Source organism: Lagopus muta, chromosome 5, assembly GCF_023343835.1.
Source record: "Lagopus muta isolate bLagMut1 chromosome 5, bLagMut1 primary, whole genome shotgun sequence".
Lineage (NCBI taxonomy): Eukaryota > Metazoa > Chordata > Aves > Galliformes > Phasianidae > Lagopus > Lagopus muta.
Window position 1 is genome coordinate 48,937,565 of NC_064437.1, and position 121,896 is coordinate 49,059,460.

General features: G+C 41.6%; 3 protein-coding genes and 1 long non-coding RNA gene across 11 annotated transcripts; 1 reads left to right on the forward strand and 3 right to left on the reverse strand.

The window, feature by feature from the left end:
• Positions 1-15,805: 15,805 nt before the first annotated feature.
• On the reverse strand, positions 15,806-35,480 carry TMEM273 (transmembrane protein 273). The gene is made up of 6 exons (XM_048946176.1): positions 35,350-35,480; positions 30,789-30,836; positions 30,009-30,119; positions 28,710-28,734; positions 17,673-17,699; positions 15,806-17,292 (listed from the first exon to the last, which is right to left on the reverse strand). The coding sequence occupies exons 1-6, from the start codon at positions 35,402-35,404 to the stop codon at positions 17,247-17,249; spliced, it is 312 nt and encodes a 103-aa protein (XP_048802133.1). The 5' UTR covers positions 35,405-35,480; the 3' UTR covers positions 15,806-17,246.
• Positions 35,481-55,387: 19,907 nt separating this feature from the next.
• C5H10orf71 (chromosome 5 C10orf71 homolog) lies at positions 55,388-83,262 on the forward strand. 8 transcript variants are annotated; one of them, XM_048946013.1, is made up of 5 exons: positions 65,724-66,052; positions 68,716-68,855; positions 70,090-70,156; positions 75,581-75,746; positions 77,348-83,262. In XM_048946013.1, the coding sequence occupies exon 5, from the start codon at positions 77,524-77,526 to the stop codon at positions 82,093-82,095; it is 4,572 nt and encodes a 1,523-aa protein (XP_048801970.1). In that variant the 5' UTR covers positions 65,724-66,052; positions 68,716-68,855; positions 70,090-70,156; positions 75,581-75,746; positions 77,348-77,523; the 3' UTR covers positions 82,096-83,262. The 8 variants fall into 8 exon arrangements, with proteins under 8 accessions (XP_048801969.1, XP_048801976.1, XP_048801975.1 ...); XM_048946014.1 differs by lacking the exon at positions 70,090-70,156; XM_048946012.1 differs by lacking the exons at positions 65,724-66,052; positions 68,716-68,855; positions 70,090-70,156 and adding an exon at positions 55,388-55,446.
• LOC125693759 (uncharacterized) lies at positions 70,169-84,905 on the reverse strand. The gene is made up of 4 exons (XR_007377240.1): positions 84,350-84,905; positions 78,839-78,967; positions 78,448-78,520; positions 70,169-71,895 (listed from the first exon to the last, which is right to left on the reverse strand). It is a non-coding gene; the product is annotated as an uncharacterized LOC125693759 (long non-coding RNA).
• A 12,418-nt stretch (positions 84,906-97,323) lies between these two features.
• DRGX (dorsal root ganglia homeobox) lies at positions 97,324-111,578 on the reverse strand. Its single transcript, XM_048946202.1, has 6 exons — positions 111,545-111,578; positions 109,602-109,699; positions 109,366-109,467; positions 106,989-107,161; positions 106,374-106,486; positions 97,324-97,586 (listed from the first exon to the last, which is right to left on the reverse strand). The coding sequence occupies exons 1-6, from the start codon at positions 111,576-111,578 to the stop codon at positions 97,324-97,326; spliced, it is 783 nt and encodes a 260-aa protein (XP_048802159.1).
• Between the last annotated feature and the right edge of the window lie 10,318 nt (positions 111,579-121,896).

Genomic DNA, 121,896 nt, shown 5'->3' on the forward strand with positions numbered 1-121,896 from the left:
AAATTCACAAAAAGCTGCACCAGCAGTTACTTATTTTGATAGTCCTAATGGAAGATCTAGTTGTGGACATCCCTGGAATGCTGACTGAAAGGTGAATTAGGGATGACTGATTTTCCATGCTCTTTACCAAAGCATTTGCTGTATGCCCTTGTTGCAAGAAAACTACTGGCTTGAATGGGCTTTCTAGCACTTCTTATATTGTTCTGCTTGTCATACTTCACCCCACATCATAAATTCCTTCAGTCTACAAATCTTTTAAGGGTGTATACAAAATACTGATGTAAAGACACCAACAAGGTATACCTAAGCTCTCCTATGGATACCTGAGCCTAGGTAGCCTAAAAGTGCACTGTGAGAATCAGCCTCAATTCTGCAACCACCCATTATCAGTGGCGCTAGATTCTTCTAATTGCATCAAGAACCCTAATGAGCTGAGAGATGAGCTGCATCAGTGGGTGAGAAGACTTACTGTAATGAGTTTGCCTGTGGTTCAACATAGGCAGAAGTCAGAGGCCCACCTAGGCTTCTCCAGTCTTATGTGCCTGCGAGCTCACTGAAATGTGTTCCCTCTATTTTGCAGCTTGCATTCTCTGGATGTGTGTTGTGGTATTTCTGTATTGAGTAGAGCATTTAGTTGGTTTCTCCTCCTCTGAAACACTTTTGTTAATATAACAGCATGAGAAGTGCTCCTTATTCTTAAAGAGCTGTTTCTTTTAAATTTCTGAAAGCAGTTATAGAAGTGGTTCAAGTTGAAACTCTTTTCTACTTGTCATGACTTAAACAAACATAGGTAATGCTGACATTGTATGTCTTTTACCAAGAGTGAGCTTTGGTCAGCTGGAAGCAGGACCTGTGAGCCTCTCTCTTGCCACTGATCTGCATTTCAGATGCATCTGTTGGGCAGTATAGCACTTTACATACTTAATAAGCCTATTACCATTGTTTTTGGATGTACTTCTGGGCAAGACAGCACTAGTCATGCTGGCAAATAATGAGGAAACACAGACCATTGCCCCCACCATCTTCTCAGATTTGCTGCTGACTTCTGGGATGCTTTGTCTCAAGTTGGCCCCAGCTCTGAGCTGCAGTTGGGTGATCTGGGAACTTCTTCTGACTGGATTGGAAGGGGCTGTGAAGGGACTGTAAATACTTTGGCAGCTTGGATGAAAGGCTGCAACTGTATGGTTTGCATTATTTCACTGCTAAAGTCTTTCACTCCTTCAACCCATTATGCTGCATTGTAAAACTTACTCTTCTGCTTTTATAAAATGTTTTCTCCAGATTGTCCGTGCTGCTGACCTGATAGGGTCACAATCTGTGCACCAGAGATCTCAGAGGCCTCAGGAGAGTGCAGTGTAATTCCTGCAGGGCTGTGTCAGCCCATGCACCTTCCCAGCTCTGCTGGACATGTGCTGACACAGGCAAGCAGGGCCTCTGCCCCACAGGATACTGCTTCCTCAGCAATGCAACCCAGTTTCCTGTCAGGACAGGCCTGCTGGGAGGAGGAAAGTGCCTGCTCAGCACTCTGGAGCAGCTGATGCAGGTCAGGGCTCCTCTTCTCATGGAGCCTAGAGCCCTCTGCCAATGGAGCAGAGTTGGTGGGGGCTCATGCTTGAGGTGAGCTCTGCTGGGCAAGTTGCTCCTCCATGCATAGCCACAGTCAGGGGACGTAGCCACAGCCTCCTGCTTTCTACCATCCCATAGGTTTTGCAAACATGCCCATTCTCTGCCTCCCACACCTCATGCATAATGCTCCCTGACTGCCCAAACCTTCCAGTGAAGGCAGTTACAGCCAGGTCTTAAGAATCTAGCAGCAGGTAAGTCCATGGCCCAGGGAATCCTAATTACAAATGAATGTTTAGTGATTAGAGATGGAGAAAATCCAGACCTGTTCAGTGTTGCCAAGTATGGAGGGAACTTGGATCTGAATCCAGATTTTCCCATCCCTTTAATGGGCAAAATTAACTTTAGATTTTAACAGTCCAAAGCTGTAGAATAACTTTGCCTGGGATTAAAAATTCTACCCTGGTACTTTTCCCTGGCTACGTTGTAGGCTGGTGTTTGGGAAATACAGTTTTGGTTCGCAGCTGTTGGTGTTAATGGACAATACAGACACTGCATAAGGACTTTAACTTCCCCCTTCTCTTTTGGATTTATGAATGCTGCTGATGTACCTGGGTAGGATCTGATAGTTTTGTGGGATGTTTCCTGGATAAATGAAATCCTATTCGGAGAACTGATGCTGCAACAAGTTACTCAAAGCCCCATCCAGCCAAGCATTCAAGGCCAGGGTGAACGAGCTTTGATCAACCTGGTCTGTTGGGAGACCAAAGTTCCAACCTGGGTGGTTGGAACTAGATGATCTTAAAGGTCCCTTCCAACCCACACCAATTCTATGATTTTATGATTTTTCCATTTTATCTGTCTTTAAATGAGAGCACATTATTGAGTCTGGGAAACTTGCTTCTGCTACTACTTTTATGATTGATTGCATTTGGGTTTGCATAAGAAGAGAGGATATTTATTATGGGTTTTTCAGGTCTTGTTTTAAGTTTGATCATAACAATTTGAAGGGCACTGCTAAACCTGCAAAAATGAGATTTGTGGATGTTTCACAAGTGCTAAGAGCTTCCGTCATATGAGACAGCCTCTGTATTTTCTACTTCTTCACAGGTAAGCAAGTTGCTGAAATCTGATTTAGTCTTATTGTGTCTTACTATGCATCATCATGTGCAAAGGCATAATCTTGGCTTCATATAGCAGTAGACAGCAGTGTCATTAAGGCTCCCTAAGAAAATCTATTGCAGTTCCATCTCTGTACTCTAAATATATGAAAATGCAGATGTTAGCTGTCCTTGTTTCTGGCAGTAGGTGAGCACATGTCATGCTAAGATAGATTTCAGAGCCTCTTCAGTACATTAATAGGTTTTGGCTACGCACTCATTAGGCACGTGTCCCAGCTAAAACATTCTTCCTGCTTTTCTCCAAGCTGCCCACTGGGAGCCTGCTCATCCCAGTTTGCCTGGCTTCAAGAGATGCAGACTCCAGAGCTGCATGGTGAGAGTTTTGGTTCATCTGCCTCTCCAGTAAGTGACATGACTGAGTCTGGTGGAGTGTGACCTGGTATGTCGGTGATATCTGCTGCCTCGTGGGATTTGCTCTGTGCCTTCTGCACACCTGTGCTAGCAACATTGGATCTTTACTCTGAGAGATGTCTTGTGACCTCTTTATCACATGGAAGGGGGTAAGAAGGGCTCTCACAGTACAGAGCAGTGATCCACCCAGCTCAGTGCCCTCTTTCTGACTCTGGCTGTCAGCAAATGCTTGGAGAAGAGTAGCATGGTCAGAACAGACACACAGGAGACTTTCCCAGCTTCAAATGATTTGCAGCACTTACTTTCTTGGCAAGATGTTGTGTCAACATCAAGAAAGATAAGGTGTGCCAGTGTACTCCTCCTCCCTGACCAGGGTCATGCTGGATGTGGCCTTGGTAGCAGTAAAGCACAATGCTTGTGGAGGGAAAGCTTTCTGAGATTAAAATAGATCTTAGAAGAGGCACTGAGCCCACATGGAGACTCTCAAACAGCCACTGCTCTCAACTGGTGCTACACAGCTTGCATGGCAAATCACACCAACAAAAGCAGTGAACTCATATCAGAACATACAGTGTTCATGTCTAGCATTTGTCTGGTTATATCTGGATTTATTATCCATTATCCAAACATTCCACATCCTCTGCAACAAATTTGCCATATTATTAAATTTAACCAGGATGAATCTTAAGAATAAAGGTCTCCACATCAGTTCTGTAGCCTGATAGCTGCTGCTCAGGCCAGAAATACCACAATAAGTGCTCCCTTGGCCTGCTCCTGGCATTTCTGATCTGTCCTTATCCCTCCACTTGCAGAGGATGGAAGTTGGAGTTGGTGTCCAGAAGGGAAATGAATGACTGTGGAATGCTGGTTTTACATAAGGTGAATAATGAAGAGGTAGATGAGATAAAAACCTAAATGGCTCAAGTATTGCTTCTAACTGATACCACACTTTTTTCCCTATGTTTTAGTTACTATTCTTCCTACCTAAAAACCTATGATACGTTGAGAATCTGCCTCTTCCAAGAAGTCTGGAAAATTGGCTGTGAAACTCATACTCTAACAAATGGAACCAACCACTGTGACTTTAGAAACTGCTACCTCAGTTTTGGAAAGACCTGAAGCTCACAGCTAGAAAAAAAAAATGCATTATTCAAGGAAGATCACAGCTCTAGTGAACATGGCCTGTGAGGAAATGCTGCAGAGATGGATTTCTCAGTGGAGACTGGGAGGTATAATAAATCTTTGGGTATTTTGGGGCTCTTGCAATAAGAGGGAGTAAACAACCCTTCACGTCCACTGACAGTAAAATGAGAAAATATGGATCTAAATTGCAGGAAGGAACATTAGATAGCAGAAAATGTTTTCTAACCACGAGCGTAGGGGCCCCCTTCTTATGGGAGATTTTAGATGTAGATTATGCAAACATCTGTCAGAAATAGTTTAAGGTTGGCCAAGCAGCTCTTCAGAAGGATGTTGAACTAAATGAGATCTAGAGAGCTTTATTAGCCTCTTCTTCTTTGATATCATCTCACTTTCTCTATATGTTTTCTCCCTTATAATACTGAATCCTTGAACATACAATAGAAAAGGCACTTCAGCTCTTCACATCCCAAGGAATAACAAGGTACCTTTCCCCATTCAGACACAGATAGCACCTTGCTCCTTATCTCCATTTTCTACCATCTCCTCCTAGACTCTCCTGTGTTTCTGCTTTTATTAGATTTGGATAATAAATCATGTATTTCTGTTTTGCATTTTTTAAAACATTCCAGCCTGGAAGCAAAGTACCCACACACGTACCCACAGCATGGTTTGTTGTCAGAAAAGCAGGGAATCCTTCTCTAACCTCAGGAATGTCCCTGGAAGATGTGCTTGCCTTTTGCTCTCTCATCAGGAATGATGTTGCTACACTTTGGCAGCTGCTAACTTCAAAACAAATTCTCTGTACTTTAAATCAGAAGAAAAACCATACTGTCTCTTAAAGAAATCTCTCAGTAAAGATCTTTATCAGGGATAGCTCAAGACCATACAAATTTTGCATGCTGTCTGCAGTTGAGTAGTGGCCAAATTTGGGCTTCTGAGCTTCAGGAGGAATTACAGAGGAGGCACGTGGTTATGTTTTCCATTGAGCAGTGAAATACTGAAGGAATCCCATCCAGCTATTCAGAAGGCACATGAACTGCTGAAAAAATTACCTTGCTTGTGTTTCTACAGTGATTGCTTTGAAGAATTTTTGGCACAGCTTTGAATAAACAAAACAATTGACTTTTATGCCCTTCAAATATTGAATGTTTTAAGGTATAGTCTTTTGTATGTTGTAGACGGGGGTGTATAGTATCTGCTTTTAAGATAAAAATAAAATGCTGTAGTAAGGCATCTCCTTCACATAGCTATTAGTTGCTGAATATCGTGTTCTTCACCATCTTTCCTTTAAAGGTAAAAATAAGGAGGAAAATAATTTCTTTATCTTTCCTTTTTCAAAGTACATAAATTTAGGTGCTATTTGTTAAATGATTCTTTGCAGAGAACATGAGAGAAGCCACATTTTGCATACTGAACATACCGTTTGCTTGGATAAATCCCTTAACCAAACATATTTTTCTTAGTAATGTTGTGGCCACTTGGATAAGATATAGGGTTGCCACGTCATAAAACTAGCTTGCATTTTTTCAGTCTCAAAAATAATCTTTCATAAACTTTGAAATTTGGAGTACATATTGAAAATAAAAAAGAACCCAATCGCTTTTCCTTGCTTTCTTCTCCTCATATGACAAAACAACGAAAGATCCTCATGTACCTTCTGCAGCATAGAGAACTGCCTCAGCAGTAGGCTGTAGAAAGTTACTCAAATACTGACAATGCCTGGGGGAAGAGGGGACATCTTGTCTGAGCCAACACAGTGATTGTAATGTGATGAAGCTAGCTCTCTTTTGGCTGTGTTCTCCTGGTTTGCTGGCTCCATGGCTACGTGAAACAATGTCTGTGCAGGGCAACAGGGACGTGGGCAGAATCGAAAGCAAGCATCTGCAGAATTCCTCTGTGCAAATACAAAAGGAGGCTTTCCTCTGCACTCTCTAAGTGATAGAAAACCTGTATGAATGATTCTCTACTACTTGGTTAAGACACTTCTGAACTCGAGATTATTCCCTGGAAGTGTGACAATTGATTTTTTTTTTTCCCCACCTATGAAGAGATTAGAAGTTTCTTGTGTTGATTTTAAGTCAGATTTTGGCAAAGCTCTTGGTTTTCAAACAGATGCCTAATATTTGCTCAGACAGAAAAGAAAACAACTCCTGTTGGAGAGGCCATGCATAGAATATTTTTGTTCTGATAGTTACAGTCTGTCAAAGTTATTAATAGTAGAAGTGGAGTGTTGTGATGGAAATTGCTGAAGGAAGGTACCATAAGCAATGGCTGAGTGCAGTGTCAAGCAATATGTCAGTCTGAACTTAAAATGTGGAATTATTAAAAGGTCAGATATGAAACTTTGGGTAAATGCCAGTAAATGTTACACAGCAGTGCTGAGAGCAGCCGAAGAGCTGATACATTTGAGCTCATGCACATAGGCCAGTAGTTATCCAGAGCCTTACATCTCTGTTGACTGGTAGTTTTCACAGCAGGATGAAGGCATTTGCTGACATTTTGAGAGTTTGGGGACAGAAGAGTGCCATTTGCTGATTTGCCACCATAGTGATTTACAACGTACTTGATAAAATGGTCCATGACTGTACTTCATAATCTTTTTTATTTTGTGGATCTGACAGGAGAAAATAGAAGAGTGTCAGAGGGTGAAACTTATAATGACTATATACATGCATCATTTTTTTTTGTTAAAATACTTCAGGCTCTCCAAATTAGTATTTCCTTGGTTAGGATAAGGATTGCTTGGTAAATATAGCCAATACCTCTCTGTAGCATTCTATAAGTTTGTGGGAGTACATTTAAAAGCGTGTGTGTGCCTGCGTGGCCATGCAGACACAACCAGAGAGAGGCAGGATTTGGCTCCTTCACTGAGATTCACAACACACAACATGCTGATCTTATATACAAAGTCGTGTCTGAACCTGCAGAACTTCTAGTATTAAAGAGGGCAGGTAAGTGAAAGCACCTGAATTCTGCCTGGTTGACTCATGAAATTTGTTAGTAGCTTATTGAATATCTGCCATGATTCCATGGTCTGATTTATTTGTATTTTGAAGAGACTCCTCTCTGACTGTTGGTGCAAAAGCAGTTAATGATTTAAGTGAAAAGTTAGCTGCAGTGTAAAATGACCAATACAAATAACCATAATATGGGCCATGGCACACACAAGTGGCTTTCAAAAAGGAATGTGTTTGAACATCACTCTAAAGAAAGAGATTGTAGGGGAAAAAGGGAAGCATGATACTATTTTTTTTTTAAAGTCACAGCACACAGTGCAGGCTCCAGAATGTTCCATAATTGTTTGTGGCCTATCCTCAGGATAAGGAAATATTATCGTTAAGAAGAAGTAATTTGAGTGAAGCCAGAGATCATAGCATTCCTCTTTAGCAGTTGCAAATGCGTACCATCAAAACACAGGTTTCCAATAATGCACAGAGACTTTTTCTGATTTTTTGAACAGTTAGCATGTAAAAACTATACTTGCCTTCTCCGACACTGAACTTAGGGAAGTAAATAAAACTAAAACATACTTAAAGTACTGACTCACAGAAAACGTTATATATAAAAGACATATGTTATATTAGTCATTGTGATTAAAATAATGCACACATCTGTTTTACGATGAAATGTGAGCAATGTGCCACTAATTACATCTGTAGTTCTTTCTAGCTAGGATATTTCCTTTTTTAAATGCTGCACATTCTATAGATTAATAAAACGTGCAAAAGCACATTTAAAATTTAAATTTAAAAATGATGATTCCCTGAGCCATACTATGATTTCTGTTGTATCAGCATGTGTTCAGGGAATTTCTGTCTTTCCAGGAGTTCTTTGTGTTTTCTCACTGCAGCAACCAGACAGATGTTCAACAGCCATGTTGGTTCCTCTTCCCCCTGTTCCCAAAGGAGCTTTTCTGGAGGCCTGTCTTGAGGCAATTGTATCTCTTCTGCTCTGCTCTGCACTTTTTGGGAGCTTCCTAATTTCCTGAAAGGTGCCCTTAAGTCTTCTCTAGTTGTTTCATTCACTTTTTGTGCAATGTCTGTTCTGCCTTGTTCAGACTTCAAGATCTTCAGTAAGATTTTCCTTCTTCACCCAGGCTCACAAAATCACCTTGTTTCCAGCTAAACGTCCATACACCTAATTCATATAGTTCTTTACTGGGGTCTCGCCTTTGATTTATTTTGTTACCACTGTAGTGTGAACAACATTCCCAGCATTCACTGATTTGCAAATCACCAACAAAATCAGTAAGCATCCTGCAGTTGGCAGCCAAGTCCCAGTCTGTAGCCGTTCTGTCCATACTTCTGCAGGATTAACAGAGTTGGTGTTGCCATCATTAAACTTGTCAGGCCTTTCTTGAAAGCTCGTTGAGAACTGTGACTCACATGTTCTTTTGTGCTCTGGATATGGCTGTGGCTCGTGTACTGTTGTGTACTGATGTTTGGTCTTGCAGATCCATGTGCAAGCTGTCTTGATTTCTGAAGAGTGTTTTTTATATACGCTCATGACTGCTGTATCAGAGCAGTCTGCACTCTTCAAGATTTATTCAAGTCTGGGTGACTTCCTTTGCTTGGCAGATTCCAGATGTTTTGCCAGATTTTGTATCTGGGTCTTTTCTTAGTCTGCCTCTGACTACGTGTGTATGCATGTCTTATATGCCGATGAAGAAATATTCTCTTATCAGGGACCTTCCTCCCTTCTTTAGAAAAAGAATCCAACTGTCAAGTCTTAGAGCAATTGCAAACACTTTCGTGTTTTATCCATTTTATTTTCTTGCCTTAAAAACATCTTGCCTGTATATTCTGCAGTATGATGTGAGTTTCTGCAATCCATTTCCATTGTGAGAGTCTTGGCTATCTTAATTGAAGACTATTAAAAACCTTGATTTTGTATCCAACTTTTATCAGAAATAAATTGACTTTCTGCCCAGTATCCTTCTGAGAGCAAAAATTGTTTTTAGCTGTGGAGACTGTGTAGGACTTCTCCAAGGTTTGTTTTCACTGGAAGAGAGTTTACTCCTGCTTTTCTGAATTCATGCAGAATAGTCTTCTGGTTCAGTTCTCCCCCATTACTGTATGCTGTCCTGAGATAATGCCAAGCCTGGCAGACTGACAGACTGTAAATATGATGCCCAAACTTGTCTGTATTACTCTGCACAAACTTCTGTCAAGCTGAACATTTCCTTCTGCACATCTACCATCACAGGCCCACGTGTGCTGTGAACACTACTTTTTCCCCAGGGCATTTACATTTCCACCTATCTTCTCTATGCCCTGGAGTAGCATTGATGAGAAGAAAAGTTAAGAGATGTTAATGCATCTCTTATGCAGGCCAGGGCTGTGCATTCGTCCAGCTGCTTGTGGAGCATTAATGGACACTACTCAGGCCAAAAAGGGACAGAGAGAATTTGTCCTGACAGTTTTTAAAGCTTTGCCCCTGCTGCTAATGACACCTTTGAGAGTTAATGAAATAGCTTTTGGATACAGAGTTCTGCTAATACTTGTAAGTGTGAGTATATGAGGAGTATTGCATGCTCCAATGGGAAGTTTACTCAGGCAAAATTCCCACTGAGGTGAGCTGGGCTTTTTCCAGAACAGCCCTTGACTAATAGATCCCTTAGTAGTAATAATTATTGAGTTTGGGGATGTAGTTAAATATAGGAACATTTTAAATTAAAAAATACACAGGCTCTGCTCTCCTTCTGTCTGCATTACTCTTTCCTGCAGTAATTCCATGAAGTCTCCCAGTTTTTGTTGGTGTAGCTGAGTGCCTCCTATTACCACTTGAGAATCATGCCTTCTATTACCACTTGAAACAACACATGAAAAAAAGCCTGTTTTATACAGTTTATTTCAAAGACAAATTTATGGTTTTAAACTAGTGCACAGCATGCTACCCAATGGTTCCTGGAGTATGTTAACCATAAAACAAAATTAAGAAAAGCTTTTATTTTCCCTACACGAGGACGTGATGGCAGAGTGGTTACAATGTCTGGCTTTTTGCCAGGGGTGTACGTTCCCTTGTTGAACTAGCAATGGCTATTTTCAAAGCAGGTAAAGAATCAGATCATGCTGATTTGGGGTTTCTTGTGGTCATCTCAGTTGCAAATGAGTACCAGTTGTTCCAACTGGGGAGTCAGAAAGGCAGCTGCCTGCAGTAAAAAAAACCTCTGTTTTCTTGAATGTGGCTTACCACAGAATTGGCATACATTGGCTATGGCAGCCTGATAGGGTGAACTGAATAGGCCATTTTCCTACCATGTGTTCTGTGTGTTTCAAGTGTAAACAAATTTGTCTTGGGTGCAGCAGAACTACTGAAGTCTGGTTCCGAACAGATTTGTGTTGTGTGCTTACATTGCTTTTTAGCTAAATAAGCTATAATTGGTGTCAGGTAATCTATAAAGAGTTATCTAGAGAACACCCCAGTCTTGGAAAAATCTTCAAACAGGTTTTTGTGTCTTCTTAGGCACCAGGATCCACTCTGTAGAGAAGAATAGACATTTTCCAGCTTCCTGACTTATGAAAGTGACTGGAATGGAGCTGTCTTGGTGGTCTCTGTCCTTTTGTCACATTCTGACACGGGCAAACCTAGTCAGAAGTTGGTGGGAAGAGGCTGCTTTGAATGGAGCTCCAAAATTCTCTGAAAGGGAAAATTCCAGAAATCCCATCACTTCATAGCAGGCTCTTGCTTTCGAATGTGTTGTCTGTAAAGATGTGCTGAGAGCACATTCCCAGTGGGTGTGCCCTGAGTTCAGCAGCTCCAGTGACCAGGTATGAAGCTCTGCCACAGCCAGGCTGCAGCCTACAAGGTGCAGGGATGAATCCACCTCAGCAGACTCTACACTTTTAGTTTGGAGAAAGTCAGTGTGTCTCAGTGTGAAAAACTGATCAACATTGCTTTAACACTGGATCTGATTCTTCTCATATGCTTTATAATTCCCACACGACTCAGGTGCTTTGATTTGCTTTTGATTTCCCCAGCATGCAAGAGATTGATTTTTACCCTCAGTATGAAGTGATGTTGACTTCTTTAATGCCATGAAATCGTATCAATTGGAAGAGTCCAAAATGACTAAAAAACATAACTCCTTTTGACGTTCTCCTTCAGAATGAAACAGAAGACATTCTCAGCAGGCAGGTCACCATCAGCTGCTGGTTAGATACTAGGATTTTTCTAGGGAAATAGTATCTTTGAGAACTGTTAGGGAAGTTAAGTCCATTTATACTTTGAAACTGTGTAGTGTAAAAGATTTGCAAACAAATACACAAATATTTCTCTCTCCGACAATTCTTACCCAAATCAGAGAAAGCATCCTGTTCTCCTGAGTCCTTTGGCATGTGCTTAACTGATGGAAAAAGATATTTTAAGGAGAATTTCTGTAGAGCACTGTGCACCTCCTATCAGCTGCTTCCATGTGGGAATCAGGCCATTTATGTATACAGTTCCTGATTTTGGGGCAATTAAAATCTCAGCCATAATGTTATATTAACACAGAATTTGGTGTGTCTAATGACATATTAAATCTTCCTAAATTATAGCTAAATTACAAAAAGGACTAATTTACCAAAACCAGTTAATAAATGTTTAGAAAAGGAAACTAATTGAATTATCCCTTGTTTGTCAGAGACAGATAATCTCCTTGTGAGAAATCTCATTTTTTCTGAAGCATGATTAATTGGCCTGACGAGTCAGAGATTATGACAAATTACGCAGGAGGAGATAATAAATAAGTCAGTAGGAAAGCTTGGGAGCGGGGAACTAGCAGCTGTTATTTGGTCTGAGCCTGATTCTGATTCTGCTTCTGGATCCACCCTAAGCTGTGGATGGTTTTTTTTGGTCCCTCTGAGGACAAGTCTCCCTTAGCTCCTTCCCATTTCAGATCAATGGCATTCCCAAGGAAGGTGCCTGAAAAGCCACATGCCACTAGGCCAATGACTGGTTCTTAATTCATGAATAATCAAGGCCACAGGATGAGGTTTTTTATTTTTCTTTAGTCAGGGTGGGAAGACATCTATGGCTTACACAGATGGTGCAGTCAAATCTTCATTTTGCTCCCGCTAAACTCAACAGAAGAATTAAAACCAGTTGTAGCCATGACAAGTTCTGAATGTGATACACATCTAAACCCTTCAGCAAAATGTGGCTGGTGGCTATACTACATGAATTCTCCTTGAAAAGAAGGCTTCAACATCTGCTCTGGGACTGCCCAGTTTTAGTGGATGTTGCTGGGATGCTGCTGTGCTTCAAGCTCCAGCACTGAGCAGAGATGAGCCAAAGTGGGACACTCACTGTGCAAGAAGTTGCAGATTCTCAGCTTGGCGTGGGCTGGTCTGTCCGGGCACAGACATTTTGGACATTAAGTACAACAGAAGGTACAACAGAAACTTCTTGGGCTTGGTGTGTGTCACTGGGTAGTGACTGCCTCTCCAGTAGCAAGCTGATGTGAGCCTGCCATTTACTGAGCTTGTGTTTGCAACTCTGAAAATTCAAATGTCCGCAAGCAGGCACAAAATAGCCCTGACAATTTAGAAGTTTTGTGTTCGGTTGTTTTTTTTTTAAATTATTATTACTACTATTAATTACTAATATTACTATCGATTTCCTGGTTTCTGAGCCTTTATGTTATGGCAGAGATCAGGGCTTCCAGCTATTCTCTACAAGCCCAAGAGCACGATGTATTTTAACTTAGAGGGGGGTTTGCCACAGCCATGCACTTTGAAGACCTGATGTCTCAAGTAAAGTATCAGCTAGTATAAAACTTCAAATTAAATCATGTCTATTGGCAGCACCTATATATATATAGTGTCTATTGGCACCTATTAATACACAGAATCACAGAATCACAGAATCGCCCAGGTTGGAAGGGACCCCAAGGATCATGTAGTTCCAACCCCTCTGCCTAGCAGGGACACCAAACATACACATTCAGATCAGGTTGCCCAGGACCCCGTGCAACCTGGCCTTGAACACGTCCAAGGATGGGACATCCACAACCTCCCTGGGCAGCCTGTTCCAGGGCCTAACCACTCTCCTTGTAAAGAACTTCCCCCTAACATCCAACCTAAATCTTCCCTCCTTCAACTTAAAACCATTTCCCCTAGTCCTGCTATTGTCAGCCCTTTTGAAGAGTTTACTCCCCTCCTGGGTGTAGGTTCCCTTCAGGTATTGATAGGCTGCAATGAGGTCACCCCGCAGCCTTCTCTTCTCCAGGCTGAACAAGCCCAACTCCCTCAGCCTGTCCTCATAGGGGAGGTGCTCCAGCCCCCTGATCATCTTAGTCGCCCTCCTCTGGACTCTTTCCAAAATCTCAATGTCTTTCTTGTACTGAGGGCTCCACACCTGGACACAGTACTCCAGGTGGGGCCTCACAAGAGCCAAGTAGAGAGGGACAGTCACCTCCCTGTCCCTGCTGACCACCCCTCTCCTGATGGAGCCCAGGATCCCATTTGCCTTTCGAGCTGCCAGAGCGCACTGCTGGCTCATGTTAAGATACCTGGGGGATGAGGATAGATTCATCAACTAGCCTGCCCAGCACTGACAACTGCTTTGCTCATCCTGTGAATATGCAGCAGCCTTTTCTTCTGAGTAGCTGTTTTCTGCTTTATATTACTTTTAAAGTGGCACCTCTTTTGAAGGAGTCCCCACAGGTATCCATTCATTCCTTTGAGCCACTCTAATGGCTTTAAATACGAAACTGTTTAAAACGTACAGGGTTTTTTTCCCAGAGAGGGTGAATTGTCTGTATTTTATCGTTATTGGAACAACTCAGCTACTTTTAATCACAGCAGAGTGTCTTTGCATCTGGTCCCAGTCCTGAGAGTCTTCCCTTGGTGCTGTGGAGTAATTGAAGAATATGATTAAAGGTAATTATTTTAATTGTTCATTGACTTAGAAAGATTTCTGATAGCAATAAGTGGAATTTGATCTGTAAAGTGAAAGGCTTTATGGATTTCCTGCATGAGGATAGAGTGCTGCCAGCAGCAGTGTAAGGAATGCAGATGAAACATCGCTGGCCTCCTGCAAGCACTGCATGACTTGTAGGAGGGAAGATATTTTTATAACTAAATGCAGAAGACAAGACCTGCACACGGCGCCACAGTTTGCCTGTGAAGCATTTGGGCTTGTTTTTATTACACACAACATTCACCCCCAGAGCAATACCACTGACTTTGCTGTTAGTGCTTGATACAGCTGTGAATAAAGGCGTAGGAATATTCAATGGCTTAAAACCTGAAATATGAGAATCAAGACCAATAATATTCAATAAGGTGAAATACTTAACACCTAACCATTCCAAAAGCAGTATTTTTCTTGGAGGCAGCAGTAAAGAAGAATGATGGTCTCATAATAATAATTAGATCTCCCACGTTGGACTTGGAAAATGTCTGTTTGCTCTGCTCTGCTGAGGCTGCATTGGCCTTTGGCACAGCACTTTGGCATCTCCATGTCTCATTTCCCCTCTCTATAAATTGTGAACATGCCTTCTTTGGAGTATGGGAATTGCCTTCACACTGTGGGAGTAGGGACCATGCAAATTCCTGAATGTAGTAACAGTAAAGGCCTCTATTTTTTTAGTAGATATATTTTCTATGGACTCCACTACTTCTAACTATGGCAAGTAAGTACTCCTGAAGATATCAAACTCAACAGCATCTCTTTTGGTTTAGTGATGCTAAGCAGAAGCATGCTAAGGCCAGTAGTATCTGCTAGGAAAGTAGAGGCATGTGTTTGCTGGGCTTAGACTTTGTGCAGGCATTTGTTACTAGCCACTGTGACAAAGAGGCTTCTGGAGAAGGTGAACTTTTATTCTGACCTAGGAAATTTCTTCTCAGAAAGAGAGTGACGCATTGGTACAAGCTGCCCAGGGAGGCGGAGGAGTCACCCACCATCCCTGGAGGTGTTCAGGAAACATGGAGATGTGGCACTGAGGCACATGGTTAGTGGGCATGGTGTCAGTAGTTGGACTAGATGATCTTAGAAGTCCTTTCCAATCTTAATGATTCTATGGTTCTATGAGTCTGCATTAGCAGGCACTTGGTATTACATACCTGGTCTATGTGATCATACAGTGCTACATTTCTTTGCCCTTTCTTTGATTCACATTCCATTTATATTTCTCTTTGTAGGTGAGTATAAACATCTTAGTAAGCAGATTTGGTGTCCTTTGTTTGTGTTTTCCCATTTGAGAATAGCTCGTGAAGAGCTCAGAAGATTCAGATTTCAACTGTTTTGATAGAAAATTTGCTGTCCTTTCTGTTTGGGAAGAGTTGAATCTGGCTCTTCTCTTACATCACACGGAGCAGATTTATGTATTTTTCAGTCCAGTGCCTTTGCCTGATCAAGATCATTAACTATAATTCTCAAGGCCTTTCTCCCCCACTGCTTGTAACTTATCCTTTTTTTTGTTTATTTGCATTGTTATTTCCTGTCAAGTAATGAAATGATGCAAAAGAAATGTTTTTTTACACAAATAAGGGAAGGTAATACCTTCCCTCCCTGACCACATGCTCTCTTCGTTTCCAAGTCTTAATTAAAATGGTACTAAGGGAAGCAAATCAATTAACGGATACCTTACAAGATAGTTTATTCACTTACACAAGTACATGCACACAATTACTAGCAAGTATCACATTTAGTTCATCCATTAGCAAATGCTACTAATGAACTGCACTGGAACTGAAGTGGGTAACAGACACCTAGGCAACTCAGGGAAATTATTCCAATATATCACTTTTCTCTGGAATAAAACTTACATTTTCTTGTTCAAAACATGCAAAAAAATCATAATCCAAGCAATAGGGTTTTTCCTTTGTGCATTTGGAAACATTACCTGACTTGCTATGGTCAGAACAAAAATACACCCAAATCATTTCAGTTTCTATTAGTATTTAGTACAATATCTTCCTCATAGAAACATAATTTTGGTATTTCTGCTCTGACAGTTTTGATTCTAAGCTCCCGACTCAGGATATCAGCTCTGCCTATAATGCAGGGCTGACTATGGCTATTCACAGTCTGGAGGTTAATTACTGGGTTGGGAGGTATCCATGAGTTTTTCAAGTCATGCTTTTTAATAAGATATGGATTTTCCAAGCTGGAGTTGAGTCTAACAGTTCTTCTTCTTTCTTGTCATTTGTAAGAAGGCTGTACCTAGAATCAGGTAACACAGAGCTGATGGAAACAAATTGAACAGAATATACAAGGCTAGAACAAGAATGAAGGGGGTGGGAGACTGAAACTATTCGTGAATTCAGAGTGAATTTGGTGCATTGTTTTATACTGAAAAAAATGAAGATGAGTGGATTTTGGAAGTGGTAGATTGGCTTGTTTGTAGAAAGTTGAAATGGAACGTTTCATTTCAAATGCGTAGAAAGTTTTTGTTTAGGGTATACAACAATATCTTAATTTCAATTTTCTAAAATCAAAACATGAAAAACACTTGTTTGTAATTAACCACAATTCTTTTAAAATAGCTGTAATTAACATTATCATCTGAAGTTAAACAAAAGATATTGATCCTAAAGTTAAAAAATATAACTTTAGTTGATGTGAATGAAATGTTTTCAAATTAACACAAATAATTTTTCCCATCTTACTTCAATTTCAAATGAATGAGTTTTAACATAATTCAACCTCATTTGAAATATGAGCACAATTGTGAATTCTGCAGATGAAATGTATTGCTAGCTTTTCGTTTACCCTGAATTTAATTGATTTTAGAAATCAATCATACACTTGTCACAGACTAAACAGGATCTGTTAATGAGCAGAGTTCATCTTGCTTATTTTCCTCCTACATTTCCTTCTTGTGCATGCTGTTGGGGATTATGGGCTTTGTGATGCAGGTGATGGGAGTTAGCATGCACTGTAAGCTCTTCCTGTAACCAATCAATCAATTGGTCTTTCAATTAAAGAACAAAGAAAGGAATTACTACTAGTGAGATTCCTGTTCATGGGCAAGAGATATCCATTGATTCTCAGACCGGGTAACTGTCAATAGGAAGAGGATTATTGCTTATTTGTACTTTGCTGTTCTGGTGTGTTGGTGTCATCTCTGAAAAAAAAAGAAAAGACAGCATTACAGGTTAATGCTAACTTTCTGGTGTTGGTTTATCTAAAAATGATCCATAGCATCATTATAAAAACTGAAGTGAGTGCTATACAGAGAAAAATTACAGGATTTCTACAGAATTATTATTATTGGGGTTGTAATTGCATTCACGAAGTCCTTCCCCCTTGCAGCACAGTTGAGCCATAATGTAGGTAGCCTGCACTATGCCTTATGTTGGGGAATCCCAGTTGTGCAGCTGGGATGCAGGAGAATGAGGCAGCTGTATGGCTTGTCACAGCCCACACAGAGTAGACCTGAACTCTCTGGGTGTCAGTAGGAACCAGGCAGATTGTTCCCAGCCCCACGTGCACACAGAAACACACCTGTTCTGGCTTGATCCCATATTTGACCTGCAAAGAAAAGCAAGTGAAATATTAATAGCAGCTTTCAGTGCATTCTTCAAAACAAATATGGAAAATATCAACATGTCTGCAGCTAGTGAAATGCAGGAACTTTTCCTCCTTTCTCTTTCTTTCATTGCTCTTAGTGTTTTATTCAGCTTTACTCCATCTAGTGTCAGTGCTTGGAAATAAGATTTCATCGTGCCTTGCAGCCCTCAGCTGTTAAATGTTCTTAGATCTTGTGACTCGGTGGCAAATGGCATTTGGTCCTCCTCCTTCAATACTACGTAAGTATTTTCTGATGATTTTGCTAAAGAAATACCTTGCAGGACATCAGGCAACCAGGGATGGATTTCTTGTAACATGGCTCAAACTTTTTCCTCCTCAGAGAAAAGTTTTATCACATTGTTCTTTTTGAAAGTTGTGCTAAAATTATCTGTTAATGTGAAATTTGCTGTGCCAACCATTTGTGTCAGTAAGAAACAGCTAAGAGCTGATCTGCAATCTTCTAGCTTGAACTTGGCATAAAGTCCACGGGAGAGCATACAGAGCTCTCAGGTTCCTGGAGCTTGTCTCTTTTGCCTTCACCAGGCTACTCTGCAGACAAAGTAATTCCAAGTAGAGACACCGCTCTGCTGTGGTTTGGGGTACTACAATTAAATACCAGCTCTTTTCAAAGAGGAGAGAGACCTGAGAACACCATCAGGGACCAGATGTTTGCGGTGCTTATGAATTTGTCAAAATTTCTTCACACACACATAAAAAGACACAAAATTAAGCATATAAATTAAGTCACACAAATTTCTGCCTGTCTGCAACTGTAGTCATTAAAATAATAGTAATAATTCCGCTTTTATTCTGGCCACGGCAGCTGATTAATGCAGAATGAGGCCAGTGCAAAGTGATCCGAGCTAACTGGAGTGAATCAGCAGTGGGTTAGGTTTAGGGATGCTCACCTGATCCCATTCCCTGCCTGTGTTTGGGGGGAGGTGGCAGGGAGCTGCTGGGACAGGCACTGTCTTCCAGCCCTGTTCTGAAGAGATTGGCAGCCCTGTCCTAAATAATTTGAATTCTCTGCATTTGGGAGCAGCAGAGAAGACTGCTTGGGAGGCTGATGCTCTTTGAGCTGCGCTGTGTACTTGGTAAGTTTCTTACAGAGAATGGCTTTCTTGCTGTTACTCTCAGGCTTCTTTCCCGCAATTGGCAGTGCCAGCTGGCACACAAAAGGTGGTCCAGCCTTCCCAAGCACACTGGTTTTAGAATTCCATCACTTCCTTTGTGCTGGCCATCCTTGAGCAGCCTGTTCTCACTAAAAGTGGTTGTTGCTATGCCATGCAGATTTGCAGCAGGTCTGATTCTCTGGGCAGAGCACACAGATGTTTTGGGAGGGAAGGGGGAGCAGGACAGGATTTCTTTGAGATGGGACCATCCTTTGGGAACAGCTCACACTCGTACTGTGCTCTCCTCCAGAGAGCAGTGGAAGCTCACTCCCAGGTCACAAGGACTCAAAAGGCAGTACTGTTAACTAAAGGATAGTTGCTCCTGGCTCCACCACCTCTTCTGTACCAGTAAATCAAACTAGGGAGTGGGTCAGGTGTTGTGATTTAATGCACTGAAAATACCCTAGTTACTTTTCAGCTAGTGGTTTTCTGTCTTCTTCTATTTACAAGTCCATATTCGCTTTCTGTTGATGTGTAGGCATCGTGAATGGTATTTAAGCCAAATTTAAACACATGTGAAAAGTCTTAAGGCCCTATAAACCCCTCAGAAATAGCCTACAGAACCCCCAGGCACTTGCAGCCTGCAAGGCAGAAGTCAGAATTTCATTTTGTGACACTTGCTCTTTTTTTCAGCTCTCAGACACCAGGCTGAAAAGCTGTGATACCCTGTGAGGCCCTGTACAAAATGCACATGAAGTATTGAGGTGAGTGCGTGCAGTGATAGAAGACAGACTTGGCATGGGTGCTGGGTAGGTGTTTTCTGGGAGCAGGAGCCCTCTGCCCTGCAGCCAGGGCAGGAGTTAACGCACCCCAGGTGGGTGTTGATAGCAGCACAGAGGGTAATCTTCCACCTGTGAACTTGTATCTAGGTTTGCATCAGCTCCAGGGAAAGGCAGGATTCTTTAGTGCTGGAGTCAGGGCACCAGCGGGTTTGCCAGCAAAGACCACGATGGCTGTGGAAGGAATTGCCTCCGACAGGTGTCTGAATATTACCAGGAAAGCATTCTCCTGCCTCAGCAGGTTTGGGACTAGCTCTTACAATCAAATGATTTAGAGCTATTCAGGACTAGCCTCAAACAGTTGTGCAGAGGAGGAGGAAGGAATAAGGATTCCTGTCTGTTTGGCAGCTGTAGAAAGGTCAACTGCAAATGCAGCCCCCAGATCTGATGAGAGCACAGGCATCTTGGGGCAGATGCTCTCCTAGAGAATGTGGAAAGTAGCCAGGAAGAAGAAAAAATAGCCAGAAGTGTGGCTCTGCCTATCAGGCTAATAGCTGGCATCAGTGAAGTATCTGGGAATGGGATTTAATGAACCCTAACAGTCTGGGCTGTGTGTATATAATACTGCTTCTGTGTGTATGCATCTGTATATTAAATATTCCTTGATTTCATGAATAGTGCTAAAGTCATTGAGGGCCGGAAACTGCCTACCAATTGCCTTAGGACTGCTTTTTACAGCCTAGTGTTCAGAGCACAGTACAAAGCTCAGTGTCCTTGGTTTTGACGTATGTAATTACAAAGATTAATTTCATTTTATTTAAAGGGTAGCCTGAGCAAAAGTAACTTGCCAAGGTTGTTCAGAAGAGCAACCTTCTGCTAGGCAAGACAGTTACAGAACTAGGTAGAAAAGCCAGTTTATTGCTCCATTTGTTGCCTTAACAGAGAATGAGTATTTAAAATTTGTTTCTGCAATTATGTATTTGCAAGAGGTTGAGACAGCCATTTTTGCTAGGATTACTTGCCCTTCTTTTTTAATATAGTTACACAAATACACAAGAATTTGTTTAGACCACCTTTGCCTGTTTCTATATGTGTTTACTGGCAATCGCGTGCATGACTACAGTTTTGGGTAGCTTTTAAACATTTTTCATTAACCTCAGTTCCCAGAGTTCATTCTGAGAACACCTGTTTGGTTTTTTTTTTTTTTCTAAAGAATTACTGGAATGAATGCAACCTTCAGTCTATCCTTAACACTGAGCAAAGAATCAGACCTGATCCAGTATATTTTGGCTGGGCTCATCTTGTGCAGGTTTGTACTGGTCCTTAGCGAAGTGTCAAAGCACTCCCACTGCCAGAGTGGACAGTAACTCTCCAAGTTGTCTTCCACTCACATTCCCGCAATAGTTGTTCACTGCTGATACTTTTTCATGGTGACAGTGCAAAGGAAAACTTTGCCATCTAAGCAGACCACAAAGGATCGTTTTTGATTGATTCAGTAAAGTAGATGCCTTCTTTGCAAATTTCATTTAGGTTATGGAGGCTTTGTCTTTGTTTTTCCTTATCTGTAAACCTCTAATGATTGATGAAAACCCCATTGGCATGATGACTGTGCTGTTTGGAGAATGCATTAGTTGGGAGAATTTGAGAAAGTCTTCTGGAGAAAGTATGAGTGGTGAAAGAATAGCTCAAAGTATATATAGCTGAGGAACGGTAAGAGAAAGCTTTCTGATCTTTGATCCTAAAGGTGTCAGAGATTCTATTGAATGACCCAGACCCAAGAAAAAACACTGACCATCATAGTTTAAAAAGAGAGTAAAAGAGGCTTGTTTTAGGAAAAAAAGCACAGATGCCGGTGCCTCAGTGATGCTAGGGATGTTGGGTTTGCCTGGATGACTGGGAATTTAAAGAGAACAGAGATGCAAGTTACAGCTAATTCTTTTCCCTTTGATGCCTCAATTCTCATACAAGATGCTCCATGAATGTGTATGAGAAAGCTTCTTTGAAGTGATGATAACTTCTGTAGGAAGGAACAATAGCACTGAATGGCAGCATCCTCACAGATGTCTGAACAAATCCTGAACGGGGCCATGGCTTGAATGAAACAGTGAAAACGGACAAGCCTTATACCAGATATCTCCAAGCTGAAAAGTGAAACACCTTACTTCTGGGAAGTATGTCCTCTTAACATCAGATTAGTTCAAAGAAAACATCCATCTCCAAGGCTGACATATTTCCATATGAGGAAATTGCTGCACTGAAAAGTAATTAAAATTCACAAAAATTGTTCTATTGTGGTTTAAATAGCAGTCCCTGCTTCCTCCTGTCTTCATTTAAAAATTTGCTGTGGAGAAGACAGTTTAGTTACTCTGATTGGTAACTATAAAATATAATTCCTTTGCAGGTGTATTTTTGGCATCTTGCTATTTCAAGAACTTTTTCCTGTGAACTTGCCTATAGTACAGCAGCAGTATGTGTTTGCATCTTAAGCAGATATGATTTCAATGGATAGTAGAGTGGCTGAGAGGCTGGACATATAGTGTTACGTGTGGATACCTGATCCAGGGGTTGAGCCATTGCAAAGCATTTCAGGGCGCAGAGTCCTGAACAGCCCGCATTCTGGATCTTAATTCTTTTTCCCCATGCACCACCATTCCCCATGACACATTTAAATAAGGGCAAGACCTCTTCTTTTTAAATGCATTTTTACTTAAAGATTTTGATTTGTGAATTTTCTGAAGGATTCCTCCTTGAGACTTTCTCAAGTACCCTAGCATTAAAATAAGGTCACCAGTTAAGTTTTTGAGCTCAGACTTCAGCTAATAGTATCAGTGGTGTGACTTATGTCTACTTGATTGCTTCCTGCAGTTCATGGTATTACAGACCAGTCTGGACTACTTAGATCAAAAGCAAACTTAAGAACTGTTCTCCACTTGAAAATATGATGTTTTTCTTTCTTTGTGGCTCTAAACCCGATGGGAAGCACTGAAACTTAGATCAGCTATTGTTAATGTTCATTATTTCTGCCTGTCTGTGCAGCTGAATACAAGCCCAAATGTAATAAAACAGGAAAAAGGTTCTTAACCTAAATGTATAGGCTGAGACAGTTTCTATAACCTATGGAGCTTCTGGAAGAAACTGCAGCTCAACATTCAAACTTGTGCTTCATTGTCCAAAACATGTCTTTTCAGTGCCATCTATCTCTGATGTTTATCTTTTCCAAATGGATGATTTCCCCTTCTGTTTAATCCATAGCAGTATTTTTAGAGTTGAACAACGTAGAGAATGGAGGCTTTCAAGATGCAATGATTGTTTCTCCACGGTTTTAGAGAGGGAGGTTAGATGTAAGCAATGAGCCATGACTTCAAACCCTGTCTCAGCCTCAAAGGTTATCATTTCATGGGGGCTTTGAGAATTTGCTCAGCTGCAGGCCCTTCGCAGATTGCCGGTAGCCTAGACAGTAACACGCTATTTCTACAAAACACTTCTTGTACTCTGCAATTGTAATTTTCCTCTGTTCAATGGGGATGTTCAGTGCAAGAGACCATCCCTGCAGGCTCCTTTTATGCAGTGAAACTGGGTAGGCTGAAACTAAATGTGGCTAAAATTAAACCTTGCCTCCCAGAGGAACACCTTTGAGCTGGAGATGCAACTGTGTCCTGCATTTCTGGGCTGTAGTGAGCCATTATGTGCATGGAGAATACACAGTGCCATCATGTGCCGCTCTGTGTGATTTGTTGCTGGTAAAGGACATCTTTTGCCTGTTTCATGAGGGTGTAGGAAGAAAGGAGAACTGTTTTTCATGGAGCTGCTTCTAATTATAGTCTTTAAGTATCTTACTGCCTTGAAATTGCTTATTGACCTTACTATTATTTATGAAAATCTGACATGACCAGGAAGGTGCATCACTCATGCTTGGAGTGCACAGATTTTGTGTGGTCAGAATGAGGAAAGAGGGTTTTTCCTTTCAGTGGGCATGGTCTGCTACAACCCACTGGAAAAATTCCACCAGCTGAGAATAGTGCAAGGATGACAGTATTTAGCTGAGTTGTTTTTCCCTTCAAAAAAGAGATTTAAAACATATATTTAGTTTAATTCCAAGCCCTCTGAATTTTGTCTAAAGAATCCTCTGACATGCATACCATGTATTTCACAAGAAAAGTCCAGCAATGGAAAGAAATGGAAGAAATCAAGTGTAAACTCAAGAGAACATCTAGATGCTTGTTTGGGTAGCAAAAGAAAATCGCCAATCTGCTTGGCACTTTGTGTGTGCAGCTCTGAAGCTCCTCCTTCACATATCAGAATGACTTGTGCATTGCATTTAAAACCTGATCTTATGCTGAGTGATTTACGCAGGAGCCTGTAGAACCCACGAAGCTGCATGATGAGTTTTGATATACATTGCTGCTAAGAATGTGTTGAGGCAACAGATTATTTTAGCTATTTCAGCAGGATCAAATGTGTGCCTTTCCATTTTACTCCATGCCCTCTGTCTCTCCATCCTTCTCCTTGTCTCTGTATGCCTCTTTCTTTGTCTCCTGTCAGAATAAATCTGGCTGCCATACACTGTAGTTAACTCAAAATATTGCTAGCATTAAATGTGCCCAGACATTTTTATTAATACATTAAACTTGCATGAAATTTTAGGCATTATAATTTACTAAGCTTACACCAAGATGATATTTGAAACTGACATGAGCTATTAATTAAAAAAAAGGACATTAAATAATTGTCAGTTGACATCTAAATTACTGTTTTGTTAGTTGACAGCAGCTTGCCTCAAGGCTCTTTCTCTTCTCAGGTGTTAGTAAATATTCCATTGTGTTTAAAGGCACCCCATTGTGAACTGATTGTTTAAGCCATGTGTTATATGCCTGACTTAATACAGAGGTAAACACTGTGAGTTATTTCACGGTGAACTGGTATTATATAGAGCTAGAAATACTTCTGTTGTAATGGCTTGGGAAAACAGTGAAAGTGACACGTGGGAATGCTGTCTGACTTTGGTGAAAGCATGACCTTGTAGTGTTTTCTCTTAGGTTAGGTTCCACGGCTCTAAAATGAAAGGGGATTATCTGCATTCCTTTGTCTGTTCTAAGTTTGATGACCATGATGACACTGCTCTGGATGACATCCACCTAAGTTTATGACAGTCATCGGGATGGCTTGAGGCACTTATGGGTACAATATGTGAAATTTGAAACAAAATTTTAGCAAGTGTGGTGTCAGTTGGATTGAGGTGGTGGTTTTTTGTTTTACTTTTCCCTGAGCAATCATCAGTGGTCAAGTAGAAAATTGTCTGCAGATGATATACCAGTTTTCCTCTCCAGTCCTAAAGGAGTGATACACTGATTATCACTTAGAATGCCTGTATGATTGATTGGAATAAACTTAGGAGGTAGTAATTTGTAGTAGAGGAGTTTTCTTTATCAAAAGGGTTTCCAGAATGAGCCACTGGCCTAGAAATGCCATGAATTAGAGTCCTCAGAGTATTGAAGCAAGTTGTGAAAATTAGGTTACATCTGATTATCATGTCTCCATTGACCTGAGTAAATGGGGAGTTATCCCTTTGACCTATAGGAAAAAATGAATCTAATAAAATGAGCATATAGCTTGGTTACTCTTGTGGAAATTCACAGTACTTATAATACTGTAGTGTTTACAATGTAAGTATTCAAGGTAAATAATATTTGTGGACTGTTGACTGGATGATCTTGGAAGTCTCTTCAAGCTTTGGTGATTATGATATTTAAGTGTGGCTTTCAAGAAAGTGATGGTTTCTGGTCCAGTGTCCTGAGGAGTTGCAGTGTTCATGTGTTATGAGGTTTTTTGTTTGTTTGCTTTTTTTTTTTTCCAAGTTGTTAGGAACAGCTCCTTCCCATACATTTTATTTTTAGACATACAAATGTCCTCAAACACTTAAATGATGAATGTTAAAATCTAAAACATATACCACCATTTGTTGAGTCCTACAAAGAAGAGATGCCAGTATGAATAAGAGTCCTGTAGAAAGGTCCTATAAAGGGTAGGAGAAAAGATGAAATATAACACTGGATTTTGTATGCTGCATTTCCCTTTGATTTTTCTGTGACTAGATAGTTTATATTGAAGAATGATGGTGCAAGAACAAGTTTTTGCTGAGATGTGGAATAGCATAGATTTGTTTATAAAACAAACTATGTTATATACTTCCTAGCTAAAAAGTGGTGTTATCTCAAGAATATCTGTATTTCACAGGTAATACTGTTGTTTTCTCACTAATATCCTCATAAGCTCCTTAGAGCCTAATGTACATGTTTGCATCACCTGCAGCATTGTTTTTATCAGTTGTGCTACTCTATCATTATAGTAGATAAACAAGAACAGATTACATATTTGTTACTCACTGAGGCTTGCATAATATACTAACTCTTACACTTACAAAACAATGGTTTCCTCAAGACCAGTAAAAGTAAATACTGTTTCCTCAGATCAGCTTCTGTTTTATAGAACCCCTTTATAATCCACTAAGGAGTAGTACATAGGTGCCTCAAAGTGAACAAGAACAAAGGAGTTTATACATCACTCAGTGCTATAATAAAATTAAAAAGTACAACTAAGAAAAGATGGTGGATTTCCAGTTGTTTTCTACTTAACAGAAAAACATCATCTTTAGCATACATAGTTTTGCCCCTAAATATTCTGGAATTACAGCTTTTCTCACTGGTCAGCATCAGTGGCTCAAAGGCAGAAAACTTATATGCATTGCATCCTGTTTCCAGCCTGAAGATCAGAATTTTAACATGCAACTGGGAACTTCTACCTTTTAGCAACTGCTTGTAGACTGGGACAAGGAATCATCTGAGAGGCCAGTGTAAGATCATCATTAAGGCTGCTAAATCTTGCTGCCATGACAAAATCAGTCGCTTCCCCTAGGAAGATCAGAGGGAAGGTGTCATGGATGCTCATACTGTCTCTATGGTTTCTGTTTTGCTTTAGTTTTCTTCCTCACCTGCTCTTCCTCATTCACTGCTGTCCATACTGTCCTTAGCTCACCAGAAACAGCGTACTACGTGCTCAATGTTTTGTCTTCTGACTGTACAGTAGTCCTAATTTGTTTTGGGTTGATAGGCAGAAATTGTGAGTGCCTTGGAAGAAAATAGATTGAATGCTCTGTGATGTGAAAGGAAACGGGTTTTGTGCCCATTAGCTGGTTTAGGTTGTGAAAGCATCTTCCTTGGAAAACATTATATGCTCCAGGCTGGGGCCTTTTTCTGTCAAGCAAAACACTGAAGTACTTTTCTCAAGGAATGTCCTTGTCTTGATCTTCAACTGAATGTCTGCATATGTTGTATGGCCTCTGTGAGGAATGGCGGTGATGGGGACATGCCTATTAGCCTCATATTCATCTCTTTGAGAGAGGCTAAAAGGCTTTTCTTAGGTCACTGAGAACAGCTGTTGCCTTCACTTTATGAGAATGCTGATTAATTTATGTAATCTCTTTTCTAGTTACTTATAAAGTGTCTTGTAGAAACACAAAACATCATCTACTCCTGCAGATTATTGTGATCCAACAGACAACTTGCAGGCTACGTTTCCCACTGTGTACATCTCTGCCCTATTGAATGACCTCAGATGAGGAGCAGTCATCTCCTAAGCAATCTGGCATTGCCTCTCGTATCATTAGGTGCTCAAAACGTATAGTGGACTTGCTGTTTTTGGGTAGGGGGAAAGAAATTAAAGGGTAAAAATGTATCCCTTCCAGAGTGATCACTGTATGACTTGATCTGTAAGAAACCTGGGGAAAAGGGAGATCTCAGAACTGGTCCATTCATAGTGACTGGGAAGCTTTGGACAAAGCCAATTGCTTAGATTTGTATATATTTAATCTAAAGCACTTTTGAAAATATCAGTATCATAAAAACAAAAAATACAGAAAAATTCTAACAGTGTGAAAGAAAACCCTTGAAACAAGGCGTTTGGCTTTCATCTAGTAATTCATTTAATGGTTTTGGGGTTGTTTTTTTTTGTTGGTTTGTTTTTGATGATGTTGTTTTTGAGGGCTGGTGATTAAAACTTGCAATTGTAATATGTAATACAAAATAAATAGGCAGAATCAAAAGTATTTGAACGATTTACTTTTTAAAAGAAATCTCATCCTACTGAGATGTTTTTTTCCAGTTCTTACATGTCAAACTCCTGTTGAATGGGATTTCCCTTCTCCATGCTGCTCCACTAGATATACTGGTGTATGGTAACTGTTGAGTCACGGCCTGAACCACTGATTGAGCACGTGGGGAAAGGACTGGGTCAGCCCTGAGAGCACAGGTGAAGGCAATTCAGCTGTGTGACTGGAAGAAATGGCTGCACCTCTCTTAGACCCCATTTAAAGGCTGACTGCCACTGGGGAAAGTTCTCTGAGATCCCTCTTTTGTGGAGTTTTCTCTGAGAGCTTAGAGTTTCAGAGACTGGTGAGCACTTTTTCTTTTTCTTTGTAACACCTTTCCATTTGTGCTAGTCTCTTTGTCATTACACCTCCTGTATTGCCATTCCACTGCACTGATCTTTCTGATCATTACAACTGGGTAGCATGGTCCTCTAGAGACCTGCATATATGTTGTGTTATCTTTTAAATCACAGCTGCAGGGAAATATCATTCATAAAGACAGCAGAGTTAGTTACTACAGTTGGCATATTGCAGTGGGTTTTAATCTGTATCTGAATCTGAGTTTCTAAAAGATGCTCGAACTAGCTTGCGTGGCTTAGGAGCCAGGGACGGTTTATGCTTGGAACATAGCATAGATTGTACCCTTAGATTGTATCTAGGATTGTTCGTGCTTGGTGAATGGATTTCTGGAATGCTTGCCTTTGTTCCTTCGATATGCTTGTCTAAACACTGTACCCTAGGTATGTGATTTATAGAGTTGCTTATAACCATGGTTTCAGGTTCTGTATCTATATAAGGTCTGCTGTGGTTACAATAAACGAAGCGGTTCACTCATATTGAGTCGGTGGGCTTCCCCAGGTTTATCAGCAGGTTTCCCTGGCCAAGTGGGTTATTCCCACACTGCATCTCAGAAGACCCCCAAAGCAATGACTCTTACCTTCTATCCATTTTGCCCTCTGACTCTAAAGAGAGAACAGGAAAATAGGATTAGTTAAAAAGCAAGGAACAGGGTGGTGATAGACCTGTTTAGAAGTAGTGAGGATGCAACCAGAACAGGTGGTGAAGCAGGCAAAACTATCCTGTCTGAGGTAAAACTCTGATACTAGCAGTACCATGTAACATTCCTAAAGCCTTTCTCAGTTCTTCCATCTGGAATCTCTTCTGACAATTTTTGTCAAAATTATTTTTGTTTTTATTTTAGCTATTTTGAGATTGTAGTACATCCTCAGAGTATAATGAGGACCAACTTCAAGGACAGATGCTTGATGAAAATTAGGAGGAAGTAGTTTCCCCTTAGGACCATTGCATACTGCCCATAAAGAAGACATCAGCCATTTGTCTTTCAGGAAGTGGCATTACAATATCATTTGTGTCCTCATGGGGCGCCTGGGGAATCTGTTTGCAAAAATATCTATTAAGAGATCAGCATTTACTGAAAATGGCATTGAATCTATGCTATGATGGAGACCAAAAGGCTAGGCTCAGGGAGCTCAGTCTACTTCACTTCATGCTTGATACTTAAGACAGCTCTGCTCTTCTTTTTACTAAGCAAGAGACTGCATCTGCTGTTGAAGGGCTGGGACATGGTAAACTGCTGAATTAATAGTTACACAGTTTGGGATGCTGGGACATAACTTCTTGTTTGTCACATGAAGGCTAAAGTGAAGATACAGTCGCAGAACCAAGTTCTAGATATGGTGAACAGATGGGTGGTTCCCAATCCTGTTATGTAGCAGCCTGGCTGCACTGAGTTCTTTCATTGCATTTTTCAGATTGACATCTTTAATAACTTCTTTTATTTTTAAAGTGATGGAAATTTGCTAAGTTTATGGGAATTCCTTTGTTCTGAAAAATGAACTACACAGAGCTGGTGCTTTGCATGCACCTTGAGCTGCAAAGTTGATCTTTGAAATCCACTCCTGTCCATCCTACAAATCCAACAGACTCTTACTTACATTGAATAGGTAGAATTTTGTTTTAAAAATTCGTTACCCAGAAAGATATCCAAGCAGTAAGCTGTAGTGAATCATATTTCTCTAGTTAAGTGGAATAGCTGATTTAGTTACACTGAAAACTTCTGGGTCCCTAGCACTTCCGACATTTTCAAATAGTTCTTCAGAGGAAAATTGGAGTTGCAACAAGCATGCAGTGCCTAACAGCAGAGCTCAGATCTGCTGATCCAGAGCACAAGGAAATCTAGAACTCTGAATAAGAAATCAGGAGTAATTTCTCTTACCTCTGAAGACATGGTCAAGCATTTGTTTTTTGATCATGCAAATTATTACTGCTATAAAAGCAATTGCTAGAAAGGCTCCCAGAGTAACTCCTATAATAAGATATGTGAAATCTGTAAAAATGGAAAACAAATCTGTGAATATGCACCAATAATTAATAAACAGAACTGTGTGTCAGATATGGTAACACAAAGTTGCAAAGTTAAAAATTTTTTGTTTGTTTATTTTTATTGGTTTTCTCTTCTTGAGAAGGGGCTGACAAAGCTGAGCCAGACTGGTTAGCTGAGAATACTAACATACCAGACTGCCCCTGTATAGCATGAAGTTTTGCAAGCCTGTTGGCTAATGGGCTCAATGAAGTTTTATGGTAATGAACAAGTTTAGCATTCAGTGTGTCCAGGTCTCAGCTGAGTTTTATAGCTACAACTCTAATTTTTCCCTCAAAATGGATCCCAAAATCCCAACTGCCCTTCACTTTGTATCCCCAGACTCATATTCCTGCCTCCTGACTGCTCTGTATGTGAGTCCGTAATAGGAAGAAGATTTTTTTTTTTTTAAGTGTAAACTGCAAAGCATATCATGATTCATGTGTGCACCATAGGGATCCACCTTCATCTATCAGGCTGAGGCTATAGTCCCACAGCAAGACTTTACTGTGCTAGGAAAAGTATAAGCACATAAGCAGAATATGATTTTCTGTACATAAAAAGCATGTGAATTCTTCTAGATATATAACGCAAAAAGGAATGTAGTTTTTCGCTTTCCTGTCCCCATGAACTCACCTATTTCCTCTGTGTTTCCAGAAGCGTATACCTTTGCTCTCCAAAAATCTGAAACGTAAATATTTTGGCCTGTTAGGACATCAAGAAAAGTGTTCTACATCTACCTGGGTAAAACTGAGAATGGTGTATCAGTCATTCTGCCTTCTTTGGTGGCTGGGCTTTCATTTCTTCTCCAGTAAAATGAATGCTAGAAATAGGATTGCTTTTAAACTTGAAGTATAATCCTCTTCTTCCCAAAGCCATGCAACCAATCATTTTGGTCCCTTTAGAGAGTCCACCGTAAGTCTGCTTTGCAGATGGCTGGAAACCTCTCTTGAGCTGAGCATGGGCTCTGGGAATTCTGCCATGATGTCAAAAAATCTGATCTATTGGGTAGCTCTGAACAGATTTATTTTTATTTACTGATCTTAGTCACATTTTTAATCCCAAATTTTCATAAATTATGAACCAAGCTTCAAAGCTATGGAGAGAAGCTTAAAACAAGCTCTTGCAGTTTAAACCAAATGTTTTTGGGAGCTGTAATTCTCAGCTGAAAGTATTTTTTTTCCCCCTAAACTGTTCTTCATAATCAAAATGTCTGGAAATTTATTTTATACAGACAGAAACAAAACACTTTTCTCTTCAAAAATCCCATGATGCTTTGAGATGGGAGTTGGGAGGTGTGAGGAATTTGTTTCCGGATCCGACCACAAAGATGTTTGTTTAACCTGACCAAAATCAAAGTTATAAAGAGAAGGAAATTTAAATAAATAAAACTAAGACTACGTTGTTGGTGTAAAAAGCAAAGCTCCTGGGTTTCCAGAATCACAATCAGTCTCTTTTAGTCTCTTTGCTCTTGCCTGTGAATTTATTTCATTATAAATTAAAAATAATTTTTAAAAAGCCACCTTTCTTCCACCTCTCTAATTATTCTTTGTGCTCATATGAAGAATGTTTCAAATTCAAACATAATAAAAGTTATATTGTATTACTTTTATTATCCTAATGGTCATAATACATAGACCTTAATGTATGCTTTCTAATAGAATTAAGCCAGTGACAGATTATGTGTTTTATGGCAGAAATAATATTTTACATGGAATATTTTATGTAGGTCAGTTTAATATATTGAGATTTAATTATTAGTTTCCTTTTAAAAAAAGGAGGGAGGGAAATCTCTGAAATCCCATGGGACTGAAGGGGATGTTTTCAGTTCATACTTCCAATGTGACTTTAATTAACATTTAATATCATTTACTAGATGCTCCTTGAAAACCTTTCGCTTTTGAGGAGTGAGTGTTAGATGGCTGTCTTCTGTTTGCTTTGGTTTTTCCTTAGGTGGAAAGAAATGGATTAATGCAGTCATAGAATCATTAAGACTGGAAAGACCACTGAGATCATCTAGCATAACCATCAACCCATACACATGCATGTCAATGATTGATCTAAGTCCTGCCTTCAGCTCTGATCTCTTGGGGATGGACACAATCCTCAAGGGTGACAGCAATGATTCCCAATGCTCTGCAGCACCCCAGGCCCAGTTCTAGCTTTCTGACTGGCTCTCATCTCTGGGTTCGGACTATCTCCCATCCTTTCAATAGACCCTCTGAACTTGGACAAGATTTGCTTCTGGGTCATAGAACCTTGAAGATGAGTTTGATATCTCTATTGGAGTGACTTCCAGATCATTCTCAAAGGATCTTGAGGCAACTGATGGAGCTTTCTGATCCCTCAAATGTGCCTGACTCATCCATAACATGAAATTTGCACCATAACGCAGGTTGATGACTTTGTGAAGAGACACCACTGAGTTTTACTGATACTGTATGGCCAGTTTGCCTGCCTAAATCCAGTCTAATCTGCAGTACTGGATATCTGGGTGGGGAGCAGAATGCCAAGGAGGTAAAACAGCAAGTGACTTGAATTATGTCATGGTACCTTAATAGGACATTCTACGTGTAATTCTATCAATATCTGCAATGGCATGATTTTGTCTACGATGATCTGTACTGGATAGTTAGAAGGTGCAATTGATTCTTGTCAAGGGGACAGTGGAAGTCTTCTGATAACAAACAAACCCTGTGTGGTTGTTTGGAGATACCAACTGGGGAAGTGGCTGCACTAGTTCCAATAGGCCTGGAATTTATCGAAATATAACTGTGTTTAAAGACTGGATTTATAAAAACATGTATGCCAACAGATGGCAATGCCATCTGGTTGTTCTATGATACTGATTGTATTGATGTTGCATATTGTGTTTGAACCAGGAGCCATGATTTTATTTACTACCCTGGAGGTAAAACAGCAAGCAGGTGATGAATCCATATATATATATATATATATATATATATTTGCACCATATATATATAAAAATTCCCCAGACTGCGAGGGGACCTGAATCTCCTGTAACCTGCCATAATAAAAACATGCACCTTGTCTCCCTTGATGCACAGCTCCTTCCTCACTCCCTTCTATTGCCTCCTGTTTCCATGTGATTTTCTTCCTCCTCCCTCTCAGATTTCTCCTTTTCTTAGATCAGGTAGTGGTTGGCCTTGTGGCACTGAAGTAGCCAGGGGTTCAGCATCTGCCTCCTTTGGGGGGGAGCAAAGGGGGAAGGGGGAAGGAAGAAAATAATTGGGAAGCTGGGAGGTAATGTGGAATAAAAGGTCTCACAGTGTGTATCTGAGCAACTCCATAGTCAAATATGGAATGACTTCAACAAAGAAGTTACTACTGGCAATGACTCCACTGAAAACAATTCCTGAAAATCATTTGTAGTGGAAATGCTGAGTCATAGCTTGAAGCAGTGATTGAGCACCTGGTGGGAAGGCAGGGCCAACCCAGGTGAACTCAGGTGCATGCAAAGCTCCTGATTGACCAGAAGAGGTAAAGCCAGGATATACCCTTTCCTAGACCTCATTTAAGTGTTGGCAGTGGAGGCAAGGGTATCTTGGTGGAGATTCCTGCATACCTGAGGCGTTTTGAAGGTAAGCAGTTTTTTTTCCCCTTTATTTCTGTGCTAACGACTACTATATCTGAGCGAATCTTCTTTTGCTGCAGCCTAGGACTTTGCTACTCTGCTGTCATTTCTGTGTTTTCCATCATGTTACAGCATTATTTAAAAATAAAAAAATAAAAAAAAAATTGGCTGGTGTTTGATGCAGCAAAATTCTAAGCTAAATATAAATTCTGTAAGGTAGGCATTGTTCACATCTGTGTAAATGGTTTCCTTCCTCTGTCCTTTTCCACAGAAGACAAATGTCCCTCCTACAATGAAGCAGGAACTCCACTAGTCCTTGCCAGGCTCCTCTCTACCTAAGGCCCACAGATATGGTATTGCCTGCACCCTTCTGTGTAATGCTTGGAGGCATGTCAGTGCGTTTTCCTTGTATCTATTGCAGAGTAGCTTTTGCATGTCTTGCTGTTCTTAGGTCTACATCTCCTTGCTCCAGGGAAATGTTGCCGTATTAATGGGACTTGCACCATTTGTTTGCTGAGCAATAGCTAGTCAGTAATAGGGAGCATTTGCTGCTGACATTCTCTTCACATCTATAAGCACAGCTGGTTAACCATGTCCTTTGTGGCAAACAGCCTCATTCCTCTGGGTTCTTGTGAGCATCCATAGGAAGGTGCAGAGAACATCAAAAGCCAACAAAATGGTACTGAGAGTGACAAATTTCTAAGCATACTAAGAAAGATGGAATGAGGACAGAGCACTGCTCTAGACCTATGGATAGTATTGCTTGCAGAGGCAGCAGGAGCATGTTTCCAGTGAATGTTAGGGGGAATGTCTGTTCTGCGTGCTTCAGGTGGGGAAAACTATCTGTGGTATTCCCCAAGGACAGGTGATTTTCTGTGAATTTCTGCTCAAAATAGGGTGGCATGGGGTGTCTGTTTGGTGACAATGAGGTTTCGACCACCAGAGGGTGCCTGCCTCCTTGCCTAATGTCTTGGAGGTCACAGTAACCCATGTAAGCTTCTGTTGTGGAGTTGCTATCAACTCCTTCCTCTCTGGTAATCCACCTCAGCTCCAATGTTAACATGAGTTCTGATGATACTTCCTAGCTGTGTGACCCAGTACTTCCCTACACAAAATGGAGCTGAGAAACCACAAAGCAAGAGGCAAGTTATGAGGATGACAAAGCCTTGCATTGGCTTGAAAGCTATAGAAGCATCATCCTGAGTCAGGAGCTTCAACATCCTATGAGAGACACAGAGACCAAAAGTGGTTTGCAGGTAGCATGCATGTGGATCAATTTCTTCCTATGCTCCATTGAGCTACTTTCCTGCACTGTGCCAAACAGGATGCTTGGCAGCTTTGCCATCTCATCTGCAAAGGTGCATGCTTTTAACTTCAGGATGTCTTCTGGATGATGCCTTAGTACTCAAGCTAGGAAATCTTGGCTAGAAAGCACAGTAAAATTCTACACTGTTTCAACGTAAGTTCCTTCCTTAAGGATCAGAGTTCTAAATAAATTCTTAAACAACATACATGCAGTCATATGGGAAATAACCCCACAAAGGTCAGGGAAAAAAAGCACCTCTCTAAAAGGATGAAAAAGAAATACAATAGACCACTTACGTAAGAGAAGAAGAAAAGTCATTAGGACTGGTATCCAGCTTGCTTGTGAGGTCATTATGAAGTTTTGAGAGCAGAGTAATTTCACCCAAGTTTTCTGAATTTAGTTCTTCTGTAGTGAAGAGGGAGACAAAAAAGCCAGGTCACGTGGTGTATAGGGAAGTAACAGTCACATCCTGCGTAGTTAAACTTGCAAACAAGTTCTCATTTTGGTCTTAAGTTCAATATATAAACAGTAATAATAAATAAATATACTCTGGGGAAGATAAACAGAGCAACATTCAGCTGTTTGGCTTCTAAGGGAGTTTTAAATGCTAACATTTATTTTTACAACTTTGATAGAGTTCAACCGAAGTGGATGGGTCTCTGATGAAATCTTCTGTCTAGTGTGGGGCAAGTGGCTTTTCTGCCTTAGAAGGAAAACCTGTTGCCAGCCTATTTATTTTTATGTATTTTAAGTCAACATTTATGCCATTATTCAGGAGAAGAGTACTTGGCTGAACACAGAGTGGAAAAAACTCACCACAACTGCAAATACATTACAAGTGACTCCTAGGAAAAGAAAGCCATCAACGCCACTTCTGTTCTGGAAAAATGTCCAGACATGGTAGAAACTGAAAAACAGCAACTAACTGGCAAAACTGTAGGGACTGGAACGGACCTCTAGAAATCATTTAGTTTATTTTTGGACCATGGTGGGGGAAAAAAAAAAAACAAAAGCTTTTTTTCTTTGTGGAAATTCACATTTTCAAACACGTTAGCCTGTTGCAAAATCAAATGACAGTAAAGCTGTCTAAATATGTAACTAAATATTAACACATTTGGTTAAATGAACTTCCAAAGTCACTTCAGGTCCGTTCCTTAGGGATGAAAGACACAAAACACTGCCCACTCCCCTCCTCGCCCAGCAGTCTCTGGAAGGTCTCCTTATTGCTTTTATTTTTTGATTCTTGATGTGCTTTTCTGCTTTAGGTTCATCTTCTGCTGTCTAGTACCTCATGTAGCTGCTTGTATAATGAAATCAAAATAACTGGAAACACAACCTGAGAAATCCTCTTGGATATTTCCTTTTCCTCCTCTTTGTGAGGTAGTGTTTCAGCAGATTCTCGCATCTACAGGCTGGATGAAATATCTTTTCTGCTGAGAAAATTAGAGCTGTAAAGCCCTCCTTCCAGAAGTCTGTTTTTAATGAGGCCATTGTAGGCCATAAGGGATGCTAGTGACTGCATATGTATGGCCACCTTGGCAGAAGAATGAATGCAGATAGACAGTGTTTAGTTGATCTGGCAAGATATGAGTGAAGAATCTCATTTATGGCTTTCAGGTCTTTGTGAAAGAATAAGGAAAACACAGCATTAGGTAACAGATATTGCTCTGAAGGCACTAAAAATAGAAATAAAAGTGACCCATGAACTCTCTAAGGTGACAGTAATTTATGACTCATTTTGCTTTGTGAGGTATAAGTAGAAGTGATTGAATGTGGTACCGATAACCATAGTATTTGCTAATGTTTTGACCCATTGTGAGTGTGTAGATATGCATATGGGTAATTTATTGCTGTTTTCTTATTGTTCATGGATTTATCTGTGATCAGACTTGGAAACTCCAAAACCAAACAAAATTCTCTGCAGCACGTGAAGGTAAAAGATATCAAGATTCTAGTTAGAAACTCTCAGTGTTTTTGTATGTCATCAGCAAATGATCCCATGTTCTTAAGATCCTGAGAACCTATAATGGAAGCAATAAATAACATAAACATTGACCCTCTTTCTTGCTTGCTTTCTTTTTTCCACTGGCCTAGCTCATTGGTCTCTTACTTCAAAGAATAAACTAAGCATTTAAATATGATTTGTTTGGCTGAACTATGTAAAGCTGCTTGGTTTATCCTGTTGCTGGTTGTCTGCAAAATGTTTCAGATAACTTGGTTGGCTGGCTGTGCACTCCTGAGCATGTATGCTTCACTATTCCTGTTCAGAACAGTTCCAATCAGTTCCTCTGGTAAGGAAGGGCTCTAATCAGAATAAGCCAGACTTAATAATCTCCTACTTGGAAGCAGGTTTATTTGAATTCTTGGCCAAACTAGGAAATGTAGTTTCAAGCATGATCATCATTACCAAGCCTCTGTTACCCATCTCCTCCACTTGGCCACTGGGCAGGATATATATGTTTAATTAATTCTGCTTTTACCTTTGACCTGTAAATAGTGGGAGCAGTGTCAGATTTATATGTTATATGAATAACAAGGATTTCTCAGGAGACCCTATCCTGGTGAAAGAGGCTAACTGTAATTTTCAGCTGTGAGTAATTGTATATAATATAATCCTAAATGATTTTTCTTCTGTAATTTCATTAGAGTTTAGAAATTTAATTAGATTTTGAATCACTCTGAAATAAAGTAGCAAAACACCCAGAGACTAAGAGCAGTGGTTATTTTTTCCTCTGAGGCTAGAATTCTTGGTCTCAAATTGGCATGTGTTCATTACAAGGAAGTTTGCAGAAGTTCTTGATATATTATTCTCTTTCAGAATGGACTCTGAATAGGTCTTTGGAGAGCATTAGAAGAGCACACAGTTATTATACAGACTCTTTTTGAGGTTTAAGATCATCTGCCTTGCATATACTTAATAAAAATGTGCCTCTAAAGTTGTTTAAGAAACTGTGGAGATAGGGAAGATGCACCTCCAGTGCCTCAGTGCTCTTCCTGGTTTATTAGCAGCTCCAGTACCTGTGTATGATGATACAGAGAGGAGCTGTTTACTTTATTTTAATGATTAGGTAGGTTTATGGTTATTTTTATTGCTACACATATGAACTGTCATGGTGGCTGTAATTAGAGGCACACTGAAGTGCTGTTCCTTCTCTTCCATCTGTGGTTAAAAGAAATATCTATCCTTCTGGCAGGCTTTGATTCTCTACTGAATTTGTACCGATGTGTGAAAACCAGTAACAAAGCAGATGACAAACTGGACAGGGTAAGGTCAGTGCAGGAGCCAGTGATGGTGGGAGGTCCCAGGGCAGCTGCAGTGTGTTCAGAAATTGACCTTCTTAGAAGACTTCTATAGCCTAGGTGTGCAAGTTCTTGCTCCCTTGTTCTAACAGGCATAGCATTGTTTGTGAAGATGCTGAACTGATAAAGGGATTTGAGTGTGTGGGAGCACTTTCTATAAAGCCTTTATCCTCATGGCAGGGACACTTTTCTCACTGGTATTAGTTGTTTGAGATAGGACTATCTGTTTGATCTGCAGATATTAACTCCTTACAGGGCAAAGCATGTAGCAAATTAAAGTGTTAGGAAGAGAGAAGGAAATTCAGGTTACTTTCAGCATGGCAACAATATAAAGAACTGTAACTGGGACAGACAGCATGAATGGAGAAATCTGACAAATAAGCTAGGTGTGAGAGACAGCAAATGTGAAATGAAAAATACCAGCAAAACAAATTGAGCAGAAAATAACGTTTTGTAAGTTATGGCAATCCAACATTTTGAAGAGAAATAGGGAAGTCCAATGCAGTAGGGTGTATGTCAGTCCTGAAGTGAGCAGTCAAAAGTAAACTTAGGAGCTAACTGGGATGTTCTGTCACCAACTGGTCTATGTTACCATTGGTAACATCCTCTGTATTGGCTAAAGTGCTAATACACTGCAGGCAGAAATGGGGTGAGATGATTCACTGGTCTGATTCTTTTGTTCCCTTAGCAGCTCTCAGTGGAAGTACATCATTGCACACATCCAGTCTTCAGACTCAAAATTTGTTTTCAGTGTGTCCACTTAAGTCTTAGAGACATTTCAGGAAGAAAAATATGTAAAGTTTTGTGAATATGTATCAATGGATCTTAGGCAATCTCAGGGTTATCTGGTGTATGTGGGCATGTTGTCATTAACGTGCCATTTGACATCACGGAACAAATCAAGGAAAACATGTTCCAGCTGGTTACTGCCAAAAAATTGAGGATCTTTTGCTATGGGCATCTGGAACAAATTGAAACCATGCTTGAAAACTCACAGCTGCTCTTCCTTTTCTATTTTCTCCATCTCCTCCTCTGTCAGGACTCTGAGATGCTGGGACAACTGGGAGGGATTCCACATCTCAGCAAGCAACAGAATCACACACAACAGAATGTTGGGTGTGTTAACAAAGGGAAACATGCCTGCACCAATTATTTAGTGCCTTCTTCCCTTGGCAATAAGGAATAGTACCGGAAAACATTCAATATGTCATTCTTATTCCTTTTTTCTCCTCCTTCTTTGTTTCCTTTTCAATATGGGGGAATATGCTCATACATTTAAAAATATCTTTTTCTTTATTTTTCTTGGGGGATGCTAAAGCTTATACACAGAGAGGTGTAAGGGGATGAAGAAAAAAACCTTGTGACAGCTTGTCACAACTTATGTCTCTTTCTTGCAGCACCATGAAAGAAAATGTCAAAGCAGTTCACAGCTCATCTTCGCAGTCTTCAATTTCAGATGTCATGCCCCAGATCTTGCTCTATTCTCACAAGGATTATAAAATCGTGTGTGTAGAATTGAAAGGTGCATATCTGGTGCATTGAAACAGTCTAATTTTCAACTGAGTTTTAGACTCTTACCATTGCTGAAAGCAAGGTTTGGGATCCTGGGGAACAAGGTGATACTTTTTCCAGAATGATATTTTAGACCAAGGGATTTCAACTCCTTCCTGGTTTTGAACAATTAATAAAAATAAAAATAAAAAATAAAAAAAATGCTAGGAGAGATTTCAATCTCCAGGTAGTACATTTAGACCTACAGATTTGGTCTTAGTGTGACCTTTGGTGACCCTTAAACATAATGTGCAGCCTCATGTATTTGTACCCCACAGCTCAGAGGAAAGATTTTACAGAAACTTGTAGCCCTATTTGTCTTTAGACAACCCTATTTCAATCTGGAGCTTGTTGCTTACAATGTTTATGCTATGTTGGAGACAAATAGTCTAGAATGAAGTAGTTTATTTAGGTTAAAAGATTACTAAAAAAACAGTCTTTCAGGCTATTCATAATCCCACCAGCTGGCCTGTCAGTTAGTTGTGAGAGCCTACAAGCAGGAGGGTGCTTGATATGACTGAGCTAAGGAAAGAGGAAATAGGAAAAAGATCAGGATCCTGTCTTAGGCATAGCAGTCCGTAAGTCTCTGGGAGAGATGCGTAGGAACATACAGGACAAGAGTTTAGCAGTTTAAAAGAATTGAGAACACTGAAAGTTAGCTCATGTTTCTCCAAAAGCAAGATTGCAAATAGTAGTCAATGGAGACAGAGGCTTTACTTGTTTTTGTAGTTCGAGCTTGTTTTATTTTTAATAGAAGCAACTAACATTTTAGTGGTAACTTGAGACCACTTGATCTGATTTCTTTTCTTCATGAAAGACTTCATTTTTCCTGTTTTTCAGAGAGCTAGCAGGTAGGAAGTTCCTTCTAAATCTACAGAAATTTCATCAGTTATAAGATACTTCAACTCACAAATTTGGTTGAAGTAGCTCAGTGAGTTCAGATACCTTTGGAAGGTCTGATGTGCACACGTGTGCAATACGGTAATCATACCAGTCCTGTTGATGATCCATAGACGTTCTATGGATCCTGGCTCTCACCAACCTCTTGGAGATATCCTGCAATATTTTGGGCTTGGTTGTCTAAAGAATGTATCCACATAGATAATGTACTGTGTTGGGGTTTTTTCTGCCTGTATGTCCTTCTCTATTGTATAAATGGATTTCTTGTATTGAGTAGAAGATACTATACGATGGAAAATTCAGCAGTCTAACCCTGATGATACTTGAACAGATGGTGTTACAAAGCCAGAAAATCTAATTTGTATTTTTTCTCCTTATTAAAAGAAAAAAAAACCAAAACAAACAAAAAACCACAGCATTAAAAATTGCATTAGGAGAACTTTATTGCTATAAAACAAACTTTTTGGAAATGGTACTATGGGAAACATCTGGAATAAGAAATGTTAACTCAGTGTGCTGCACGTTTCCATAACTGTTTTTAGTAGTACAGTCCTTCCTGTTCCCTTTTCCCTCTCCTGTTCACACATGACTTCAAGAGCAAATCCTTTCCTCGTTTAAAACTGCTGGTGAATAAGGCAGAGTGAAGAAGGCAGTTGTTCAGCATATCTCTTTCTTCCCATCATGCTGTGGGAGTGACAGGTCTTATTTATTGTGCAATCTCCATGCCAAACAGAACAAAGTTGTATAATCCCAACAAATCTACTTATACGCATAAGCAGGCAGTTTGGCAACTGAGACAGCTCCTGTGGCTGAGCACATGACAGAGCAGCATTGTGAGGGCCCTTCTGCACCAATGAGCCTCAATGCTGGCAGATGTCCTTCACCGCTTGATCCAACTCCATCAGAGAGATATGTTGGTTATGTTTGTTTGGGAAGAGAGGCGTCTGCTTGTCTTTTCCCCACTGTTTTCAGCTAGCATCTTCTCTGTAAAGGTCAGCTCCAGTCTGGAACTGAGTCTGCTCAGGGAGAAAAGGGTCCCTCTTCTTAGGCCACATGGATTTCCATAAGCTTGGCATCATATTGGAAAACCTCTCTATGTTGCATTTGTAGTAAGCTATTCTTTGTGGGTCTTTGGGGGTGAGCTTGATTCTCTAGCAATGAGCTTCTGCTTGGGTGACCTTAAATGAAGGCTCCAGTACTCACTGGCTGATACTGTCTGCTCCTCTGGTTATCAAGTGTGTCTCAGTTGCTGGAGGGCTCTGTGTTGATAAAGCATTCCTGGAATTTTTCCTGTGTAGGTTTTCATATGATACAAACAAAACATCCTAGGCAGCCCAGCTTTGTCGTTGTTGCACATTCTGATACGCCCATCTGTGTCTTAAAATACCTTTGAAGTGTATGATGATAACTTGGAAAGCTTCTAAGCAGCCTCTGGAAATGGCTGTGTTTGCTCTTTGCAGGTGGCACGAGTGATGGGGAGTGAAGTGCACTGTCTGGGAAAATTCATAGCTAGAGAAAGGGTAAAGCATGTATAGTTCCTGTCCAGTATTCCTGCATGTCCTCTCTACCTCTACTTTGTATAAGTAGAGAAGGACAGGCATGTTAGACTTTGTTGAAATGAAAGCCCTGAGTATAAAATGGGATAAATCTTGTAAGAGCATTGCAGATACTGAAAAAAAGGCCAAATGGTAGAGGCTCTGAAAATCTGGAGCTGAAGTTAAAATTTATAGGAAATTTAACCCTCACAGATTTGGAATAAACTATCAAGGCAGAAGACTTAGCTTAGCTTAGCCCCATACAGAGGAAATCTTGTTCTGTTTTGCATATTGTCGTCAGAGTTCCATGCTCTGCAGAAGTGCAGGACTATTGAGGCAGCTACCAGCTGTGTTCAGCTGAGTCCCGCTCATCCAAAACTGCTGTTGCCATCCAGGTACAGGGAGCAACTCTTTCTGCTCTCCAAGAGGTACTCTGTACTTCTGAAAATCAGCATATCATTTTACTGCTAACTTGGAAAGCAGTACACAACCTTTAGCCAGAAGATCAAAGTATGAAAGTAAATAGCTGTGTGTTAATGGTAAACCTAAGGGTGCTCAGAAAAGAAATGAGGAAGTCAAATAATATGAAAATAATGATACTGCAGCCAAAACTGAGTGCTTCTACTGTTGCTTTTTTTCTAACACCTATTTTATATATATATATATATATATATATATATATAAATCTGAAATGAGCAAGATGAGACATCCAGTGCAGTCAGATGTTCCTGGTTTTTAGAACTGCACCTTCTCTTGATACATTTGACTTCAAATTTTCATTTGACAGGTTCTTAAGGTTTGTTGGATAACAATAGTTTTAAAGTTACTGATCATCCTTTTTCTTTAGCATGTACTATCAGAGGATGACCGAATAAAACTGTCCACCTGTAATCACACTTATTTTTAAAGAATCAGTTAGGCTTTGAAGGGGAGGATCAAGTAAGGTAGATGGGAGCAGAAGGTATCAGAGGTGACAGATTTGCTCTTGATTTCAGTAGCTATAGTGGAGGTGATTTGTTAATTTGCTCCAGTCTTCACATGTGTGTTTTCTTGTTTTAGTGATGTTGGTGTCTGGAAAGGCAAATAATTTCTTTGAATTTGGCCCAGGACAGAATGCAGTGTTGGAGAAGATGAGGCAGCTGGGGAGCAGGAAAGGAGTTTTGCAGCTCATGGTCACAGTCTTATCAAGTGCAATGAGAGCTGTGTTGGATCATGCAGCAGGCCCTGCTGTGCTGATGATCAGCAGATCAAGGAACCAAGGAAAAGGTAGACACATGAGAATTGTCAGTGACTGCAGGGGAGCGAGAGAGAAATGGAGGAGGGTTTACTATGGCCCTCAGAGCTCCCTTTCACCCTGGAAAATCTCATTTGTTACAGTATGTCTGTGTTTATTATCATGTAGCTTACACCTCTGGAGCAAAAGAGAAGTGTTTTATGGAATTCAAGTGCTTGCATGCTGATTGAACTGTTTTCAGAGTGTATCTTCTAAATGACAGAATCTTGCCTTTAGTTGCAATATTTTAAAATCAGAACAAAATGCAAATGTAGGCTTAGTTGAGATAACCCCAATCTTAATTTAAGCATTTTTGCTAATGCAGCTACAGATTTCTTTCCCTGCAACAGCTGACATCCAGAAAAGCATGTGAATGAAGAGGCTCATTGTTTTGCTGAGGAAGGGCAGGGAATGAGGATTTCCTCCCTGGCTTCTCCCCACACTGATCTGAAAGAATCTGCATTTGCTGGCCTCTGCGGGTAGCAAAAAGGTCACTTGCTGTGCTGACTGGTGAATGGGGGATACAGCATTTTCCTGTGTGCTGACCAAGTATCTTCTCAGTATTTCAAGAGTAATGGTGTCAATGGTATGGCATCTGGCTCTGAAGGCAGAGGCTTTAGGGAGCAAATACGTCTTTCAGTGAGATATCATTGATTTCTTATAAAAAATCGTGCTGACTGCCATCCTCATAGTATACAGGAAGCTCTCAGAAAGCACAGCTGTCCTTATGTATCTCAAATATAGTAGGAAAAAAATTATCTGTAGTTTGCCTACTTCTTCTGAAATCAGAACTTCATCGAGGTGAGAACATGTTTAAGTGATCATGGCTGACATCATCATTTGGCAAGCTAAAACGAGTGATCTAGGAAATTTAGAGGTGTATTTAAATATAAGAGTGACATTCATTCAGTAATATGCATTTTAAGGAAATAATGAGGTTATCATAACAAACTGTTTAAAGCTACTACCTGCTTCTATAGGTACCTAGCAATATAAATACAAGAAGTTCTCAGAGTAGCTTTGCAATTCACTGGCTAAGTCTAGGAATCCATTGCTGCTTTTAGCTCAGGCAGAAGTCAAGTTATTTTTATGCCAAATGACTGCAATTTCATTCTTCCACATAACCTGCTAAGGAATGTGGTGTTGCTCTGGATGAACATTTGGTGTTCCTCCTCCTTGCTCTGAAGGAACATCTTCTGTTCCTAGGAGTCAAATAAGGCTGCAAATAGAAGAAATATTTCAATAAAACGTGAAAAACATTGAGCTTCTGTCAGAACTGAACCTCTGAAAAACACCAGTTGTTCCTCTTTGAGAATGTGGATGATGTGCCCAATCCAAGTTGTGATTCAGGTACTTCATATCCCTGTTATTCCCTCTTGGCTGGTTTGCCAGCTGAGTTGCATTCACATGATGTGCTGTAACCAGAGGACAGAATGATGCATTGCACTGGCACAGCAAAAAATTTCATGCATCCTGGGATGTTTTTTTTTGGGTAGTGAATTCTGTTATCAAAAAAAAGAATGCACAAAATGTGTGATACTGAACTAGTATGAACTTAGTTAGAAAGCACAGTAAGTTTCTGAATAGCAAAGTTTAGCTTGGGTCACTTTTTTTTTTTTTTTTTTTATGATAAAAAGCCTTTAAACATCCTGACCATCTGTAGCTATGTACCAGATAATAAGGGAAAGGTGTGATATCACACCACTAATAAAGGGCAGTGATGACCAGTAGATAGCAAACTGGCTCTTATAAACTAACAAGCGTGCTTAGATTGTACCTTAAATGTACAAACATTGCATTTTACAGTAGAAATCCTGTTGCTGGAGGCAAACTCTGAATGGACATACACTAGAAACTACTTAAACAACCCAGTTATGCCTCAAAGTAATTGCTAGTTATTTTGTTTATGATTTGAGCAATGCTGGTGACATGGCATTACACTTAACTGCATCCCATTTTGGTACTAATATTTGCCCTAACACCAGGCATAAATAAGCTGGGGCTTCTCTTGAGACAAAGCAGATATTGCCTCTTTAATGGAATATAATAGGCATAAACAAGCCAATTGCCTTTCTTTGGGATTGGAGTTATGTGATTTTTCTCCTTTTGCAAATGTTGAAAAGCACTGCAAGTCATTAGGCAATCTTCATAAACACCAAGTTAAAATAAAACAACCATTCATCATTCATTTCCATGCAAATTCCCTTCAAATATATTGACTGTGAAGACAGACATTTTGCTCCTCTGCATAGTGCTGTGGAAACCTGAAAGCTATCAGGCCCTGGCAGAAATTTCCAAAAAATCTGTGGTGCCTGCCTTGTTCTGGTGTGCCAAGCAGAGTGAGTGGAAAGGTGTTACTGAACAAACAAGGAAGAAGAGCACCTGATCTAAATGCCTGAAATGAGACGTATGTTTGTCCCCTGTTTTCTTTAGGCATTAATGTATAGTTAAATAAGTGATGATCTGTTTTAGCTCCTTCCATGGGAATCTATGCACCTACATTAGGATTTAAATGCTTAAATGGGGTTAGAGAATCTAACCAGTGTTGTCTATCTGACAGATGAGGCCTGGGATCTTTCCCATGGAGACAGTGTTAATGATGAGCAATAAGCAGAAACAGCATCTCAGTGCATAGTCACTTTGCTAGTAAAGTCATCACTATGCATGATCAAATGACAGCCAAAGCATTCAACTTTGACTACATTACTAGTTTCTTTGCGCATCACAACGCAAATTAATCTTGTGGGAGGGATCTGAACAAGGCTGCCTTTTCCACTAAATTCTTGAGGCACATCAGATCGAGCAGATACCATTCCTCTGTGTTGTCTGTCTGTAGGTAGCCTATATAGAGTCACCCACTGCCCCGTTCCACTTAAAATTTAGCATTCATTACATAGATTTATTTGAAGAAGTCCTTAAAAGCCCTTATGTGATGTACAAAAATACAAGGTGACCATTGGTCACAACTTCTGTGAAGCAGTGTGTTCTCTGGTCATGTTTGCTCTGTGGAAATCAACCCCGTGGCCATGACAGGTTTCTTGTTTTCCTTCCTCCTTATTTGTCACCATCCTTTTCATTCAAGAGTACATCAGACGCAACAGTTTGGAGGTAACATGAGGTCATTTGGAGGTGCTGATGTCTGGGGTGGAAGGAGCAGAACCACTATGTGAAGAATTTGAGGCTGAGTTCGAAGTATGTGAATTTGTACTATGCAAGCTGCACCAGAAAAGGGAATGTGAGGTTACTGCAGTCACTCAAGCTTGGGTATTAGTCATTCCAAAACTATGCTGTTGAGAACTTTAGTTGAGGGACAGCATCAGAGAGGGGAAAATAGAAAGTGGAATTAGTTTCTGAGTTGTTACAAGCCTCCAAAAGACAAAAGTGCCATCATTACAAACTCCCCTGTTACTTACCCAGAGCAGTGGAAACAGTACAGATAACATTTCCTTAGATCTCTAACGCTGATTTTTTTTGTATAAATCTGGTTCAGTGTACATTCACGCATCTGAATTCAGGTCATGACTGCTGTGTTCAATGGTAATCAAAAGTACATTCTTGCCTCATTTGGGTTCTTATTCTTTTTCCTGTTCCTTGACTAGCTAGGCAAGTCCATGCCTTGCTAACTCCTGCCTGAAAATGCAGGTTGGGCTGGAGCCAATCTGTTGCCTACTTGATTGAGTTCATTTTCATCAGTTCTATGCTTTGTTTTTTTTTTTTTTATTATCCGTCTTATGTTTTCTGAGTGTTTGTTGTTGATGTTCCTGTTGGTGATCGTGTTTTTTATTCTGTTTTGTTTTTCTTACCAACCATTTTGGTTGTACTGTCTCCTTGAAGTGAATGCAACAGAGTGTTCAGAGTTTATTTTCCTGATGCTCAAACATGAAGAAAATTAATAAATCCCTGAGTCAGCACTTCAGTGTGTGGGAAGATCATCACTCGGATCACTGAAAACTTCATGATTTTCCTATGTTCAAACGGTCTGACAGTGACGTTAATGGAGGCAAGGGTTCATTTCCCGTTTTTTTTGTTTTTTTTTTTTTGGGGGGGGGGGGGGGCATTTGGTTATCCAACCTACCAAGTAAAGTTCCAATCAGAGTTACATATGTCCTGTTTAGTATCACTGGTTTAGTATCTTATTTAGTTTTCTATATGACTTAAGTATAGTAAAACTCCCCAGATCACTGCAACATTTAGGCAGTGTTACTAAAATTGTAAGGTATCTTTCTGCTCTAAGAAAGTCCCTTGTGAGTGATGTTAAGAGGTCATCCTTTCCTCCTTGCAGCCTTTATTGACATGAAACGTAGCCACTGTTTCCAGAGCTTCTGATGGGAAGGGCTTAGTTAGGGCTGATGTGGTTACTTGAGGCAGATTTACGGAGAGCCAATCTGAGCAGTATTCATTCCTGAGACAAATGTCTAAGGAAGAATTTTATATATGCCCATATCACTGGGCTTCTGCATGGAGCTGAGAGCATTATTTTCTGGTGGGGATAGATTGAGCAGAGGGGCAGCAGAAGGGCTTGCCACATCCTACAGAGCTCCAAAACTTGCACAGGGTTTTCCAAAAGCAGGCCTGCAGCAGTCAGATACCTCTTAACATTTACAGCTCCTGGACTGGGCATCTATACCCCTCAGCTCTTCAGACTATCCCTTGTCTGTTTAGTGAGCTCTTGCTATCCCGCTTGGTGTGATAAAAGAAACTGCTAAAACAAGAGGATGCTGAGAGCTGCCTCCATTCAAATCTCTAATGAGCTCCTCCTTGTAGCTCTAGGTTTAATTAGTTTTCATTGCAATATTAATGATCCAAACAAACCATTTTAACTTTCCTGTTGCACAGCTGGAACCTTCTTATTTAGTATTCTGCTCTATAAGGGAATTGTATCAACTTCCTTTCCCCTCCTCCATTTGTCCCATTAATATGCATTGAAATCACAGTCTCGTTGGCATAGAGTTTCAGACCTGCTATAAAAGACTAATAATTTCTAAAAATGGCAGGATTGAGCTAATCACAAAGTCTCATCCAAATAATACAAAGATAGATTTCTCCCAGAGTTTGATGGTGATGATGATTAATACTTCATTTATTTATTTACAGTGTATCAGCATTTACAAAGACTCACTCATTCCTCTGAGCACACATACAATCTCTCTGAACTCCATGGTATCATATTGCAGCAGAAATGTCTAATCTGTAAGTCTGCAACAATACCGTCTTTCTTTTTTTCCCCCAGGAAAAGAGTATACATTTCTCAGTGTAGAGCTAAAGACACAACAGAATAGATGCATCTCACATTTCCCTCTGAAATCTCTGACAGAAAAGTGTCTTTTTGACATCATCTGATGTGCTTCTGCTCCTGGACTCAGCACAATTTACAGAGAATTAAATGTATATAATTTGAAGACTGTCATGCTGATGGACGCTGGAAAGGAGTTGGCTCTCTTGTGCTGAAGGATGGATGTGGAGTTATTCATTGCCAGTGCCTTCTCCTTCTTGTGCTGTAGAAATCGGGGGAACATAGGTAGCAAGGAAGGAATCTCTTTAGTCTCCTCCTCAGAGCTAGTCTATCGCTAACATGAGATCTGTTCTGTTTTGGCATTGTCTCATTCAGAACTGAAGGTTTTCTAGAAGCTTGAGGAGCTGTGCTCTGCAGATAGGCTGTCAGCTACTGCATTAAAGGGTTTTCCTGGCCATACTGTACAAGCAGAAGTCAAGATGCATCTCTTAAAGTGCCAAAGAGATTTAGTGCTAATGTCAGATTAATTTTCATTGAGACTTACTTTCCTGTGCTCTCACATAGTTTTTAAAAATAGGGCTTTGGAGTGAGAGCATTAAGATTAAAGGGTGATGTCTGATTGCATGCTTTGACACTGCCTGAAAGGTCTAATTTCAAGAGAGCAATGAGAGACTTGATGGCAGAGTAACAATCCCAAGGCCCAGGCAGTGGGAGTGGGAAGTGCCTTACTGGACCCCTGCACTGGAAACCTGACATAGGCAGCCTTTCCTCATGCATCATTCCTAACTCATCTCAAGAGGCATGTCCTCACAAAGCAATTTTCCTTATGTTGTCATCTGCCAGATGGGAACCTAAACACACATTGGAATTTAAGCTAACACATTTTACATCAGATTTGCTGAAAGCTAACGCAATCAGGCAGCCCATGGCTGGTCAGCGTTGTTTAGCTGATGTGTGGTTGGGTTGACGAACCTGTAACCTAGCCTTTCAGAGAAGAACAGAGGAGGGTCAATGTGGCATACAAAGCTTTGTGGTGGACAACTGAACCAAGTCGAATCTTAGAATCATTTGAGATGAAAAGGATCATTAAAGGCCACCTGGTCCAACTCCCCTGCAACAAACAGGGACACCTACAGTTCGATCAGGTTACTTAGAGTTCTGTCCAGCCTGACCATGAATGCCTCCATGGATGGGGCATCCACCAACTCGCTGGGTAATCTGTTCCTGTGCCTCACCAGCCTTATTGTAATAAATTTCTTCCTTATGCCCATAATAATCTCCCCTCTTTCAGTTTGAAACCATTTCTCCTTGTCCTGTCACTGCAATACGTACTGAAGAGTCTATTCCTTCATACAGACCCCGTCAGATACTGAAAGACTGCTCTCAGGTCTCCCCGGAGCCACCTTTTCTCCAGGCTGAACAGCCCCAGCTCTCTCAGCCTGTCCTATGCAAAGATTTAGGCAGTGTAAATTAAGGCTCAGACTGAGTTAGCATATGGGTTAGCATGTATAACTAATTACTTATTAATGGGCTTATACTGTCCTTATGGGTCTGCCAACATTAATTATTGTGGTTTCTCCCTAACCCAGTTCCATCAGAAAGATGCAGGTAAGTTTAAGCACTTACTATGATGACTTTCATTCTGTGCTGTTTCTACGGAGTCAGGCTAGGAAGTCCAAAGGGGCCAGTAAGATCTAGAGTGAGAAGATGGGGCAGTAAGACTAAGCCAGAAAACTGCTGGGCACTAGCCTCCTGACTGGCTTGGCAGCAATCAGCACAGCATGTATAATTGCAGCTTCAGAGTGACCTGTTTTGTTCTTGCTTCACTCAGTCCCTTAGCCAAAATTGCACTCACAAGCTAAAATCAAAGAAACTATACCAAGGGATGGATCTGATTTAACAAAATTGTTTTCTAAATTGATTTAAATTGGTGTTCAAACTGTGTGCACTGCTTCCTTCAGTGACAGATGTATGATTTTACCTCTTCCTATTCCTGGTAACTGTGCAGAGCTGAGCCACCTGAGAGGAAACAGGCTCGTGCCTCTCCATAGCTGGGCACTTACACAAAAACTGAGCCAACTTTTCATAACATAATTGTCAGTGACGTTTCAATTAAGAGCCTTGGGTGACTTTCTGCTACCAGACTAAATCATATGGTACTTAGAGAAGCATCATTTTATTTGCAACAGAGTACATTTTCCTTTACTGGTGCACGATATTTGGTCCTGGCAGTGTCTCTTTAAAACTCAACATTTCAGGAGAAGCGGATTCTTCATTTTATTTCTATTTGCTTGGCACTTTGAACCTTTGTAACACAGCTACCTTCAGGCTTTCTCCTTCTGCAGCTGAGTGTCAACAGCATAAGCAGTTTTGGGGGGAGCGAGGTCTGACTGCCTTGTGTAGAAAATATTCGGCCTTACTGTCCTCTCGTTTAATGAAAGAATCATTTCTTATGCTAAAAGAAATGTAAAAATTGGTGCGTTATGGGGATTAGCTAATGTGTCTGCATTAAACATTGAATCTTATGGCTCTCAACAGAAGCATTAGGATCAGCAACCTTGCCTTAGATGTGAAAGCACTGAAAAATAAAAACCCAAATACTTACCTGTGATTTCAGCATGTGCAGTTTCCAATGATGAATGATACTGCAGGTGCTAGGTACATTTATTGCTTTTTATGAATAACGCATATTAAGTCTGCAGGGTTGAGAGGGTAGATTTTTTTTCGTCTGGTATTGAAATCTTGTCTCAAAACCTTTGACCTATGATTGAAAGCTGGGTGATATGATGTTTCCACACTGAAGCTCACTGCAGGGAAAGGCTGATAGTTGTCAGTTGTTCTGAGAGTTAATGGAGGCATTAAAAATGTAGCAGCTTACTGGGGAGAAAGCAGGGTGGGTAGGGAATGTGTGTTAGTAGCATATGCTGTAACTGGACTGTAAGTGGTCTCCACACATTCATGAATGATGGCTGACCTCTACTCTGCTAGGGCACATGTGTGCATGTCCATCATGGCAACGCACTCTGAACTTACTGCATGAGAGGCTCTTGGGAGCGTAACCCCTGTATCTATCTCCAAATATAGCTCTGCTGGGCTGCAATATAAGGCAGTGGGGAGAGCTGTGGGATTGAGTAGCCGTTTGGAAACTGCACTGCAGTGATATCCACCAAGATCCCTATGCCTGGTTGGTGACCTTCTTTGCTAAGAGCCAAATGTCTGCAGCTTGTAAAAGAAAAAGATGCCTCTGAATGCCTTTCCACTTTTAAAGGTTCCCCAGTGCCGGCTCAGCAGAGCAAGTGAAACCCATGGCAGTGCGTACTGTACTCGTACTGTATCAATGTATGCAGCCATACATCTGGACAGGGAGGCATGCCCCAAGCAGGGGGCTGGGAATTATTCCTGGAAATGCCTCTGACTTAGGGTTAGATCTTTGACCTGAGCCAAACTGCTAACTAGGAACTGTTTCAAAGCCAGTAGTTTTGAAAATGATGCCAGTTAGCCCCTCTCTGTCTTGGTGTCCACCCTTATAAGTCCTTTATAAAAATGAACTGCATCAGAATCCTTTGAGGAAAATTTCCTATTACAGAAACAATGAATAAGAATTATAGAAACAATTCAGTTGTCTCTGTGAAATTCTAGGGATTTGATCATTATCACTTGACTGCAATTTTGTTTGTCCTGCAGATACAGCAAAGAACAAATCAACTGAAGTATGTATTTATTTTTTTTAACGTTGAGAATGAAAATGATATATTGCTGTCTTTTAAAAGAAAATTAAAACTTTAACTCTAAGGTGTGTGTAATAAAATGGCACTTTAATTCTCTAGTGTGCCATGAAGACTTCTTCTGTTAATTTATTCTTTTATTTTCATTTTTTGTGCTTCGTGTAATATTCTGAAGTTATTAATGTGGCAATATATTTGACCACAAAAACCTGCCTTGTGTTGTTAGACTGTGAATTAACTCCACAAATAGAAGGCATTTCTGAATTCAAGGCAAATAGATCATGCTTTGGATAAAATCATTAGCAACATGACAGATGTGCAAGGGCTTCTAGGGAAGCATAAGCACCTTGAGTATTTGTAGCATCAAGACCTGAATTCACCAATACTAGGCTAGGTTGCAGGTACCCGCAAATAACTTTCCTAATCTGTGCATAAGAATTTGTAGGACATCTCCTGCACTTATGGTACAGCTTCCACAGAATGCAAATTAGCTGACATAATTTCATTATTTTCTATCTGTGTGCACTGGCAGTGAATGACTAATTCATTGAAAAAAGAAGCAAAGAGTTTTTATGTCAGGGTTATCATAGACTTGTAAATTGATATTATTGTTTGAGTTAGAAGGGACCATTAAAGGCCATCTAGTCCAACTCCCATGCAATGAACAGAACCACCTACAGCTCAACCATGTTGCTTAGAATCCCATCCAGCCTGACCTTGGATGTCTTCAGGGACAGGACATCAACCACATCACTGGGCAACCTGTTCCAGTGTTTCACTACTCCTATTGGAAAAAACTTTTTCCTTATATCCAATCTAAATGTCTCTTTTAATTTGAAACCATTTCCCCTTGTCCTATCACAGCAGACCCTTCTAGCCCTCCTGTAGTCACTGAAAGGCCACCCTCAGGTCTCCCCAGAGCCTTCTCTTCTCCAGGCAGAACAGCCCCAGCTCTCTCAGCCTGTCCTCATAGGAGAGGTGTTCCATTCCTTGTATCATTTTTGTAGCCCTCCTCTGGACACACTCCAACAGGTCCAAGTTTCTCCTTTACTGAGGACTCCACATCTGGATGAAGTACTCCAGATGAGGCCTCACCAGTGCAGAGCAGAGGGGCAGGATCACGTACCTCACTCCACTGGCCACCATTCTTTTGATGTAGCTCAGGATACAGTTGGCTTTCTGTGCTGCGAGGGTACATTTCTGGCTCATGTCCATACTGCCATCCACCAGTACACCATTATTTTCAGTAGGACTATGCTCTATCCTTACATCCCTCCAGCTTGTAATGTTAGTGGAGGTTGCCACTACTCAGGTGCAAAACTTTGCACTTGGGTTTGTTGAACCTAATTAGGTTCACTTGGGCCCACTGCTCAGCCTGTCTAGGTCTCTCTGGATGGCATCCTGTCCCTCAGGCCTGTCAACAGCACCATATATTTTGGTGTCATCCTCTAACTTGCTGAGGGTTCACTCAATCTCACTGTTGATGCCGTTGATGAAGTTGTTAAAGAGCATCAATCCCAGTACAGAGCCACCACTCATCACTGATCTTCATTGAGCTATTGACCACTAATCCCTGAGTAGTGATTAATATCATGCACTGGGAATGTATATTTAAGGATATCATGGACAAGCTAAAGTAGGTGGTAAATTCCACAAATGGTCTCAGGAGTTGCTGAGGCCTCAACTTGGTGATGGATGCAGTACATGCTCTTGCGTTGGAACTTCTTGGAACAGAACTAAAAGGAACAAAGATTTCAAAGACACTTTGCTGAAGTGTATTGCTTTGTTAGCTTTGATGTCTGCCTCTCCATGCTGGTAGGATAGACTCATGACTCTGAAATGTCTGTTTTATGCTCAGCAGTCAGAAAGACAAACAGAAGATTGGGAAAGCAATCAAGAATCATACTGTGTTGCCACAAATCCTTTCTGAATACTAACTGTGGTTATTGCTGTCACCTCAAGAAGGATGCAAGAATATGCAAGAATAGATTAGAGAAGAAAGAAAGAGCAGAAATTGAGAAGTCACTTTTTTTTTTTTTTTTTTTTCCTCCATGAAAACTGATTAAATAACTTCAACTCTTCATCTTAGAAGAAAGATAATTGATGGGATGAGCTGTTACCATTTCTCACAGTTTAGGAGCTACAAACCACAAAGTGAATACCGGTGGAAAGATAATTCTGGCCAGAGTCAGAGGCAAGCTATTTTTTTCTGTTGTTTTTGGGAGTTACTACATAATAGAGTTTGCATGGAGGAGAATGTTTCTCAGATACCAAACTGCCAATGGCCACATCTCATAGCTGTTGATTTTTCACCCTTTTTCTAGACTGTGCTGGTCAGACTGCTGGCTCCAGGCTGTTGTGTGAGCATTACCTTACCTCCAAGCTCTCAGACACTTGGCACATGCAGGAGTGAGATCAGTTAGTGTTGTCTTAGGCTGCACAGGGGCAGGCTGTACAGCTCTGGCCCTTTGTTGGATTTCTTCTGGAGAAGAATGAGGTGCAGTTAAGGTCAGCTCTTCATTAGAATGAATGAAGAGCTGAGCCATGACTGCTCAGCCCCCCATGGCATCCTGGCAGACAGCTAGTGGCCTGGCCATGGCTCTCCTTTGCCCTGCCTCAGCAAACCAAGAGCCAAGGACATATGCTCTCCATAGCTGTCAAAAAACAGTGAAAGGAAGCAGACCTAAATGCAGTTGTCTTTCTAGGTGAAAGCAGGGTTTGCTGTCATTCTTGTCAGCAACAGGCTCTGCTGGAAGGCCCCGCAGGCACCTGATTACATCAGGGCGGGGAGTTGGGGTCATGCTGTCATACTGTGACACAGCAGCATAGCTGGCAGGGAAGGAGACTGACTGCTCCGGCAGGGTTCCCATTCGAGGGTATGTATATATCTCTTCTATTCATCTCTCTGGTTAAAATGCTGCTTCCTGCTTGACTTTGAAGTGAGATACAGCATTCTGTACTTATGTGACCTTGTTGTGATGCTCCATCTTGCTCAGATTTGCTAACAGATTCTGTGTCCACCCCCACTGCACTGCAATGATCAGGAAAGACACTCAGGCATGAAAGCAAAAGCTCTCAGCAATGCCAGCCAACAGTACTGTGCTTGACTATGTTCAAAGAATTTACAGGGCACTAGGCAGGCCCACATCTTCCTTGTTGTGCTGAGGAAGTCAAAGTGAGGGGACGTACAGGCGAGTGCCTAATTCATTTGTTTAACACTCTTTTTCTGATCCTGAGCAATCTTACTCTGTTCATATTTCCTGCCAGAGAGAATTTGCTGGTAGCCAAGAGAAATAGGATCAGACCCGCAGAGTTTCGAAGCCAGAAAACCAGTGATTGCTGCTGTTTCATCTTTCCTTTCCTTGTTTTTGTAAGACTTTCCCAGTACCCCCACTCCCTTTATATTCCTTCTCCTCTTAGACACCTTTCCTTTGTATTTCCTGGCTGTGGAAGTGCTGGATCTTGGTCCCTTACTGGGGCTGTGGCTCTGCCACCCCTCCTCCTCTGTTTCAGGAGGTTTCTGGAGTTCTGGAGGAACTGACCCCTTGGGGCTGTGATTCCTCCCGTGGGTAGAAAGGCATTTCAGACCTCCTAGAGCCCTACACTGATGAGGAAGGCAGCCTAAGTGGCCAGCTTAATCGTGTAAAAGGCCAGGGCTGAGTGTGATTAATTCCAGCCATTGAATCTCATCTTTGTGCTCTTATGGGATGTTTTGTACTAGAGCTTTTCTCTCCCTCTTATCACTGATTGTGAACCATCCGTGCATTCAAATGCTGAAAGTGTTCTTGAGTGTCTTTGTCCCCTGAGGCTGAACTGCTGCAGTCCTGTCATCTCCCAGTATTAATAATAATAATATATTCTATTTATAGAGCTTCAAAGTTTCCCATCCACCTTTGGGATAGAACATACCAACAGTTAGATAGTGCACAGCAACCCTAAACAACAACTTAAGACAGATGAGTGCATCCAGTTGAAGCTGAATATGAGATTTCATTTGGCAGAATTTAATTGCAAAAGTTATTAATTATTATTGTTGTTGTTTATGTAGCTCCAGACTCGAGAGCAATAGGCACTTTCTAAATACTACCAATAGGTAGACAAAAGCACAAAGGCATTATGATCATATCAAAGTAATTTGCAGAAGGCAGAATGTGCTAATAAAAATCCTCCCTTAGAGATTTTCCCATCTAGGACTCAGCTTAATCTGATGAATCGTCCATAATGCTAGAATCTGGACTCTTTTCCTGACTTTTCTATTGGTTCTTATTGTAACCTTTGCTATATAGTTTAGTTGCTTTGAATCTAAATCACATCTACACAAGCATGTTGCAGCCATTCAGCAAAAGAAATCATCTGATACAAGTATTTAATATAAATCTCTACGTGTTTTGCAGAATGGTTTAATTTAAATTGACAACTGTTGATTTCTTTGGTTGGGGTTTTTGTTTGGTTTGGGGTTTTGTTTGTTTTGTATGTTTGGTTTTGGCTTGTTTTTGTCTTAAGATACAGGACTGGGTGTACCTGGGGTGTGGCTCTAAAGATCATCACTACTGAGTGTGATGTTAGGTGCTTGCTAACTGTGGTACTGGCCACAGTAGAAACCCCTAAGATAACTGGTGAGTACTGTTAAAATCTCATGAATAGATAAGAGACTTTACAAACTAATGTGACTCACATCATGAGTGAAATGAAGGATTGTGTGAATGCAGTTGGATTTTTCATAGGCAACAGAAATGGTAGAGTCATGAAAGGTGCAAAGAAAAATGTGGATCCTGACACTGGAATTGACGAGTATCCAAAGTCAAAGAATGTAAAAATACTGCTGTTTAAATAACATTTAATTCCTATTCAGTTCTGTTCATGCTACCATTTCCTTGCTTTCTTCCTGTTTTCTGCATTTAAATTATTGACACTGAACTTCAGTACTTGATCTCCTGAAAGTCTTCACGCTCTCAGAACTTGCAGTATTTTTTTCTACAGAGATGTTTCATGCTTGTCATGCTCAGCTAGGCTGCAAAAAGACTATCCCAAGGTATCATTAGCATCCTTTCTGTGAGAACAGCACAAGCTCCATCTTTAAAACAGTATGGGAACAGAGTGTTCCAGCTCCTCACTCATGTCTCTAGGAGGGTTTCTCTTGATTGGAGCTGTCTCAGATACATCTGCCAGGCTGCTCTTGCAGTCAGTACTAATTTCCAAAATATTCAGGTTCAGCACATCAAATCATTTGAAATGTCTGGAGAGGAGTTGTCCTTCAGTAGGGCTGGAATATTGAAATCAATGGGTTTGTGATCCCAAGTGACAGGGACACTGTAGAAGATGTCATCAGTGGAGACATCAGACTTTTCCTCTTCATTTTGTTCTGTCTGCATACACAGTCTGTTAATGGATTGCAGATATACCCTGGCTTTGAGTAGTGTTGCTGTATTTTGAAAAAGCAATATTTTCTTGCAATAAAAATGCACTTTGAGGTTACCATGCTTAAATGCTTCAGTCTGTGCTCTACTTTGTGTGTAAACACTTCTGCTGAAATCAGTGAAAACATCTGCATGAGTGAAGTTATGGACATGCTTACAGCCTTGATTCTGCAAACGTGTTTAGTTTTGCTCCTAAGAAAAGTCTCTGCAGGAAGATAATTAATCACATATATTTTATAGGATTAAAACTTGTATCTGTAGTCATTTTATTATTTATCTTTTTGTCCAAAATATCTTTGTAAAATTTAAAGAAAACCAGTTGTGACTTTGAAAAAGTACAATATTTGTCTTTTTATTCTTATTACATTTTTATTGGAATATTTAATAATGTAAATTTTCTAATGAGTTCTGCAGACTACAACCCTTTAAAAAATGTCTGAAGTCAGTTGTTTTTGTTATCGTAATTCAAACCATATGCACTTTTCTGAATGGAAAGGGACTAAAGAATGGTTCTTTTATTTGCATTTGTCTCTGTGTTAATACCAGCCATTTTAGTATGTAGATTGCTCCAAAAGTAATGCCTCCTATTTATTTCCAGGAAAAGTGCAACAGATACAAAGAGCACAATAACGCTATTTAATAGAGCAAATTCTCAGCTATACAACACTGTTTTTCAATATAGTCACCACCATTGCTATGCATTTTCACCAGAGATGAGCAGAAGCCTGCATGCCACACTCATCAAACTCTGAATCAGTGAAGGTACCTCACGACCTCTGTCACCACTGCTGAAACTCACCACTCACTGTCTTTGACTTTGTAGGCCAACAGAATAAAATAGGAGGCATTACCCTCATATGAGCAACCTTGTATATTGGTACAGTTAGTTTCAGTCCCACTTCAGTTTCACTTTACTGCTAAGAGCCGTGTCTGATAACCAGGAACCCATCTGGGTAATCCTTAGTAAGGGTTTGTGACAAAATATTTAGGACCAACAGTCAGGCTCTCTTATGCTGCCCAGGCTTAGCTTCAGGCTGAGGAGCTGTCCCCAGTTTCCCAAGCCACTCAAGCTCCAAGGTAGATGGAGCCAAGGATGTGACAGCCAGGTCCTGGGCTACGGTAGATGACCCTGACGAATGCCAGGTGAAGAGCTGGTGCCTGTAGTGAATCTGTGCAACCACGCTCTAATTCTGATGGCTCCATTGCTGTTTTCTTGCTTTTCTGCAGCAGCTGCTTTCTATTCATTTGACTTCTTTCTTTCCAGTCTTATACAGCACTGCTCTGTACAGAAAACACATTTGCTATCTTTCAGAGCAGGTTTTTGCTGTTCTTGGCAGTTCTGTGTTTGCCTGGATTCTTCCTGCTAATCCTGATAATCTCATCATCACCATCTGTTGGCTTGTTAATCTTCCATTCAGGGCATTCAACGAAACCCTGAACAATTACACACTGGCTTTTTCTGAAAGGCTGGCCATCAAGTTCTAGTTCCCTCTCGCATGTTTCCTGTCTTATAGAGAGCCAATTTTAGATTATTTGCTGTCTTCAGTGCAACTTAAAGTTCTACCATTTTAGAAATACAGTAGTCTAATTCCTCAGATTAGTGGAATGGGAAAAAGCAAAAGGCTGCCTGTCCCAGTTAGCGCTCTGATCTGCTAATAGGCTGGAAACAGGTTGGGCAGCGGTGTCTGCTGCAGTTCAAGTGCTAGCGGTGCCCATGGTCCTGGCTTGGCAGCAATCTGGGGGGAAGGGCTGTGGGGAAGGCAAAGTGCTTTACTCAGGCAGAGAGCATTTCTCATGCAATGGAATGTTCAGGATATGCAAAACTGAAGAATTTTCAGGGTGTTTTTTTTTTTTTTTTTTTTTTTTTTTTTTTTTTTTGTGGTTTCCAGCACTTCTTTCCTGAGGAAGGCTTTGAGCTCAGAAGACTGTTGGTTTGGGAATGCAAATTTAAATGCCTTCCCTGTCTAATTCACATCTGGAGTCAGGTCTCTATCCTGAGCCAGGCTGATCTTTCCATCCCTGCCCACCAGTGCTCAAGCATGGAACAACACAGGCATGCTTCTGCACCCTCATATTTTCTGTGCAGTGCTCTGAGTTTAGGAGACAACATAAATATGCTTTGTTCCTGATGAGGAACTAAATTCTCATGTTTTCTTCTGCTATTTCCTCTTTTGGGCCCCCAGAAAGTATATTCTGGAAACCACAAAATGAAAACCACTGTGAGCAGGGCAAATTCACAAGCCTATAACAAGTTGTTCTGTTTTATCTTCTGCCTCTTGACTCCTCCCCATCCAGCAGAGCCCACACTCAAACAGTAGCTACTTCTGCAGTACCAGCTGCTCTGCAGTGTGACACAGCTCCCTCCCATAAAACATTGCCAATCCCCAAAATCTGCATGGGGTCACCCCTGCAAATGCTACCCAAAGCCCATCTCTCAGCTGCAGTTGTCAATGGCCCTAAGAAAAATGTCATGGAAAATCTTTCAAGCTGTTGTGTTAAATGCAAAGAACTGCACAAAATGTGGATGAGATCTGGAGAGGGAATGGAAACAATCTCAGTGGCTCCACAGTCTGCGGTGGTGAGGTACAGTACTCAGAGCTCTGGGCAGCCATGTGACATCTCCACGTTGACCAGACTTGTAGCTGGTTGGGTGCTCATATGATTCCCTAAAAATAGCAGCTTATGTTTCCCATCATTGCCGTCCAGCTATTTTAATTAGCCTGTGGTCTCTGGTTTTTGCTTTGTGATTTGTAAATAGGAAATATTTATGCTAGTCCAGCAAATCCACATTCCTCCCACCTCTTTTCTTAACTCAGATGGATTAGAGCTATGTTTATAAAATGCCTAATGCATTTGTCTTAGCATCTCTAAATGTCACCGGCTTTTCTGTAATGTTTTTTTCAGAGGACTAATTTTTAGGTCACTGCAGCTATTCACAGGTATGTTTCCTTCATCTGATGTTACAAGCCTGCTCATTTCCTAACCTTCACTTGGAAGTCTACTTCATTGCTCATCCTGGGACTGGCTGACACTCTCACAATTCTTGCTTATTGCACTGACAATTCCTGATGGCCAAAGTAAAGAAGAAAAAATTATTTCCAAGGTAAATTGTTGCCCAAACACAGATAGGTACCTGGCAGGTTTTTTGTTTTTTTTTTTTTGCTTAGTGGCTTATGTACTACAATGCTTTCCAGGATTGAACTTTTTTTTTTTTTTTTTTTTTTTTCAGAGTAATTTAGCTATCTTCTGCTCTTTAGCATTTTCCATAGTAGGTTTCTTTTAAGTCATATCTGTCTTCTGCTCTCATGTTCAACATGAAATTGCTGTGCAAAAAACATCTTTCTGGGGTTGTGCAGATATGATCAAGGTATGTGTTGCTGCTGTCTTACTGTCAAAAACATGACTTGGCTCCTGATTGCGGTATAATTTGGGGGAAATAGATAGGATGTGGTCATGACTGATGTCCTTGACAACATTTGTAACAAAGTCTTCAGGTCTTCAGAGTCCTTCAAGGGCAACTTCTGTCCCTGGGAGCCAACAAAGGGTTGCTGAGCCCAGGCCTGCCATTACAGGCAAGGCACCTCCCAGGGCTTTTAGTAGGGTGCTCGGGGCTGGAATCCAGAGGAGCCATTTCTGAGTCAGCTGAGACTAGGTGATAACTGACTGGGCAGCAGTGGAGAGAGCAGGTCAGGCTGGAGACATTTTTTTAAAATTGAATTTAAGGTAGAGCTCGAAAGATAGCACAGCCAACATCTGCCAGAGCTCACAAGTGCAGTCAAAGCTGAGATGCAGCAAAGATTGTTGGTGTCAGGAAAAATCTGATTTCAGGGAAGAATTATAGCTTTCTTTCCCTCTCTAAACCTCTCCTAATACTTTCAGAGGGCATACCAAAAACAATTTAGAGTTTGTATTATATTAAATAATGTATTGTAAAATTCTGAATTGTAAAATCAATGGTTTGTTTTTTTGGTTTTGGTTTGACCCATGCTGAATTTTTTTTTCAGAGCTTTCTTCTACAGAAATTTTTTGTTTTTCTAGGCTTCCTTCCAAGCTGCAATAAGGGCAAATAGGGAAAGATCCAATGACTTCATAAATCAGAATTTCTCTCCTTGTCAGAGCTCTAGAAGTCTCTGGCAAGGTTCTTACCTTGAAAAGTAGCCTTGGATGATGGCTGTGCAGGGGTGAAGGTAAACGCCCCTTCCAGCAGGTTGGAGAAATGGCTGCAAGGGAGCAGGCTGCAGGACTGCTCCTGTCTGCCCTCACTTAGGTCTGCTCTGCTTTGTTTGTCTGGACAGAAGTTTGTTTTGAACTGGGATGTGGATTGAGGCTGAATGCAGAAGAAGACAAAGGTAAAAAGGAATATGGCAGAGATCTATTTGTCATTTCCTGTGTTGCCAGGTGCAGCATAGCCTGTGTTAGCTAACAAGAGGTGCTAATGCAGTGTTAGAAGATGTGGCTTTAGTTTCTCTTTGCGTGGGAAAAACCTATCGCAAAAGCAATAACAAGGAAACTTCTGTCAGAACCCTCAGCCCTTTGCAGCCTCCTGCAGTTAGGGAAGGCCAGGGTTTGGTCTGAGCAGAGCTTTTGCAGAAAATCCACCTGCTTGAGGAAGCAGTGATGCTTTTCCACTTGAGAGAAAATGTGCACATGCTCAGACAAGCCCAGTGCTTCCTAAAGGAGACAGCAAAACTGGAGACTTCAACTCACTTTCAGTCTTTCTCTCTGCTCCTTCCAGGTGTAAAACGCAGAGATTGCAAGAGGAGGAATAAATTGAGCACCTCCTCCCCAGAAACTGTATTTCTATTATCAGAGGAGGTGTGTATTCAGATCAGCTTGAGCCTGGAAAGAATTTGGGTCTGCTGACATGCTGCAGGAATGGGACAGAAGTTGGCAACCACCTCCCCATCCAGACAGGTCCTGTAGCAGTGGAGCCCTCTTGCTGGCAAACAACACTGGGCACTTGGGCTGTTGCATGAGGGTAGGTGGAACAGAGCCTGGTTTGCACCATGACTCCTTGTTCCGCCCTGCAATGCTGCTGCACCTCTGGGCACATCCAGGAGCAGGCATGCAGGTGCTAGAAGCACCCTCAGAAAAACAGGCCTTGCAAAACTTCAGGGGGTGTACATGTGGAGCAGGTGAAGGTGTTGTTAGGCATTGTGGTATGTCTGTCCTTTGCCCAGAGACAAAGTTACTGCACTGACTGGGGTATCAGTCAACAAATCGTTCAGCCTGTGCCTGCCAGGTGAGGGCTGAACCTGTATTTCTCTGTGGGGCAAAAAGTGCTGTAAACAAACAACTGAAAACTCAATATAATCCTAATACACTTCTGGGATATGAAGTAGCCCCCTTGCTTGTCCACGCCAAGAGAATTATAAACCATTTACTTTCTACAGTCAAAGTAGTTTGATGCTTGCATTTTCCTAGTCTAGAGCGGCACGCTTTCATTTCTGCTTATAATCAGTTCAGTTTTTTGGTTTCCATGTACCAGGGACCTTCTGCATATAATTGGTCCATTATCCCATTGAGGTCTGCATAATACTGCTCCTGTGAGACTTGCAACTAAGGTAATGAAGAAAAACCTGGCTCCCTTACTAGGGAAGAATTCCATTCATTTCCCTAAAGAAAGTGTTAAGTGGTGGGATACAACTCTGGAAATCCTGAAAAAATACTGCTTTTGCATAAGGCTTTCATGTGAGTGCTCTCAGCCTTGCCAAGCATACTGAGTTTCAAATTTGTATGTGTGAGGAAGTGTGTGTGAAAAATGGAGTTCATTAAACTGCATACATTCATTTGCTATTGACATATTTGTGTTAATGGCCTTCTCATTTCACATAAATTTAGAATTTCAGTCCAAATAGCTGTCTACAAAAGTTCGATGTGATCTATTATTGCTCCACACTCACTGAAAGAAAGCAGCAGGAATTTTTGCTTTCTAACTTTCCTGGGAGTAGGGTAACAACATCTGTGTGCCTCTGGGTTGTGTTTGCTATGTGCTGTTCAGTAATTTTCCCCAGAAGTGGTTTTATTTTAATGGCAGGCCATCTGATCCCAGAGTCTCATCTGAGCACTGAATTTGCAAATATTTGTATTTATTATCGTCGTATTTGAACAAATATAATGCCTATCCTAAGATGTGAGCCCGATCAAAGCTGGAACCTGCACAGCACATTCATCATGCACAGCACTAGCCCCAGCTGCTTTCCCATGAGAGGCCTCTGTTGGATTTTCCAATCCCTCCAGCCACCCTTTCTGCAAGCATCCACAGTCAGTTTCCATAGGGGTCTTTTTAGTTGTTATTCAGCCTCCAAGCAGTTCACAAGTTCATGGGCTCACAGAAACTCGGGCTATACCTGCCTCTCTTCATAGATAGCAGGGATGGATTTATTTTTAGCACAAGTATTCCAGAAATACATTCCACCCTTCTTCAGAAATGTGTGGGAGAGACAGGGATACATATACAGACAGTTTTGCCTCCAGTAGTGTCAGTGGGTGCCTGAAAACTGCTTTTCCAGTGCTTGTTTTCATCCCAACCTGTTTTTGCAGAGTGCAGCAGTTCTCTTGGATGGTTCAGCTCACAGGGGCCATGACTTGTGCACGCACTGGATCTTAACGTAGGTGCTGTCATGAGTTACAGGTATGAGTAGCTGTCGGAGTGTACAGTTTGGAGCCAGAATTTCACAGAGGTGCCCTGATGTTTGGCAAGACCAGCATTTGGTTTGGGATGAATTAGCAGAAGCAGCTGAGCACCAAAAGCACAGACCAGGAGCCTAGGAGAGTGGCCTTAGCAACATCTTCCTGCTGAGATATGTGGGGAAAAGTACACCTCTCCCAGGTGGGAAAATCAAGGCTGAACGCTGCTTTGGGGAAGGCAGATCATTGCCCCTCCAAGGACAGGTGAGTTCAGGCTGCTCCTGGTTTGCAGAGAGTTACTGTTTATCCCAAGCCTTCCAAAGCTCGGAGAATCTCAAGCGGTGAAGACGGCATGGTTGCTGCCTTACTCATGCTGTATCAATATAATTAGCAGCTCTTTTTAAAATGCAGATGAACACCAGGCTCACATAGCGCCCTGCTCAAGCATGGAAATAGAAGTTGGGCCATAATCATAGGAGATTCTTTGTTTGCTGTGGGCTGAGGCTCAAGTCCAGAACAATGCTGAGCCCCAGGAGAAACCCATAACTCCAGCAAGAAGCTCTGCACCTTTAGCAGGGCACAGGGGGCAATCCACTGTTTATATCTGTGGTACAAAAACTGAGCTTGCTGACTTTGTGGCATACTTCCCCTATTATTCAATATCCTATTGCAGTTTGCCAAATGAAACCCAATGCTGGCATGTGCCTCCAGGAGGGCTGCTGATGTTGTTTGCTTTGGAAGGAGAGTGGAATGGGGTCCTTACTCTAAGAACTCTGGATACATTTGTCCAACTCTGATGATGAAACGAGCTATTTATGAAAAGGCATTGGTAGGACAGTAGTGTGTCACTCATGCCTGTATTTCTTACACAGTATATTTCATGGTGACCTTAATAAACACTTTAACTCACACCTGTAGGTACAAAAATGCGGTACTTTCAGGTTTGAATCACTGGCTGTAGCAAGCCAATTGCACACCATTACTTTCTGTATTAGTTATCTCTCAAGCATTACCACGGGCAAATCTGAATTAAAAATAGCTGATGACTGTTTGTTTCATCTGTCTGTTACTTGACACCGCATGGTTATTCCAATACGTATGTTTGCCTCTTCCCCACCATGATCTCCGTTTGGCTTCCCCTTGCCTGATAACTATTTAAATACATTTTACTAACTTTGGATTCCTTGCTCACTTCACCTGGCCTGGCAGGTCTGTGAGGACTCAAGGGTTAGCTCCTCCACTTTTCTTTTTTGATTGTTTATTTTTCAGTTACTGTTTCTGTTAAGATAACCATGTTCAGAAGAGAGTCTGAAACACATAAATAATGGGAAGTGCTAATAGTAAGCAGACTGCTGTAAAATGTGCTGGGGCTTTGACTTAAGGGAAGAAAGCGCAGCACTGTACTGTCCCTGATCAGGAAGCTGGAGCACTGAAGGTAAGGGGGAAGCATACGGGCATTTTTAAAACCTGGAAATGATGAAGAACGGTGGTGTCTGAGCGTGTGAATGTGAAATCGATCAGATGAGAGAAATCAAACAGCACTTTTATATTTTTTTTCAGTGATGAGAGGTGGAAAATTGTTCCGTTTGTCCAGCTTTTTTCTGCTCTTAAAAATGCTGGATTGCCTCTGAGAGTCTGTGTGTGGAAAAAGGCATACATATAGTATGCAGGGTATTATGCAGTGATTACTGTTTTTGACACAACTATTCAGTAAAGGGGGGTGATTTTTTTTTAAAGACTGCTAAATTGCTATGAAGCTCCATTTAATTGTCCTGCACATTTTGCAGTAAGCAATTTTAAGCAAATATGCATTGATATTATTTTCCAGATGACTACTGTCTAGAGATAAAATACTCCTACATACTTCAGTTATTTGTGTAGGGGTGTGAAGGCATTTTTATTTCTGGTACTTTTGGTTTTGGTTTTTTTTTGTTCATTTTTGGGGGTTTTTTTTGGAACAAATAGAAGAGAACAGTTCAAATATTTCATAGGCAGCAGTAAGTGCACTATAGAGCCTGAAAAAGTAAAATACTTCAAATACCTCAGCAGTGCTAAGAGGCCACTATAAATGACTGTGACTAGGACTTGTATCCACTTTTAATCACTGGAAAATTTCTTAAATGGCATAGGCTTCTCTGTGTCCAGTTGTTGCAGAACTTCTTCATCTGCCATCTGAAGGAACAACACGCAGTTAGCCTAGCACAGAACTCAGAGCAAAGCAAGAACGGGAATAGCTGAAATGAAGCTTGGGAACCCAAATCACTTGTGCTTTTTTCTATGTCCTGTAAATAGGCAATCCGGTTAGTTCTGAATAAGGAAAAAAATCCTCTCACAAGGCCATAGTGGCCAATTGAGGCTGACTTTGTCAGTTCTCAGTTAGAGATCCCTTGCTGGTATCCTGCCATTGTTGGTGGGGGAGTGGGAGGGAAGGAGAAGTGAGAAGAAATAAGGAGTTCCTTTTCTGCACAGACTCAAAGCTTGTGGTTCTTCCCCTTTAGTTCTTCAGAGAACTGCCCATGCAAGGAGCAGAAACCCCCAGTTAATTGCTTGGAGGATAGACTTGTGAAAAATACTAACAAACTAGAGATTCTCTGCATTCAGAGGCTTGAAACAAATTTCTCTGTCCTTCCATGCTTCCCACTGGAACAATATTTAAATTACATGCATTTTTTATGGCTTACTTAGCAAAACATTATTAACAAGTGCTCACCTACGAACTGGAAGGGCCCAGCCAAGTAAGGGCATGCAGGTATAACTGCATCCTTGTAGCACAAATCTGTGTACAAAGATTTCACTCTGCAGCCTTTTAATCCTATCTCCTTCTTGGAAATGTTTGTTTTGTTTGTGCTTGCATTACTTGAGCTGTGCAATACAATGTAAGACCAGTAAAAAGCCAGCTAAATCTATGGCCCAGCTTGGGAGAAAATACCACTGCATCAGTCTTTAATTTCTCCACTGGAGCTGGGATTGCTCACACAGAAAGCTGCTGGCAGAACGGAATTCTGCAAGTGATTGTTAGCTGTAGGCTTAGCTGTGCTGGCTTGCATGCAGCTGGGGTATGGGAGTGTGTACTGTGATCGGAGAGACTGCCATGGAGACCCTGTTTCAAGGCAGCTCGTAGGGAAACTGAGGCAGTACTGAAGCCATCAGAATACAGCCCTTCCCTGATCACCCTCTTCCTGACCAAATGAGCCTCTTTAGTCAGGGATAGAAAGCAGATACTTAATTACAGTCCTGGGTTTCTTTATTATTCATCTCCTGTGCTTGCAAATAATGATATACATGAAGGCATTAGCTAGTAATGATTTATCTAAATCATCCAGTAACAGTCAGACCAACCTTCCTGTGAGCTAAGCAGGTCAAATGTCGATGCATCTTTTTTTTCAGTCTCTCACATCGCTGCACTGCAACAGTTTCAGGGTTATTTTCCTTGTTGCTTAGAAAATATGTCTGAAGCTGTTTTGGTGGCAGAGCCAGGTACCTGAAGGCCACCCAACTCATATCTTCCAATTATAAAAGATAGATGAAAATTCTGTGAAATTCTGAGGAAAATCTCTAAAAGGGATACATGTGGTTAACATTTAGATACAGCTTTACACACAGTCATCAAACAGCAGTACCTGGCAATTTACAGCCAGTACAGACCCTCTGTCTCAGGTATGCCTCCACCAGGCTACAGCTGAATCAGATGTAAGTTGTCACACCTTCATGTCAGTTTGGCTTGACTGTCAGGTTCAGTGCTAACTGTTGTACAGTTCTGCACACTTCTGATGCTTCTGCTCCGTTGAGGTGTATTTCAGGGTGGTTACAGCGTCACTGAAGTTGCTGAGTGATGCTACTGAAGGAGCTCCTCTGGGCTATCCTCTCCCAAGCCAGTCATTGACCTCCCTCTTGGGAACAAGGGTGAATTCTGCTTAAAACTTCATCTTTTCTTGTTCTTTCTCTCTTATTTTTACATAACCATTACAAGATAATCTCAAGAAATGCCTTAGCATATGCATTAACTGTAAAAGAATGAAGAAGGGCCTTAGGGACACACTATTAAATCATGGCAATGAATCAATGCCTGAATAAGAAAAAGGAATCTTCACTTCCCAGGAAATAAAAGAACCCATTTCACATTGAAGAGGGAATTGTAAAGGACTTTCATCTTGTTCATGAGGAGACCATTAGATGGCTTTTTCCCCTCAAAAGGAAGAAAATATTGCAGCCTCCAGAGGTACCAACTGGAAGCACAGGTGGGTGGCCCTCTCAAAGTCCTCCAATGGGTGGGAAGCTGTCAGACTGACTCCCAGGTAGCAGGCATGAGTTTGTATTATGTCCTTCAGCTGGAATGGCTCTGCTATCATTGCAAATGATTGAGGTGCAGTTTGTCATTGCAGAAAAGATGTTAAGCAAATGGATGGCTCTGTGCTTGAGTCATATGTTATGGCATGTACAGAAGTGTTATTTTCTGCCTCCACATCACTTGCTCAAGAACTGAGCTCTTTTGACTGCACTTGAGTGCTGTAGCAAGGTATAAGTAAGAAATCTCTCTCTTTCTGCAGCCTGAGCCAGAAAACCTTGAAAACCAAGGCCTTCACCTTTTCTTCCCTGCTCAGATGTATGCCCCTATCCCCTGGTCTGAACTGTTCTTGGCGTCTGATTTTGTCTGCGGGGATGTTAGTAGGGCAGATCTCTGTTTCTCTAGATTGGTTCTGCATCATTCTGGATGTTGTTAACAGATCATACTAATGAGCCTTGGCCCTGCCTTAATCTTCTGTAAAGACAAAAAATAGAGATTGGCTGGAACTGATGAATTCATTCTGGTGCAAATCTTCAGTGACGAAAATTAAACTGGGGCTTGATTTTAGTGTGCTTAGATAGTTTACAGGGTATGAAAATCATCATTTGTTACTCAGGTGTTTGAAGATGAATAAAAACTGGGTATGTGAATTCTTGTCCTCCAGTTATGGACAGTTTCCTCACTGATTGCACCCTGGCATTCAGAGAGGCAGCCTTAGCTGCTACTCAAGGGAGCCTGTCTGTGGATAGCAAGGCTCACAGTGCAACTGGCAAGCATTGTGCCTGTCACAGGTTGCCACATGCTGATATTCACCTCAATTCAGTGTTGTGTCTTCTCTGCTCTTCTGTTGTGTGTTTGTGTGTGTCTTCCATGATAGGTGTTTCTCAGGGATACTATTAGTTGCACTGGATTCTGGAGACAATGTGTTGCATATTGTTTTGGGTTACCTCTCGAAACACAATCTGTGAACATCTGTGTCTCACAAAGCCTTTGGGAAGTTCTGCGTGTTTCCAGAATCAAGACTGATGTATCTGGAAGATTTCTTTAGTAACATATGATGGCTATTTCATGACGTTACATGTCATGTGGAATTCACTGGGTCACGTGGAAAAAACTGGATCACTACTTAGAATATGAACTCTAGCACCTACATATGGCTTGATTTTTTTTTTTTTTTAATTTAATAGAAAATAAGTAGATAATGCTAATCGCTGTCCAGAAGATACACCCAGAAGATAAAAAGGAAAGGAGCAGGTGAGACCATCTGTAAAATCTTGTTTTCTGCAAGCCTGTTATTTCCTGAGACTGTATCCTATGTGAGTGGGTGCAGGTCAGTCTCTCCTTGCCTAGAGGGTTCAGTGGTCTGAGTGTAAACTTGAAGGTGCAGATGGTATGGTAATGCTTTTACATGTAATATCATTACAATTTTCTACTGACTAAAGTTGGGACTGTCCAGCACACTCCTTTACGAGGTAACAAGGTTCTCTCATCCATGTTTTCCCTCTTCCCTCATCTCTAGCTATTGCAGTACTGCAGTACTCTACTGCTTTGCTGTAGGGATATCTCCTTTCCTGCGCTCAGAAAGTAATAACTCAACTTTCATCCTCTAAGACTTGCTTGAGTCTAAATGAAAGGAGGTGAATAACTGTCTAATTAGCCAAAATCCTGTCAGTGCTCTATAAAAGGGCAGTACCAATACAGTGTCAGTCATCACTTTGAACTGACGAGGAGGGCTGGACTTTTCACAATCTCAAAAAGAGATACAGGTGTCAGGAACCTGAGGAGGACATGGGGGTTTTGCAGTATGACAGTCACCTGCAGATCTGCCTGATTTTCACTATATAATGTAATGCTAAACTGCATCACCATACTGAGTTGAAGGGTTTTATACCATAAAGCTTCTTCCTTGCTCTTGCAGCAGCTTGTGATAAACTACCATGCTCTAGGAAGGGCAGTAGAAAGACACTTTTTTTGCCTTAACAGCCAAAGGTTAGGCACCTCTTCTGGGATTCAGAATATAATGGTTAGGTTCCTTGCCCTGCTACAGTTGTTTTGTTTGATCTTGAGCAAGTTAATCAGCTGAAGTTGAGTATTCGCTACTGAAGTGTAAATGAGACAGAATTCCTTCTTGTACAATGAGAGTTTCTATGGATAACTATGAGGTGTACACATACCGTTTTACTGGGGAGCTGTATAAATATCCCGGAGTATAACGACTGGTGTAGTTGCAGACAGTGGCCTTTTCCAGTCAGACATTTAATACCAAGAGATTTATTGTTTGGGTTCAGTTGCTTAACTGTCACTTGTCTCTGTTGGAAGTCATGGAAGGAGCACCATGCTCTTGCCTAGTGATTCTTATAGAGTTGTACTGTTTGTCAAGTGCAGTACCTGCCCAAGTTATGTGCCTTGCACCTTTGCCTTTTTCCATTCTTTCGGTATGTTAGTGACTCTACAAAGACAAGGGACAGGGCTCAGGTAGTGGAAGAAGTGAGCAGGGGTTGCAAGAAGGCCTCAGTTCAAGTGCAACCCTGTCTGAGAGACATCTCTTCCTTCTAGCCTAGACAGGCCTGTTGACAGGATGGGACATATAGAGGACACTGGCAACCTAGAGAGCAGCTGGAAATATCCGTTGGGTCTTTGCCATTGAACCAGAAGGAGAAAAATAGATTTGCCATAATTCTCCATAAGTATTGCAAGGAGTCTTTGTTCCTCCCATTTTTCTTCATGGCTCAGTGCTTAAAGGTTTGCATTCTGAACAGAAGAAATAAACATTCCAGCTGAGGCCTGGAAAAGGTTCTCTCTGGAGGCAGAACACAGAGCAGGGTACGTAACACATGGTCATCAGCTGTGTATATACCTTAATTGCATTCATGCTTCTACTAGGCTGCAACAATCTTCTTTGAGCTGCAGGTCTGATGAGCCCCCAGTTCCAGATAGCAGAAACACCAGCTTCAGTAGAACTCACAGAGAGAAAATGGCTTCAGCTGTTTTTTCTTCAGAAAAATAGAAACTATTTTGATTAGTTTGATTAGCACAAAGAAAATAATGCTCATATTTATTTTAACAGTACTTCCTCTAAAAAAATAGTTGGAGTAGATTTTTATGATCATTTGGAATATTTACTTAGGGAAACTTCAAAACAAGACCACATTCCCTATCACAGCACCCTCAGGATATTGTTTGATGCAGGAAATAAAATGAGCATTTTTAATTAATGCAAAACTGCCCTCTCTGAGTTAAGAACAGTAATAATAGACAGTTTTAACTACTCAAATATATATTACGTGCTACTTCTCATGGCCTGTCATGTCGCACAGTGGCAATTCAGTCTGGGATTGCACCACGTCTACCGCGCCACTCTCAGATCTAGATACTCTGGTTATAATTGCAGAAAATATCAAAATTACCACAAATACGTTCTGGCTATAAAGGAGACAATTTGGTAGCATAGCAATTTACTATAAGTTCCAAATCCTATTCCTTCACGTACTGGTTTGAATGCCACATGGGGATGAGGTTTGGCTCTGGAGAGATGTTGGATTTCTTTTTACTATGACTACAGTTACTTCGGTAGCCTTCTGGATAATGCACCAGTGTCGGCTTAGGAAGTAGATGTATTTTGAGTCACCAATTCTGTTCTCAGTTATTCTACTGACGTCAGTAACATGACTCTAGATTTATACGAGTGTAACTGAGAACAGAAGTTGGCCCAAAGTCAAGAACAGCGTCTCCTCTTCTCTGGCCCAGGACAAGCTTTTTGAGACACAATTGCTAGGCCAAGTTCTCAAGGTGAATGGACCCCAGTCTCCAGTGGTTGATCTTTGCAATGATCAGATGCTGGAATAGCTAAAGTCACCTTGTTCTATGCTCTTACTTCCTTTCAATGTTTGAAGACTGCACTGTAAACTGTGCAGACCCAGTTCTCCATCTTCTTTTGGTTGTTGCAGGTATTTGTACTTCAGCAATGTAGTATCTCTTCTACCAAGAAGGTGAACACACTTTGTCTGTTCATTATGACCACAGAGTATAAATGAAAGTGATCTTGCTGGATGAGAGAAAGGAAGACTTGTGCTAAGAGCTTTTACCTTTTAACTGTCTTAATCCAGAAATTGCCTTTCCTGATCGACTGGGGAAATGTGGCTGAAGTGACACTGTCTCTCTTGGCAAGCAGCTTCTCTCCTTTCTGAGGGTGCTGTGATCCTTCCCCCAGAGCTTATGCCCTGAGTAATGGTCAGAAGAAGCAGTGCTCGTGGAGATGCCCAGGCAGCAGGACAATTCAGAGGGGAGCACTTAGCTCTAATACAGCCCAGGATGACCAACAACACATGCACTCTTGGCAGCTCTACTACCCAGTAGTCATTGATCTCTGGGTTTGGGGCTTCCTTGTGGATGGATGCATATACAAAGAGCACTACGTAAAGAAAACAGCTCACAAAGATGAAGAAAAGTAGTAAACCTTCCCTTCCCGTGCTCAGGGGGAAGCAGTGCTGATGACTTCAGGCTGCTGTGTAACTTGCAAGGGTGCTGCCAAAATGCCACTGAGATGGAAAAACATTTCAGCCAAATAGCAGCCCATGGGGGTGTGGAAGAACAAACCATGCCTTCATGTATTGCAGCAGCAGTGATGTCACTCTATACAGCCAAGTTTGCTGGTTCACCCAGCTCCTGCCTAGTGAAAACAGTTGACATTCAGTCTGTGCCAGGCCAGGAATAGTCTCTGTAACTTAACCTCCTCATCACAACTTGCTAGACACTTAAAAGAGCCACTGAAAAAGTTCTTTTTCTTTTTAAAAGGGAAGGAGGGTTAAATTCTGATTAAACTCCTTGAAATCTGTACATTTGTGCAAAATTTTTCAGTAGCTTACATCAGATGATACCCAGTGCCTGGTATCTGACATGTTCCTCAGCATTTCCCAAGGAGTTTCGTATGTTTAGCTTTGCTTTTCACTATGCGGAAATTGAATAGATTAAATTTACATATCTGAAATTTTAGAACTGAGTAAATACTGAGCTAAGCATAAACACTGCATCTTACTTGCAGACTGCTATATTTGTCCAAAAAAAGTAGAGAAATATGATTTTATCAGATAACCAGACTGTGAATAGTTTCTTTCCTCAGCAGTTCAGAAGCTGCCATCATACCTATGTAAATGATAGCCAGACCAGTACAGTGCTGTTGTTTCAATCCCGTCCTTGCAGTGACCTGTATCTTGAACGTTTGAAGAGGATACATTTCCCCACTTTAAACACTACACTGCCCCAGTACTAACAGTATGGCCTGCTGAGACAAGGATCTTCACAAAGGGTTTCAGAGACAGAGACTAGCCTACTTCAGTCAGCAGCATTGAGTAGTTTTTATAACAGTGACTCCATCTAGGAAAATAATTGCTGGGATTGCTTCATGATCCCTGTGTTTATTGTTATCCTACTCACTTTTCAGCAAATGTTCTCAGTTTACAAGGGACAAGATGTCTCTTCAGACCTCTGCCCATGAGATCTGAAAGCCAAGCTTCTTCCTAGTTCAGACATCACCACCAATAAATAGTGATAAGCATTGTGCCACTGGAATTTAGTCAACAGCTCTGTTGATGAGTGAGCCAGAACATAATCATATGCTCCCACAGCTGTGTTGGCTTTGCACAGTTAAGAGTACCACAGAAGCCGTAAAATCATAATTTAACCTCAGAGCAAAGAGATAACTCATCACATATCTCTGTGGTGAGGATGTTCTTCTACATCTGGCTGCAACCAAATGTGTCATTTTTCTCTTTCTTTGCTTTTACATATACATTTTTTAGCCAAAAAACTTTAAAAAGACCATAAAAATTTCTGTTGGGTACAGGGTTGTCCTTAAGATAACAGTATTCTCAGATAAGGTGTAGATGACCATCCCAGTGAGCAAGTTCTTGCTCCTTTCTCCAGGCTTTTTTATGGCTGCTGCAGGTTTACGCAGAAGTTTCCTCAGAGGGGGCTCTTATTTCAGGAAAATCTACTGTACCTACTCCTATATCCTACTTGCCTTACCTTAGTGCCAGGCAGTTTTCCCTGTGGGAAATAAATATTGACATGCAAGGGTTAGATCCAGGGCTCTGCACAGCTAAAAGGAAGCAGCCGTCTGTGTCCAGCATAACTGAGCTTTCCTTTAGCGTCCTTTGACTTGCGTGTGGAAGCACAAAGATTCCTTTTTTTACTGCCCCTCACTACACCATCTGTCTATGTTTCCTCTCCTTTACAACAGAGGCAGAAAAAAGGATGGGCTTTCAGGTCTCAGCATCTTTACTTCCTAGTCTAGCAGATGGACCTCTGTCTATCGCCATTGGCAGCAGATAGTCAGATGCATCTGGAGTGGAAATACACATTTTCCTCTGCAGCCCTTCTGAAAGGGTGGCACAACTGGAAGGCAGAAAGCAGCAAGGAAGAGGCCATATGGCACAACCCTCTGCTGAGGCTACCAGTGTTGAAGGTTGTGCCAGTTATTTGCTAGGAACCTGATTCCTACAAGCTACCAAACCTTCAAGTTATCAGGTTATTATCATTGTGACTCTTTTGGTAAGAAATCCTCTAAGTCACTCCTGAAATGGTTGTAAAATGTGAATGAACAAATGAATGAATGAGTATAGCGTGTGAGAAGATCTTTATCCCATGCAAACAAACGTCTTCAATGTTTTCAAATTACAGAATTCACGTAAGATCAAAAATGCTGGAGATTGGAAACATCCCAATAAACTACTTCTGCCGAAGCTACCTCATTGGATTATTTTTACCTCCTCACTAAAGATGCTTGGAGATGAAACCAAATACAAGCATGAGAGGAAGTTCCAGAGATGAGAAGCAAAATTGGCGGGTATGCACCTGTATTTCCAAAAATTACATGGAGTGATAGAAACAAAACTCAGTTTTGAAAATCTTTGTACAGCATAAAAGGAAAAAGCTAATTTTATTTCTGGTGCTAATCTAATTTAGCTCTTCTAAGTCATTGGGATTTTATGACTGGGAGGACAAGAATCAAGATTCACTATGATAATTTCAGTTTATAAATGCGTTGGCTGAATTTTTTAAGTAGAGAAGGAAGGTAAGGAGCATTTTCATTTGAAGAACTGTGTCTGAGTAACTCAGCTGAGAAATCGCAGTTCCTCTGGTTTTTCACATTTGCTAGTACTGAGGCCTCATAGGGAAAGATGTGCCATTTCCAGGAGTCTTACAGATCTGAGCCAAAGTGGAGATGTGGATCTGGACAATTGGAGGAGCTGAATTCTGTATTTCATTGCTCGGTTCTACAGTGGATCCAAACTCTAGGTGAGGATGGCCTCCACCTGTATAGAATGGATAGATGGATGCTAATTTGGATGGAAACTTCGGTGTTTCAGCTCATTACAACTTAATTATGAAATTCCCCTGGGAAATGGAAATACAGATCAGACTTCCTTTAGGGAGTGGGTTTTATCTAGCTCCTAAATATGCTTCTAAACTTAATGTCACTGTAGTTAGCCAATAGCCTGCTCAAGCTGTTCAGTCTGAGAATACTTATCTGAATTGCTAAGAAAGTAAACCATGAAGGGTTTTAGAGTATACATTTCAAGCATAGCTGAAGGGTCTACTGCTTATATTCATTCCACCCAAGGATTCCCCCAGTCTGTCTCCAGATTGATGTAAAGATAGACCTTGATGTGGACCCTGCTTTCACACTGCAGTCAAAGATTAAAGGAAGACTGATATTTTATAATTGTGTTGAATGGGTTATCGTTCACTGCCATCAGTTCTGGAAGTGAAACCAAATGTTCCCTGCGCTCCCTTACTGGGACTTACAGAGTCCCCTAGACGCTCCTGCCTTCTGCTGGCTAAACTGATATTAGCAGCCTCTTCGGTTTCAATACATCAACCCAACCATATCTGAATATGGGTGGCTAAAGCATATTCCCTCAGCAGTATTTTCTTGGAACACGTAATGCACAGCAAACTACTTTTTATATTATTTTTTAATGCTTTACTTACAATGCCATTCTTTTTTCTCATGCTCAGGCTGGTAATTGTCAAAGCAAACTTGACTGGTACAAAAAGGCTCACTTCTGTAGACATAGTGTGTACTGATGTACACTGACATTCTTTTTCTGAATTTACTTATTCATCCTGGCCAAAAAAAGCCAACCTCCACAGCATTTGAAAGTGTTGGAAGTAAGCAAAGGAAAGTGAAATTTGGCTCTTATGTCTTTAAGAACTCAAGTAAGGAATTGTAATGGCCTTTTTCAGTAACTAATCTATCTACTGCAAACTACCCAAATTGACTGAAATAATAATTGTTTTTCATACTGTCTAACATGTTCCTAGCTTTTTTTTTTTTTAAGTACATATAGCAACAAATTAGTCAGTGGCCAATCTATCTAGAAAATAGTCTTTTTCTAATAATATTACTATATAAAAATGATAATTCATAATCTGTCTTTGCAGAGAAGAAAGATTCCTTCACCTGTTCCATAAGATGAATCAGTATGCTGCAGCACTGACTGGAGGAATTGTTTTATATTTATAAATTGCAAACAACTGGAACTCCACAACACAGTCACCTGCCCATTCGACACCTGGTGTTAATCCTTTGGATAGTTCATTCATGACTCCCATGAACAATGCAGGGAAATAAAAAACATACAGAAGGACAGAGCGACTCCTCAAGTATTGGGAGTCTCCTGGATGACACAGACCGCGAGGTGAGCAGCCTCACAGATCGGGCTTTCAAAAGTCTGTGCGTGGCAGAACTTGAAGACTCTTACAATGAACCAGATCTTGCCATTTCACCTGACTTCACTCACCAGTTCTCTGCTAAATTTCATCCAGGGGCATTAAACCATGCCATCAAATTAACAGCAAGCTGTAACAAGCTAGCAGCAAGAAACAATGAACATGCAATATGGGCTTCAACATTCCAGCAGTTACCAAAGTGTGCTCCAGAAGAGAAAAAGAGTGCCAAGAATAACACCCTTGGTACAGAAAGGAAAAAGCTGAATTTGCCAGTTCCTGGTCCAAGGAACAATAAACACGTTTCAAAAGTGTCTTCACTGATTAAGACATTTGATAAGACTGCAAATCAAGGGTCAGGAGATTCTCTGATAGCCAGCAAGCAGCCCATTAAAAATAGCTTTCAAAGATGTAAATTAAATCATGGAAATGATATGGCGTGCTGGGATAACAAAGCCATTTTAAACATCCACAAGGAACTGTCTGGATTTTCTGAGGATAGTCAAGATAGCCACCATGTCAGTGGCAAACACGAGCCACAGAAAAGACTTAATAAAATAGATATGAGTTATTGTGGTTCTGATGGTTGTTATCCTGTGCTGATTGAGATGTCAAAAGTAGCCAAGTCAAATTTTTCTCGTTCATCTAAAAATGCTTTCAAAAACAAAAATTTGAAAGTTAATGAGCCAGCAAAAAAAGGCAATTTTCTTCACAGTGAGAATAGTGCTTTTGAATCATGGAATGTCCATCATAAAAAATTGTCTGAAAAAGAGGAATTTGTTGATCCAATAACAAAAAAGGAAAGTCTTACATACCTTGAAGAAGTGCCAGTTATTGAAGGATCTCATGCATGTGAACTTAAATTGCCACCCGTCAAGGCCACTGTTACTAAGAAGGAGAAGAAAGATTTTCAGAGGGAGCCAACTCCACCAGAAACTGCTTTTAGTATCCCCCTCCCAGCTGTATTTGTACCTCATGGTCCCCTCCCTTCTGGAACTGATTTTCCTGCTGCTCTTCCTCCTGTACCCCCACCTAGGATCCACGTGCACCAGGATCCTCCTCAGCCACCTTCAGTCCCTCAGCCAGTTCCACTCCCAGCTCCCCCACATCCCCCAACACCGCCCACCCGTGAAGCTCCTCCTATACCACCCCTGCCGCTTCCAGATCAACTTTCCCCTCCTGACATGTCCCAGACCTCCATCTCACCCCAGTCCATGTCTCACAGGATGGCTTCCCCCTCATCTCTATCCCAGGCACCTGTTCCACCTCCACGAGGGCTCCCAGCCACCTTAACCGAAGAGAACACCACCAGTCCTCCCTGGAGGAGGCTGAGGGCTACAAAAAGGGCATCAGAGAGAAGACGAACTTCAGAGGAGTTCTCAGCCAGCAGTGAAACATGTTTATTGTCTGAAAAAGCATCTGGAGCCAAACCTGATCAGGATATGACTCCTCTGATTAAACAGGCAAACTCTCCTGGATCAGTCAGTCCCATTTTTAACATCACTGAACTCTTAACACCCATTATACCACCAAAACAGGAGATGGACCCCATGGAAAGTGAGATGATCCCTCTCACACCTCCTCCCACTGAGAGCATGTCAGAGAGAGACGATGAAGGGAGTGTGTTTAGTGATTACAGGTCTCGGGACAGTTACAAATCAAAAGCGTCAAGTCTATTGTTCAACTTGAAAGATGTACGTAAACGTGTTAAGACTATTTACACCCCTTCTCCTCTATTAAGAGTCTTGGAAAATAGAAATAGGGCTAGGGAAAGTATACAGGAGAATTTGCAAGAAAAAAATAGCATGAAGATGGCAGAGAAAGATGAATTGAGTGATATAACTTCGGTGTTGTCTGAGAGTGTTCATGAAAAGAACAATAAAACTGATTTAGCTGGACACTTCACAGACAATTACCTGACTTTGAGTTCACCCCAGACAACAGCAGACTTTTTATTTCACCAGACTGGAGACAATTTGCAGCAAGATCATTCAACACATGAAGATCTGATTAAAAATACAAGGGGTAATGAGGACCACCCCTTGTTAGGGCATCAGTGTGAAGAGCCCAATTTAAGAAAAAGTTTGCCTTATCCAGCAATGAAACTATACAGTAGAGACAATACAGATAGAACACTTGGGCAGCCCTTGCAAAATCCCAGTTTCCAAGCTGAGGAAAAGGAGAGACAGGCTGGTAAACCAAATGAAAATGATGCTTTCAAAACACTTCCAAGCCAACTCTCACCAGCAGAGGGTGTACCTTACAGTGACATCCAAACCAACATGGCAGTCACTGGCCATGAAGCACAAGGCAAAAGAAGCCCTAGTTCTTCTGAACAGTCTTTCATCTCCACAGTAGAGCAGCCATTTCAGGAGGAGCCACTTTCACCAGAACCCCTGGTGGAGAAGGAAAGTCTTCAAGAAAGCCAGAGGACTAAAGCTGAAATGAGTGTAGAAAGTAAGAAAAGCCACAAGGAAAGAAGAAATGCAGCTGGAGAAGACAAACTGCAGTATTATGCTTGTGTCAGCTCTGGCACTGGTGCAGCAGAGAGGAAGGAGGGTACTGAGAATGAACAGAGGAGCATGATGAAAGAAAAACTAATACAAGAGAAAAAGGAAGAAGCCAATGGCATGGATTCTGCTTCTGACAGCATAAAAGACGCATCCACTCCAAGGTCTGAGGAGCCACAAACTCAACCATCTTCAAGTTCAGCCAAACCCTGTCTGTTTATGATCAAAAATAATACATTCAGGTCACCTCAGGTAATAAGAGCTGTCAAGATGCCTCTGTTTAGATCCTTTTCTCTAGATGATACAGTGAGCAGCAGTTATAAAGAAATGGAAGGTAGATTTGCACTCCCAGCTGCACACAGCAAGCAATCCCAGGATGCGCTGCATGCCCCGGAGCAAGGCTGGTTGGCACCGATGCACAGAAGGCAGCAGGATGTGAGGGAAGGAGCAACTGACAGAGGGAGAGATGCCAGTGAGTCTGGATCTACTTCAGCAACACTGGACCCCAATCTTCTGCAAGATTCAGAGAGCTTTTTGTTAGGGAAGCTGATGGAAGAAGATGAAGAGACCTGTGCTTTGTTAAATGAAGTTGGGAAAATGAATGAGGAAAGTATCTGCAGAGATAAAGAGAAGCCCCAGATTAGGAAGGCAAGACGCAGCTTAACACAACCAAATTTAGGTCCAGAAAATGACCAAGCACAAAACAGCCCCAGCTATCCAACAGAAAGAAAGGTAAATTACTTTAAGAACCATCATTTATTTAATCGCAGAGGTGGCTCTTGTGCAAAAAAAATAATAACTACAGAGACAATTTCCCCTGTGACAGAATCCATACCAGAGGACCATACATATCTTTCTGTATCCCACAAAGCTTTAGAGGACATGCTAGACATGGAAGATACACAAGTTTTGTTAGACAGCAATGAATGCTCTGCTGTTACAAGCCCCAGATCAGGAAGCACAATGCACTCTCTTGTCAGTTTACCATCAGAGAAACCAACAATTTCTAGCCTTGGAGAGACAGAAGGTGCTATAAACCCTGCCTTACTGAACATGGCATTGAAGAGTCAAACTGATACATCTGCAGAAGAAATAATCAATTCAACACAGAGGCATCTTCTACTTGATTCTGCAGGGGAAGCTGAGAGACTGGAACTAGGGGAGAGAGGAGCGGGCAAGCCTCCTGCTGTGCCACCAAAAACAGAAAAGGCTCTGCGGCGGGCCAAAAAGCTGGCAAGCAGGAGGAAGAAAATAGAAGAGCAGCAGAAAAAGCATCAGACAGAGCATACAGACATTGCAGCGAGAAAAGTTACTCGTTCTGGACACACACTAGCATCTCCCTCACCACTGGGGTATTCTATCCATCCTGCTCCTCACTCAACTTTTACTTCTCCAGAAACTAGTATAAGAAGACTTAGTGGTGCATCTGCAGTAAGCCCTTCTCCTTCTTTGACCCAGCGTAAACTTCTCCAAGACCCCGATTCTGGCCAATACTATGTAGTTGATTTACCAGCTGAAGTTAATTTAAAGACTTTTTATGACCCAGAAACTGGCAAGTATATTCAAGTCTCAGTCCCTTCCTCAGAAGAAAATGTATACCAACCCTCATCTTCAGAAAACAGGAATTCTCCTTATGCCTCCTATCCTAGAGCACTGCCTTTACCAGCTTCATCTGTAGCAGTGCTGAGATCACCCTCTCAGCTCTCGGAATCTACCTGGTTAATGTCAACCATACAAAGAGAACCAGCAGAACTACCAAAAGATGATCAACAGGACTACAGATACTCTGGAGATGTGGATAACCAGCCCTGTATTGAACCAGCCTCTCACTCCTGCAGCCAAGATACTGAAGAAACTCACATTTGCTTAGGAAAGGACATAAGCTCAACCCCAAATACAGCCCTAGTGTCTCTCACTAATTTAGATAATTTTTCTGCTGAAGGAGTATCTTGAAAAATGAAGTAACAAAACATGCCAGCTGGTGTTAAGATCCATTTGGACAGTCACATGCACACACGAGCACACACAGATTTTATGTTAGTACAACACTATGTCTGAATCTCATTGTGGTTTGGGTGGGAAGGAAAAAGAAGGATGATCATGCTGAAAGATGAGAGGAGATGGTCTCTCTGAAGAAGTGTAAAATTGAGTGAGCCCCAAATCACCAGTGAGATAAAGGGGCAATGTCAGCTAAACAAATAAACACAACAGTATGAAGCCACTGCTTGTTGCTACTGCTGCTTTGCCATTAGGATGGCCTGGAATTGCCAAAGCAAGTGTTCTTTTGCCCAAATGTGTTGCATGATATATGACAGAAAGTAAAGCCTATGAGACCATCCTGTCCATCCTAAGAACTAAAAGAGATGCTGCATCTCTTGAACTTTCCTCACTCAGTGCCTTTGAACTGTACTGGCAGGTAGAAAGCTACAAACATGCCACAAACCTGAGATTCGTTTTTTGCTCACATTGATTAACCAGATGTTATTAACTAGAAGATCGTATACTGGATGCACAGTACAACAGCCATACCAAAGAAAAATTTAAACAACCAGAATACTGTTGCAGCTACTCTTGACTTCTTATATACTTTTGTAGTGTCCACTAACATGCTGCTGTATTCTTTATATTTGTTGATAATTTCCAAATACGCTCCTCTAGCATCAGGGGTTATTTAAAATGCAACTTTAAACTTCTACTTCTCTCAATAGTTGGCCCAAAATATTTTGGTAAGGAGCAAGGTTGAATAAAATCCCATAACAGTATTTAACTTCTTGCTAGGATGAAAAGATCTCTGCTTGATATAATTGAAATGCTTTTCATTTTGGTTTGGTGTTAGGCTCCCACTGAAATACAGTGTTAACTTTTAAAATCTGAAAAATGTTGTTCTTCATTTTGTTTTCATGCATTCTGTGATTTAAACAAACAAACAAACAAACATCCAAAGTATTAATTTCTGAAAAAGGATTATCACTGTTCTTTGAAAGCTCTATATCAAACTATGACTCATCCTTGCTTAAGATATTTTTTATCATCACAGATAATAAGAGAACCTTGGTGAAAAGATGGAAAAAAACTGAATGTAATATGTCTGCTTATAAATATATATTTGGAGTAATGGTTTCCCCTTTTTTTCCTGTCTCATTTCATAGCTTTCCTTTATCAAAATTGAAGTACAGGAGTATTTTAATGTCTTCAGACATTAAAATTTTTCAATGAACTTTGACTTGGAACTCAGAAAACCTATTCTCCCCTAGAACAGAGCTCATCTTGGAAGAATTTAACTATTTGGAAATCAAGAGCATTTCAGAAACAGGAATCACTTATCAAGTTGTTAAATTAAGATAAATGTCTCCTATTATGAATATTTTTCCTTTATTTTGGTCACAAATAAGTCACCAAACTGACATAGTGCCATTTACACTGTACTTCTCTGGTATCTGCTTTCATTGTATACAACATAATGCCTATCCAGTGTAGGACAGGATGTCATCTACATATCAAAGTATCAATAAATAGATTTATTAAAGTTTTCCAAAGAACCTGTGTGATTGGAAAGCCCAGAAGAATGTACAAGCCATTTTTTTGTTGCTTGATCTCACAAATGTAAATAACTTTAAGAGCCAGAAGTCACGAGGTGAGCAGACTCTCAAAAAACAGAATAACAGCATGTTTTCCCAGGGGAGTCTTGGATAAAAAGTATCTGTACACATTAAAAAAAAAAAAAAAAAGGTAATTTGATTAGCAAAACATAGAACTGCATTAAAACAAACAAACAAACCTTTAGCTTGATTAACTTTTGTTTGTTTTGTAGATGTGCACATTTTTCCTTTTGTGCTTTTTTTTTTTTTTCCTCTCTCCAGATTCTTCTCTCACTATGGAAAATTGTATCCTCCAGTATACAACTGCTAGGTATGTGAGGAAAGCAGAGTGAATTTTTCAAATTCTGTGACAGCAAAGTGAAGCCTGGGTGTCTGAAGAGGAGTCAGTACTAATCTGAATACCAAACACCTTTAGCCAATGCTTTCTGTTAACTAATAGGATCTACAGTCACAGTAAACTGAATCTTGGGTGTGTGTAACGCTTTAATGCTATAATGCGATGGAAAGAACAGCAATAACAGCAGTCTGACACAATCCTAGGCTTCAGCAAATGACAAGCCCAAAAGCAGCAGCCATGGACACAGAAACAGAGAAGAAAATTTGCTTACCTTTGGAAGGCCTCAGGGTTGACAGGGATCTCCAGTCCCTGATGAGGAGATAACCTCACCTCCACTGCCAACCCTTAAAGGAGATGTGGGAAGGGGTGGATCCTGGCTCCACTCCTTCTGGTCCCGTGGGTTGGCCCTGCCTTCCCACCAGGTGCTCAATCACTGTTTCAGGCAGTGATTTAGCATTTCCTCTAGAATGTGTCACAGAGAATTTTGGCCAAGAGAATTTGTAGCTAAATGAAACAAACCCAGAGCCGGAGGTCTTTGAAAATAAATCTGAAAATGATTCTTATCATGTATTCAGACTTGTCCCCAGAGTGCATTGACACATGGAGTGAATGCTGTTACACAAGTGTTGCTTCAGGTGCAGACAGATTATTTATATATATGCATATAAAAAAAAATATTCTACAGTTAAATATACATGCATTTTATGCACCTATAGAACTGCTATTTGCATGTCAGTATAAGACAGCAGTAATGTCTATGATGGTGAACACAAAATGGTTGTGTGTTAAAAGGTGGCAAAACAATAACTTTTCAAATAACAAATATTCCCCCCCCCCCCCCCCTCCCCCCCCCCCCTTGCACTCTTCTGTTTTGTTTGGTTTCTTTTTCCATTGCTGTAGTGGAAAATCTAGGTCTTCTGGACAAGATGACAGCTGTTAATTGAACTCTTTTGGAGAGGAAGCTGTGGGAAATGTGCAATAATCACTAAAATGTTTATTAAATAAGCAGTGTTTTGTGATGCTAATGACCATGACGTTAAAGTAGAGTGAAGGGATGTGTAGGCAAACAGAGCTGAATTCCGCCTTGCAGCAGCCTATGGCTCTGTGTGTAGAGAAGTACAGCAGGCTGAGAGGGGCTGGGGCCATTGCTTTCACTGTTCTCTTCTCTAGCAGTTTCTGTTTCCCGTGTTGTATTCCTGGCTGCTCCCAGGCTTGGTTGCAGTGATGGATCTTCCTTGCCAAGTGTGACAGGGACAAACACGGGCCCAGAAAGTAGCATAGGTGCTCCTCAGCTAGACCCTGTCACTGGAGCCTCCTCACTTTGAGCCTTTCTCCTTCTGGGGCAGCCCCAATGCTTTTTGTTCTCACTGTCACACTACGGATGGGGTCTGCCAATCCGTTGCCATGATTCAGTTCCAGGAACTCATCTTTCCTCGTGCAAAATGCTGCATTTGTTTCAGAGTGCAGCTGAGTTGGAACATCCCCTCCCTGGGTGTTCAGGGCCTTCTTAACCATCTCTCCAGGAACATATGTGTCACCAGGACACTCTGTATTTGCAAATAAGTAATTATTAATTAACAAATAAAATAAAAGGGACTTGTTTTGCAATACTGGGATGACTTCTAACCAGCTTTTTCATTACAATTACGTCTCAATGTAGCTTTTTCTCCAGTTATGCCCACAAAACTACTGACACCCGTGAAAAATGTGTGGAGTACACAACAATAGGTCTGGGAGCTATTCTGTGCAAGATTTCCTCTTGCTTTCTACCTCTCCGGCAGAGGGGAGGGTAAGCCAAGTGGGTGCACTCCATGCCAGCATCACAGCCATCTTTCCCTCCACCCCACCATGAGGGCTGCAGTCTAGGCAGTGGCCCTGTAGGTGAGACGCCAGCCCCTGGTCCAGCAGTTTCTTCTCAGTTTCTCTCTTTGTCTGTTACATTACAGAATGTTGCTGAAATTTCTAAATGAGGTTTCAGCTCTCTTTTTGTACCAACAGGCAATTTCATTCAGATTCTCCCTGCTTTGAACCCTAACTAGCCAAGCAGTCCTGGCTGACCATGAAAATGTTACTGTGGCTTGGTTAGGACAGAGCTCAAGCAGAAAAATTTACTAGACATGATTTACCAGAAACACTTTCAATAGAATTGCATCTCTGTATTTGGGGGAAATACTCTGTTGTCTTCCTGTAAAAATTAAGACCTCTATGTTTGATTCTCTGTCTCACTCAAAAGCAGCATCAGGAGCTGGTGATATTGTATGGGATAGGTTACGTGGGCTCTAGTGAATACACTTAAGTGTGTAATTTGGAAGAACTCATTTACATCAGTCATTTTTATTAAGGAAACTGTGCTTCAGAGCCTTATACAAGATAGAGCATGGAACACTTGAGTAAATTGAATATTAATGTGATTTTTGTGTGTGCAAAGGCCCATTATAACAATAGAGGTCAACAATTAAATTATTTCTTCTTTAGGGTCATTATTTCAGTCTTACAATGATCTTATGTTTACCACTGTCCCCTGATATTAAAGATAATAGTGTAATTATGGGGTTGAAGTGAAAAGGGAATGGTTGAAAATGACCTGTGGTCTTCCCTTACTTCTTTTCAGTATTCTCAAAATTTTTATGATGTTGATTTTTTACATTAGGTAGTCAGGTCTTCAGTACTCTATGGGCAATTAGAGGCTTGTTTCTAATATTTTACTGAACATACTTACAAAGCAGCATTTCAGTAGTGCAGAAGAGAAATCATTTATGTCCCAATTGCTTAAAGCTCTGCATTTTTATTAAAGCAGATTTAACTCAGGACTTTGGGGAAGCAGCTTTCCATGCTAAAAATTAAACACCTTCCCATGTCAAAGTCCAGTAGCAAAGATGAATAAATCAATGTCTGAGGTACTTCAGAAGGAGGTAGTTAAGATCCTGTGAGAAGTAGGGATAGTCTTTGAAATGTTTCTGGCAATGGAAAGAAGTTGAACTCCAGCAAAAAGTCATAGGTGTTTAAACCTAGGGAATGCTTTGAAAAGCCAGGGCTTATCAAAGTCAGCCTTCCCCTGCAAATCTTGTCCAACCTTTTTCCAGAGTTCTTAGTGCACGCCTGCTCCCACCCTTTCAGTGTCAGACCCTCATCTTGTTCTCAACTGCCCCTCCAGTTTCTTAAATCTGTTACAGGAGTGGCAACATTCAAAACAAAACAACCAAAAATGGGCACCATGCTTTTCACTATAGCAGGAACAGCCTTTAGTCACTAATATGGAGCATTTCAGGTAAGCTCAGGTGACTTTAACCAGGATTTTCTTTACATTGACAGACCACAGATGGCACAGAAAGACTGAAATAAACAGGGATTCTTCCTTTTATTACAAGTGCTGATAAGATGCAGAAGATGCAAGGCAGATCTGGCCCAAGAGAAACCCTTTCTTTGATCATACTGAGATTTCTTTGACCATGCTGAGAAAGTCCATTGGGATAATCAGTTTCTGCTGCCTGGATCAGGTCTCCTGGGACTGCATCCTTTCTCAAGGAAAGTGACGGAAATATTTCAGAATTATTAATTGCCAAAATTGGCTGTGTTTTTTTCTTCCCCCCCCCCACCCCCGAAAAGTCAGATAGAAAATGCAATGCAAGATGTTATTTGTTATAGTACATCAATACATGGATGTAGGACTATATAACAGTGTTTCTGGTGTTTCATGTCTACGTGTCCATTTAACTTATAAATATAGTATTTTATGTTATAACGAAATGTCTGGACATGACCTAAACAGAGCCCCTGAAGCTCCCATTGCTTCTCCCACCTTCTGGTCTGCATGTCCTATTTCTTGCACTGTCTGTCCCATAGGAGCTCTACTCTCCCCTGGGCTTCCTATGTGTTCCAGACACATTCTTCTACCCAAGGAAAATATTTGTCTCTTTCCATGTTCTTGTCCTAGAGGGAGAGGCGTACCTAGGATGGCCTCATTCCTCCTTCTGTCCTGCCAGAGGAGTGAGCAGCTGTGCTTTCTGATCATGAAATCCCTGCATTGTCAGCCTGAGACAATATACACTTCTGCTGGCAAAGAGGTCAGCCATAGCACTGCTCCAACCAGCAGTAAACTCCTCCCTTTAGCAACCAGCTGAGCCTTCACATACACTAAGCAAGGTCAAATACCAGCTGGAGTTCTGGAAACCAAAGCGTACTGACACATACTGGCTCCAATAGTTTCCTAAGAGCCACATACCACCCTGCTTAACTACAGTTACCTTGGTACCTGCCCTGCAGGCAGCGGAACCTAGGTCTCCTGCTCATGTTTGGGTTTTTCAGCTGTCTTCTTGTGAGCTGAGACATTTCCTGAAAGAAACTGAGTAGTTCTCATTTGATGCTGACATGCTTACATACTGCTGCCACTGCCGAGCTCCCTCTGGTGCCGGGCTGCCCGCATCTCTGCGTACAGCTGCTGTGAGACAAACTCTGTGCAGGAGGTCTTGTTATCAGTGCTGGAGGCTGCTCCTGCTGCTAACCAAACGCATTTTCAAATGGTAGAGGAACCCGGTTGTGGTTTTATATACTTCTGGGCATTCACGACATGCTTAATGGTGTGCAACATCAGTATCCCTGGAGGATAGTAAGTGATGTTATCTGATCATACTCAGCAGGACGCTAATCATGTGGTTTAGACCTGTCAGTTTTTAAGCTTCTCATCTGAAAAGCCCAAACAACAGCCCGGTCTTTGAAAAGCTTCCGGCCGCACAGTAGCACTGTTATATGTTCACACACTGTGCTTGCAGCACATCTGGCAGCAGGGCTTTGTCAGCAAAACTCAGCTTTGTGCCATGGCAGTAAGCCTATCCTCTAAATAAATCTCACCCAAGTGGTAAAATAAAGGTATCATATGTGTGCCTGCATCCATACTATGGCTACTGCTGTACCACATTGGGAAGGGCCAAGTAGCCCTGATAGGAGGAAGCCTGTGATGTTCAGAGGCCACAGGCAGATCTATAAGAATATTGGTGTGTGATTTTTTTCCTCACTTAATCCTAAATTCAGCCCAAATCAAAGTAAACTCACTCTTAGTTCCTCCCCCCCCCCCATTGATGGGCATGCAAGGAGCTGAGCTGGGAAAGAGTTGGTTACAGACAGAGTGGAAGGAGGAAGGAGGCACAGAAGAACAGAGTGGTTAACAGATGTCTTCATTACAAAAAAATCCAAACATCTGGCAGATGCAACTATCCTCTATAACAGGTTTCTCATGAGCTTTGTTAAACCATGGCCTAAGTGTACCCACCCTGACGCGCAAAACCTATTTTGGCTGAGTATGACAAGTTTGAGAAACAGACTGTGAAATGAAGGCCAAGTCACATGCCTGTGCAGGGGGAAATAGGAGCAAGGCATCTTCAGGACCTTGGCTTCTCTCTCCTGGCTCATTAATGAGATTCTAAAATCTAATTAATAATGATGACTCCTGCTTGCATGTTCCTTTCTGGCTTTCAATGTTTCTGGCTGTAATGTTATAATGTGATGGAAAGCACAGCAATAATAGCAGGGTAGCAAAGTCTTTAGCTGCAGCAAATGAGGACAAGCCCAAAAGCAACAGTGTTAGATGCAGAAATGAAGTGGGGGGGGAGAAGCTGCTTACCTCTAGCAGGTCTTAGGTTAGCAGGGATTTCCAGCAAGATACCTTTGCCTCCACTGCCAGCCCTTGAATGAGGTCTGGGAAGAGGTGGATCCTTGGCTCCACCCCACATGGTCACTCAGGTGCATTGCATGTACCTTGGCTCCCTGGGTTGGCCCTACCTTCCCACTGGGTGCTCAATCACTGCTTCAAGCCATGACTCAGCATTTCTGCTACACTGGCAAATGACACCCTGCAGAACAGAAAAAAACTGGTGTCACTGAAGGTATTTTATTGTGAAGCTGATTCATAGCATTAGTACAAATGCATGGCTCTTAACTCACCAGATTATTTTTCAGAAACCTTGATTTGATCTGAGCTGAATAGAAATTGGAAGTTTTCCAGAGTTTCCCATAAACAAAAGGCTTCCCAGCCTCAGCAGCTCTTTAGACACTCAACATTTGTGCAGAGCAGCAGACCTGAGGCATTTTAATAAAATGTAAAGAATCTGACCACCGTTATCTAGAATAAATAAATAAATAGATAAATAAATAAATTCCACACTGATCTCACTCATTTCTGTAGGGCAAACAATATCTCCTGTATCTTCAGATGTGCTGCTCCTCTCTCCTGGTGACAACAGAATGCAGTGAGGGCGGTATAGCATGGAGCAGCAAGTGGCTTGTGAGTCCTCACTGTAGGGGTGTCACTCCCAATGGAGTCTGGCACAGTTATTAAAGTAGACCCCTGGACATAGGCTACGAGCTCTGACCCACAGAGCAAAGTGGGGATAAACACTGTGTGCAGTCCTAGACTGCTCAGGGTACATGGAACTGGCGTGGAGCTGGCTTTCTCAAGTGCGGGTCCTGAGGCCTTTGGAGAGAAAGCCCATCAAAAAGGGTAAAGCTGGGTTTGCTAACACCCCCACTCATATGCATACACACCAAGGAATGCCTGGCTGCTTTGTTCTCACTGGCATTTTTCCAAACAAATCTGGATGACTCGTGGGTTGAGCCCTGCAGAAGACCTCAGGTATTTGGTTTCCTGAGTGATATTTTGAAGCTTTCTTTTCTGACCCCCATTGAACTGTGACTGTGAAATCCTCCCTGGAGAACCCTGTCTCAGATCCAAGTAGATCTTGCTCTGATCGGGTGTGGTGTCTCAGAGGAGTGATAGGATCAACATCATCCTTCTGTAGATCTTCCTTCTCTCCCGGCAGCCAATTTCTCGCATACTGCTACAGGAAAAAAAAAATCTAATAAAAACAAACAACTCCCAGGGATGCTCCTGTGCCTCACTCTGCCAAGGACTGGTGATCACATCAACATCTTGGTTCTCAGGCATCTGCCAAAAACCAATGGCTTTAGCCGGCACGACGGAGCAGGGGTGAGCCAGCTGTGATATAACGGGCAGAGCTCTGGTTCCTGGGGAGTCTTCTCTGCAGAGATGGGCTTCTTCATTTAATGGGTCTTGGATCTTATTTAACACATCGGCTCATGTACCATGTGGGTGTAAAGAAGCTGTGTGTATATAATAAAAAACCTCAGCCTATTCAATAGCTAAGGGAGGCCTAATAAATTTGCCACTACAGCAAGTGTTAGTCTCTAGGGCCAATACTGAATGCTGGAGTTTAATAAACAAAAATTCTGAAGCAGAAGAACTAAAAGGTAAACCAGTTCAGCTGACAAAGCAAAAGCAATGTAATTAGAAATGAATGATTCTCCTGGCCTTGACCAGTCCCCGGGAACAGTATCTCAGGCTGGCTGTGTTGAGACTGCCTTCTGATGGCCCTCCTAAGTAAGGCTGCTCTCGGGACATACCTGGTGACCATACCATGGTCCCAGCCTGGGCCAAAGGGCACAGCCCAGAACATGCAGGCACTGATGTAACTGAATAGAATTTGGCAGCTAATGAGATATATTTGGCCAAACCTAGCTACAAGAACCTTGTGCTTGGATTTGGTGAAGCTCATTATGCTGTGCTGTATCCACTGCTTCAGCCTGTCCAAGTCTCTCTGAATGATATATTGTTCCCTCTCAATTTCAGCTGTTGCAGCAGTACTGCAAAATCACTGACTACATAAGAAACCATCAGCTTTAAATACTGAAAAAAATATGCAGAACAATATATTAAATTCTGGTGAGTTGTAACTGCTTCTTGTTTACCAAAGGAGGCCTGCCACAACAACAAAAAATGGTGCCCAGATGTATGAGGAAGCAGAGCAGCACCTGCTTGTCTCATGGCATAGAGCTCAAGGCTGCAACAAGGGCATTATGTTTGGGTCATTGAAATATTGTTGATGCATCACCTTCAATAAGGCTGGATGTGCTATATGCTAAAGAAATTCTCATTCTCACAGGCCAGATCTATGTAAAAACTTCATTAGTGGGTATCAGCAAAAGATGGTTTTTTTGCGGTAATATGGTCACCACATCAATATTTCACTGCAGTGAAGAGGAAGTTTTTAACTGGAAAGAATAAAGCATTATTTACTCCACTCTGCGGAGGCTGCCCTTTTAGTTATGGCAGGGGTGTCAGACCCCTTCAGTGGAGAGGGCTGAATTATGTGCTGAGTGCATGGGTATACATTCAGTGCTTCTCACTTCCCCTGTTCACACGCTGGTTCCACCACACAGACAACCAATACAACAGGATCCTTATCGAGTAGCAGCTCCTTGAGAGGCAGACTGTGCCACAGAAGCACACCACAAGCATTTCATCTCCATCCTCTGCTCCCTTGTGGTCCGCCCAACAGCAAATGACTTCCTCCCACATCACCCTGCCTGGTGTGGGAGGCAGGAGTGGTGCTGGAGAAGCATGATCTGTGGCTTTGATTTTCTCCCTGAAGTTTGGGAGAGCAGTTGCCATGCCTACACATGAGGGCTTGACAGCATTCAGCAATGGCTCTCCTGCCTTCAGATCCGCATGAGCACTCCATTGCAGAAACTACTTGGGTTTTTAGAGTTGTATGGAGGCTCCCCTTCAGCCTACTCAGGGAGAGGAGTTACACACACAGCCCTGATGAATGCTACCCTTAAGCAAGTACAGACTTCCTGGATAAGTGGGTGGGGGAGACTCAGAAGCTGGGAGAAGGCCATCCCTGGCCCTCTTGATGACTAGAAGGAAGAGTCTGATTGTGCTTTTCTGCATGCACATGGCCTGCAGCATCATTGTAAATAATACTCTTAATAAAGAGCCAATTAGCCTAACAATCTCATTACTATCCAGCATGCAGTGAGGGAAGCACTGGCCAACGGCATAACAGTGAAGTTGCATTCTCTGCTCCTCATTTCCTGCTGTACTGTAGGTAGGCAGAAGGAGACCTAAACAGATCTGCAAGACAGAAAATACACAGAGGGCTGAGAGGATGCCACGCAGACTTATAGTGAAGGTCCTATGGTGTGTTGCACTAAGCTCATTAACAAACACAGAACAACGTGCTGCAAGGATCTGGCAGCAAGCTGTGAGCTGTGTACAGGGCAGAGGGAGACTGCAGAGTGGGGACAGTACGGGCAGAGGCAGCAGAGATGGCCCACAAGGAGGTTGCCTGGGCATTGCAGGTGTCTGTGACCACATGAAGAAAGAGCCCATGACTGGAGATGTTTTGACAAAATCGTGCAAGTGATATTTGCATAGAGGCCATTCACACTATGTCTGGCTCATGATAGTCTGGAAATACACAGAGAATAACTGCATGGGATCTAGTGATAAATGCAGTGATCATCAAGCAAAAAAAAATCTTCGTTTTCTGTCTGTCCCTCATACATTGGGCTTACATTTTCTATCACAGAACTGAAAAAAGGCTGTTGTTGGATCAGGCTGCATGTTAATCATCCCCCCGGGCTGGAGCCTTGCACACTGGGGTTCAGCCTGAGTGGCTTTTTATAGCTGAGTTATAAACTTTTAAATGCCAAGCTTAATCAAAGCTACTGAGATGGCCATTTCAAAAGTGGTTTAAGAGAGATAGCCCTGATATATGACAGCACAGGAGGAGGGCAGGTAGCTCCTTCACAATGTGTCTGGAAGGATCTGGTGGCTGGATGAGGGCATAACAGGGACACATCCCTTGAGTGTTCTCTCTTCCTAGTGCTACTGCTCCGCAACCTCCAGCAAGTTCCCATGGGCTGCACTGCCCTGTCTCAGACCAAAACTAGGAAGGAAAATGTGGTTTAGCATCCCCTGGTTTACTAATAAGAATGCATATATGTATCCGCCTCTGCTAGGCAGGCTGCAAGACCAGTAGGTGAATGAGCCAAGCATTTAACATGGCACAGTGCAGTTTCAAAACATACATAATCCAAGAGTTTCTTTTAAAGCTGACAAAGCAACTATCCACAAAATCATGCTGAACAATGATAATAATAGCAATATCAGACCATGCAGAACCCCAAAGACTTTGAGCTGAGGCTTCTGGGGTGGCTAAAGCAGCTTTGCTCCTACCAGGAGGCTCTGCAAAATGTTGAACCCCTGAATTTTGCAGGTTGCAAAACTCCCAGGTTCCAGCTGCGAGTCTGAGAGCTTCCTCACTCTGCAACGTCACTGTGGTCTAAGCAGAACAAGATAGCCATCACTGCGAAGGTAGGATAGAGGAATTAATCTGAATGAAAACAGGACAGGAACTTTTCAGGGTGTTCTTTCTAAATTTATTCATGTATTAAACAAACAGAAACTACAGCATGCATTGGATACTTTTCTTTATTGTACAACAAAACTATGGACTTGTTTGTAATTGCAGCATTTCCAGCAACATCAGGCAGACTTGTCGATGTTATCCAGTTTTGCACAGTCACTAGAGTGTCGCATCATGAATTATTAAATCAGTGCTTCGTGGTAATACATAATTTCTTATCAATTATTCATGCTAATGTGCGTGTAGTTTACTTAATTGTGTTATTGACGATCAAAAGTAATTTCCTGAAAATCCTCAAGGACAGAAAATTTAATCAGCATAACTACTTTTCAGATGCAATACTGTTAAGTATTCTTAATTTGCTCAACAATTCACTTATTTATGTACCTTTCTGGAGGAAATACGAGTTTAATCAAACAATTAGATTGAAGAGTTAGTATACAGAAGGGCTGAAGTTCAACTGAATGTAAGGTAATTATGTTGAAATGAAGTTGGGCCTGCCTCTTCGGAGTGGAAATAATTTTTTTTAATCTTTTTTTTTTTGAGGCTGTGGAAATCTCAAAAACAAATTACGGTTGGGAAGATCACTAAGAAACCAGTGATTCTTTCTTCTCCAACTGCCCCCTACAACAAAGCATGTCGTGATCTCCTTTATTTTGGTGGAAGAAGGTTGTTGCTGTCATTCAAACTAAGCCATAATTTGCAGTCAGGGAAATGCTGTCCTTCTACAGCTCAGCAAGAGCAGCTCCTCAAGTTGGAGCACATTGAAGGAGCACAGATTGCTGCATGTTTACTCCCACAATTAGGACAGTTTAGGACTGCCTGAAAAAAAAGCAAAAACTGTGTGGCAAATGTAAAACAAAATGACTCCAGTAGAGGGACATGGACCCTGTCAGGTTTTTCTTTGTGCTTAAGTCCAAGGACAGAGCTAGCATCTTCCTCCCTGATGGCTCATCAACAGAGGAAATAGATCCCACCCTGGAGATATTCCCAGTACCCTTCACTCCCAGCACAAAGAAGGTACTTGGTGCTGTGAGTCCATCCCTTGAACAGCAGGGCTTCCACCCTATGTGTGGGTCCTGACACCAAACACTGCCTTGGAGAAAGCATCACAGGAGGCTCCTGTGAGAGCCAGAGAAATCCCAGGTACTTTGGGATTGTGGCATTTGTAGGCTAAGATCACTTGGGTAGGGAACAGAAAATTTTGCTGCCAACCTTACTTGGGGCTGCCTTTCCAAACACATCCTCAAACCACAGGGTCAGCAGTGAATGTGGCAGAAAAACCTGGACTGCTAAATGAGAACCTGAAAACTCTGCTAGCTGAGGTTCTGTGCCGAAATCAGCCCCCTATGGTAAAAACCACCACTACAATGGACTCCTCTTAACAACAGGACAGACCTGAGCACTATTCTCACAAAGGACCTGCTCAGAAGACCTTTGGAACTGACAGGAGTCTTTCCACTGTCTTCCACATTACTTGATACAGTCTTAGAGTAGTGTTTTCATTCTATTCACTGCGGGCATCCGTGGACAATTCCAAGGAATCTGCAAAAGGCATCCGAGTAAAGCGAGTCCGTATCATTAAGTTTAAACATGCTTCTACATTGCCCATGAAAGAAATATGCTAGAGCATCTGGTCTTATTCTGTTTTGCTCTGCAGTGTTATGGGTCAGGAATAAGAGCATATTTCCTGAGGCATCAATATCTTCTCTGCACTGTGCCCACTGTGTAATAATTCATACATTTTCATGTCCAGAATCATTCCAATCAGCCTTCAATGAACAAAAGAGTCTGATTTTGGATGGCATAAAGGAATATCCTTCCAAATTTTATTTCCTATTTATTAAAAACTCATCGTGCAAGGACATATTTGCAGTGTTGCTATCCAGGATGATTTTGTTTCCCAGTCTTTCTTTCCAAAAGAATCACAGAATCACAGAATCACAGAATTGTAGGGGTTGGAAGGGACCTCCAGAGATCATCGAGTCCAACCCCCCTGCCAAAGCAGGTTCCCTACACCAGGTCGCACAGGTAGGCATCCAGGCAGGTCTTGAACATCTCCAGAGAAGGAGACAATGAATGATGCTAAAATCCCCCCAGCTTTCTGCATATAGACATAACTGCACTCTCCATTAAAATACCAGCATTACCATTTGAAGCTAAGAACGCTGCTCTGGAGTCGTGTGTCTTTTATGTCTAACCTTGGGAATGACAAGACTAATATTCACATGGAAGCCTGTGCAAGGATTTTATTTATGGATAAGCTGATCTCAACATTTCCCCAGTAATCTACTCCACTGAATGTTTGACTTTAAGGGAAAGGAAGGAAGAAGGAAAAATTACAAAGAGCTTTGTTCTATCTTTTTGCTTCTCTTACACCTGGCCTGTCTGGGGTAGATTTTGTTAAGAAGTCAAATGCCATCAGAAAACATCAGGCCAGGCTGGTGTAAACATGCACTTTCATGTGCCTGTGCACAATGAGGGTAAATGATGCCTGGAAGGGTCTCCTGCCCCAGACCACATACCTGGCAGCCATGCCCTGTTCATGCAGGATAAAGGACTATTGATGGTGGTGATCCCCAGGGAGCAGCCCCTGCTCCCCACATGGTGACTCTTATTCTTGGGAAGGTCAGAACCAGGTAGAGGTGGTTCAAGTCCCAAAGGCAGCTGGGGTTGCCCTGCTGCTGACAAATGCAGCCTTGGGAAGCATGGCTGAGGTGTGCAGAAGCAAGTCAGTGTCCTGGGCATTTTGGCATCTCTGGACTGTGGAACGGGAGATAAAAACAGTTTCACAAATGTTTCCAAACACAGATAGTGCCAATAAATCAGGAGAATGAACCTACAGCGGTGCAAAAGCAGCAAGGGTGTGTGAAAGGCAGCCAGAGTGGCCACTCAGACTTGCTGGGTCCCTGGTGGCCCTGTGATGTGCTACTGAGGCACAGCCACACTGCAGTTCCATCGATGGCAAAGCCCCGGTGTCTGGTCTTGGCTCCAAGGCTGTGGGGCTAGCGTCAATGTGGCCTCATACACTCTTCTCCCCTTCCATGTGCTCCTTGGGTGGAGAGGGCTGCTTGTCCTGGCTGCTCTCTGGGCTGGGTTTGGCAGGAGGAGTGGGGCTTCCGTTTGTGGGCAGGAGGTTGGCAGACTGCAACACGGCCTCTGAGTGCTCCCTGGCTTTCATGCGCAGTGCAGCCACACTGGCAGTGCGGTTGCTTTGGCAGCCGTAGGTGGGCAGGAAGGAGAGGCCCATGGGGTCTGGAACGCAGCATGAGCACAGTGGGCTCCCTGGGAAGGAAGAAGAAAAGGCAGCATCACTGCTGGGGAAGGTATGCTCCCAGCGGCAGGGCACCCTCGTGAGGATGGTCCTTTGACCTGGTCGGAGTGACACACACCTACAAATGCCACACCACACACAGTATCTTTCCCTCAACAGTCAACCTGGAGAAGGCAGGGATGGGGTTTGAATCCCAGGTGGCATAAGTCCCCTCTTCAGTTGACATAGTACGTATGTAGATGCTTTCAGGATGTAGATTATTTTTAGAAAACTAGATTCTGCTCTGCTGAGACCCACAGGGAAAGAATCATAGAATCATAGAACTATTAAAGTTGGAAAGACCAATAATATAATCCAGTCCAGCCATCAGCCCATGTCTGTGACCACTCTAAACCAGGACACTCAGTGCAACATCTGCCCTTTTCTTGAATGCCCCCAAGGACAGTGATACCAACACTTCCCTGGACAGCCTGTTCCAATGCATCACTACTCTTTCTGAGAAGGAATTAATCATACTATCCAACCCAAACCTCCCCTGGTGTGACTTAAGACCACTGACTCTTGTCCCATCACTAGTTACCTGGTAAAAGAAGCCAACCTCCCTCTTACTACAATCTCCTTTCAGGTATATATATATATACTCAATATATGTACATATATATAGAGTATATATATATATATGTATATATACTCTATAGAGAGTTCATATATTGCGAGACAAGCAGGTGACAGATGGAGCAATTGAGGGCAAGCAGAGTCAGAAGTGAGCAGCAAAGCTTAGATCATGCAGATTTCCCCACAGCCAAGATGGAACTTGTCTCCAATTCCTATCCCAATTTACTGCTCCATGTCTACCCTCAGTCCCATGCTGGAGGTGTCCCCTGCCTTCCGCCAACAAACTGAAGACTGATCAGACTGGGCAGCAGAATTTGTTAGGTGAGTGTGGGGCTCCCTATAGCACAGTAAGATGAGAAAGGATTTTTCTTGTCCACACTCCAACTACAAGCATCAAGTCTGCTTGCATGAGTCTGTTCTGCCTTCAAGAGACAACCTCTGTATTACTTAGGTATGATGACACAAGAAGGGTCTCCAGAAGCGAATCAAAGCCTCCTAAAACTGCTGTTGTTGAGATGGCTTAGAGTCCCATCAGGAGGGGTGGGCCAGACTATCTTCACTCCAACAATGTGAGAAACACAGGCTGTGTCAAGCAGGAAATATAGTACTGGATAAGGAGTGAAATGGCTGAGCTGCCACTTTGATTTGCTCTCCGGTGAGAGACATAGTGGAACACCGCTCTCCCCAGAGTTCTTAATGGCCACACAAACTCCATATCCTCTTCAGCCCCTAGCAGAAGCACATCTTCAGCTGATACACAAAGCAGGCAACAGCTAGGCTGCTCACAACCCGACAGTGTCTTCCTCTGATCTTTCCAAGCCAAGGACTTGTTTTAATTTCTGAAGTTAATATTTGAGTTAAATGGCTCATGACTAACTGATGGAACTAATAATCTGCAGGGAGCAGGTAGTTTTTCTCTTCCACTGCTGCTCTTGGTAGCCAGGGGTCAGCACCCATTTGTGAGGGATGAAGGCAAGACAGTTGTTTGTTTTTAGGATGTTGGCAAGACTTCTCCACAACAACTATCAGAAAGTAGTAGCTTGCAGGTAAGGTTCTCAAGAAAAAAAGTAAAAAAGATTCTATAAGGCACAAACTATTAATGCAATCCCTTTTAGTATAACCCCTTCTACTCTCATTATACTCCCTGATAGAGCATCTAATCAGCAGAACAATATTTCCATGAGTTTAGACATTCAAATGAATTACACAAGTGTATATTACTACTCAACAAATATCCTCCATTTTTGCTTTATGCTGTAGGAAAATCTATCTTTAATTTCATTATCATTTTGAGCACAAGAGAAGTTTATAGCAAAATCCATTCAGTAACACATTTTTTGCCACTAACTGTGCTCATAAAGTCATGTTTTGCCCTGATGAAATGCAGCCACTTCAAGCATTCTGAATTTCTTTCACAAGAGGCAGGAGAGCAGGACTGGTGACTTAGAGTTCCTGCAGTTTGCAGGTCTTTCAGCTGTAGAAAGTCATTTTTTTCACTGCTAGTAAGTCCCACTGACTAAAAGTTGGTTTCCGAAATGGGGCATGTAAATGTCCCTCTGTGCATCAGCTGTATTTGCACTGCTGCTCTCTTACACACTAAGATGTTCCACCAGAAATGAACACACTGCCAAGCCGAAGGAGGGGAGAAGTGGAGAAGAGTCCCTTTCAAAAGAATATAAACCAGCTCCAGCTTCTAAGAATAATTTTCATTCCATCATTAGAGAGGGATAAAATATTTAACATCCTTCAGTACCAATCTAAGCTCTTTGCTTAATAATTAGTGCTGATATTACCCATAGCTCTGCAACCTGAGGGTGCAGTTACCTGCAGTGGGAACTAGGATATCTAGCAGTATTTCACCCATAAATCACTCCTTGCATTTTCACTTAAGAATTCCAGGTTAAAACACTTGCAAACAACAGCTCCCACCTGAAAAAAAATACAGAGTATCTAGTGTTGTTTGCTCCACAATCTTGCTAGAGAATAAGAGAATAGGAGTTAGCCCAATTTCTATTTAATGTAAAAGGAAGATTCAATCTACCCTGCAATTGCCTGTGTCTGCAGGCAGCAAATCCAATGAAATCCATCGGACTTTGGTGGCATAAAGGCCAGGACAAACAATATGTGAATCAGCAGCCCATTCAGTCAGCCCATGACCCAAAAAAGACCCCATCCACACATAGTAGATATCACTATTCTCTTATATCTTATTGGAGTAGGCCTGAGCTTACAGGGAGGAGGAAGGAATTGTTCCTACTTAACATCTTCAGAGAAGTTTAGGCACCTATCTAACTCCCATCAAAATGAGTGAGGGTTAGACCTTTAGCCTTAGAACCCAGTCCAGCTTTTTCTCTTGCAGTTTGATATCGCTTTAATGGGATTTGGAGCTGGTTACTACAATACAGACAGAGAACTGCTTTCTTTCCTTTAGGAACTTACTGCCTCTTGTACACAAAATTAAAATGCACAATTAGATTTCCATTAACTTAGAGCAAATTCTGCTGAATTGATCTGAACCTCCACGTATATGAGATCATACTTTAAATGCTCAGCCTGAACATAAATACTTAATGTCATAAATACAGTCTGAAATATTTGATCCACTTGGCAGTTTAATTGATCTACTACAGAGACTGACAGGAAAAATTAAATTAGTTCTGTCTTGTCTCTGCCAACGTTACATTTCAATTGTAATGATATTTGATCTACAATTTTGGTTGTGGACCTTTCTGTGCAATTCTCAGGTTCAGTTTCAGCTTAGAGTGAGATGGGAGTGGGGCTCATATCGATGCAGGAGTATTTAAAATATATGTTTTCTATTTCAACCCAACAGTTTAAAGGATTTAACAGGCGGTCCTTTCAAAATGCAAAAACTCAGTTCACTGCCTCTTGCAGTATTTGTGCATGTCCATGTTTGATGTGAACAGCTGAACAGCAAGTTAAGTAGGGGGAGGGAAGTGAGGAAAAATTTGCTTTTAAATCATCACTTATCAATGCATTCTGTTTACTTTGCAGTGAAAATATTACATTTATATCAAATATATTTTTTGTGTAGTCACATTGGTTTGGTTGGAAGGTCAAAAGCAACCTTGAGTTCATAGTGTCATTCACCAGTCAGAGCTGATTCCAAAGGAAGCTCCCTTTTGCTCTTCATATATGTTGCCAAAACTGTGTCTATTAAAGCCTGAGGAATAAGTGGGCAAAACATAGGTAGTTTTATCCAAACCTTTTAGAGCTGTGAAACAAGAGATTCAGAAGAATAGACTCAAGAAGAATGGACTCAAATGATGAAATGGGAAGGAACCAGATACTTACAGCGTTATTTAGAGTAGCCTGTTGAAGTTGTGTTGCTGTGGAAAATGAATTTGTTAAACAGAATTCACTTGCTAATTTGCTATTTTATGTGATTTGCCATAGTCACATGCTGAGAAAAATCAGTACATCTGTAACTGAGTACAATTGAATGACAGAGAAAACAGAGGAACTCCCAAGTTCTGATTCCAGTCCCCCAGTCTCAAGGTAAACTGAGGCACTTCAGTTCAATAAGCACCAGTTCAGGGGTAAGTCAGGTTGTTGAACACTTTTTGCCCAATATCATTATGCTATGTAAGCTGAGAAAATTCTCTTCATCTTTACATAATAGAAATCAAAATGTAATGGATGAACAGCTCTAACTGGGGCTTCTTTATTGGTATGATTTTTTTTCCTGGATACTGCAATTAAGCCTCCCCTAATAGGAACAACAGCAACCATGGCAGCAACAAACCATGAAGGAACGTAATCCCCTGGAATATCCACTTTGGTGGGCATAATGCAGTCTTGCTTTTCTATCAGCAAGTGGTGTGGAGGTGCCATAAAAACAACTGAGCTATAACTTGCACAGTGCAAAGCTGGAAGTGAATTATGAAAGTAATTCCCTGACAAGTGTAATTATTTCTCTCCTCACACACTGCACTTTGAATCACAGGGCCTGGGGAAATTTCAGCGGAATGTAACAGATACACTTTTGGCCTCAGTCACCAGAAATGGTAGAACACTTCCGCTAAAACCGGAGATTCTTGTTTACACCCATTTATAACATCTTCTGCATTAATGAATTGCATTCATGCTGTCATCCATTAAGAAGGTACTTTGAGGTCTCTCTGTGCACAGAACGTTAGCTTCTCCTGATGACTCTACTGTTATACAGCCCATAAATAAAACAAGTATTTTCCCTTCATATTTGAGGTCTGCAATTAAATCTACTAAATGGACTGCAGATGCATAGTTTACAGTAAGTGATTCATCTTGGAAGACCATGGAAATGTCGAAGTCGCCACAATGAAGTAGCATTGTTGTCAAATTAAGACAATTTCAGAAAGTAACATACAACTGAAATTTCATCTGTGTGAGCTACACTTCTTCCTGACTATGAGCAGCAGTGAAAAACTAAAACCCAGAAGTAGAAAGCACAGTAATCCACCAACATTATGTCATTATGCTAATTATTCAAATGAGAAATTGCACAGGGATAACAGTTTTCTGCTCGGTTTCCAGAACAGACCCAGACTCATGTTCCAGCCATATCCACCAGCTACCCAGAAGCAGCATGTGCAGGACTCAGAGGAGTGCTGCCCGTTGAAGAGCTGCAGAACTACACAGAGTGTAAAGCAAGCCTGCTCAGCACCATGCAGCCTGTCCAAAAGCAAAGCTGCCGCCCTGTACTTGGCTGTCCTGAGATTTCTTGTCTTTGCTAGACTGACTTCATCTGGGAAACTGTGCTTGTTATATCTTTACATTATGAATTAGATACAGATAGCATGTACCCTAGATACTTTATGCAGCCTTGGAAATCTGGGGCTGGAGCCAAACCATCAGAGAGAAGAAGAAAGAGAGGTATTAGTTTCTTTATAAAAGACAGTGAACTCTCAGGTGGCAGAATGAAAACGGTCCCAGAGAGATGAAATAATTGTTAATTAGTTACATCACCACCATCACTTGTTATTCACTATATTGATTTTAGTTGTCTCCTTCTAAAGCATCAGTCAAATATTACTCACTGACACCAACAAAGTGTTGGCTCGCAAGCCTGACAAAACACATCTTGCCTCCTCAGAAGGAAACATCCTAAACTTCCCAATGGTGTCTGAAGTGCTCGGAGTGCCCTTTTGTCCGCTTTACAGACTTGCTGGAGAATGTCAGAATTGCTTTCCCAGTTGAGAGAATACATATCTATTTACAGGATTCACATAGAGAACCTCTTTATCAGTATTTCCTTTGAAATTTGCATAGAAGAAAGCCGGGCTGTGCATCCACTGCTAGTGAAATGGCTTTAACTCTGGAGGAATTGTTTTGGTTTCAAAAGCACGAAAAATTCCTGGTGGTTTCAAAACATGGTCAGGATGAAGATAGGTGCCAGGAAGAGCTCTTAGCCACATGGCTTTTCAATTAAATGTGCAAAATCTTGTGGAAAAAAAAAAGCAAAATATTGGAATTTTATGCCCTGTGTATAATTTAATGGGATTTTGCATTGCTCAAAGTTCTCTGTTCTCAGAATCATCATCGTAGGGCTCAGTCAGTATTTCTGTTGCAAAATGAGACTAGATTCTCAAGGGAGATGCTTAGGAGACTTCATTAAGGTACAGAAGAACACTGAGTAATTTCCACCTAAATGTATGGTCAGCTCTCCCTCAACAGACCTGAAGTGGTACAAACCAACTCCTACCTCAAAGAGGGAAGTGAGAAGGAGAGTGAAACTCTCTAAATTGAGCAAGACAAAGAAGACCACGTAAAGGCTTTGTGAACACTGAGCCTTTCTCTGCCTTTTCCTTCCTTCTCACACCTACACTCTCTTCTCCCAGACCTGCGTGTGAGCTCAGTTGTGCTCCCAGTCACATTTAGAAGGACTGTCATTCACTTGCGTTTCTGTACAAGAGTAAAACAGAACATGAATCGTGCCTGAGATCTTTTTGGTCTGCACTGGACCTTTAGAGATGGTCCTGCTTCTGACTGCCAATTAACCAGAGGGAAGCACAGGTCTGCTGTGAACAGACCCAATTCCAGTCCAGGTGAATTGCGTTCAGAGAAACAGGGAAAAGGAACTTACAGTGGTGAGACAGTGAAAGAGAAAACATAATTTCACATGTAAATACCACAAGAAAGATGCTCCATTTATTCTCTGCTCGTATAAATCAAACTTGCCACCTTACAGTCACATCCTTCCCTCTTAACACCAAAGCCAATATTTGATGTCACTGAGACTTAACTGCAGAAGACAGGAGCAGCTCAACTGAGCAAGCATGACAACGTGTCAACAGGCATACACAGAACTCGTGGTAGGATCTGCAGCCGGATTTCTTAAAATCACAGTACCCTACAAAATACCCTTGCACACACCCAGAAACTTCTAGAGTCACACAGGAAAATGTAAACCAAAGCATCTCAGCAAGGAACTGAAGGTGTAGCTGAAAAATTCATCATACATGCACAAGATAGCTGCCCATTTCTGCCCAAATTACAAAAAATCTTTATTTTATCTGGGAACAGTGTTTCAGGGGCACTGTCTGTTAGTCTGGGCAACTGACTGCCTAATGATTATATCTGCCTGAGATTTGGGACTAGGATTTTTCCTGCCCCTAGGTTGTAAAACTGCTATCAAGCAAAAAGTAGCAGATTATTATTTTTTCAATTTAGTGACTGGTTCGTAAAATCACAGAAAAGAAGATCCATAAGTCTTCCAAATAAATAAAACTTTAAAAACCCTCATGACAAATGTTTCATTTGTCCATTTTTATTTCATTTTGCCGAGCCTCCATTTCTTGCTATTATTTTCTTTAAAATTTAGCTAAATTTAAGCATGAAACATGAGGAGGTATTGATGCATTTCATTTCAAAAAGTACTTATTTGTAAATTTTAAGGAAAAAAGCAGCCAATTCCACCTGAAATTATTTACTGAACACAATCAATCCTTTTTTCACACCCAGGATAACATTGTCAGCAAATAATTTTTTGGCCCCCTAAGATTGCTTGTATCTACTCCAGAGAGGCTATTCCTGCCCAGCGGAGATGCTCGTGGTCACAGAGCAGAGGTGGAGGGGACTGTACAGTCCAACAGCCACTGTCTGCCTCAGCATTTGGGTTGACTGTCATCCTTTTAGCTCTAGGGCTTAGGTCACACCTCTGTGGCCTTTCTCAATTCAGAATCACCTGCCAAAATGGCACTTGCTATGCTTTCTGCTCTTTTTGGAAAGACTTGGAGAAAGAGGGAAGAGAGGACAGGACAAACTCTGCAATTCAAAGCTTTTGCTTCAGGAATAAACCTCAACTGCACTGATTCAAGTGGAAATACTCAAGAGGAACATGAGGTATGCCAGGGAGCATAGCAAGAGACTGTAGAGGACTTCAATTTTCATAGCAGAAGGTCCTGAACAGGGAAATTTTCCTCTCAAAATATTGCACCAACTGAGCACAAAGAAAAGCTACGTGCCACTTTGTGCTTGGCAGTGCTATGAGACTGTACATCCTATAAATCTATAAATTGAATTCATCCTGCTTGCACCCTTAGTCTTAGAAATTACTAGACTAGGAACAGCTAATGGATCAGCTGGCGATTTATTTTTAAAAGATGCATACTGCTGCTTTTTGCAGCCCAAAGGGATATGGACACTGGATATAAGCATCCTGAGCCTGGATGCCACGTAATTACTTTGCATAGTGCTCTGTCCCCATGTACTAGCTGTGTTCAAGTTTTCAGGAAGATATGCTGGTCAAGAGAGGAAAGGTCTAAGAGTTGCAGAAAAATACTACATAGGAAACTGCATACGAAGAGGGGATGAAATATCAGTAATGATGCCAGGCAATGTATAATGCAAAAGGATGTGAATAATTAATTTATTAGCATAAATTTGACCCTTTAAAAAGAAACACATGCAAAGAGAACTTTAAAGGACCAAACCATACCTGTCTGGTTGCAAACCCTGACCTCACTGAAGATAGCTGAGCAAAATGATAGAGCTTACCCGCAAACCACGCTACCAGAAGAGACCCATTCCTGTGCCCACAGCATCAGTCAATGCAACTACAACCAATTGCAACAGAGAGGATCTACCACATCCCAATGGCTTTTCGCTGGCAAAGGTAGGAGCATCCACCAAACATGATGAAGCTGCTCTTTAAGCTGCTATCCAAAGTTAAAATCACTTACCTTTTAGAGATGCAACGTGGGATAAAGCTTGTGCATAGGTGGCTGTGTTGAGAAGAGTCCCAGGCAGGCAGGAGGGGAAGAAGGGTCCTGTAGGACCGACTGCTCGACTCAGGCTGAGGGAGAAGAGAAAGCAGCCTTTAGAATTAGAGCAGCTGACTGCAAAAATAGTGCACGTATGCACACCAACAGGTTCCCCAGGGCAGTGGTCAAGGCACTGAGCTTGGTGGAATTGGGAAGTGTCCAGGCAACACTTTTAGACATATGGTCTGATTTTTGGGGGGTGTGGTATGGAGCCAGGAATTTGACTCAATGGTCATTATGGATCCCTTCCAGTTCAGGATATTCTGTGATTCTATAATTCTGTACTGCTGTCTTGAGAACAAACTGGAGGGGACTAAGCCTGGGGACTAAACCTGGGTAACATCAGCCTCCCACAGCCACCAGTTCCTCACACCCGCATGGGCAGAAGGGAGTTGATGGTGGTTCACCTTCTAATGGTTTAGATTGTACTTCAAACTGATACTATCTAGGTGCAGGCTTAGCATCTATCAATGCATGTATGTCCACAAACACAATGCATGCTTGTCCCAAAGAGCAGCAGCTGATTATTCTTACCTCTGCTGGATCTCCAGACTCTCTTTTTTATTCCTAGTTTGATCAGCTGGAGAAGGGGAATTTAAGTTCCTGACAGGAGGCGCCACCTCAGCCATTGCTTCCTTAGAGCCTTCTTGGTCAGAAGCTCCCCTCTCTGTTTTCCTCCATTTAGCTCTTCTATTCTGGAACCACACCTGGAGCAGGAGATCAAGCCAGGCTGAATGCCACATTTAGCCAAATGTAAAGGAAGTCAACATTTGCCGAATTTTAGTCTGGTGAGATTGGATTTTGGATAAAATCTCTCCTTATTTGTGTTTATGTTGTTATCCTAGAGGAGCCTTAATATTACATTTCTCTCTTGAATATTTATCTATAAGGAAAACAAGCCAAAAACAAAAGTTCTGAGGATTTTTTTGCTACCTTGGAGCAGATGCTCTGAAAGCACCATATTTGAGGTGGAAAATGCCAAACCTCCCTCGAGGTCAAGGAATTCACATTTTAATACATGACTTCAAGTATAGGCAAGATTTTTATTATTCTCCTCCTCCAACTCCATTTTAGTTAGCTGCCTTTTAATTGCATATATCAGCAAACGTTGAATAATGATTTTATCTATATTCTAAATTTAGAGCAGTTAAATGCAAAGCAAAATGCAGACACTTCCTTGCGTCTTAATTGAATGAAGGTCACAGCTATAACAACATTTAATTGAGCTATTTTTCATTATCATATTTTAATGACTTTGCACTGACAGTTCGCCTGCTTCTGAGGAAAGAGCATGATGAAGTCGTTTATTTCCCTATTTAGTTATTGTTTGACAACATCATCTTCGATTAAGACTCTGCTTTATAGCACATTAATCATATTTGAATGAGCAAGGGGTATAAATGTAAACATATCTCCCATCCTCTGTGTTTCCCCATGTCCCTGCATGAAAGCAGGCTAAACAAATGCTTGCATCTATTGTCTGTTTGCATAATAGCCAACAACAAGGCTAAACACCCGTCCTCAGCAATCCAATTGTCACCACCCCTATCTCACCCTTGCACCTTTCAGGAAGAAGTTATGATCTTCCACTTCTGAATGCTCAATAATTGTCCCATTTATCTCAATTTGCAGTTCAGTCTTTAGACACCAATAGCCAAAATGGCATTTTTTATTATTATTTTTTAAGCCAGTACCTACAATGCACTAGCAAAAGAAGATTTTCATTTCCAAATAATAATCATTTTAATTTGCCCACATATGACCAATGATTCATGTTCAGATTTAATAATCAGGATCGCATAATCTGATTATAGAAGAAATAATTTGTTTACAATCCCCAATTTACTGTGGTGAATTCCATTATCTCTCTTCAGCCATTGGGTTTTAAGAGATACTAACATGACCCTAGGGAACAAAAGGCAAGCTATTATATTTCCTACAATTATATCTTTGCATAGTCTTAACCCCAAGCACCTAAAAAAGAAAAAAAGAAAAAAAAAAAAAAGAAGAAAAAAGGAAAAAGAGAAAAAACAACAAAAAACAGAAACAGCATGCAAAAAAGCCCCATAAATAAAATTAATACATAATTGGGTTCAAAAAATGACTTGCAAGTCAGCGTGGATGCCTGCAGAGTTGTATGGATCCATCTCTTACAACTGCAGGAGTTCTGCTCTTAGTAGAGCTCTTAGCAGAGCTTGTAGACACTTAGACAAAGTCAATCTCTGAGTATGCAAAAAAAAGACCAAACATGTGGGCCAAAAAAAGAAAAAAGTAAAAAAAAGAAGGAAAAGAAAAGGGGGCAGGGAGGAAGGAAAAAAAAATAAGAAGGAAAGGAGGAAAGCGTGGAAAAGAGAAAGAAGGAAGAAGAGTGATCGTGGCCAATGGATCTTATGGTCTTATCTCATTGGACCTTATGAAAGGCATGGAAATTGCTCTACAGGCTCTATAGCCATCAGAATTAAGTGTTTCGAAAGTAGAGGAAAGGAAGAGAAGTTGAGGTGGAGAGGCTCCTGCTAGCCGCAGGGCTCCCCCAGCTGCCCCAGCCCATGGCCTTCCAGTGGTCCGAGTGGCCGCCAGAACCACATCTCAGCTCTTTTCTCCATGCACACCCCCTCCAAAAGCAAGGAAATGGATGTGCATTGATGTAATTTAGTACCTTGGAGACACGGACAAATTAGTGTAGAACATTATCACTAGTTAATTATGAATGACCGATTAATCAACCTAATCTAATATTCCACATTATGTTGATGTTATTAAAGTGCATCATGAAAATGACAGATCGTCTTCATTTGCGTTCTTTGGCCAAATGTGCACTCTGCAGTGATGATGTCAAAAAAAAAAAAAAAAAAAAAAAAAAAAGTTTGCTGGTTTGAATCCCCGAGAGTTCAATCATCCCCGGGATGTTTACCTGCACCCGGGCCTCCGTCAGGTTGATTTTCATCGCCAGTTCTTCCCGAGTGAACACATCGGGGTAGTGGGTTTGAGCAAAAACCGCTTCCAGTGCTTCGAGCTGTTGGAAGGGAGGAGAGCGGAGGTGTCAAGGGCAGCGCTGGAGGCGAGGGGCTCCTGCCCGTCGGGGCGGAGGGAGTTCGGCACAGAACCGGGGAAAGCGAGGCTGGGGGGCGTAGGGGGTCGCGCTCCTACCTGCTGCAGGGTGAAGGTAGTGCGGTTGCGACGCTGCTTCCTGCGCAGGAAACCGTCGTCGAAGTCGCCGGCGGAGTGTGCTCCGAAGGGGGCAGCACCTGCGGGAGGAGAGCCCCAGTGGGGTCGAGGGGCGGACGGGGGGGGCGATCCCAGCCTGCCGGCCCCAGCACACCTTCCTCAGGAGAGAGAGGCAGCCTGCCTCTCAGAAAAGCTAGATTTCGGTTGGGTTTCAAAACAATGGAAGGTGTGTGTGAGGAGGGGTGAACCCTCCCGGCCGGGGGCTTCAAGGGGTCCGGGAGTTGACGGAGCACGACTTTGTCCCTGAGGGAAGGCCTGTAGAGGGCAGGCAGACTGCTGGGATGCCCAGCTCAAACATAGCTCCCCTTCCCTTCCCAGACAACGTAGAGTAAAAAAGAACAAAACGAACATACGTCCCCCCGGTCCCCGGGCCCAAAACAGCACCACTGAGGATCTCCAGGACCCAACTCACAGAGCCCCCCACCGATGTCCTGCGGCCCCTCTCCCGCTCGGGCCATCAGGGCAGGGCACCGCGATCAGCCCACGGTACCGCTGGGGAGCAGTCCTCTCCCCATACTAGCTGCAGCCCTGGGCAGAAACAAATGCCGTCTCGGTGACCACGGAGCCTGGTCGCTTCCCTCCAAGCTTTTGATAAACACCCCCAGAAAGGGCTTTTCTGTTGCCACTTCTTGGGTTAGTTTGGTTTTGGGGGTGTAAGGAAGTGGTGTTGCTACTGTCACCTGGGATGCTCCACGCCGGGTGCTGTCATCCCGCGCGGGGAAGCCGCCTCTCCCCCTCCCCCCCCCCCCCCCCCAGCTTCTGCCGCCCGCTGCCCTCGGGGGCCACTCCCCAGCTCGGGCCGCCAAAAGCACGCACCGGTTATAAAAAACAACAACAACAACCCTCCTCCTCCCCCCGCCAAACAGACAAAAGCGTGTTTCCAAAGCTGTCAGCCAAAAACTAACGAACAAAGCTACCCAGGCACTCGGTGACGCTCGGCACAGCTCGAGACAACTTCGCGGAGCGCGCTTTGCAGGCGCCCTCCGTGCGTACCCGGGGGGATCCCGCCCCCTCCGGGCCGGTTCCTACAGCGCTGCACTGGGACAAGGAGCGGGGCAGGCAGCGCTGGGGGCCGAGGCCGAGGCAGGAAGTGGGGAGTGAAGGTATATGCGGACCTTTCTGGGAGGCAGGCTTCCCCTCACCCGAGCTGAGGGTATATGCGGGGGAGACACGGATGGATCACGAAGGTTGCCTTTTTTTTTTTTTTTTTAAAGAAACAAACGAAAAATTAAACAACCCACCCAGTCAAAAACATCCTCTCAAATGAAGCGCTCAAAAAGAGAACCCTCTCAAGCGTTTTTTTCTCTCTTTTTTTTTTTTTGTGTGTGTGTGTGTGTGTGTTTGATTATTTTTTTTTCCCAGCCGTGCCCCGTGTTTCCCCATCCTCCCGCAGAATGTTTGTAAAATAACATGAAAGATTTATGCGGTCCCTGTGGCTGGAGGGAGGAGGCGTGACCACGTCCTGAAAGTGTCCCGATTACAGCCATGACACCAACATCTGTGCTGGGAGGGGAGAAAAGCATCTCGTTCGTAGCCTGAGGCTCAACTGCGGGATCGCTATCCGCGGAGGGGAGGCAGGTGGCAAAACGAGGGCGGGGGGTGCAAAAACAAGGCCTTTCCAACAGGAATCAAATTAAAAAAACCCAAACCCATGCCATCCTTCTTTCCATCTTGTGACAAGAGGGAGGGGGGCAAAGGGTTGTGTTTGCTCTTGGAAAAAGACGAGGCGCTTTCAGATGGGGCTCTTTCTATAGATTCGCATCTCATCTCGGCACACTCCCTGTGCGAGGACAACCAGAGCGCAGCACCCCCTCCACCCCAGCATACACGAACCCTCAGCCCCAGCCCCACACGGCCCCACTCACCCTCAAGTTGCGGGGGGCAGTGGAAATAGAACATGGCCCCGCGGCCGGGCCGCCGCCCGCTGCCCCCCGCGTCGGCACCGCGTCCTCCGCCGGGCACCGCCGAGGGCTCTGCTGCCGACCTGGGGACAGAGAGGGAAAGAGCAGAGCAGGTGAACAGCCAGAAGGTAACACCCAGAAACTCCCTGGTGAGCCCAGAGCCAGCCCAGAGGAGGCAGAGAAAGTCCTATCTAACGCTGCGTGCAGCGAGCTGAAAAGGCAAAGGCAGAACACTCTATGGTAGGTGTATAGTAATCAGAACCAGCAAAAGTTTGTTGCTATTTTTTTTTCCCTTTTCTTTGCTTCCCTTTTCTTTGCAAATAGCTATCTACCTTTCATTCTGTTATCTATGCGTCTATCCATACATCCATCAATCCATCTGATTATCTCTTCTATCTGTCCATCCATCTATCCATACATCCATCTATGCATCTATCTATCCACCTATTTATCCATCTTTCTATCAGTACATCGAATTCTTTCAAAGATTTACTTCAGGAGTAAATAGTAATACAAAGAAAAACACTTACTTAGAGCTAAGAATGAGCTGTTTAACAGACAAATCAAACGGAACTATTTTACCTAAGTGAAACAGCAATAAAACCTAAAGGCTGTCTTCTTTCTAAAGCATCCAAATACACACTGGGAGCTGTGATCGGGTTGGAAACCAATGTCCTCAGCAAGAAAAAAAAAGTTCAAATTTACATGCAGTCATATAAAAAAATCCAGAATGCAAATAAAAATAGTAATCCATACCTAAACCGAACTGAAGTAAAAATCACCAGTAAGGTTTGGGGTATTTTGCACTGGAATAAGGCGCTGTGAGTTGTTGGCTGCAGAGACAGAAGGGCTCTGTGGAGTTCTGGAAGTGGCCAGATGTCTTTATATCTGTCTACAGCATGCTCTGCCTCTCAGCACTTGCCTTTATAATCTCACGCATAATTGGCCTTAATCTGATTATTTCCAGCGCTGTCTACAGTGAGTAACTTGGATAGGTCTATTGGGCCCTACAAATGGCCCACGTGGTGTGTAGAGGAGGGAAAAAGAAAAGGAAAAAAAAAAAAAAAAGAAGATGAAAAGAAAAAAACCCCATCATTTCTCAGCAAACATCAGGAATGTGAGTGGCAACAACAAAATCCCATTATTTTTCCGAGCATTCGCGCTCCGGGGCTCGGCGGCCCCCGGCGGTGGCCCGCGAACCTCGGGGTGCTCCAGTCTGCGGGGCCAGGGGGGCCCTCCGAGCCGTGCTGTGCCGAGCCGTGACGAACCGTGTGGAGCCGAGCCGAGCCGTGCCGAGCCGTTCCCGCCGCCCGGACCCGCTGACAAAGCGGCTGCTAATTGCCGTCGGCTGGGTTTTGGGGGGCCGCTCTGCACACGCCTCGCCTTTCCAAGCGATCGTACCGCAGCAAAGTTTGATTTTGTTCACAGCGAGGGGTCTCTGGATTTATGCTCGCTTCCCGTCTGCAAATGATATGCGTCGGGACCCTTTGCAATTACTTTTAAAATGCATCCGAGACATAGGCTCAGCGGAGAGAGATGGCCCTTGCCTCAGCCCGGGTGAAAATTAGACTTTAAAGTACCCAGATGAAATTTTCAAGTCAGGGACGCGGGATTGGATCAAATCACATAAACTGCAAAAAAAGCAAGTATAATGGCACATAATTGGTTCTGTAATAGCATTACACAAGGATAATAGCCTGTTATGGCCCCCTGCACATTAAGTGCTTCCCTGGCGTAAAGCCTTTATGATATTAAAGGGGGAATATAATGATATTTTGGTTATTAAATGCGTGTAATTAATTTATGCACCACTGAAAATAAAGTTGGTATTATGACCCACTCAAGATGCATCAGAAGATGTAAGTCAGACAACTGTTGATAAGTTCTGGTGTCTATGTTTCGTCTAGACTGCTGATTTTATTTTGGAACAATTGCTTCTCCGGCAGACTACACAAATTTAATATTTCATAAACATTGTAATGTTCTGTACAGGAAGGGCGAGCAAATCTACACAGGCTCTTTTAGATCTGATGGGAGTTTAAAGATGTAGCACGTTCATACCAGAGCAAAGAAGATACAGATGATACAGGTGCAGAAATAGAAAGAGATTTTAAAGAGATAATGTCTTTGGAAAGTTATTCAGAATATGTGATCTCATTAAATAAATACTAATAAGCTTTAGAAATATCACCTGCACTATCTGCCTTTCACACTAGACATAGCTGCAGAAATTCCCCTAATGTATATTCAAGCTGTAATAATGTTTTAGAATTGTATTATTTTAGCAAAATAAGGCAAAATCAGAGATCCAAACATCATCTTATCCATTCACCTAGAATTTTCTCATATTGGTGAAATATTTAGAAAGTTACAGACATGCATGTTTATATATAAATATCTTTATATGTATACACATACGTAGAGGCTTTTAAGGAAATTGCTGTTTGACAGCAAACATTATTGACTTACCATCCAGGCAAGTCTCCGAACAGCAACGTATAGCATGAATCGAGCTGGCTTTTACAGCACCATGCAAGAACAATGTTCTGAATCCGAATGCACTCCTTAAAATAGCCACACACACTTTAGGTCAATTAACCTTAAAAAGAAAAACATAACCTAGAGGTACTGTCTGTATCTTCCCTATCAGCCTCTGCATCCTGAATTTTAAAATCCACGCAGGGCCGGTACTGTGGGATCTCTTTGCATGGAGACAGATGTGCCTTATCCTTTCTTCTCTCTGGCGTTGGAGAGAGAGTGAAAGTGTTTTATCTTAAGAACCCTTAATAAAATAATAATAACTTCATTATGGCACTCTAAGGCCTCACTCTAGTCAGGGATCTGCATCGCTCTTTTGGCTCCAAGACTCACTTTCTCCAGCAGTTTGAAGCCTTCAAGTTCAGCGTATTGCGGGGGGCATAGAGGGTGAAATGGAGCAGGGGGAAGTGCTCCAAATCGCTGCTTTTTGAATAGAAGCGGTATGACCGCGAGCTGGTTGGCTCAACTTTCTCCCAAGGAGTAGCAGCTGCAAAACAAGCAGATAACTAAGTAATATATAATCCTCCACCCCTAGCCAGTTTGGTGCCTGTTTAATTTTAATGCGCGAGACGTGGGGTTGGCATAATTAAAAGTTAAAGCTTGGGAGTCTTGGGTGCCGTCCTCCGGCGAACCGAACCCAGGGGCGCGTTTCAGCACCACGGAGAGCTCCGCATCCCTTCCCGCCTTGCCCGGCTGCGCGCTGCCCGGCGCGTCCTGCGGGGAGAAGCGCGGGGTCGCTCCTTTCCCCGTAAGCAAGACTGCTGTCAGCGCTGTTCCTAAGCTCTCCTTGCCTTCCTTTTATAGATGCTTGCCTGCGAAGTTGGGACTCCCGGAAAATGATGAGGAAATTGCGGCGGGTCATGGGACGGCATTTTTCCTGTACCTCCTCTCGTACAAAAAGCCAGCATTAAAAACAGTCTGAAGCACGAAATAATATACAGAGTTGAGTTATTTCAGCAAAAAATCCCTTTCTGTGAGAAGTAGTTAAAGTCTGTCACAGACATTCACACTTACTATCATCGTCATCCTTACGGACAGTATCAGTTAACAAGCCTGCAAATAAAAGTTCAAGTAATAAAAATAAATACAATACAATTCAGAACAGACTTTTTGCTGATTCCATCTGTCTTAAAGCAAGACTGTTCCCATGCTGCACAGACAAACACATCTCTTCTAATTTTTCTACTGCGACAGTAAAACCCTGGACTGAACTGACAAGCAACATAACTGAATTGACATCTACCTTGAGAGACCTCAGCTCTGAGGGGATCATTTGTAAAACTCAAGAAAGTCTGACTGGATCAGATTTGATGAAGTGGCTCTCTTGTCTTTTCATGTCCAAGCAGCTCCTTTCCCATGATTCTCAATACCTGACCACAAAAAAAGACTAGCAGCTAAAAGGTTATTTTACCCTAATTCACGTGCAGTAAAATGTATTTTCCAATTAACCAAATTTGCCGATTTGTCCCGCTTGGACACTCTTATAATTTATAATGTAAAAATGTTCTTTCTTTATCTAAAGACCAAGGTGACTGCTTTTAATTTTCTGTAACCTCTTTACACTTGATGTTCACCAGACTCATAATGTTAATTGGCTTCATATACGGATCATCAGTTTAATGAAGGAATAAATCCTATGTTGCTTTATGTCCCTCTGTTTTAACAATGATTGCTTTAATGAAGAATGTGACGTGTTCGAAATCAAAGCTGCAGGAGACATTAGAGGGTTTTTTTGTTGTTGTTATTTTTTAAAAAATTATGACTGGAATGCATATTTAAAGTTAAAACCATGATATTTTCATGTTTAAAATGGTGTTATTTAAATCATTTTCCATGGAAAATACTGACTCATTCTTCAGCAAAGAACTTTTTCTTTCTAATTATAAGTACAGACTGAGTAACGCAATTTTGCAGTATAAACATCCCAATTAGGTTATTAAAATATCTCTGAGATGATTTTATACCACTGCAGTTTTAATTCAGAGTTTTACTTAAACTCCTACTGAGTTCAAAAGGAGTTATGTTTGCCTAAATAAGGAGCATTTGTATATAACAAATATTTCCCTTCATCAACCTACTGTGTTTTCACTGTTCCTATGTGGATGAAGAAAAGTATAGGGGAGAAAGAATTGTCTGTTCACACACAAAAGCTCTGCATTGCTGTAATCTATTTCTCCCCATGGGGATTTTAGGATTTCGGAAGCAAGGGTAAAACGTAATGAAACATGGGCTCACAGAGGTAGGTGACTGCAAATCAGAGCATCAATTAGGCCGAGCTGGAAAGCAGCAATTACACCAAAGTGTGTGTGCTGGTTATACTAGCTACAGCATGTTTAAAACACAAGGCAAATGCAGTTTTGTAATTCAACTTTTATGTTCCTTGTCCCGCTTACAATGAAAGTAAGCTTTTCTTCATCTTTTCTCTAATGAGAAGTGCTTATGATGTATTTATTTTTTGTTATTTGGAAGCTGGTGCCTGAAATAAAATTACGTGATCCTTCTATATAAGAACATGTAATATAGAAGAGGAAATTCTCTAATCAAAGCCTGTTGCAATGACTAAGAAATCAATGGACTTGGACAGAAATGTCAGGAAGTAGCAGAGGAAGTGAATGGGAGGGGAAGGATACTGGTTGAAATTCCTTACTACTGAGAACTGAGAACTTACCATACTTATTTAAGTGTACCAGGCCAGATTCCACAGCATCTTTTGTCTCCACAGGTACCACACTCATTCAACACAGATCACCCTTAACACACCTTCTCTCAACTTTGCCTCTTCCATACTGTCACCATGTCTGAGAGAACTTCGTACTGCCTTTTAAAGATGCACAGAACTGTAACCCATAACCAGCACTGTACGAGCATACAGATGACAGCCCATAAACCATACTTTGCCTTCCCATTCCATGGAGAATAAAATACCCTATGGCACCCCTAGAAGCACAGGACAGTTGTCTGCCAGGAAGCTACTTCAAGGACAACATTTCTCTACATGGGGTTGCACTTTCACAGAACCTGTGCTTGTTCCCTGCACTTGTTACCATTTGAAATGCCAGGATTTGTTGACGCAAAGGAACACTGATTTTATGTTGCATTTTGGGTTTTGTTGGTTTTATTATTTTTTTTTTTTTTAAAGTGAAGATGTCAGTGCTCTTTCCCACTAAAATGAGACTTCTAAACGAGATTTGTGAGAAGACACTTCCAAGGGAGTAGATATGAGAGTGAGAAAAATTAGTAGCGTTACTTGGAGGTAGGAAAATTAGGCACAGAAAAGCTGACAATTTCCTCAAGCTGTCTATAACGAAAAACTACAGCAGAAGAGAGCAGTGGACCTAGAGTAGATAAGCCAATATCTTAATTATTTGACCTTGCCATCGTATATATATATATATTATTATTATTATTTTGCTAGAAACTGCTGCTCTAGTTTGCCAGAATCTACCATTTTTTGAAAATATTACAGGTTTTACATAAATATGAGTGACACAATTATTGATACTACATACCTTGGTCAAAGGCAGAAAAATGATTTCCTACTGTCCATAAAGCACACAGAAAGCATAGAAAAAAAAAGCTGTGAAAGCTGTAGAAAGTTAAAAACTGAAAGACACATTATAACTCAGATTTAAGTTTTCACTTTCTTTGTGTGCCCCTTATTTTACTGTAGACTTGATAGTTTATTTGGAGTTTTCCAGAAGCTTGGAAGGAACTGGCCCTTGAAATATACATCTCTAGTACAATTGTTTAACCTGCTTTGTTTTAAAGGAGCATGTTTAGAAACAAGAATATAATATTCTCAGGTACATCTGTCCAAGTTTAGGCTCCACATTGAGCCTATAAAAGAATGATATGATTTTCAAAGATGCTGACTATTGCCAAGAAATTATACGTGATTTCAGAAACCCTGAAAATGGCTCACTGTTTGCAGAGATGTGGGGTCTCTACTTCTACATCACATCTTGTGTGAACAAGGCAAGGTAATTTGATTTCTGGCAGAAGAACCTGGCCCTAGATCTCCACTTGAGTATGGAGATGGTCCAACACTATGTTAATGGTGCTTAGATAGGTATTTTGATGCTGTTGTGGACTTGCTTTTCATCAGATGGGATAATGCCAAAACTTTTTCTCATTGCCAACAAGATAAACCCTTTTGCTTATTCAGAAATAGCACAAGGGCAGCATCAAATTTTCTTTTCCTCCTTTTTCTTCTTGTTGCCATGTGTAACAGTTTATATGTAGCACCCCCTCAGTGTTTTTGCCTATACTTCTAAGCATTCTTAAGTTCAAGCCAATTTCATTCCTGCTCTGTCTTTTAGTATTTGATTTGATGGGAAACTGGGACTATGCTTTTCTCTATTCAAATCCCTCTGGAGGTATTTCCAAGATCTGGATGCTCTGCACTAGAGTATTTCTAATGAAAGGCATTGCTGAAACAACACTGATAATGGTGTTCACTGATGTTCAGAGATTTGTTGATTTAGAGAATGAGATAGAACCATTTAAACAAGCTGAATATTACATGAATGAAGGAAAGGAGGAAATCATAATTCATTCTTTGAGCTAAAGAATAAGGCAATGCAGGGCCATGCAAAATTTAGAAGCCAGATTTGCAGAGCTTTCTAAAAGAAATTCAACTTTCATCCATGCCACCTTTCAACTGTACTTTCATTAATCTTATCTTTCTCATAAACCACGACCACCGAATCCTCTCTTTACAACTTCCTATTCCAATTTCTTACCTTAAAATTCAGGTCCTATCACTGTTTCAGGCACTTCATAGCACTTGGTCTTCAGAAGAATTAAGTTTGAAAGGCTTCAGAGCGGGCTTTGAACAGGAACATGTTATCACAGGTTTTGGTACTTGCACAGTCGCTTACTTAACAGCAGAAAATGCATAAGCTAATTTCTAGGCTTATTTATGGTGAGATAGCTCAAAGAAGTTACCAAAACTTGCCAATCTCATGGCACTGAGTGGGGAAAAGGGAAAGGTTGGATAGCCTTGAGGAGCATGGAGTTCTGAAACACTGATGGATTTCTTGAACCTAAAGTTGGTCTTGCTCAAGAAACAAGAGATAATTGCATGAGCTGTCGTCTGAGAAACAGCAGAAGAAATGGAATGGCCATAGTTCTGCTGTTAATTAGTTTGCTTATACTTGGCTGAGTAGGAGCTGAGAACCTTTTGGCATACTCTAGAATTTATCTAGGGTTTGCAATGTCCGAATACATCACTTATTTATTTATTTTAAGTTTGTTTTCTCAGCTGTCCTTGGACAAATATTTATATTTTCAAACTTCAATTTTACACTGCATTTCAGTTTCAGTCTCAAATTCCAGAATGCAAATTTCTTTCAAACCAGATCAAGAAGCCTGGTCAGAACATTTTACTTGTTTCTCTCTATAAAGGTTAAATGTTGAGCTGTGAACAATGAAGCTGTTCGCAGGGGAAGGAAAAAAAGGAAAAAAGGAAGAAAACCACACCCTTTGGACATTTTGTTAAAAAAAATAATAAAACTTTTGAAAATTTCCACTAAGAACAACCAGAGGAGAACTTTGATGGCTGCAGACAATGCGCAAAGAATCAGTGGCTGCAGCATCCTCCAGGGGAGGGAGCTGGTGGGCAATTGAAAATGGCGACTACGTGCAGCATATGACTCCCATCCACACAGCAATGTGGGGCTCCCGAAGCTCTCAGGACAATTTGGAAACTTCACTTGGTGACTGCAGGGGTGGTATCGGCTGAGAGTCAGACTTGTGGTTCAGCTCTAAGACTATCAGATTGCAAAATTAGGGCTGAAAATGCAGCACCTCTCAAAATGTATCCCTGTGAATTAGAAAGACTGCAATAACTGTTAAATGATATTTGGAAACAAGATATTATTGTTTTCTGGGTGAAAGGACCCTAGGAGTCTTCAAGACATCTCCGAAGCAATATGTGTGTGTTAGTTATTTGCTGATGTATTTTCCATCAGAAAACTAGATAACAATATGTTGCATAATTGAACAATACTTTATGAAAATAAACCAACCACTTTGATTTCATGATCCAGGCAATCATCAAGCCAACCTGTGTGAAATCCCCACTGTAATACATAAATGTAAATAGGTTCACTCAGGAACAGTGGGTTTCTACAGAGTCTAGAGAATTTAGGAAAGATTCTGCATTGCCACAGCCTTAAAATAAATGTGAAGTTTGACATATATATTTTTTTTAAGTATTAAAAAAAACAATATTAAAAAAATGAAGAAGAAGAAGCAGCAGCAGAAGAAAAGCTCTGTCAAAACCCAGTGCTAATACTAAATAACACATCTTGGAAATGTAAAGTTATTTACATGGTAAAATACAAATACCATGTGGAGTTCAACAAATGCAAAGCCTTTGTCTTGAGAGAGAACAGCTGATTCCTTACAAGCCAACTGGATGATGCAGAACCTATGGTGACCTGCAATCATTGATACTGGCTTTATGTTGCCTGATAATTCTGTTTAACCTGATAGCTCAACTTTAACTAAGCAAGGTTTTTGAGAGCAGATCTGAACTACTATGCTAGAACTTCCGCCACAGCACTGCTTTTTGTCATGTGGTCTGGATTTACAGCATCACCAAATCAGTTTCAGTTAAAGGTCAATTGTTTCTCAGAAACAGGTCATTTTCCCACTTACAGGCAAAACTCACAGTTTTTGTTTACCAGAATGAAAACAGGCTGTAATCTAGCTCTGAATTAGGGCAGTTAGTATCTGCCTGAATCTATAACTGCACATATCCACACGACAACAAAAAGTTAGCAGTCTCTCTTATTCTCTGAATGGCTTCTAGCAATGAACCCAGTAGGAAGGAAGAAAACATGCAATTAGCTGTTGTAAGGCACAATTGTCTCATTCACCACAGGCCAGTTCACACCTACTAACTGCTCTCCTTGAAGGTGAGCTATACCAAGCACCAGAAGAGAAAAAGTGGCCGGGGTGTGACATATTTGTGTATGAGGCTATTGAAACGCATCCCCTGGATGTGGCAATGTTCACAGCTTAGTGTGGAACACCCACCTCTGTTACAGATAAGTAGCCCTTTGAGAAGCAGCCTGGGACGAAGCAGAAGGAAGGCAAACGAGAGTGCATATGCCCGTGGTTGTGTGTAAGAGTCCACATGTAAAACACTCGTGTATCTTTACAAATGGAAGTAGATGTAATCTTAAAGGATGGGAGGCGATCGGAAAGGTCAAAGCCCAGGAACTCAGCTCCTCTCCTTACAGGAGGAAAGCTCCCCGGCTATGAACCAAATGCTATCTTCCGCAGATCTTTTCAGTAAAGCACATAAATGCCATTCTTCCTACAGGAGAGTGGCCCCATTGTGCACACCCCAGGCGAAGTAGAGACAAATCAGAGCATTCCTAACAGGGTGCAGAGCAGAGGCCTTCCAACTGCTTACCACACCACTGTGCTCCAGCTTCTTTGGGCCAGGAACATTTCAGTTATCATAGAATTACAGATCATTACGTTGGAAAAGACTACTAAGATCATATGGTCCAGTCATCAACACATAAACACCACGCCCACTAACCATGCACTACAGTGACACATCTATATGGTTCTTGAGCAACTCCAGGGACAGTGACACCTCCACCACCACCTCCCTGGGCAGCTAATCTAGTACATCACCAATCTTTCTGAGAAGAATTTTTTCCTAATATCCATCCTGAACCTCCCTTGGTGTATCTTAAGGCCATTACCTACCTGATTACCTATCTGATTACCTATCTTAAGGCCATTACCTATCTGAT

Bases quoted from the DNA above. Each gene is read 5' to 3' on its own strand.
- TMEM273 (XM_048946176.1), bottom strand. From the start codon at position 35,404: ATGACCTCACAAGCAAGCTGGATACCAGTCCTAATGACTTTTCTTCTT. The intron at 28,735-30,008 runs GTAAGAGAAATT...TTCTCTCTTTAG, and splicing joins GCTTGACCATGTCTTCAGAG to AGTCAGAGGGCAAAATGGAT. The intron at 17,700-28,709 runs GTAAGAGTCATT...TTTTCTTTGCAG, and splicing joins GAGGGCAAAATGGATAGAAG to GTCAAATATGGGATCAAGCC.
- C5H10orf71 (XM_048946012.1), top strand. From the start codon at position 77,524: ATGCAGGGAAATAAAAAACATACAGAAGGACAGAGCGACTCCTCAAGT.
- DRGX (XM_048946202.1), bottom strand. From the start codon at position 111,578: ATGTTCTATTTCCACTGCCCCCCGCAACTTGAGG. The intron at 109,468-109,601 runs GTAGGAGCGCGA...CCCTTCCAACAG, and splicing joins CTACCTTCACCCTGCAGCAG to CTCGAAGCACTGGAAGCGGT. The intron at 97,587-106,373 runs GTAAGTGATTTT...CTTCCTTCCCAG, and splicing joins CCACGTTGCATCTCTAAAAG to GGAGCCCACTGTGCTCATGC.